The 118,623-nt window shown below is 32.6% G+C and overlaps 1 protein-coding gene across 8 annotated transcripts; it reads left to right on the top strand.

Moving 5' to 3' along the window:
• Positions 1-11,063: 11,063 nt before the first annotated feature.
• On the top strand, positions 11,064-116,735 carry Mms19 (MMS19 nucleotide excision repair protein). 8 transcript variants are annotated; one of them, XM_076461041.1, is made up of 25 exons: positions 11,073-11,307; positions 15,038-15,086; positions 38,164-38,267; positions 47,323-47,408; positions 60,703-60,736; positions 62,777-62,902; positions 64,156-64,217; positions 66,013-66,174; positions 73,157-73,234; positions 75,246-75,335; positions 79,456-79,495; positions 79,874-80,028; positions 89,956-90,034; positions 90,492-90,699; positions 95,777-95,874; positions 96,207-96,332; positions 98,471-98,699; positions 99,368-99,476; positions 104,074-104,433; positions 104,897-104,977; positions 105,412-105,517; positions 109,195-109,277; positions 112,126-112,293; positions 115,302-115,462; positions 116,164-116,735. In XM_076461041.1, the coding sequence occupies exons 1-25, from the start codon at positions 11,160-11,162 to the stop codon at positions 116,189-116,191; spliced, it is 2,970 nt and encodes a 989-aa protein (XP_076317156.1). In that variant the 5' UTR covers positions 11,073-11,159; the 3' UTR covers positions 116,192-116,735. The 8 variants fall into 8 exon arrangements, 7 of the variants coding, with proteins under 7 accessions (XP_076317157.1, XP_076317161.1, XP_076317156.1 ...); XM_076461040.1 differs by having other exon boundaries at positions 60,592-60,736; XM_076461045.1 differs by lacking the exon at positions 47,323-47,408 and having other exon boundaries at positions 11,169-11,307.
• The last annotated feature ends 1,888 nt before the right edge of the window (positions 116,736-118,623 follow it).

Below are 118,623 nucleotides of genomic sequence, written 5' to 3'. Positions count from 1 at the left end.
TTTTGTAAAATTTGTCACACTTGTCAACCTATCCCATCTTTTGAAGAACTCTTCAAACGTATGACTATTGACTGTGTGTGGCCTTTAGCAAAAATTCGATCAGGGAACCAGCATATGTTAACTATCACGTGCACATGTACTCAATTTTCTGAAGCTATCCCCTTAAAAAATCGTTTTAGCCAAAGAAAAATATTATGAAGCTTCGATTATTTTCTTTACTTTTGTTGGCTTGTCTTACGAAATTCAGTCTGATCAAGGATCGAATATTATACATGAGTTGTGTCAACAGATTGTTTTATCAGCTTGGTACTAAACAGAATAAATTTAGTACATACCATCCTGAATAGCAAGGTGCTGTTGAAAAATGCAATTCTACGTTGAAAAATATAACCAGACTTACTGTCTCGATAATGAAAAGAATTGGGATGAAAAAGTTAATTTATTATTATTTGCTGTTCGTGAGTCATTTAGGAGTCGTTAGGGTTTAGCCTGTTTGAGTTGCTGTTTGGTCATTCAGTGCATTTTTCTTTGAAGTTGCTGAAGGAGCAATGGTTAGAAGATGACACGAAAGAAATGCGCCTTCAAGATTACGTTTCCAAATTTCAGTCCAGACTATTAGGTACTTGTGAATTAGCTCAAGAAAATTTGAAGTCATCCTAAGCTAGAATGAAAAAAGTTAATGATCGCAAGGCTGAAGCGCATAAGTTCTATGCAAGGGACGTGATCTTAATATTGTTACCTAATGTGGGACATCCAATCACGCTAAGTACTACGGTCCCTACGAGATTCTTCCTAAAGCCAAATTATGATACGTAACATACGTTAATTCGCTAGCCTCGACTGTTAGATATATAAAAAAGAAGCAGGTATGAATGTTTAAAACCTACAACGTCTTACAGGTATGCACCTTTCACAATCAGCAGGTAGTTGTGGAAATGTGGCTGCATAGAAATAGTGAAAACAAGAGAAATTAAACCAGCAGGTTATTAACACCGACCACTGATTGAGATGTATTATCAGAAAGTTGGTCAACTTGTAACCATCTAATAAAGTAATGATTATGACTTTTTAAAAAATCTCTTATCCAAGTTGTCATTACGACAAATATGACATATCTCTTGGTTCCGTTAAGATAATAAAATTTAAAATAATACTATTAAAAAGTATATTACAGTATTACCCCATCCCCAGATATTAACGGCTTACCCGTTATATAAGCATAAATTCTGATCACTTGAAGTAAAAAGTATTACAAAATAAAAAATAGGCTGAGAATCAAAACAAAACTAAATATTTTAAAACCATGTATGAACCTACTTCTCAGCTGGTTGTTTAGCAATAATATTACACAAAAACCGTTTAAAATAGATTTTACTCACTGTAGGAAGTGGTAGTTAGTAATCATTTTTCGATAAATAACGTAATTCATTAGTTTGTATACAAAGATGTAAATATCGTAGCAACATTATCTATTTTTTTCCAACACTTTAATGAAAGTGTTTCATTAATGTTTGCTCAAACATCAGGTACTTAATCAGAATATGATGTATAATTTCTGGTGACGAGCTAATCTTTATCTCTAATAATATTCTGAATTTTCTAGCACAGGTGTGTGGCCAGCCTTTCAAGTTCAAGAGGCAGATAAATAACCTGCAGAAACAACGATTAGCAGTAGGACACTCGTTGGTTATTTTAACTTCAGCTACACCAGACAGCTGTTCAACAGTCCAATGGTTGATAAAGTTTGTTCTCTGGCATATAACATTTGTTTGCATCAATAAACATAAGCAAAAACAAAATTGTATATACAAATACATAAAACATTCATAATTTACAGAAGAGCAGCACGTGATTTTCGAGATAGTTGATTGGCCGCTCCTATTCAAGTACATCACTGCAATATTACAAATGTTTGAGCAATTATTAAATGTCTGATAAAGCAGCTTCAAACACTTGAAAATGATTCAACCTCCATTTGCCCCAAATGTACTTAAAGAAACTATCAGTTATGTAACTAAATACATTTTGTTTGTTACACGCTCTATCAGCAAAATCAAAACTCCTCAAGTTAGTCTTTAAACCTTACGTTAATTTAAATAAAATATATTAGAAACAATGAGTTTGTTTTACATTACTTGGAATCAGATGAATCAAATGGCTGTCGGGATACGGTAAAAGCCACAAGACAATCCAAGTTTATTTTTAAACTCTATTCTTAACTTCTTTCAAAAGGGTACAGATATAGAACGTGGCAGTTAAAGAAGATTTTTCGATCAACATCAGACACCTTCAGAAAGATCGAGTCTCAATAGCCTAGTTTTTAATTATATAATGGTGCAACTAAGTATTCATGCACGAGGCAATAAGCCAAAGAAGTTTGGCCCAGCATTGGCAAGTGGTTAAGGTTGGTTCGAATCCCCGTCACACCAAACATGCTCGGTCTTTCAGCAGTGGGGGCGTTATAATGTGACAGTGAATCCCACTATTCGTTGGTAAAAGAGCAGCCTAAGAATTAGCTATGGATGGTGATTACTAGCTGCCTTTCCTCTAGTCTTACACTGCAAAATTAGGAACGGTTAGCGCAGATAGCCATCGTGTAGCTTTGCACAAAATTCAAACCAAACCAAACCAATTCAAATAAGTTTTTTACAATAGACCGGGCGATGTCAAACAGTAATTAATAATCATAGCCATCAAAATGAGCACAAATGAAGACTGAAATTGAAGCTTCATTGACAGCATGGCATTGGAACATCGTTATTATAAAATACTGTTAGCCTCAAAACTTTTAATAAGCCGTTATTAGTGAAGAAAAAGAGAAATAATAAACAAAAGCTAACTAAGAGCGATAATATTTCCAAACTTAGTGAAAATATGCGCTTGATCTGTTTTAGTTCAAAGCCACACAAAAGAATTGAAACCAGGAGTTTAGCGTTGGAAGTCTGTAAACTTACTGCTTACTTAACACATTTATTAGTAAGTACAAAAATAAAGAAAAATTAGTTTTAGTAATGATTAACGGCGTACGTTTAGTAGTTGTTACACAGTTTTAGGTAACTTATGAATTGCCAAAAAATTAATTCTAGGATAATTGTAATTTTTCGACAAATACATCTGCTATTCTAGAAGAAAAATTAACAAGTTCCATCAACTAAAGTCCGAAGAACCCTACTAAATATTAAACAAGACACGACAGAAATGCATAGTTCAATTATTTATAGAAAAACAAGAAAAAGCACTGTGAAGTGGCCCAGCGTGTTAAGGCGTGCGACTCGTAATCTGAGGGTCGCGGGTTCGCATCCCCGTCGTGCCAAACATGCTCGCCCTTTTAGCCGTGGGTGTGTTATAATGTGATGGTCAATCCCACTATTCGTTGGTAAAAGAGTGGCGGTGGGTGATGATAACTAGCTGCCTTCCCTCTAGTCTTAAACTACTAAATTAGGGACGGCTAGCACAGATAGCCCTCGAGTAGCTTCGTGCGAAATTCTAAAACAAACAAACAAAAAGCACTGTGAAATAAGAAACTGACTCTTAACAAAAGATGAATTCAATAATATATTGTAAAATCAATCAATTGTTATAATTCAGTAAATTGTATTTAGAATGTATAATTACAAAACTATCGATGATTTATATAACCTATAAAATAAAACTGGCATTTTGTTCTTGGCTTTGAAAATCAGATAATCAGTAAAGTTTTGAGTATAGCGTGACAAATTTACAAATCTATCTTAAATCGCATTGTTAAAAAAAGTTAAAAACTGTGTTAGATATATCGAAAAATGAAAAAGTTACCTTAAATGGATTCAATCAAACAAAAAATGACGTATCTATACTAAAATAACAATCTCAAATTAATTAAGGATTTTACAATATTAATAAACTACGCGTACCTTGCCCAGAAACAATTCATTCCTGTTGCTGGTCAGTATCGTATTTATTTCTTATTCAATAACTAAAAGGAAGACAAATGTTCGATGTTTTATTTCACACGTAAAGACAACTGAATAAATTTAATACTTTCTGCATGTTTAATACTTTATTCTTCATTTGGTTTGGTTTGAATTTCGCGCAAAGCTACTCGAGGGCTATTTGCGCTGGTCGTCCCTAACGTAGCAGTGTAAGACTAGAGGGAAGGCAGCAAACCATCACCACCCACCGCCAACTCTTGGGCTACTCTTTAACCAACGAATAGTGGGATTGACCGTCACATTAGGCTACACAATAGGCTAACAGCACTCTATCCAGCACGTACACTGGATCTCAATTTTTATAGTGTTATAGGTCTGTAGACTTGAAGCTGAGCCTCTCGAGAGCTAACGATGAGGAGAAATTATTATAAATAAAATTTAATAAGAATTAGAATTTTAAGTGAGGTAATAAAATATGGGATTGAAATACAACAAGAAAGCAATGTTCCAAAGTACCAGCATTTTAATATATCATTAAAATTGTATATGTTTATATTATGATAAAAAGAGTAATCGACGAAACATTCAAACTCATGGAGGAAATACGCATATTATAACTTTTGTAACGTATTTACTACTATGAATTTATTGTACTATCCGATATAAATTATAATACATAACACTTTGACATTATAGTACATAGGAGATGTATCAATATCATATCACTAATTATTTGTGAATATTTTCACATTGTTATTATCTTCATTTTGAAGATAATAGCAGTAATCTATCTATCTTCTCGTTATATCGTTTAAAAATGTATGTTCCTCTTTGATAGATTGTTTAGGCAGAGTATTCAACCAAGTCTTGAAGATGAAAGGCGGAAGACTTTCGAAACGTCATCTTCTACACTTGTGTCTCCACAACAGGTAGTTGCCATCCATTCTACAAAGTTTCATCATGTATGTTCACATTTTGAAAAAAAAAAAAAGACAATTTTTTAAACAATATAAAAAGAGAGTTTAGGCAATCCCTTCTAAATCCACCACTGAATTGGTGTTGTGATCACCTTGACTGGCATTTAGAAAAGGCAATTAGAAACAAAATACATCTTTAACAAGATGGTTATAGATTTAGTTGGTATGAACCAGGTTAAAGGCTTATGTGATAAACTGAAATGATAAAACGAAATACGAAACAGATTTACTTATTATCTGTGCAAAATGTAGCTAAAAAGTGCATGTTACAGTAAATTAATTAATGAAAATTAAATTTTCACTATGACAACACTACTTAAACTTGGGAACTCTCATATTGACCACATTGTAACAAACGCACGAAACGTTGCTGCGTACAACGACTATACTGATTTAAAATGATTATTAAATTATTGATAGTTAAGACAAGTAATAAAATGACCAGCAAAATTTTGTAAATTTATTTCGACACTAATCACTATCATTGGTACAGCGGCCCGGCATGGCTAAGCGTGTTAAGGCGTGCGACTCGTAATTCGAGGGTCGCGGGTTCGCATCCCGGTCGCGCTAAACATGCTCGCCCTTTCAGCCGTGGGGGCGTTATAATGTGACTGTCAATCCCACTATTCGTTGGTAAAAGAGTAGCCCAAGAGTTGGCGGTGGGTGGTGATGACTAGCTGCCTTCCCTCTAGTCTTACACTGCTAAAGTAGGGACGGCTAGCACAGATAGCCCTCGAGTAGCTTTGTGCGAAATTCCAAAACCAAACCAATCATTGGTACAAGACCTTGTTATGAACTTGATAACCAATAAAAATAAAACATTAAACAAGAAAAGAACAATCACACATCCTACCAAATATTGCTCATGTAATTTAACTTAGTACAATTTTTATTCCTCCTGCAATGAAGCTTTATAACTGTTTGTAGTCTTACGATACTAAAAAAATGGGTTTCGATACCAGTCATGGGCAGAGCACAGATAGCCCCTGGTATAGCCTTGTCCTTAACTATAAATAAACAAAAAATAGAGTTGTGAATAAGATCTTAACACTCGTTCTCTAACCTATAATATAATGATGATAGCTACAGTGGCATTTCTAAATTTTTTTATGGGGAGGAAGTCAGAAAAAATCTGTTGGAAGGGGGAAAAAGTATTATTAAATACAAAATAAAAAAGTATTGTTTTATACTTGAGGTATGTCTATATATTGTTTTTAAGTATCAAAAAACTGAAATTGTTTCAGACTTTCCTTGCACAGCTTTAATACGGCCTGATCTTTCAAACTACAACCACCCCTTCTCCCTCAGGTCACACCTGATTACATTTATTTTTTTAAGTGCAAGTTACGTTGCATCGTTACCCCAACAGTTCAAATGAAATTAATACTTCAATGTCAGAAGAAGCCTTAATGTAAGGAGGATATTAAAATATTAAACATGTTTGATCGGAAGACTGGTGGAGGCATAGCTCTTCTATGACGCTCTCCCCCTTGTTACCTCACGGTTAATAATGTAACCTATCAAATCAATCATGTTATTGTCAAGATACAAAAAACGAGATTTATACACAGTACATGCTTTATAAAACATCGTTGCAAGCTATATTTATTTCAATTTAGATATTTGTTAAAAGAAATTAATGTTGATGATGATATAGAAATATATCAAGCTAACCAGACATTCAAAAATAGGAATTACCTGATATTGTGGTGAAAATCTCATTTGAGAATACTTCACCTGCCCAAATGAGATAACAAGTACATTACTTAAATTTGTTTGTTTTTGAATTTCGCACAAAGCTACTCGAGGGCTATCTGTGCTAGCCGTCCCTAATTTAGCAGTGTAAGACTAGAGAGAAAGCAGCTAGTCATCATCACCCACCGCCAACTCTTGGCCTACTCTTTTACCAACGAATAGTGGGATTGACCGTCACGTTTGAACGCCCCCACGGCTGAGAGGGCGAGCATGTTTAGCGCGACGGGGATGTGAACCCGCGATCCTCAGATTACGAGTCGCACGCCTTAACACGCTTGGCCATGCCGGGCCCATTACTTAAATAAACATTTACAGATGTTTTGCAACGTATCAAATAAACGATGTTAGCAATTTGACATGTAAAATCAAAAACGTTATTACCAAGCTACGAAAAATAAATACAACACAATACGAGCTTTATAATTGATTAATAATGAAAAAGTGCCTAACCAGGACCGTGTGAATAAAAATTGAATCTCCAAATCAAGCTCAAATTTACGAAATACAAAAGAATAATGTTGTTAATGATAATAAACTCAATTTTTTTTAAAAATAGTGATAGCAATATTAATAATAACATTGAATCAGGAAAAAATAATTAGAAAATGAAAAATCCAGCATGTAATATTATTCACAATAATAGCTTCAGATACTTCTGAAAGAACATCCTTAAATCACAAGCAGTGTAAGACAACATATTTTACCAAATCGAATATCTTAGGTATCACAGTTTCACAAATTTCTATAACTTAACACCTCTCTCTCTCTGTCATCAGTAAAACAAGGTTTTACTTACGGTTTTGCAAGATATTCAGTCAGACAATGTCAGGGAAGGTAGATCTCATGTCTTAGTTTGGCTGGCGTGTTATCTGTGACTCGTGAACAGAAGATTTAATGATAAAAGAAAATCCAAGTAGACTGTTATCTTAGATTCAATTATTTTTATGGATGGATATATCATTCACCTGTGGTCATATTTATTCTTTTTGTTATATTATTCTGACGATAATATGGAGTTGTAAAAGCATCATTAATTTTAATGACTTTACGCGTATTGCCCATAAAATGAGCCATAAATTGAGGTCCAGTATCAGATATAAAGTCTTTGGAATACCGTATCTACGTAAATATTCATTAGTTAGTTTATTTACAGTCGCTTGGATGTTAATTTATTTATGTCTAAGAGGATAGAACTCAACTAATTGACTAAAATAATTTGTAACAACCAAAGAACACTAGATTCAGGATAAGGCCCCATAAAGTCTGCTCTTATTATCTCCCTAGGGTTCTCTATGTTAATACTTTCTATAAATTATTATGTCTGTTCTTAATCTAGCTTTGTAGTTTGATAAACATATACGATAAAACATATTTTTAGTATATTGTCTCCTACAATGCAACTGTATAAATATTTTCTTCCAAAGATTGTTTGTTTGTTTATTTTGAATTTCGCGCAAAGCTACTCGAGGGCTATCTGCGCTAGCCGACCCTAATTTAGCAGTGTAAGACTAGAGGGAAGGCAAGTAGTCATCACCACCTACCGCCAACTCTTGGGCTACTCTTTTACCAACGAATAGTGGGATTGACCGTAACATTATAACACCCCCACGGCTGAAAGGACGAGCATGTTTGGTGCGACTGGGATTTTAACACGCCTTAACACGCTTGGCCATGCCGGGCCCTCTTCCAAAGAGCCTGGTGTGATTGTTTGAGCGCTTGACTCACAATCTGCAAGTCGAGAATTGAAACTTGTAACTGAATAAGTTCGCCTTTTCAGCTGTGAATGTTTAGGGTGCTAGACACGTAGTCTGAGTATCGCGAGTTTGAATCCCCATCACACCAAACATGCTCGTTCTTTCAGACGTTGGGGCGTTATAATGTTAGGGTCAATTCCAATATTCGTTAGAAAAATAGTAGCCAAAGAGTTGTTGGTGTGCGGTGATGACTAGTTGCCTTCCCTATAGTCTTATACTGTTAAATTAGGAATGACTAGCGAAGATAGCCCTTGTGTAACTTTACGCGAAATTCAAAACAAACCAATCAATCTTGTTGGCAAATAGCATACATTTGATAGAATTTGACAGTTACTTGACTTCTACATTAAAATTTCCTGTTATTTGAAACTGTAATACGTAAAGTGCGTAACATAATAAATCGGAGACATATCCGAGTTAAAATATAATACGCAACACCATGTAGACATAGATAAACTAAAAAAAAATGTATGTATGTGCTTGATTATATAATATAAATATATGGTTACGACATAAAATATTTGAACCCCTGCATCGTGAGTAGTTTTTTCCTCATAACTTAAAAAGTGTCACGATTAGGATAATGAAAGTAGAGTATATTATAAATATTATACTAACACACATCTATATAATTTTTATGCAAATTGAACGACAAATAAACTGTTTATAAACAAATAACCAAACAGAGGAGGGGCAGAAAGGGTTCGTGCGTCTACTTTAATGGTCAGTTGTGTACCCTTTTAGGTAAATTACTTGGTGCAATCTCTCCTCATAGCCCTCCATGATCGTTTGACAGTACTCGACTGGTATTTTCTTCCATTCTTCTTTACAGAAGGCCTCCAACTCTTGCAAGTTTTTCGGATGACGTTGATGAACCCTGGTCTTTAACTCATGCCAAACCTTTTCAATTGGGTTGAGATAGGGTGACTGCGATGGCCACTCCAGAATGCTTATATGGTTCCTCTGCAACCAGGATTGCACATATTTCAATGTGTGCTTAAGGTCATTGTCGTACTGGAACATCCAACTATACCTAAGCCGCAAGTTCCGAGCATCATTCTTGATATAAATACCTAATATATTAACGTACTCTTCATTTTTCATGATTCCGTTGACGATGTGAAGGTTGCCTACACCAGAAGAGCTGAAAGAACCCCATAGCATGATCGAGTCGCCTCCGTGTTTAACTGTAGGGACGGTATTCTTTGAAAGATTTCGTTCCCCCTTCTTACGGAAAATATTGCGAACATCATTGAGGCCGCAAAGCTCGATTTTAGTCTCGTCTGACCAAAGAATACTCTTCCAATAGATAAAGGGTTTATCTACATGCTTTCTTGCATACCTCAATCGTGCTTCTAAATGAATAGGCTTTAAATATGGAGTTATACGAGGACGGCATGCTTTGAACCCAGAAGAGTGCAACATGTTCGTAACTGTAGAGGTGGGTACTTCAACCCCAGTTTCCCTTACAAGTTTCTGTATGTCATTACGTGTTAAACGAGGGTTGCAACTAACTTCTCTGAGAACCTTCTTCTTGGTTCTCTCTGAAATTTTGGTGGGGCGTCAGGAACGAGGAAGGTTAGCAGTTGATCCTGAACGCTTAAACTTGCCATTTATGCTTTGAACAGTAGATCAAGTTGTGTAGCAATACCGGAAATAGTCACACGAGACTTGTATTTTACAATAATTTGTTTTTTTTAAATCACTGAACAGTTGTTTTCTGTTCGCCATGATGACCAAGCAGATAATAACGGAGACGACGCTAAATGTTTTATGCTGGCTAAATTCTAATAATTATGAACCCACTGTTTAGTTCGGAAATGGTATAATGTAGTTTATTCGCCAAACTAAATAAGAATTTTACGGGAATATCAGTTTTTTTACACATTCTGAAATGTACGAACACTTTCTGCTCCGCCTATTTTTGGTTATTTGTTTATAAAAAGTTTATTTGTCGTTTAATTTACATAAAAAATTATGTAAATGTGTGTTAGTATAATATTTATAATATGTCATACCCTCTATCAGCCTAATATATCATACGTTTTAAGTTATGAGCAAAAAAGTACTCGGGACGCAGGGGTACGAACACTTTCTGTCGTAACTGTATGAGTGTATATTAATCATGAGAAGGTAACGGTAATGATGTAGTAAATGTATATAGTAATATAGTAAACAAATAAAGTGATTACTTATACAGAACCCTTTGTATAATACAGTGAGAGCCAGACATCAGTTATCCTCGTTCTCAGATAGACTTGAAAGGAAAACAAGCTTCTCTTATATAATATAAAATTCATAAATGACAAAATTACATTATGTATACATTAAAATACGCTGTATATGTATATATGCTCGTTCACTCAGGAATCAAATGTTGTTTTAAGCAACTGCTATGGATGGGTTAATTTTTGTTGTTGAACATAATGCTACACAATAAGTTATCTTCCCACCTCCCATTGAGGGTTGAGTAGGCTAATTTAGTGTATTTTATTTAAGTTATATTCATTCAAAGAATTTAAGCTTAGCAATTTAATAAAAGAGTTTGGGTGTCACCTAGAAAGCAAATGGACTATCACATTAAACAACATAAAGATACGTAAGATACGAATGTATCGCTGTCTAAAAGCAGAGTTTTGTAGCAGTTATTCAACGAAATGTTATTGAGGCATACCTTGTTGCATGTATGAGGATAAAGAGTTTTTTTTTTTTTTTCATAGTAACTACAAGCCACGTTCAAATTAACATTATGTTTGACATTCATGCTGCAAGGGAGCACTGTTGTTAATATGGCTGAAAAAGTACAGATGGAATCGTCGAATTCTATAATTTCTGGCGACTGGAAAAAGTACCTGGACGCGTGTTTAAGCTCTTCCAGTAGTAGTTTTGAGATTGCTAATTTACATAAAGGTAAAGTTGATTCATGTTGCATATGCTTTTTTGTTTATGGAAGTAACGTGTTGCAATTTACAATTAAGAGATGGTAAGAATTAAATTTTAAGTCCCAGTACTGATAGAGTAGTAGCACTAGCTACACTGTGAGTATAGGAAGTATAAGTTGGGTGTTTTAGCATGTTAAGGGAAATAGATATATCAGAATATTTCTACCATATAATATATTTACAAAGTAATAATAATAAAGTAGTCTAATGGAAATATGTCTGTGCTACGGTGTTCTGTAGCAAAAAGGAAAAAAAGGGTAAACTGACGAGGTGCATTTATCGTTTGTTTCAAAGTATATAGTTTATAGAATTGTACTTGTCATGTGATACATTGTACCTGATTTGCAGTGGTATCTGTTTTAATGGCAACGTATATAATTTACAAGTACTAGTTCTAACTTATCACAATCAATACTGTGCAAAGTTTTAATTATAAATTATAATCAAATCAGTGGTGGAGGAACTTTTAGAAAGGCTGTTATGAATTAAAAGATGCTCAGCAAAGCCATGTAACAAAGTTTAGAACTTTATTTGGTACTCAGTATGGTTTCACCATGGTGTAGGAAAATCATACCTTGCTAATCTCTTAGTTTCAGCATTATGGAAAATGTTACTGTTTATGGAAATGAAAGTGAAGGAATGCATTTGGTATAATTTGATTTTTAGTAGATTGTGAACAGATACTACATAAAAGGCTTTTTAAAGAAACATACTTGAGTATGTGATGGAACTTCAGATTAAAAAAATAAATGATTAAGTAAAAGAAAGTAGAACTAGAAGATTACATTTTTGTAAATGATCTATCAAACTGGATTAATTTCATGCATGATGCACCTTGGAACCCACAGTTTGGAATTTTCTCTTTTTTAATTTACATAAATCACATAAATGAGAGAATGGTCAATAAACTGCTTAAACTTTGTGAATTGTACTAAGATATTTGGTATTGCTCTACGAGAATGATGTAGCAACTTTCAAAAATGATTTGAATTATTTAAAGAGTTTGGCAAATAGATTAATTGCAGTAAATGGAGGTGATGAATATAGGTTGTCATAATTTTATTATATGTATTAGTTTGATGAAGATAACTTTAACAGGGTTATGGAAGAAAATGGCCTTTGTGTTTTAATTAACCAGTCTCTTTAGACATCTAAGCTGTGCTCTGTTGTTAGTGGTAGGGCAAATAGGACTTTAGGTTTACAGAAAAGTGAATAAAAGTGAAGAGGTAATTGTTATGTCACTAAATAGGTTTAATACGTATTCCTTCAGTTCTTCATTTTAAAAAGAATGTTGAATTGTTGGAAAGAATTATAAGGATGACACCTGGGATGAAAGGATTGTCATAAGCAAGATAAAGATCTATAAATTGTTTTCTCTGAAAACAATTAAGAGATGTGATTTGATTGAGGTATCACTCTACCATTAAACATGGAAAATAATTTGATGTATCAATTCTATATATTCTCCTTATAATTTTGTATATTTCAATCAGACCCTATTTAACTTTTCTCTTTTTCAAGATTCTCTCTCCCTCTCTTTTTTTATACAACTGGAAGGCTTACAAAGATGACCAAAACATCAAGATTTTTTTCATCCATAACATTGTTAGGTTAATTTCAGTCAAGTTGGTAATGATAGTTTAAATTGGACATCTTGCATTTCCCTATACATTACATAATTAAATGTCATCTTCCATATATTTGGGCCTGGCATAGCCAGGTAGTTAAAGCACTCGACTTGTAATCTAAGGGCCGTGGGTTCGAATCCCCATTGCACCAAACATGCTTGCCTTTTCAGCGGTGGGGGAGTTATAATGTGATGGTCAATCCCACTATTTTTTGGTAAACAAGTAGCCCAGAGTTGGCAGTGGGTGGTGATGACTAGGTCACCTTCCCTATAGTCTTACACTGCTAAATTAGGGATTGCTAGTACAGATAGCCCTCGAGTAGCTTTGCAAGAAATTCAAAACAAACCAAAACCTATTTATTTCTCAATTTATCTAATTATCCAATTCCTTTTGTAAAACAAGAGCATACTATCCACAACCAACTAAACGCTAAACTTGAATGTCATTAGCCAACTTGACTAATTTATTTGCCGTTCTTCTATCAATATGATTAAGCACAAGGGTCCTAGGACAGAACTTTGGTATCTTATTTTCTTTTGAGAACATTACATTGATAGGTGACCTTGTTGAAGTTTGCAAGACTTTAGAAAAGAAAAAAAACATCAGCTATGCTTTGACCAGTAAGTTCATTTTAGGTGTGGAGTGTACACTTGTCTCTGAAATTTCAAAAGTTAAGTGCAAATAAACTAACTTTATATGAACCATTTTTAACTTGATAATGTTTTAAAATTTATGTTCAAATTTTATAACATTTGTGTAATGTAGTTTGCACAGTAAAAAAAAAAGGAAAAATCTTATTTCATTTCTTTATAATTTTATACCTTTCCCAAAGCATAAGTTTATATTTCCTAAAAAAACTATCATGTGTTAAGAATAAAATTGTTTAATCATTAAATTCCTTCATCCTCACCCCTTTCATGATGCTATAGCATGTGTTCACAACAATTACTAATAAATAACAGGTTTAAAAATAACTGTATGCAAAATTTATATAGTATGTTATAGAACAGATTATAAACAATTTATGTCCAATTATGGTGAATGAAGTGGGGTAAGCATTAATTTATAGTTTTGTAAGGAAGTGAAAGACCTAGCAAGTGTAAGTGTAATGATGAAAAACGGAATGTGATTAAAAGATTTAGGAACAAAACACAAGTATGGTAATTTTTTTCCTTAGATACTTTATTGCTAAATATCTGAAATTGCATGTATTTGAAAAGCATGAAGTTTTTTCTCTGTGAGAAGGTATTAAATTTATTGAGTTTGGTAGGTAGTGGCAAAATAATTCATCAATTTGTATTCATATTTGTGTAATGGTATTGTTATCGTATTCAACCAATGCATATAAATAATATATTTAGTATATATGAATGATTTCAATCAAAAATATTGTGAGCCAAAATATTAATACCTAGCCCAATAAAGGTAATGGCTAGTATCATTTGAAAGGTCAAGCCCTAAACTACAATAAATCTTTGTCAGTTTTTGCTAGATATTTAAGATTTATAACCAGAAGTGATGACTACTGTGATTGGCAAAATGAAGTTTGAAAAGAAATGTATTATTTAAAGTCAATCAAGTTGAAACTGATTGTGTATATAAAATAGAACTTTGTGATCATAATTTAAAAATTAAGGTTAGAGGAATTACTTTTCAAAATAGTTTCTCACAATAAAAGTCTGTAAATTTCACAATATCAAAAATGATACAAAAACTAAGTAAAATTATTAAATTTCTTAAGCCAAAACTAAATGCTACTTAGTAAGTTTCATGCAACTTAGTTAAGTATTTCTACTGTGAATAGAAAAAAACAAAAAAAATATCAGTGACATCACTCTCAAACTGATTAAATTACATTTTTCTAATTAAGTTGTTTGTTTATAGAATAAGTTATCATTGACATTTGTGGAGACTAGCACCTTGCAGTAAATTTTAGGATAGGGAATTCTTCTTGTTATTTTAAAACATAGACTGGATTTACTTTTCTTGAGGGATGGGCATGTTGTTATCTATATGCTGTTTTTGAATATCAAAATCTCATTTGAGTGGACTTCGTTGTTGTTTTTACAGAATTGCAAGAAAACAATGTGAAGCTTTATACACTTGTAGAAGAGTTGCAGTAAGTAACCTTTTTTTGCATCATACACTTTAATATGATTTTAGTGAACCTGTATAATAACATAAAAGTATTTTATGTAGAGATCTTATGATTAAGTTCCTTACATTTATTTTCTATAAACTGTCTTCTATGCAGACCAATTTTGAAATCTTATAACATCAAAATGTATGCACAAGAAACCAATTATTATGTGCAAATTATATGAAGTGGGTCTCATCTAAATTCATGTAGCAGGAGGGAGGTATGCATCTTAACTTGTAGGCTTACATTTTTCAGCAGATTTTTGGTTTTGAAACATAAAAGTAAACTACTGTTGTAAGTCAAACCATTACATGTTTGTTAATTGTTTTCTCTTTTGATTTTAGTAATTAATCTTATTGAACTTGGTATTGTTTCTTATAAGCTATTATTCTAAAATAATTTTTGTACGTAAATGTGTTTCTATTTTAATTTATATTGTGTAAAGAAAGATCTTTCCTTAGTCATAGGTTAAAAAAAATAACTGAAAGTGATGAAGATAAAATTAAAAAGAGTAAGAAGACTAAAATGAAGTAGATAAGGAGAAAAAACTTTCTGTCTGTAATTCACATTAATTTTGTAAATAAATCATTGTTTATTATACTAGTGATTTTGTATAGCTGGGATTACACAATTAAGCAGGCAGTTGTCAGCAGCCTTTGACTACTTGCAGCTGTTGCTTATTCACACTGTAAACTCTGCTGGTAGCATGGGTAAGAAAACAAGAGATGTGTGATTCTTTTAAAATGCTCATCCAAATTCAGTAAAATAATGTGTGTAAAAAAGAGTGACTACTATGGAAAATGACCAAAGTTTTGAGTAAATAAACAAAGAAATATTTCTAAGTATGATATATATCATTGTGATCACAAATAATTATTTATTAATCTGTTATTGTATTAATGTAATGTTTTTCTGTACACAAATTATTACCAAATGTATTACAAGAAAATGGCAAATTAAGAATGAAAGCTTTGTCCAACTTTTATAGAAACTCGTTCAACTTTGACAGCTACAAGTGCTGCTTCAGCAGCAAATTCATAACAACAAACAACAGTTAGATAAAAACTCCTTTAAAATAATTGCCAGATGCCTGAGAAGAAGGGGTACACATATCAGATTCTGTCACGAAATATTTTATCAAACTTTTTGATACAATATTTAATAAAGTTACAAATATTTGATAAAAGCCACAAAATATTTAATTAAATACCCTCCTCTCATAAAAGTATTACAATAAAAAAAATATCAAAATGACATGAAGTAGTGAATGAAAGCACTAACTTTGGAAATACCTAGAAAAAGACTGGAAGTGGTGGTGAAAATGTTTCTTTGATTTCCAAGCTATTTAATGAGATTTTATTTCTGGGAATTGTTTTGACATTAATTGTTTTTTAAGTAAACAGTTGATGTAATCACAAGCAGCCATTATTGAAGTTAATCTGAATAATGATGAAATTGATTCCACAAAAGTCAGTTCTTGTGACATTGTTCATGGCACTCCTTCACCAGATGATTAAAGAAAGTGATAAACTCCAATGAAAAGCAAGCAGGAAGTTGTGGTCTGGTAACCCAAACACCTGGAGGATGCATGCCTAGCAAGCAATATTATGAAGCAAATGCTTATGGAGGCACAGAATTGAAAAATGACATGTAGACCTTTAAGTTGATGTTGTTGATTTTTGACAGTATTATGTATCCCTCATTTCCCAAGGGCTAGGGACAAAACACAGATGTAGAATTAAGTACTAACTGCATGAAAATGTTGGACAGTCTTCACAACGAATTCCGTATTTCCCGGCATCGAAGACACTAATTTGTCCCAAAATAAGTCTAAAAAATTTACCCTCTGTCTTCTAAGCTGAAGGTTAAATTGCTCATAGGTCTAAACCTAAGCCTACAGGAAGTCTTTCAATACTAGACAATAATCCAAGACCCTCTATACGACCCAGAATTAAATGTGTAAGTTACTTAATATTGAATAACAAGTAAATAAAAAAGAACAGGTCACTGTACATATGGTGCTGTAATACCATCACTCTTTTTAATTCCTCAGGCTTAGAATAATGTTATTACTGGTAATAATACAGATATTCCACTGGTAATATAAGGTATACACTTTCAAAGGTAGATATTATAAGCATTTAATTCGCAAAAAAAAGAAAAGAGGATTTATGTACTGTAAGTCACTAAACAATCCATGAAACATTGTGGTAAGATTAGTGGAAGTGCTGCAACTTTATTCTTATGTTTTGTTTTGTTTTTTCAAAATTTAGCTAATCAAAATGGGGGTGCATCTTCAATTCTAGGAAATATGGCATAAAAAATTAGGTTATGTGCTCAACTGCTCAGCACCTCATGTTCATTTGATTCCATGGAGAATTAAGGTAACAAAAGAAAAGTGTCACATTACATTATGTGTAGGAACAACAAATAACCTGTAGTTTCATCTCGGCTGTCCCATTCTTGAAGCCAAAGTAAAACTATTAAAGAAAAAATAAATTTTAAGCCAGCCCTTAACATTCATACATCTATCAAGCTTTCTTTGAAACTTACTGAAATTTACTGCCTCTACACTATCCAAAGGCAACCCATTCCATAGGCCAACCATCCTATTTTAAAAATAAAATTTCCTAAGTTGAAGAAGATGGCTTTTATCTTGCCTAACTCTATATTTGTGTTCCCTAGTTCTGTAATTCTTACTGTTAAGTATGAAAACTGTTGATGCATTAAAATTATCAATTCCTTTAATAATCATAAACACTAAACAAATCCTCTCTATCTCTTCTATTTTGAAGAGGATGTAATTAAAAATCTTAACCCCTCCTTATATAATATCCCCTCCATTCCAGGTACCAATTTGGTGACCTTCCTTTGAACCCTTTTTAACAATTAAAGTGTTTTTCTCAAGGTAAGGAGCCTAAGATTGACACAGTGCTCCAATTGTTGCCTAACCAGTAACCTATACAATGAAAGTATAACCTTTTTAGACTTCTATTCAGTATGTATGTAAATACAACATAAAATTATATTTGCCATACCACTAGAAACAGCACACTGCTTGGATGCTTCAAGAGACTAATTAACAATTACATGAAACTCTTAAGGTTATTCCCATTGAAATTATACTTAAAATTATGATAACCCACCTGCATTATCTTGCATTTGTTATAATTAACACACATTTGTCATTTATTTGTCCAACTCGCTAAATGATCTAAATTCTTTTGTGAATCAGCAGCATTCTTTTCACAGCTATCAACACCCAAGACCTTAATATCATCTGTAAAGTATTGACTATTCCTTCATCTTTGTCAATGATGTAAATCAAAAAGAGCAAAGGTCTCAAGACTGAGCCCTGAACTTCATTTGTAACAACCCTCTGCTTTCTTCCATCCAGCTACTCTTCTATCCAGTTTGCTAACTTATCCTCCACACCTATAGAAAGAGTTTTTAACGAGCCTTTTATGCTTTCTGAAAATCCAGATACACTAAATCTACACCATTATCCTCGTATACATGCGCAGTAACATTTTAAAAAGATGTCAAAAGATATCTAAGGGAAGATTTTCCCTTAGTGAAACCATGTTGACTATCAAATAAAATTTTGAGCTTTGTTAAATGACTTTGCAAAGTATCTTTTATCAGATTTTCCAAAGCTTTTCACACAACTGATGTAAGGCTAATAGGCCTATCGTTACTGGGACAACATCTGTTACTTCCCTTAAAGGTAGAAGTGACATTAACTCATTTCCAGTCTGTTGGTACTTCTACACTGTTCAAGAACTTGCAAAAAAAAAAAATAGTGGCAAATCACTCGGATATCTAATCCTTGACCTTCTTTACAACTCTCAAAGAAATATTATCTGGCCCAGGGGTCTTATCATTCTATAATCTTCTCAATTTTATTTCATCAAACTCAGAATTTATGCAGTTTTCTTGTTCAATTTTGTTTTCATCTATCAGTTGTTTAAGGTTAGGAATACTGCTCAAGTCTTTAATAGTAAAACTGAAGAAAAGGCAGAATTTAATAACTTAGCCATTTCATAATCATCAGATACAAGCCTTCCTTTGCCATCTCTTAAGGATCCTATCTTCATCATAATATTTTGTTTACACCTAATATATTTTAACAAATACTTGCTGTTAATTCTTATATTTTCTGTCAAATTTTTTTCATACATCCATATGTCCTAATTTCTCATTTGATTAACATTCTTCTGCAATCTTCAATAATATCAGTTAACTTAAATTTCTTAAATTTTTGAAGGTTTTTTTTTTTATTTTACTTCCCTTATTCCCTTTGTGAGCCACCCTGTTTTTTTTATTTGCTGCTATCCTTTTCTTTCTGTAAAGAATATATTTCTTTTAAATGTTGAAAATTTTTCACATTTGCTCAGTTTCTCCAAATAACTCAGCTGCCCAATTTAGAACAGGTAATTATTGTTGCATTGCTTCAAAATTTGCTTTTTAGAAGTTTGGAATCAAAATATCATTATTTCTGATTTTCATATACAGCAAAACATCAAACCTAATATAGCAATGATCATTTTGTCACTAGATGTTCTGCAGTTTCCACAATCTTCTACTCATTTCTGTAGTAGAAGTTAATAATAAATCTAAAATAACTTTATTTCACACAAATTCCTTGACCAGTTATTGAAGAAATCCATCATGAGCAGTTTCCAGAAACTTTCCTCACTAATGGTTTGACTCTAGCTAAATGTATTTCCCAATCAATATGTCTGAATTTAAAATCACCCAAATATATGGCTTATTTAACAGTTGAAATCTTTATTTCATTTTAATGTTTCTCAGTAATTTCATCAGTTTCTTTTGGTAGTCTGTAACAGAGCTTTTCCCCTTGCTATCCACTAACAGAAACCTGAATGAATTCAACCTTCTTTCTATTGTCCTTAATATTCTCAACTTCAAGAGGATGTAATTCACACTTTACACATAGAGCCACTCCTCCCCAACTCTTTGCTATTGTTCCTATTAAGTAACTTATAACCATATATTTCTGTCCTAAAAATTATCTACATTTAACCATGTTTTAGTTATTCCCATTATATCAAAATCTTATGTTCCTATCATTGTTCTAAAGTTATCTATTTTGTCTCTTATATTCCAAGCATTACAATAGTAACAATTAAGCCTGTTCTTATAGCTAATTTTATGATAATTTCATTTTCTAAACTTTACTCTACATCCTAAGTTTATTTCATTTAGTTTATCTTTGTCATCACTATTATCTAGTCATAGTCTAAAACTTCCCTTATAGCTGAGTTAATAACTCTTACAAGTATGCCAGACCTTTTCATAATTAAGTGTAAACCACCCATTCCAAAAAGTTTCCTCCTCCTACTGAACTGATTCCATCTATGGCAGCACCAAGGGGGACTGGGGGGGCTTTAGCCCCCCCTCAGCCTCTTCATATTGTTACCTGCATATATTCATAAAATATGGAAAACACAATCGTCGTTGTTGCTTAACAATTAACATCAAAGAGACGTAGATCTGTAGAACTCAACGTCTTCATTACGACGGTAGTATGTGTCATGCGTCCCATAGCAACGTACTGAATGCACTGAAACTCATGCTCTGTATTGCCGCTCCCTGTATAATGCCATTCTATCTTGACCTTTGACAAAGATTAGACAACCACGTTGATTTCAAGTTACAACAGAACAGGCGCATTGTTTTGAAGTAATATTGACTATAAACACAACATGATGGAGGATAGTTAGCCTGATAGTGACCTCACATTTTCTCAGAGTGTATTAACTTCACATGGGATAATTCGTTTCTGCTATGTAAACTGTCCCATAAGTCCAACCTGCTGATCTTTTGTATATTAAATTCAGCGTAGCATTTAGCCCTAGTGACCTAGCCATTTCCACAATTAATTCTTGGCTGTATCCTTGATGCAATTAATTCATGGGCTTTATCTTGAAATGCTTTTATCCACCCCTTGTACTTATTAATTAGTTCCTTTAACTTACTTGTCCTTATATCATTAATTGCTACATGCACAACAAATACTGCATTATTGTCATTTCTCTTCATTATATTTCTTGCTGTGTCAGTGATGTATTTTATCTGTGTCCCAGAGTAGCATAATCGTTTTTGTCTCTACTTACCTCACAGACTATTCTAACCACATACTGTGTCAAGGTATCACCTATAACTATAACATTTTTAAGTTCATAATCCATATGCTTGTCTTTTCCTTTTGCTTTCCCTCTCTCCACTAGTTCCTTGTCTACATAAGTCAAGTGTTGAAATCTGTTGCTCAACAGAATAGGGTCTTTACTATTATGTTCACTGCTTTTTAACCCTAATACTACCCTTTCTTACTTCTTGAATGCCCTCGTTAATGTTAGCTAATGCCTCCTTTGCATGTAAAAGCTTAAGGCCCTCTTGAAGTCCTGCTGTTATTACCTGTAGTTTATACTTTTCCTGTTTCCTCAACTTTAATTAGAATAGCTTCCAACTTTTCCTCCAACTTGCAAACTCTACCTATGAACTGAACATCCTCATTACTAGTTTTTGTAGAAGTGCATAGTAGTCCAGTTCTCTTATAAAACCTATTCATTGCACCTAGCACATCTAACAAATGAGGAATGTTTAATCCCTGATCTATTTTTATCCATTGTATTACTTGTAGAATTAAACACTCTACTACAACTGGATACCAGTAACCTGTTGTTAACAATAAGTCTAATTTTGAGAGTTAATTAATTTTTAGACAGTATTTATTAAATAAACCATTGTATTTAATTTGTCAAATAATTTCACAGTTCTGGTAAAAATGTAAACCTTACCTTTGACACCAAGACACACCTTCAACATGTTGCTACTGTTTTCAGATCTCATTTTCTTTCAGAGTTGGCCATTTAATAACAAGACCAGAGCTCTCCTTGACCTTACAGCAGCAACTAAATAAGCTTTTATATTGAGGCATGTGGAAATGAGGTGCATCATCTTGATTATGACTTTGTAACTGCACATAACTACAAGATGAGATCATCTGCATATGCTACTTGTCATCTGAGCACCTTTTCTCAAGTCAGAAGCAGATATTACACATTTCATTACACGTCTCACCACTGGAAGCTCATGAAAGGAACTTTCAAATTCCTTCTTGAACTAGAGAGCTTCCACAATTTAATAAAAAAGGATGAAAGTGAAACTTATCATTTTTGCATTCATAAGTAGAAAACTAAATGGAAGTTTCCTATTTGTGAAAATGTCAGTGATGATGATTGACCACATTTATAAAGTACAATTTTGATGTGTGCATCACTACTGCCCTTAATCCTGACCTATTTCCATATAATTATGTTAGACACAGAACGTTTTCTCATAATAAAGGCTGAAATCATTCTGTTATGTGGATTTTGTATAACAGACTAAAATTAATGCAGGAAAAATATCAATGAAATTCTACAAAAAGGAACATTTAGATGGGTTGGAAAATCCTACCATGTTTTGGTGCTGATTAATTTTCAATGCCTATCTTGCAGTGGCAAAATACGTATAGAAAGAGTAGATCACTACAAAGAGATGTAAAAGGTATGGACTACCATGCATTGTAGAGTGCCTTAATACAATGCATATTTTCAAATGCTTCACAAAGCTGTTGTGGAGGAAATGCATACAAACTGGAGGAGTGTTTTCAGGAAAGTACTTTTGCATGTGCTAATTCCATTCAGAAGGACAGCCTCTGGAACAATGATTCTTCAACCATAAGATTTAAAACTCTCAGGCAGGTTTTTGATTCTGTGAAAGAGAATTACTTTTGATCATTTATGCCTGTATCCCATCATTCTGAAATGCCATCTGACAGGTATTACCCCACTTTGGTGAAGGAGTTTGAACATCATGTCTGTCATAAATATATTGAATACTTTATATCAATAGCTACAACCACAGGAACCAACATTGGTGGGGTGGCTGTTTACGTGGAAGGTGACTTCCACATGCAGGGTTAAAATAGTGATACAGATAGCACTGCCTTTGAGATTAAGACCATCTTTCAATTTTAAGTCTCCCAGTTACCAATTATCAATAACATTTTGGATGCTCATACAGTAGTTCCTGATAGATATGACCCATCCCAATAATGACTTCATTTTAAATGGGACTTTTTTTTTTACAATGCATGGAATGATTTTACATTAATTTGACTTCCAACAGAAGACTTCCTGACAGATGTGACATGTGAGAGTGATTTTTAGGTAGAAGGTTGAATAATGAGTTTTTCTTCATATCAGTAATGTAGTTTACATGTATGACTATCTGTTAAACTTTTTAACATGGATGATGCTTACAATGTAAACAGTATGGAACAAAGGGGTCACAACTGAAGATTGCTTTATAGCATACAGTTACGACAGAAAGTGTTCGTACTCCTGCGTCCTGAGTACTTTTTTGTGCATAACTTAAAAAATATCATCATTAGGCTAATATTCATATAGTACATTATAAATATTATACTAACACACATCTACATAAATTTTTATGTAAATTAAACAACAAATAAACTGTTTATAAACAAATAACCAAAAATAGGAGGAGCAAAGAGTGTTCGTACATTTCAGAACATGTAAAAAAACTGATATTCCCGTAAAAATTTTTAGTTTGGCAAACAAACTACATTATACCATTCCAGAACTAGACAGTGGGTTCATAATTATTGGAATTTAGCCAGCAAAAAAATTTACTTCTGGCAATTTAGCGCCATCTCCATCATTATCTGCTTGGTCATCATGGCGAACAGGAAACAACTGTTCAGTGATTTAAAACACCAAATTATTGTAAAATACAAGTCTCGTGTGACTATTTTTTGTATTGCTACGCAACTTGATGTGCCGAAATCTACTGTTCAAAGCATAATTGCCAAGTTCAAGCTTAGAGGATCAACTGCTAACCTCCCTTGTTCTGGATGTCCGACCAAAATTCCAGAGAGAACCAAGAGGAAGGTTCTCAGTGATGTTAGTTGGAACCCTCGTTTAACACGTAATGACAAACAGAAACTTGTAAGGGAAACTGGGGTTGAAGTACACACCTCTACAGTTACAAACATGTTACACTCTTCTGGGTTCAAAGCATGCTGTCCTTCTAGGACTCCATATTTAAAGACTATTCATTTAGAAGCACGATTGAGGTATGCAAGAAAGCATGTAGATAAACCCTTTATCTATTGGAAGAGTATTCTTTGGTCAGACGAGACTAAAATTGAGCTTTTCGGCCACAATGATGTTCGCAATATTTACCGTAAGAAGGGGAAACGAAATCTACCAAAGAACATCGTCCCTACAGTTAAACAAGGAGGTGGCTTGATCATGCTATGGGGTTTTTTCAGCTCTTCTGATGTAGGCAGCCTTCACCTCATCAATGGAATCATGAAAAAAGAAGATTACGTTGATATATTAGGCACTTGTATCAAGAAAGATGCTCAGAACTTGCGGCTTAGGCGTTGTTGGATGTTCCAGTACGACAGTGACCCTAAGCACACATTGAAATATGTGCAATCCTGGTTGCAGAGGAACCATATAAGCATTTTGGAGTGGCCATCGCAGTCACCAGATCTCAACCCAATTGAAAACGTTTGGCATGAGTTAAAGACCAGGGTTCATCAATGTCATCTGAAAAACTCGCAAGAGTTGGAGGCCTTCTGTAAAGAAGAATGGAAGAAAATACCAGTTGAGTACTGTCAAACAATCATGGAGGGCTATGAGAAGAGATTGTGCCAAGTAATTTACCTTTAAAGGCTACACAACTGAACATTAAAGTAGACGCATGGACACTTTCTGCCCCTCCTATGTTTGGTTATTTGTTTATAAACAGTTTATTTGTTGTTCAATTTATATAAAAATTTGTTTAGATATGTATTGGTATCATATTTATAATATACTATACTTTCAATATCCTAATCTTGATACTTTTTATGTTATGAGGAAAAACTACTCATGATGCAGGGGTACAAACACTTTCTGTCATAACTGTAGTATATGTATCTTTGGGTGTTCAAATCAAACTTTCTTGGTACATACACATAGTTATTGTGGTTTAAAGTGTTTTAGATCCTGAAGGGTAACCAGGAAGGTCAGCAACTGTTGTTTGTCATCACCCCACTTGCAAAATTAAGGTTTATGGTTTCAGTGAATGTAGTAGATTTTGAGCTAGTGACATAGATGTTAAGCAACGTGATTAGGACCTACTAGTGGGATGTGAAAATTATTAACTTGTGGTTTAGTGTTTGACAGATTTCACTATTCTGTCCAGTAAGCATGGCTAATGAAATGTATGAAGGTATATGGAAAAGCTGCAGATGTCTCAGGCTACAGAAAGTAATTTGCTATGAAGATAACTATATGTGTTGATATGGACCAAAGTTGTGGCTAAAGCAACAAAATAAATGAAACTTGGAAGTAGGAGAATTTTTAGTCAACTTGAAATTATTTTAATGCAACATATTACATTTTCTGTTTTAAATGAGTATTATCTTATTATATACTGGCGAGTTTAGCAATAATTTATTTCAGATATTTATTTTTATTTATTTACTGCTTCTTTTAAATTCATAGAATAGTCTTTTTTTCAGAGCTGGGCTCATAGGATCCAAATTTCAAGGTGAAATTTTAGTTTAGGGTGAGGGTGTTCAGTTGAATTAAGATACATATCTTCCAATGTTTGGTTCTTTGTTTAAAATTAGTGTTTTTATAGATATACTGTAGATTTTTTGATTTGCAATGGGGTATATAGGTTTTTTTTTATTATTTTAGTGAATCTGGTTTCCAATTTTCTTCCTGTTTTGGGATATAGCAATCTGGACATTTATTGCATTATATTAAAATCTTACACTGAAAACTAACAATGAAATGTTGTTTAGTATATGCCTTCCAGTGGCACAGCAATATGTCTGTGGAATTACATGTTAAAAAACTAGATTTCAGTATTTGTGGTGGAAAGCACATATTATGTAGCTTTCTGCTTAACTTAAAAAGACAAATTTCATAATAACTGCCAGGCTCAAAGTGACTCCATTAAACATGCAAAACAAAGCTAGATGATTTTTAGGAAATAAATTTTGTGTCAGTTTGTAATATTTTATATGTATGCAACAAAAATGTAATATGTGGATGTTTATGTAGTAAATGTGATTTATGGATAAATAATTTTACATATAGCACAAACAAAACAATTTTAAATTACCTTTATTGAAATGTTATCCATTATAACTATTATACATCTTACCAGTTCACTATACCATGAGTACTTATACAGTATGGAAACAATTATACTTAACCTCCAGGAATAGCAACTAGCACAGCTTGAACTCGCTTGTTTGTTATCTTGTTGTCGATCCCTTGAGTGACAACTTCCTATCATATGTGGTTTTTTTACAATGGCAAATAGGACAGATTTTACACCTTAGATCCATGTATTAGTGTTATTTTTTTAGCAAGGTATTATAGCTCAAAGCAACTATTAAAGGCAAAACAAAATTGTTTGAACTATTTTGAATTTGGAAATATTCTATGTTCTTGGGCGAAGAGAATAAGTTATTAATGCTTACATGTCATTGGGTATACATGATACCTAAGCTTACATACAAAGTTACAATTAAATCATATAGTTAACTTTCCTATCTCCTACCTCCAAATGTTATGTGAAATTCCACACTCAGATGCACATGGTCCCTCAGTGTGGATTCCTGTACATGGTGAGGGAACCTCCCAAAGAAGGTTCTGTACTTTCAGTTTACCTTCTCTGGAATCTAACCATCTACCCATGTGTTTGCCATGTGTGATGACCCATGAAGGGGAGGAGAGGATCCTGGTGGTTGAGGGATCCAACCCTAACACACCACTTTGGACTTAAATTCCTGTAAACGGGCAGCCATGGGGTGGCACCTCTTGGGTAAATTGACTGGTCCACTTGGGCTAGGGTCAACCAAGTACCAGTGTTGGATGTTCTCATTAGGTGTTGTGCACATTGTATCTGATGCTGGTGTTTGAGTATAGTGCTCACAAAACCCACACATTGCTGCAGTGTCCTTATTTGGCATTGTAGTGTGTCCCCTTGTAGAGCTTCATGGTGGGTAGGGTCAGTGGGCACCGAAATATTCCTTTTTTTTTTATCATGGATCCTCCAAATAAAACCTTAAAATAGTGAAAAAACTGTCCATACGTAAACGAACACATCTTGAAGATTCTGAGCAGCAATCTGTAATATCTGTAACACCTTTTGTACCTCATTTTCTTATCCTACATTGTCTTTCAGATAAACCTTTAGGGCAAATGTCTCCTCTTTTCATTCAGTAGGGACTAAAGGCACTTGCTGGTTCTCCAAACTCAGTAAAGAAGCTTCTATCTGGTGACATAACATCCACATCTCAACACAGTGAACTCCTCTTGCATTCAAATGCAATTTGGGGATATGCCTATTGAGGTCACACCTCATGCTACTTTGAATTCATCATGAAGAGTTATTGTTGAGAGTGATTTGAAGAACATCCCCGAGACAGAGATTCTCACTGGTTGCTCCACCCAAGGAGTTTCTGTAGTGAGGCATATCTTCACTAGCAAAGATGGAAATATGATGCCGACCAATGTCCTCATTCTGACATTTGCATCACCACGTCCACCTGCTACCATCAAGACAGGTTATATTAATTGCAGGGTATGGCCATACATTCTAAACCCTTTCAGATGTTTCCAGTGTTAGAGATTCAGTCACTCGAAGATGTCATGTCGTGGTTCCTTGATGTGTGCTCATTATGGTGGCAAGTACCATGATGCCTATGAGTATGAAACAGAACCTTATTGCATCAATTGCAATGGCTCTTCCCCATCCTACTTTTATTTTTGCCCTAAATGGTTGTAAGAAAAAGAGGTACAGCATTTGAAAATGATTCATAACATAACCTATCCTGAGATTTCAAAGTTGCTGTCCACCACTTCATCTTGAACGTATGCTGCTGCACTTCATTCTACTACTGAAATGGGAGTGCAGACAGATCTCTCTGTGCTTCCAAAAAATCGTTCTTAAACCAGATGAAAAGTTTTTTGACCTCCATGGTTAAAAAGTTAATAAGTCAACCTCAATACCCATCTCTGTCCCTTACATACATTCCAGCAAATCCCAAGAACTGCTTCCTTTGATTCTGGATACAGGCGTTTCCTCAGGTACATCTTCTTCTCCCATCCCAATATGCAAAACGATCATTCATTCATGTCCTCAGTCATTGGAATTCTTTTCCAACAGCAAAGAACTGCCCAACTGACCCAGTGCAAGAAACAATCAATAATGTTAATGAAGCTAAAATTAAAGAAAGAATATAACTTACCAAGTAGCTAATGTTATTGAGGAGACTGTGTTAATTATGATTCATTTTAAACATTTTAAGTAAAGAAGTTGTTTAGATAAGACAAACTTGCTACCACCAATAAAAAACATGGGAAATCTAAAGATGATATATTGCACTACAACTCAAAAGTTAATAACAAGAATTCCTGTAATCTAACAGAAGAGGACTGATATACTTCAAAAACTTCAAACTGATAGTAAATGACTGTAAGATCTAACTTGTGTAAAAGAAAAAAGGTTTGTGGTAATGAACACTGAATATTTTGAGAGAAAGACTCAGGCTGCTCATAATGATTTAAAATGCATACACAATCTGCAGATCACACAAGGTAGATTGAGATGCAAACATATGAAATATGGATATAATATACAAAGAAAAAGTTGATGAAGCATTAAAAAACAGCACTCATTTCTCATCACTAGATGTACAAAGTAGTTTGATTTATCAAAAATTTTCAGTGAAGTTTTGCATTATTACTTGTATCACTTTAGGATGTTCCTCATAAAGACATTTCTTTGTTTGAAATAATTGCAAGGTAGTAGCTATCTCTTGTGCCATGATGTGCAAAACACTTTCGCTCTTTTAAAATTTTGACATAAAATGTTATCAGAAAACTACTGCTATAAATAGTTTTATGTTTGTGTACTGTGTATTTATATCATTATTCCATGCTACCACTTTAACAGAAGACTATAACAGTTGAGAATGTATGATTAATGTTGTTCTGAGTTTAAGGGGACCCAATGGGAATTTTGAAGAACACTCTCAAGATGTTTTTAAATATTGAAAAGTATTACTAAGGATGAAGAAGTATATTTATTTGATGGAATAGGATTTTATTGGCATTGTTGTGCTTGTTATTTCCATATTAAAAGAAATGTAAAAATAGTCCTGTGCCTGGCCACAATCAGTATTGCTATTGTCTCAGCTGCTTACTGTGAAGGTAAGATTTGCTGATGTGATATACAAAGTTTAATTTCATTTTTTATCTAGTGAAATTCTGTGCTAATGACCTGATTGGACAAAAGTGAAATAAATGTACTCATATTATCACTTAAAATATAATCATCAAAAAGATTCACTGAGTAAAATACAGGCCTACCCTTGGAAACTTTCTTTTAACAAATCTGAGTGGTCAGAATGACAGACTTGCCATGGAGTCCACAGTGGACTGTTTTCAAGAAGATATACGATAAAAAAATTCATAATTTCCATAATCTCTGCAAAACACGATATGGTGATTACATTATTACTGTTAATTTATGCTTAGAAATTGTACAATATTTACAATGTTTATTTTGTCAAACAGTTTTTGCATTGTGGAGATTATTCATATCACCAACAGTTAGTAATTATCTGAGAAATCATTTTATTCCTCCATCTACAATCATTTTTCATACATTTTCTGTAAAGAAAAATACTTTGCAAGAAACATTTCTGCAAATCTGTTCTTTTGTAAAATGATTTTCAGGGAATCTTGTTTCATTTATTTGTACATATAATCTGATCTCATTCTGAAGCATTTCTCAATGTTTTTTGTGTTATACTTTTTATAAATGGGTCCCTCTCAAAAATTAAATCACCATGGATACTTCCACAGAAACATCTTGTGTCCTTTGTGACCATCATCAGGCTCATTTTCAGCTGGTAACATGGCCATTTGCTCATTTTGATTAAAAATTTTTTAATGGACAAGATATTCCAAGATTGCGTGGATTCAACACTTTCATGTTCTTTTCTACAGGAACTTGGAGACCATCAGGGCTGTGTTTTGAGTGTCATACTTTTTAATATAAAGATTAATGGCATCACTGAACAACTCCCTCTTACCTTTGCAAACGGGCTCTGTGTTGACGACTTTCACATCTTGTGTCAATCATTGAACATGAGATATATTGAACAGCAGCTACAGACTATCCTCAGTTGTTTTCTGAAGTGGACCAAAGCAAATGGCTTTAATTTCTCTCTCTCTAAAACCCTAATCCCGAAATTCGTATTGGTGAAGTTGTGCTGCCTGTTGTCCCTGAGACAAAGTTCTTGGGGCTTATCTTTGACCATAAGCTGACCTCTGTGCCACACATCAAGCAGCTATGGGTCAAATATACAAGAGCACTAAACATCCTCTGTGTCATCTATTCCACCACTTGGGGAGTGGATCAGTGTTGTTATGCTAAAGATATATCGTGCTCTTATTTGATCAAAACTCGCCTATTAGTTCTCACTGGTCCATGGCTCTTCCAGGACTTCAGCCTTAAAGATGCTGGACTCCAATCAACTTCAAAGACTTTGGTTTTTGCACTGTGATTTTCTGCTCTTCTCCAGTTCAGAGCTTATACATAGAGTCTCATGAACCTTCTTTGCACCTTCGCTGTTTGCATCTGTCTTTACAATACACTTCAAAACTACATTCCTTACCAGAGCATCCCACCTGGGGTTGTGTTTTTCTTCCTTGGTGGGCCATACTTTTTCAGAACAGACAATCTGTCATTAATCCTTTTGGTCTTCAAATCCATGCACAGTTGGATGATTTGGGTCTGTCCTTGGATAACATTGCTCTATCCACTGGTCAGCCCATCCCACCATGGCTTTTTATAGTCCTCATATGTGACCTGTCTTTAAGTCATCTGAGAAAAGCAGACACTCCTGATTGGAAATACTGTCTGTTATTAGCTGAACATCTTTCAAACCATCCTTCCATTCCTATTTATACAGAAGGTTTGGAATCAAGTGTCTACATGGGCTCTGCCATGGTTTGTTGTGTGCAGAAATCACTTCTACAGCTTCTGTGTTCACTGCTGAACTGTATGCCATTTCTGTTGCCCTGGATCACATAGAAGCTAAGCTGTACTCAAACTGCACTATTTATACTGACTCGCTTAGTTCTCTACTGGCCCTGGAATTACTTCATGTTAGTTCACACCCTGTTCTCACTGATATTCAAAACTGGCTAGCACATTTCTCTTTAACTTCTACTTCTATCCACTGACACTGCAGCTAAATCTGTCTGTTCCATACATGGGCTATGGTCCTGTATTCAAGGCTCGGCTCTGTGCCAGTTAGCAGTCGACTTGGAGTGAGCAATGTGAAAGCAAGCTTTTCCAAATAAAACCCTCTTGGATTTTGGCAGTCTTGCTTCCATTAGGATCAAAAAGAGGAAGTTGTTTATCTGGGATTGATGCACCAATGTGTTGTCTATGTAACCTTCAGGTCACAATAGGCCACATTTTAATGTCTTGTTGTTGTTATGACTTTCAACGATGGCACCATTTTAAACATGTTCTGTCCCAAGGTTTGTCCATAACATTAGACTATTATTGGTGATGGTGACACTGTCCACCTTAGAAATGTTTTTAGTCTTTTAAAGACCATTAATCTTTTAATGCCATTTAAGTGTTTCAATTTATACATTAGACCTTTTTTAATGTGATTCTTTTTTAAGAATCACAGTCCATCTAGTTCAATTTGAAATTAGAAAATGGCCATAACATCAAAATACTTGAAACCAGGACGGGAAACGCTAACTTCAGGTGACTAACGCTGCTGTTTGAACTATCCGTTAGTCATCCTGGTGAGTTACTATTAAAATTTTGCTACAAGTCTTTTAAAACTTTCATTACTTTTTGAAAATGGCCATAACGTGAAATAACTCGGAACCAGGACTGGAAAGGCCAACTTCAGGTGACTGATGGTGGCTTTTGTAGTTACCTGTTAGTCTTCCTAGGGGGGTATGATAATTACAATTATGCTACAGAAAGACCTTTACAACTTGTATTACTGTAGTTTTCTCTTACTGCTGTAGACTAGATGTAAACATTGGTTTTATGCTATTTATATATTTTTATTAAGTTTGTTTTGTTTTACTTTAATTTCCTTTTTTGAATTTTACTAAATTTAATTTTAACTTTTTATAGGATGTTTGGCATAGATAGTCTAGCTGCTTTGTGCCATAAAATACCAAATCAACCAATCAATCAGTTGCACATGGAAGTTATCCACCCAAGAATTGAATACTGTATAGTAGTAAGATTTGTGTGATGTGTTTAAATTGTATATTTTTTTGTAATACAAATATTCTGTAAAGTTACTATGAAGTAAGAAGCATTTCCATTCTTCAGTAGTTTTTTTTTTTTCCATACTAATCTAACTATTGTGAGAGTAGCATTTTAATTAGGAATTTCCTTTTGTAGCTTATTGGTAAATAAGTTAAGATTTACTTTTTGTGTTACTGTTTCTGTGATAACACAGGCCTGCAATGGTTTTATTTTCTTGACATTTTTTACATTTTCTAAAGTAATTCCTGTAAGATGGATCTGAAAATAAAATCCCTTTTTCTACTTCAGAAAATGTCATATGTACTTTTATATAAGTGAATCACTTTCACTAAAATTGGGTCACATTTTTTATTAAAATGTTGACAACTGCTGGCTGTAGATTTCTATGGAATGAGTGTCTTGATTGTTCTAGAATCCATGAGAAACTCATTGCTAGTATATAAATGATAAACAGGCTGCAAGAAGTGTTGTTTTTGAATAGTATTGGTTTGTGCATGCACTTTGACATAATTTTTTTTCATTTCAGTGTTATTTATTTGTTGTTTAGCAACCAGATGTGTATATTACCCAAACATATTCTGTTACTGATTGTGGTAAATTTTTGCTGGGCCTCAGATTAGGAAATTGACTTCTGATGAACAATTCAAAAGAACAATGAGGACAGTTGAAAAAAATAAGTGTGGATTGCTTTTAAATATGACATTGACAAATGTTTGGGAAAAACAAGGACCCAAATTATGTAAATATTATCAATAATATGCTTGATAAATTCAAAGAACTCGCTTGTAATACAAGCTTAAAAGCTCATTTCCTACATTCACCTATTGAATTTTTCCTGAAAATCTTGGTACCGTCAGAGAAGAAACAAGAGATGGAACGGAAATCAGGAAAGATGGAACATCAACATTATGGTTAATTACTGCTGGGCATTCAAGTGAGATGTTCTAGAAACAATATATAAAAGAAAAAACTTTACGTAATTTTGTCTCTGCAAAATATAATTTTCACAAAAACAAAATTAGGATGTATGAGGGTGTCACATTTGTTTCACATCAATATTTTTTCCATTTTCTTCAGATTGTTTGTGTTTTCATTAACAAACATAATTAAAAATGTCACTGTGGAAAATAAAATAATTTGATTTAAGTAAGAGTGTTTTTCATACTGACTTGTAAAAAAAAAAAAAAAATCTGTGTGATTTAGAAAAAAAACAAAACATTATTTTTGAAACCTGCATAGCTGAATTACGGAAAATGCATTATTAAAACCAAAACAAATTTTGTGAAGATTAAATTTACAGGCTTATGAATTGAAATGTGTTTTTCAAACAGGCTGACAGTTATGATGATCATATATGTTTTACAACTGTTTGCAGTTTTTTCTTTCTTTGCTCAAGTGATATTGCTGGGCAAGGGATGCAGTGCATAACATAGAGGAATCTGAATAAAAGTTGTTTTTTAAATAATGGTTTTGAAGCACATTTCATATGACATCAGGTGGAGTTTGAGTAAAATATTATAATAAATAGAAGTAACAATAAATTTAAGTAATGTTAATTTCAACACTAATTGCTTATTTTTAACTTCTGATGAATACAAGTTACCTACATAGATCAGAACTAAAACTTAATTGAGTAATTTGTGTAGGTTAGAATGTATTCTTTTATTAATTAAGTACTTTTGCTGTTACATTTTCAGCCATAATTCCAATAGTATCTCGCACAATTCTACAGCTAATAATGTCTACTAAAGTAAAGAAACAATCAATAATGTTAATGAAGCTAAAATTAAAGAAAGAATATAACTTACCAAGTAGCTAATGTTATTGAGGAGACTGTGTTAATTATGATTCATTTTAAACATTTTAAGTAAAGAAGTTGTTTAGATAAGACAAACTTGCTACCACCAATAAAAAACATGGGAAATCTAAAGATGATATATTGCACTACAACTCAAAAGTTAATAACAAGAATTCCTGTAATCTAACAGAAGAGGACTGATATACTTCAAAAACTTCAAACTGATAGTAAATGACTGTAAGATCTAACTTGTGTAAAAGAAAAAAGGTTTGTGGTAATGAACACTGAATATTTTGAGAGAAAGACTCAGGCTGCTCATAATGATTTAAAATGCATACACAATCTGCAGATCACACAAGGTAGATTGAGATGCAAACATATGAAATATGGATATAATATACAAAGAAAAAGTTGATGAAGCATTAAAAACAGCACTCATTTCTCATCACTAGATGTACAAAGTAGTTTGATTTATCAAAAATTTTCAGTGAAGTTTTGCATTATTACTTGTATCACTTTAGGATGTTCCTCATAAAGACATTTCTTTGTTTGAAATAATTGCAAGGTAGTAGCTATCTCTTGTGCCATGATGTGCAAAAACACTTTCGCTCTTTTAAAATTTTGACATAAAATGTTATCAGAAAACTACTGCTATAAATAGTTTTATGTTTGTGTACTGTGTATTTATATCATTATTCCATGCTACCACTTTAACAGAAGACTATAACAGTTGAGAATGTATGATTAATGTTGTTCTGAGTTTAAGGGGACCCAATGGGAATTTTGAAGAACACTCTCAAGATGTTTTTAAATATTGAAAAGTATTACTAAGGATGAAGAAGTATATTTATTTGATGGAATAGGATTTTATTGGCATTGTTGTGCTTGTTATTTCCATATTAAAAGAAATGTAAAAATAGTCCTGTGCCTGGCCACAATCAGTATTGCTATTGTCTCAGCTGCTTACTGTGAAGGTAAGATTTGCTGATGTGATATACAAAGTTTAATTTCATTTTTTATCTAGTGAAATTCTGTGCTAATGACCTGATTGGACAAAAGTGAAATAAATGTACTCATATTATCACTTAAAATATAATCATCAAAAGATTCACTAAGTAAAATACAGGCCTACCCTTGGAAACTTTCTTTTAACAAATCTGAGTGGTCAGAATGACAGACTTGCCATGGAGTCCACAGTGGACTGTTTTCAAGAAGATATACGATAAAAAAATTCATAATTTCCATAATCTCTGCAAAACACCATATGGTGATTACATTATTACTGTTAATTTATGCTTAGAAATTGTACAATATTTACAATGTTTATTTTGTCAAACAGTTTTTGCATTGTGGAGATTATTCATATCACCAACAGTTAGTAATTATCTGAGAAATCATTTTATTCCTCCATCTACAATCATTTTTCATACATTTTCTGTAAAGAAAAATACTTTGCAAGAAACATTTCTGCAAATCTGTTCTTTTGTAAAATGATTTTCAGGGAATCTTGTTTCATTTATTTGTACATATAATCTGATCTCATTCTGAAGCATTTCTCAATGTTTTTTGTGTTATACTTTTTATAAATGGGTCCCTCTCAAAAATTAAATCACCATGGATACTTCCACAGAAACATCTTGTGTCCTTTGTGACCATCATCAGGCTCATTTTCAGCTGTGATGTACATTTAGCTCTAACACACAAATTAAGCACCAAATCCCCAATTAGCAGTATTCTTACACACTTTGATTCTGTGCATCAGTTTTTCCAAAAATAATTAATATCTTTAACAATACCACTTGCCTATTTTACTGTCTTCTGCAATATAAATTTATTAAACATGAAGTATTGAGTGACTTTCAGAACAGCTGAGAAGAATGGATACTTAGCTAGTACATTTAACAAAATAAGATGCAAATCTAGTAGAAAACCATCTTCAACAGAAGGTCTTATTTCATTCTATTACAGTTTTTTGTTAATAAGAAACTTAACTATTAAGCTCAATAATTTCTGTAGCATTGTGGTTTTAATTAAAGTAGAGGAGAGAAGTTGGGCCCAAGTTTAAGTATTTTTTTCCAAAATATAAATAAGTGATTTACACAAAATTTTATCCATATTAAATAACATTTAGAGGATGTGCAAGGTAGCTAAAATTGCACCTTGTAGCTCACATTATATTTACATATTTTGTATATTTTAAAATGTTCCAGAATGTCCAGAGTGATTCTAAAAAGTTCTAGAATTATGGAATATTCCAGCATATTCTGGAATATTGCATGGAATTGTCAACATTATTCAGAATGTTCAAGAACAGTCAACATATAAACAGTCTATGCTTTTACATTTTACTTCTGCAATAATCTTTATAACATGACAGTAGTTGCTTGAATTTTTACAAGATAACTTCAGGTTAGTCAACCAAAAGATGATTATTGAGTTTTTTTTTAAATATCCGTACTCTTATTGCCATTTTTTCCTCGTAGAGTATGATTTACAGTACCTAGAGCCTTGTGTCATGTTTCATGGATGGTCAGGGAATTATATGTCTTCAAGATCTGGATATTTATGGGATAGTTTAAGCTCAGTGATTAAAGAAAGTGGTCTCCTTGATATCTGGATCATTGTTGTTTGAGTTTATCTTAGGGCATGGTTTACTGCTGCTGATACCATTAATTTCCGCTCACAATGATCTTAATATCATACAATGTCTTGTTAAGTATAAGAAAGTGAATTCTGTTCTTTCAAAACCTGCATATCAAATATTTGCTGGATGTCTGTGTTATGTCAATGAGGAACTCGTTAGTTTGGCATTATTTGATTCAGTTGGATCCACAGAGACAAAACAAGTAATGATAAAGACAATAAATAAAACGGAAGGTATAGATGAACCTTTGAGATGCATCCAGCTAATTATCAGAAAGTCAAAATTAAAAATGTTGTCGCAAAGAACAAGACATATTCTTAGGTCCTGTTAATTTCTCTCTGGATTTCTGGATTTACTCCAAATCATGGGAGCTTGAACAGAACTGGAAGGAAGCACTTCAAACAGTTCAGCACTTAAATGTGGTACATGATAATGCTGAAGTGGTTGTGGTCCTTGGTGAGAAGCATAATTCCATCATAAAAAAAAAAAAAAAAAGAACAGAAACAGTTTCTTTCAAGTTGTGTATGATTATGGAATGTGCTTTCCTAACAGCAGAAAGGAAACAATGGCAATGCAAAAGTGACTAATCATACTCAAATCATATAAAAATCTGTAATTACATAATTAATTATATATCCTCTGCTGGGATGGCGGTAAGTCTTCATATTTACAACACAAAAATCGGGTTCGATTCCCCTCGATGGACTCATCAGATAGCCTGATGTGGCTTTGCTATAAGAAAAACACACACACATAATTATATTATTGTGCAAACAGTAAAGTAATGTAACATACTTAAAATAAATCATTTTTCAGTGTGTAACAAATGGATTTTTATATCACATAATACACATGGTACAAGGCCACTGCAGTCAAGGACTTCAGCTACTTTGGATAACCACTAAATATGGTCAAAAATGGATGAAATTTGATTTTTACTAGTTTTTAGTACATTGAAACTATAATAGGAGATAAGAGTCTTAGAATCTTTAACCTGAAACTTTATCTGCAAATAAGTACTACCTAAATTTGTGTATGTGTGTTATGGTAATAATCTTTAAAACTCATCACTTTTAATTGTTTTTAAATTAATGCTTTTTATATTAAACTGTGTAGCTGTTTTTCAGTTAGTGTTATTTAAGTGAAAGTACTGTATGGGTTTAATTACATTTATTTTTAAACAGGCCTTATCTTACTAGTACTGACAACATAGTCAGACAGAAAGGAACAAAACTGCTAGCTGATGTTCTTCATTATACAGAAAAGGATTCTGTGTCAAGAAAGGAAGGTATTGTGTATCACATACTTTACTAGTATTCTTACCAATTTTGAATAAATTGTCTGAATTACTGTACAAAATTATTAGTTTTTACTTTTATTGCAATCAGATTAGTAGGTCTTAGAATTCTATATTTGAGGTAGTTTTTTAGAAAATGTTCAACTCTTTGGTTTATACATCATGGGAACTATTTCATTGTTTCATGTAAACACTGTAGAAAAAAAATATTGACAGTATTAAAGATCTTAACATTTAAATGAAGTGAAAATCATTAAAGTGTGTGTATGAAATTTCAATGTTGAAATAGTATTCATTTTACTATGAACTTTTGTTATCAACAAATTCACATGATGATAGTTTCTTTCAATTTTATCAGTATTTAATTACATACCATTCTCTCTTCCTCCTGTGTCATATGATTCTTTAAATTCCCTACTTCTTAATCTAATCCCAACTAATTTTCTTATTACGTCTTTCTGATACTGGCATTCAAGATGATTCCTTCCTTTACTGACTGTGTTTCTACAACCTTATGCTTTGTCTTCCTAGTTTATCTGACTCTTATATTCTGGGTTTCATTCATTCAGATTTCTCTTTCAGATTCCAAAATTTGGAATCTCTTGCATGTTTAGGGGAAGGGGCTATCTTACATTGGTTTTGGTCTTCATTGCCCAAAACTCCTGCCTTTGCCTGATCCTTTTTACCATAATTCTTTACCTCCCCTCTCTACATTTCAAATTTAAGACACTGTAATATACCTCAGAAAAGTTTATGGGTGATTTTAATTTCTCTTTCTTCTCCAACATAGCCCATTCCACTTCTTTCACATTCTGCTCACTTTTTGTTGCTGAGAATTGTTAGGGAGAGATATACTTCTTTTTCAGGTTCACTTGTTTCTTACTTGCTGTGAAATCTTTGCCTGGTCCATTTTTTTATCCTGATATTTTGGGGAGTATTCTTGATGTGATTGAATAATGGGCAGAGGCTGCCTGGTTTCAATCCTTGCTTTCATCTTTAGTTACCACAAAGTTCCAAACCCAACCATCCACCACTGTATTTTGACTTATTTCAAAGGAGGTTGTTTGATTCAAGAAACCAAATGAGGCAAGCATTGATTATCCTCTCTAAGATCTTACTGAGACAACTTGTCAAAGCAATGGGATGGTAATTCGAAGGAATCATAGGATCCTTCCCGGTTTCAGAATAGGGAGTATGATAGCTTGTTGCCAAGCATCAGGATAGACATTTTCCTGCCATATCTGATTAAAGACAGCTAGGAGAATACTAAGAGAGTTCTGGGAAAGGTGGCATAACATCTCATAATGTATATTATCAGGTTCAACTGATGTATTGCCAGACTAATGAATTGCAAGTTTGAGTTCCATCAGTTTGTAGTCACAGTCAGTTGAAAAAGAAAGAGGCAGATGCTCCACCTGCATTTCAATGGCTAAAAAGGAAGGGGATAAGTTTGAAGAGCTAGATACACGAGAGAAGAAGTCCCCAAGAGTACTGGCAATGCTCTATGGATCTGCAACTTCTTGGCCATCAAATATGAAGATAGAGAGGGAGGGCAGAATTATATCTTCCACTCACCCTCCAGATCTTATCCCATATAACTTTTGTGCTGGCAGTTGAAGAAATGCTGGAGGTGTATTTAATCCAAGATTCCTTCTGGCTTTGACGTCTAACTTGCCAAGTGTGTGCACAGGCTTGCTGAAATGCAATGCGGTTTGAGAGCTTGGGGTATCTTCAAAATTTACCCCAAGCACGTTTTTCATGTTATAGAACAAGCAGAATTCCACCAAGGGCGGGGATGACATAAGGAACACATCGAGGTTATAGGGATGCATCAAGTAGCAGCTTGTATAATACTGTTGGTTACTGCTGCTATACAATCTACTATGGATGATTTACATAAGATGGCAGGATCAAGTTCCAAGAGAGTAGTGAAAGAAGGCCAATTGGCCTGGACCAACTTCTACTGAGGTACATGGGTTAGGTGGTACTGATCACGGCCAATCTCTCATAAGATGATGGGAAAATGATCATCACCTTGTTGATTGATGTCCACCTCCCAGGAAAAGTGAGTGAGTAGCAAAGGGGAACAGAAAGAAAGATCTATAGCTATAAATGACTGACTGGGTGCATGAAAATATGTGGAAGAGCCATTATTGAATCGAGCCAGGTTGTGGTTCAGGAGCATATGCTCTATGGCACGTCCTCTCACATCAATATGGCAGCCACCCCAGAGGGGATTATGCCCATCAAAATCTCCCAAGAGTAAAAAGGGGTTGGCAGTTGCTCAATGAGGGTATCGAGGTCTAATTGATTATAATGCATTTCAGGTGTAAGGTATAGAGAGCAAATAGTGATGGTACAAACCAAGGAGACATGGATAGCTACAGCCTTTGAGAGTGTGGTCAATGACAGGGATTGGGTGGGCACATGCTGATCAACCAGCAATGTAACTCCCCCATGTCCCTGTCCTACACATAGCCTGTCGTTCCGGTATAATGAATAGTGTCAGATAGTAACTGTATTTGTAAGCTTTAGAAATGTTTCCTGCAAAGAAAGACATATGTGATGATAAAAGTCAATCAGATCTTTGATGTCAGTCACATTTGACTGGAAACCTCGACAGTTCCATTGGATTAGTATGGCCATGTGTAATTGTTTCAGGGGAGAAGACAGTAAAGAGTCATTCTGCTTACAATTATGTTTTTTTTTCTTTTTGGATGTAGGTCTATTGCCCTCTATGGATCCTGCTCTAGCTCGAATGGTCGAGGCTGAATTTATCGGTATATGTACTAATGATTGAAGGCATGGACAAGTGATTTAATTTTTGGGGTATCAACAGAGGGAGACCCCATGGAAACATCTTGACTTGAAGAAAGTGAAGTTTGGCAATGACTGGAAGGTGTGGTCAAGACAAAGATGGAAGGAGACATTGATTCATGAACTGTGTTGATTTTGGGTAGTGTTTCATTAAGATTTGCTGGTGAAGATTGTGTAGGGGATAGGGTAAGATCTGTTTGAACTCCTACTGTAGTAGTAGAACGGGCTACAGCAGCATCATTTTCAAGCCTCTGTGTAAGTGAGATTGTTAACTGTCTTGAGACGTTGTACTTCTTTTTCTTCTACCCATTTAGGGCAAGAGGTAAAATAAGAAGGATGCGTACCATTACAGTTTATACAATGTGGTTTGAGTTAGCAATCAGTGGCATTATGGTCTTTACCACCACAACGGGCACAGGTTGAGGAACCACGGCAAGATTGTTTTGAATGACCAAATCATTAAGAATGGAAACATCGTACAGGATTTGGAATATAAGGATGCACCTTACAATTCAGATATCCTGCTTTTATTGTAGTGGGAGGATGTGGTACTGTAAATGTTACTATTAGAACATTTGTTGGTTCCAGAATATCATCTTTTCGAGTGAAGATTAAGCATACTGCTGTGACATCTTAGCTGGTGAGACCTGCAAGGATCTCTAATTCAGGGACAGTCTTTAAATGTCTTTCAACTGTGACTCCTCTGGAAGTATTCAAAGTGGAATGCAAAGTAACCTCAATGGGTATGTCCCCCAAGGCATTTGATATCAGGAGTTTGGAATGCTGTGATAAAGATGTTTCCACTAAGATATCTCCCGAACGTAGCTTTTTTTACCGATTTAGGGGAGCCAGCAAGCCCTTCTGAATAAAAAATGGGGACATCTGCCCTAGAGGTTTTTCACTTAAGGAATGCAAAATTCAGAATGATGGGACAGATTAAAGTGGTGAGTCAGGCTGTTCAGATTCATCAATGCGTGGTTGTTTTCCAGTAGTCAGGTTTTTATTGATGGTTTCAAGTTGTGTTATTTTTTTTGTTTTAGGAGTATCCATAATAAATAGAAAATTTTTCGGTGCCCACTGACCCCACCCACCATGGAGAACTACAAGGGGATGCACTACAGTGCTTTAAGGGCATTGCAGTGATGCCAGTTTCATGAGAACTATACCCGAACACCAGTGTCAGACATAATGTCCACAACACCTGTTGTGGTCGTCCTATGCTGGTACTCAGTTGACCCTGGCCCAAATGGACTAGCTGAATGATCCTGGAAGGCCACCCCAAGACCACTGGTTTACAGGAATTCAAGGCCAAAGTGGTGTGTTGGAGTTGGACCCTTCAACCACCAGGATTCTCTCCTCCCCTTCATGGGTTACCACGCACGGCAAACACACAGGTGGATGTTTAGATACCAGAGGAGGTAAACTGTAAGAAGTAAACCTTCTCTGGGAGGTCCCCTCACCATGTACAGGAATTCACATCAAGGGGGTGAAACCTGGGAGAGAAGAACCCATTCCATTAGCAGAATACAGTTCATATGAGAGTGGCATTCTACAAAGAGATTTACAATGCCAAGGCAGGCAATAAAACAAACATGTGGAGAAATGGCTCAATAAAGGTCTAGGGTTTAAAAGCAAAAAAATACTGGATCGGCAACCCCCTTCATGATTGATATATGAAACAGTCATAGATTTGTTTGAATTGATCATAATGAAAATATCCATGAGAAAAAGTAGAGTGGAAGCCTAACTGATGAACTACATTAATATGGAGAGAAGATTCATCATAGGTTCATGTAAAGTAGTCATTCAAAGATGTTCCCCAACCAGAAAGGGAATCATCAGTGAAGAGGAGCAGATCCAGTTTGGATGGAAATAATGGAATATCATTAGTGATACTGAATTGGTCGACCCACTAATATAAATCCTCAAGCACTGGAGGGACAGAAGATACTCTCAAGGTTGTGCATAAACCATTGAAAGAGGTTCATAGATACACAATTCAAAGAGATAAACAGTTCCAGTGAAGGCATGATCCCCTAAAGAAAACACGCTTCTCATGCAGGATGTGGAGGATACATGAAAATTCTTATGACTGGTTGTTTCACAGCAAGCAAGTGGATGGAAGAAGGTTGAATATTACTGACAAAGGAGATAAAAAACACTCCAAAAAGAACATGAAATCGAGTGGAAGTGACTAAATTTTGAATGCACTGACAACACCACCTCCTTGAGAATTGTAAATGGATGAGAATAGATGGAGGAGGAAAACTAGGATTATGAATAAGAGGAAGGGAAGAGAATTGGAGATAAATTCCATGGTTAGAAAGTACAATAACCTCTCTAAGTATGGAAAAGTGTGACCATAGGTACATAAACAATGACAGATGAGCTTCCGCAGAACCAATTATAACTTAGTAGTCATCAAAGAGCTTGAGGTAGAAAAGGTGAGTCGGGAAGTGGGAATTGTGTGGGTTCGGAAGGCAACGCTCTACGATAGACCACTTAATTTGCCTTGAAACATCAATCAGAGAAGCCTTTTTAAGGCGACAACATCTTGTTACTGGTTTTTTTTATTTAGAAAAAGCTTACAATAAAACATGGAGATATTGTATCTTACGAGACCTTCACTCATATGGATTGCGTGGCAACTTGCTGCTTTTCATCAAGCAATTCTTAATGAAGTGCCAATTCCAAGTCCATGTGAGCTCTACACTTTCTCATTTTTTCCCACAGGAACTTGGAGTCCTTCAGGGCTGTATTCTGAGTGTCACACTTTTCATTATAAAAATTAATGCCTTCAATGAAAAGCTACCCCTACAGTTGCAAATGGTCTTTTTGTTGATGATTTTCACATCTCATGTCAGTCATCAAACATGAGGTTTATTGAACGGCAGCTAGAAACTGCAATCAATCAGATACTAAAGTGGACCATGACAAATGGTTTTAAACTTTCACTCTCTAAAACCGTTTGTACACATTTCTGCTGCAAACAGGGAATCCACCCAGATCCAGAACTCCATCTTGATGATGTTGTACTTCCTGTCGTCCCTGAGGCAAAGTTCTTAGGTCTCATATTTGATTGTAAATTAAAATTTATATCACATATCAAGCAACTTCATATCAAATGTCTAAAAGCATTGAACATTCTCAGTGTCCTCTCTTCTACCTCTTGGGGAGCAGATCGATACTCCATGCTCAAAATTTATCATGTACTCATCTGATCCAAACTTAACTGTGGGTCTGTGGTTTATAGTTCTTCCAAATCCTCAGCACTGAAAATGTTGGATCCTATCCATTGCATTGGAGCTTTTCGTACTTCTCTCTGCAAAGTCTGTATGTGGAATCTCCTGAACCCCCTCTATATATTTGCCGTTTGCAACTGTTTCTAATGTATGCTTTTAAACTTCGATCCTTACCACAGTATCCTACCTTGAGTTGTGTTTTCCAACCACAAGGGACCACACTTTTTAATAACAGAAAATCTGCCATTGTTCCTTTTAGTCTCCATATCCAGGCACAATTAGAAGAATTGGATTTATTCTTAAATAACATTGCAGTTTCTTCAACCTATTCTGCCATGGGAAATTACTGTCCCCAATTGTAACCTATCTTTGAGTCATCTGAGGAAAGCAGATACACTTGATTGGAAATATTGCTCTTTCTTTGCTGAACATCTTTCATATGATTCATCCATTCCTATATATATACATAGATGTTTCCAAATCAGATGACTTAGTGGGCTCTGCCATGGTTTGTGACAGTTCAATTGTGGCACGCAGACTTCCCCCTATAGTTTCTGTTTTCACTGCCGAATTGTATGCCATCTCTCTTGCCCTAAATCATTTTGAAATAATGCAATATACAAATTGTCCAATATATACAGACTCACTCAGCTGTCTATTGGCCCTGGAATAATACCATGATAGTCATTCTATCTCATCTGTCTCTGTCCAATTCTTTTGGATACCAGGTCATATTGGTATTTGTGGGAATGAACTGGCTGACAGAGAAGTAAAGTCTGTCTGTTCTGGATCTATCATCCCAGTATCCATTCCATACATGGATTGTGGTCCAATTATCAAATCCAGAATGTACACCAGATAGCAGACAACCTGGAATGAGCAACACAATAACAAGCTTCTTCAAATCAAACCTTCTCTAGGTCTTTGGTCCTCTTGCTTCTGTAAGGATTGAAGAGAAGAGGTTGTTTTGGCAAGGCTACACATTGGTCACAGTTTTTTAACCTACCACTTCTTTTTATCTGGTACTGTTGCACCAGTGTATGGTCTATGTGGCACTCAGATCACAATTATCCACATTTTATTATCATGCCGTCGTTACAACCTAGAACGACGACACCATTTTAAAGATACTTGTAAGGCAGGTTTGCCTTTGATTTTGACCCATGTTATAGGTGAAACTGCCCATCTCACTCATGTTTTTACATTTTTAAGAGCCATTGGTCTTTTACACTTAATTTAAGGATTTTTATCAGACTATATAGTGTTTTAGCATGATTTCTTTTACACATTTTAATGTTTTAACACACTTTCTTCTACACATTTCCATTTTTATTTTGACTTGAACCTGGGACTGGAAAGGCCAACTTCAGGTGACTGACTGCAAATTTGATCTTGATGCTTCAGTCTTTCTGGCATGTCTTAATTTTACACATTTTAGTTTTTATTTTTCTTTTGAACTGAACCCAGGACTGGAAAGGCCAACTTCAAATGACTGATAGCAAGGGTGTACTTCTTGCTTCAGTCGTTCCTGGCAGTTCCTAATTTTACGTATTTTACTTTTTACCTTAATTGCCCTATACCTCTACTGTACCACATCTTGTCTGGCACAGATAGCCCTGTAGCCTTGTGCCAATAAACATCGAATACCTACCCACCTACCCAGGTTTCATTTGGGTGGCATCTCTCTTGAAGATTGTATTTAATTATTTCTTGCTACCACTCATTTCTAAGCTTTCTCTCCTTTGGTGTCCTGTTGCCCATTCTTCCACCTCAGCCATTAATACTTTCTGTCAGCACTGGTCTCAGCTTTTTGTATATGCATATCTACATCTACCTCTTTGTCTTTTAACTTCAGGTCCTGGTTTTGATTTGTGACACTTCTTGTTGTGTTCTCTTGGTAGTGCCTCTCTTCTTTGCTGCCTTTCTACATGTTCATTTCTTCTCCTTCCACCCATACTTGTCTCTCTTACTTCAATTTGGCCATACAACACACTAATGCTTTTCCAACCAGTTGAGAGAGAATGGCCTGTTAAGCAATTTTATATTCTGTCTATTTTTATAACACTATGCATATAGTACTACGCATAAGATTTTTACTATACATTTTCTTCTACCATCTTCTATTAGGTGAAAAAAATTCCTTACATGAAATGATTGAGGGCTTCCATTCCACTAAGTGATGCAAAACTAGGTTTCCCAACATAGGTGGCATGTTTCATGGATTTCTATTTTTGACACTATTATTTCAGAAAGGAACTCATCTTTTTAATAATCTTTATTTACAGAGATCTTTCCACTGTCTTATCAATTTGCAGTTCTAGTTCTCATAGCTTTGTGGAGAGCAGCAGTTCTGAAATTAATATTTATCTTTACCTAACTTTGTATTTCATATAGAAACCTCCCATTCTTCCTTTTCACTTTTCTTGTAATTCTGTTGTCTAATCAAAAATGAACCCTTGTTATAATGCTAGTGCATGGATGATTTATCACCTTCCTATTGGTGGAGAACTATACTGTAACAGCTCTAGTTTAGTGGAGTGGTGAGTATCTATCTTAAATACACTTTCAGATAAAGATGGTAACACTGCTCACACTGGTTTGTCACATATGCACAGTCTCTTTGAACTTTTTATCAAGAGTTTGTGCAGATAGTTGGTATTGTATTAACTAAATATTATTAGAACATAAATGAACTGTCGCTTTAACAGAAAAATGCATGAAAGGGTTTTCTGTAATGTATTTAAATCACACTTTATACTGTAAAACTATTATTTGAATTAGAATTGTTTGTTAATGTTGTGAAGTTTCAAGTATTTCTGCACTATAGTAGTTTTTCTTTATTATGATAATAAAAGTTTAATTAGAAATTTGACTTCATATATTTGTAATTTATTTTCTACTCTTTTTATTCCAAGATATATTAGTACTTTGTTAACAATATTAACAATAACATACATCTTATTTACTATTTTTCTTTACTTGTACAGTGGAAGTGTTGGTAATATTTTTTATTGATCGGCTGAAGGATCATCATTCAGTTGTTCCTCATGTATTGTATGGCTTACTTGCTTTGGTAAGTGGTACGCATGTGGTTGATTTAAAAAAATATTTCATGATAATACTTGATATAGTATTTGTAAAATTAAAAAAAATTTGATTATAATTGGCATCTTTCTTGATGATATGGCATGCTGATGGAAGATATTTGTTAACGTTTTTCTAGTGAATGTTTTTATACACTTGTATGAGTTATCAAACTAGGGTAATATTATAGTATTCCAAATGAATAACAGATTATCTTATTTGTATATTTAACTATTATGATTTTTGAAGTCGTCATTTGTTTTTTGTATCAGTGTTACAATCTTTATGAAATTTTACACTCAGATGATTAAAAACAGTTTCTTGATGTCATATTTCAACTTTTTAATTTTAAAAGGAAGACATCTAAAACTGTTATATGTGAACCGTTTTGCAAAAAATGTTGTAATATTGAATTAATGTTCTTCACTTTTATGATGTACAAAATTTTGTTTAATGTATACATTTCAGGATTGAACATAATGTTTGAGGTTTGATGGTAATCAATGTCTGTGAATTTTAAACTTTACAGTTGTTATACGAGTCATTACTATAGTAACTTATATGCACAATATACCTAAGATTCTGGTGTTAGTAGTAAAAGATTAGTATTAGTATAACTAAAGAAAGGTTCCCATGTAATGAATCGGTTTGTAAAGCTTGTTTTCACAAAGTTAATGATATGATACAGAAGATCACAATACAGAATGGAAAGAAACAAGTGGTTATAGGTAATCAGTTAAAGAATGGTTTGTCTTTGCAGACACAGTGGTTAAATGTATTATGGAATATACAGGGTGTGCGGAAAGTCACTGTGCACCTATATATTTATTAACAGACAAAACTGCTCAGTGACTTTCCAAACACCATGTAGTTTTGTTTAGAAGAAATAAATGTTTAACCTTTTGAGGGCTCAGTTTTTAATGTATCTGTTTTAAAACAATTTTGATGAGCTAAAGTTGAACACTCAGTCATTTTTAATAGTAAGTGAAGAAATAATTGGATAGACATTTAAATTTCACAACAAATATCTGTGGTACTGCAAGATACTGATGTTTTTTTCCTTCACAAAACTAACAAACAAAATCTATCCTCATTAAGCAGTAAAATAATATAGGTTTAACCTGTTCAGTGCCATAGACGAGATAACTCGTCCAAGCTGATCGGTAACACAGTGCCACAGATGAGTTATTGTTTCATGTTTTGTACATATTTCTTCATTTTGTGTACTACTATAAGTGTGGCTTAGAGAAAAAATAGTATTTGTTACTTATTTCCTTAGTTTTAAAAATTACTCAATTTTGCTGAAAAAAACCTGGCATAGGAGCTGCCGTAGCACCTGAAATACTTGGCAGTCAACAGGTTAAGATGAATATTTTACATGTATATTTTTTATCTTTTATTTTAAATTTTGAGCCAAGCACAGACATGTTTAGTATGCCAGACTGTGTATCAAAGTTTCTGTTGTTTGACAGGAAGAAAAATGGCTTTTTTTACTTCAAGGACTGTGTGTTCCTTTATAAGAGTGACAGCCAAAGCATGCTGCACATTAGAGTAACTCACAAAGTGGTGGTGTTGACTGCCTATCACATAAATTGGGAAATGGCTAGTGCAAATATTCTTTGAGTGGATTTGTACAAAAATCACTGAACATTTTAAATTTAACTTTAATCCAATCTAGGCTGCAAAGTACCTATCACATATTGAGTTCACACCTGCATATTATTTTAAAAATTGAAGTAAAATAATTCCAAAACATACCTCTGCTGACAATATAGCTATTTCTCAGTTTCCAGGGCTTACACACCATGCCCACTTAAGCATTGAAAATGCTTGCTTCAGTCCTTTATACTCCACTCAAGTACCCTAGACAAATTCTAATTTGCAAAATTCTCCATCAACTTCAATGTGCCCTCTAAGCTGTTGTATCTAAGTACCTCATTCAGATAATATAATTTCTGAATTTCTTGACAAAGAATTTGGCGTGGTGTTGAGATTATTCACTATATACATTTTGACTTAGAACATTTACTTTGGTCAGATTTTCTTCTTCAGTTTTTTTTTTGATTTCCTGACTGGTTTGGTGTTGGGATTTATTGGATAGAGACTCTTTGTTAAAAAGGTTTCCTTTACTGTCTTCTCTTAGGGAATTATTTGACAGAGTCCCATAGATGTTAGAATCACAAATTGATACAGCCCATTTACATTCTTTATCATCTATGGCTTCTAGTATTTCTGATGTTAATTTGGAAGTATTTACCCATTGTGTTTTCCAACTCCCTCTTTCAGTTCTTATAATAGGGTTCTTCAATATTCTCAAGGATCTTTGGCTCAGGCAGACCAATAACAATTGTGTTTGTGGCTATCCAATGAGTGGGAGAGCAATCACAGCATGATTACATCATTTCCTGGATATCTGAAATTCTTTCACCAGAGATCCATGAGTAATCCATGTTCTGGTTGCAGGGTTGGTCATTCACTTTACATTACCTCTACCATTTTCTGCTCAACCTGTTGCCTTTTCACTTCCAACAGTGAATGGACTTTCATTCCCAGGCTGTAAGAGAGTTGTTAACCAAAAGGGCAGTAGCGAGGATCGATCCCATTTTTCTGGGATTTTATTCCTGTTTAGTTGTTGTTCCTAAGAAGACAGGATATTATCATCCAATCATCAATCTGTCTCAACCCAATCAATTTTTAGATCTTCCCCACTTTATGATGGAATCTTTTCTCAACCTATGATGGCACTTTGCAACAGCACTCTAGATGACTTAGTTTGATGTTACCAACGCTTCATATTCATATAATAGAATCTTCCTGGAGGTTTTTCAAGTTTGTACACAAGGGTCAAATGCTGCAGTTCAGGACTGTACCTTTTGGACTTGCATCAACACCTTGTGTCTTCTGTAGAGTTGTTCAAGCCTTTTATTGTTACCTGCATTCCTTGGCACTGTGCATGTGTAATTATCTGGACAGCTGGTGCCTTCTGGCTCCATACCATCAAGTAGCAGAACAACTTTTTCAGATTCTCCTTTCAGAAGCCACAAAAGTGAGCTTCCATATTACACTGGAGAAAGCTATTTTGTAACCAACTATCTTTTCCATCATGCTCAACCAATGCCAATCTATTTTTGAGCCATGCAAAAAGCCATCAGGCTTTTAGTTATGTCTTCAACTGTGTGGATATTTTTCTCTTTTCTTTGGGGGGGGGGGAATCAGATATCCATTGAGCCTCTTATTCCTTTGAAATGAGCACATATGAAGTCCCTTCAGTGGTTAATGTGTGACCAATGAATCACACATTGAGCCTCTTATTCCTTTGAAATGAGCACATATGACGTCCCTTCAGTGGTTAATGTGTGAACAATGAATCATGTATTCCATTCCAATCCTTTGGATCATCCTTTCTCATTACTCAAGAACAACATTGTTAATTATGAATGCTGAGTGGATCAGAACAATACTACTTTTGGGATGTCCAGGCCTCCTCTTCGTCCTAAGAACTATCTATTCAGATATACATTTCTTCAAGGATAGGGAGCTTGTTATCAAGATCAAAAGTTAGTGTTTTAAACCTCCTTGCAGCACACCTGGCAATGGTTCAAAGTCTGTCTCTCTTGAAGAGAAAAAAAGAAAAATTGTCATGATACATTCTGACAATTCCATGTTGGTATCTCCAATTCCTTGTCTAGGAGGAAGACATTCTTGATACCTCTGTTTTTTACTTTGAATCTTCTCTGCTGAGCATATTTCCATCGTATTAGTCTTTTAACATTTTATGTTCCAGGAGTGATGAATTTAATGGTAGGTGGCTTGTCTCAATTGTGGATTCTTCCAACAGAATGGATGCTATTTTACAAGGTTTTTCAGTGGACTTGTTCTCAGTTCATGTTTCCAATGATCGATGCCTTTGGAAATCATTAGAATTTTGAACTGCAATTGTTTTTATCTCTGATAGTTTATATCCCAAGCATTGGGTGTAGATACATTCAGTCAGAACTGGACAGATTCATATCTGTATGCTTTTCCCCCAATTTGGCTGTTGACCCAGGTTTTGACTATATTGGCCAGCTAAACATGGTTTTTGCTTCTTCTGTGTCTATGAAAATGTCCAACTCTACCTTTTCCACATTGGCATTCTCTTTTGGGACAAGCTTTATTAGACATTCTCCACCCAGTTGTTTGGAAACTCATACTTCATGCTCAAAAGTTATGCGATCTTTTGCCTGACATAAGGGTTTAACTTCTAAAGTTTTTCTTTATTTAACTAATTATCTCCATAGGCCAGCCATTGACCATTTATAAACAGAAATGGAATATTTATCATCTGTGGTATATTAAAAGGAATTTAAACCCTCTTCATCCAAAAGTATCTACTGTATCCCATTCTTTGACACTTGGATATTTGAGAATGATCTTTTTTTGTCTACAGTAGCTTTATATAAGGATTATTTATCCACTATTTTTAGGTATTCTAAATATCAGAAGGTTACTGAATCCACATTTCTATCGGGCCTACTAAAATTCTTTTATATTCTTCAGCCCGAATGACCATTTAAGTTAGTGAATTGGGATTTTACAGTTGTTTTACATGTGTTGTATCATCCTCCTTTTGAGCCCCTAGCTTCATGTTGTTTATTTCACTTTTCTATTAAATTGTATATTTTGTTGTTGGTGTTTTGTGGATGTCATAAGTCAAGGTTGTTTGCAGTCCATGTGCATAAGACTCTGTTTCATTCCACATTCATCCTGTTTTATCCCAATAGGTTCTTCCTTCCCAAGACTGGCAGGCAGTGAAGGGAAACGACCCTTCTACCCATCCATTTATCAACTTTATAACTGGTCCAATCCTGATTGTTTGTTGTATCCTGTGAGAGCCCTAAAGTGTTATCTTTCTTAAGATAGAAAAGCAAGCTATCTTACTTTGTTGCACCTGTTTCTTAGTATACTGGACATTATATTGTTCTACTGCAGCTAATGTTTTTCTTATGTAGTATTATTTTTTCTTCATTTACATTTAACATTTTTATAGGCACAGTGTTTCTTGTGGACACTTTGCTAATACAAGCATTTATGTAAACTTCTGCTTTTACTATCTCAATGAGCACAACTAACATTTTATTACACTTAGCCATTTACTTTAGCTTCAACAATGAATCGACTTCTCATAGGTATTCTTTCTTTCAAAAACTCCTTTTGGGATACTCTGTTGTTTATGTTAGTCTTATTTGCTACCTTATTCTTCACCATTGCTTACTTTATTTATTGTTTTCTTACTACTACTTTTGCTAAGCTTAGAGCTTTTCTGTTTATTCTTATTCACTGCATTTCCTTTGAAACATTTGTTGCTTTCACCTCTTCAACCTTGTCAAGCGTCACTACACTTTAGGAGATCAGTGCCTTTGTATTTAGAGAGTTGATCCTTAGCCCTACTAATACTAGTGTTGGGTAACGATGATTAGCTTTATTCAGTGGGAAGGTATCATTTGTCTTGATTGTTGCACGAGTCTGAACACACAAGTCATACAAAGCTTAAGATCTCCATTTATGTGCATAGCTTAACAGAAGTAAGAGATATTTCAGTTTCATAAGCTCTTACAAAATCTTGCTCTGTGATACCATCTGTTTGAAAACATAAAATGAGTGTTCTATCAGTACCTCTCCTATTTTCATCTTCATGCTATATTTACCTAGTGTTTTGACAGAATGTTGTGTTACAGACATTATAGAATACTTTTAGAAACTTCTTTCCAAACATTTTTTCAACAATGTTGGATTTCTGTTCTGCACTTAATTGTGAATAATGAGTACCCATGTCAACTAACAACCAGTGTTTTATACCTTCTATTTCCATGTGAATAATGAGTACCCATGTCAACTAACAACCAGTGTTTTATACCTTCTATTTCCATGTGAATAATGAGTACCCATGTCAAATAACAACCAGTGTTTTATACCTTCTATTTCCATGTGAATAATGAGTACCCATGTCAACTAACAACCAGTGTTTTATACCTTCTATTTCCATGTGAATAATGAGTACCCATGTCAACTAACAACCAGTGTATTATACCTTCTATTTCCATGTGAATAATGAGTACCCATGTGAACTAACAACCAGTGTATTATACCTTCTATTTCCATGTGAATAATGAGTACCCATGTGAACTAACAACCAGTGTATTATACCTTCTATTTCCATGTGAATAATGAGTACCCATGTCAACTAACAACCAGTGTATTATACCTTCTATTTCCATGTGAATAATGAGTACCCATGTCAACTAACAACCAGTGTATTATACCTTCTATTTCCATGTGAATAATGAGTACCCATGTCAACTAACAACCAGTGTATTATACCTTCTATTTCCATGTGAATAATGAGTACCCATGTCAACTAACAACCAGTGTATTATACCTTCTATTTCCATGTGAATAATGAGTACCCATGTCAACTAACAACCAGTGTATTATACCTTCTATTTCCATGTGAATAATGAGTACCCATGTCAACTAACAACCAGTGTATTATACCTTCTATTTCCATGTGAATAATGAGTACCCATGTCAACTAACAACCAGTGTATTATACCTTCTATTTCCATGTGAATAATGAGTACCCATGTCAACTAACAACCAGTGTATTATACCTTCTATTTCCATGTGAATAATGAGTACCCATGTCAACTAACAACCAGTGTATTATACCTTCTATTTCCATGTGAATAATGAGTACCCATGTCAACTAACAACCAGTGTATTATACCTTCTATTTCCATGTGAATAATGAGTACCCATGTCAACTAACAACCAGTGTATTATACCTTCTATTTCCATGTGAATAATGAGTACCCATGTCAACTAACAACCAGTGTATTATACCTTCTATTTCCATGTGAATAATGAGTACCCATGTCAACTAACAACCAGTGTATTATACCTTCTATTTCCATGTGAATAATGAGTACCCATGTCAACCAACAACCAGTGTATTATACCTTCTATTTCCATGTGAATAATGAGTACCCATGTCAACTAACAACCAGTGTATTATACCTTCTATTTCCATGTGAATAATGAGTACCCATGTCAACTAACAACCAGTGTATTATACCTTCTATTTCCATGTGAATAATGAGTACCCATGTCAACTAACAACCAGTGTATTATACCTTCTATTTCCACTACAACTACTGACGATATTTCAGTTACACTATGGACACTCAATCTCTTATTCCAAATTGCCAGAACTGCCTCTGCTTTCCCTTTTTAATCCTGATAGGTATTGTGTTTTTTGATTTTAAAGCAAATTTAGAACTACTGTTATTTCTAGGAAACTTTCCTCTGTAAGCTCCAGCCTTTCAGCTTTCCTGTTTCCTGCCTTCTGCGAGTGATGTTATCTCAAACTATGTGACCTTTAATACCATAAAACATGCTATTTGCTCATTCTTTTTTAGATTTTGGAAACATTTCTTTGCTATGGTTAAAACACTGGAAGCCATCAGGCTAATTTTGGCATTCTGTTTTTTTTAGGTCTATTACATTTACGGCAGAGTGCCTATGTCTGTATATCTGTTTATCTCATACCTCAATCAAATCAAGCAATGTTACTTGGGGTGTATTTGCCTCATTTACATGGCTTTGGGCTGCATTACTCAACAATCCTTGTTTATAATCAGATTTTGAAGTGTCCTGTATGCATGTAAGCTCTGTGCAATCTATTCCCTAACTCTTGTAACCTGTGTCCAAATATTCAGACATAGTCCTCTCCTTGCTGCATTAAGTTACATATTTCTGTCAAAATCACCATTATTTTTCATTCTTCTGCTAATTTGTATAATAAATACTGAAAATATGTTGTTTCATACAGGTCACTGTGAGTCTAATATACCATTTTGCTTCTCCTTCCATTCTTACTCTTAAAGTGTCTGCCTTTTAAGCATTGGCCCAACCTAATATTCTAACAGCTTCATTTAAAGCCTTAATAAAGCTCTTGACATCTTCATTGAATCTACTATGATAGAAAGGTATAGAGCTCATTAAGTGTATAGCACTGTATGGACTTGCTTGTGCAGGTTGCTCTGCCATAACATCATAATTAGTATTAACTCTTCTGTTGACTCTAGGGCATGTACCACCCTCTTCTGTAGTTGTGCCTACACTAGCAGTAGCCATATTTATTTATAACTTATTTGCTTGCACTATTGTTTAAACTGACATACTTACTTCTACTCTTTTTTTTACTCTAACCAGTATGTTGTTAGTTACTCCAAATCACTTTCAGATTGCACCAGTTGTAATTGGTAGACCCTTGGGCTAGCCGTTGGAGCTTTGACTTTATTGTCAATTGCCCCAAATTTATTTCATTGTGTAATGTAGTGGCAAATGGAGCTCACCAGTCACAAATTTGAAGTAATTTATGGTTAGACTAAAGAAAACGATTCTGAGACTGAGATTCCATAAGTGCATCAATTTTATTTAAGTTCTCATGTATAGCATACATTTTTCTTCAACAATCAGTCAGTTCTTTAACCATATCACAATAAGTCGCAGGGCAAAGGCCATGTCATCTTATTTTGTTGACTTGCATTCAAAATTTTATTAAACTACTATTTTATTAATTTATGTCAGTAAGTTTCATATCAAATTGTGAATTGTAATTGAAAATTTAGTATTATACATTAATTAATTTCCAAATTTAATAGTAAATATTAGAAGAACACCACTAAGTATCATTTTTTGCAAGTCATGGTATGTTGAATGCAGCACTAGTTCAAATTAGATGTTTGTGATGTCAAAATAATAAGTCTATAGTCTTGTATGAATTAGGAACACAGTTACCAATATTGACAATATAGAATATAAAATAAGAACCTCATAGATTTTTACTTTGCTAAGATGTGGCTTATGTACTGAATCAACCACAATGGGACTCATTTGCCTCTTTCTGTTTTTGGTAATGGTCCCTTATATACACTTACTTTAGTATATGACATGTAAATAACCAATATGCAGTTTAGAATGTCCACCTAGTGGTTTTCTCAGCCACCGTAATCTGTTAGAACGCTTCCTTATTGTTTCAAACCAAGATTTAAAAGAGCTTGGTTGGTCTTTAGTCTGCTTGAAATTTCATATTTGATTTAAACCTAAATACAGCTTAGTTACCATGATTAATAAATTACATTGGAATTCTGTGATATTAATATAGTAATTTATCATATTTTCAGTGATTCAATTGTGTATATTGAAGCTAAACAAATTTCATATCTTCCATGTGTGAAATTTTAAAAGGCTTAGCAACCCACATCAAGCAGCAACCAAGTTCAAAGGCTATGGTACAAGAGATGATTGTTTGCCTTACTTCTTTATTTACTATTCTATATTAAAAAACAACATAAGTTTAGTAACTTATTTCTAAATAGTAATAATCTGTACATATGTATAATGTACAATAATCAAAATGGAACTGTATATTACAAAATATTACTAGCCCACTAAAACACAGCCCAAAATAGGGTCAGATTTATATTACTGGCTACAGTAACATGAATGTATATGTGCTTCAACAACATGAGATCTTTAATGTTAGCTAGGCAGGACTAGAAGGTCAGTGCTACAAAAATGATAAATATGTGTAAATGGATAATGCTATAAGATTTAAGATTTTAGTAAAAACATTTATGTACTTGAGTAGTCATTTGTAGTCATTCTTGAACAAAAAATACATAATTTATATTTATTTCCTAATTTTTATGGTGGTTATGAGTTCAGCCAAATTTATAGACTCCACAAAATTAGGTTAGAGAAAATAACAGACAAAATATATAGTGTTACTTAAATTAAATTTAGGACATTTTAGAAATTGAACAACTAATATTTGGGACAAAGAATATGTTTTTAATCATAACATCAAAATCGCTTTGCACTTGTAATGAAGCAGACTAGATATTTTCACAAACAAATCTTCAGTAAAAAAAACACTTCATTGTAAAACCTGACTCTTTGTTTATAAATCACTTCTAATCTTTACTAAAAAGCTGCTAAATTTTGTGAAGATATACACACACTGCATCAAATGTTATAACATAAATACTTAATGTGTGCAAATGTGTGTACAAACTTTTATATACTCTACCAAGCTCATTGCTAAAGGGTTAATAATTAAATTTTCAAATTAATTGTTGCTGACAATGTTTTCCTAATTTACACAGAATATACTGCAATATCTTACAAATATTATCTTGTGTTATTAATTCACTTTACTACTTTATCTTTAATTACATTGGTTGAACAAGAGGAATAGCAATCTTACTTGCATCAAAGTTGAGAAAGTGTTCTGTTGTAAATTATATTCCTTCACCATTGTTGAACTATTGGATTGCCCTGGAGGAGGATTGCTGCAACTACTTGTTGTATATATCAATTTGTTATTACTATCTAGCACCAGACAGGAGTTTTTATATCATAGTTTCCTCGTATTATTAAGAGTTTCCAAGTAGCGTACTTGACTACCCATAAATAGTCCTGTCAGTTCATTGGTTAATTTCTGCAACTCATCAGACTTCCCAGAACAAAAACCAAAACTCTCAAGTAATTGCTTACTTTGAGGGTGAGTGAATCACTTACTTTCTTACTTATAGTACTACTTCAGTTTGTAGTAATGAATCTCACATCAAAGTACCAATTTTAGATGCTGTTATATACTTTTAAGTAGCCTTTTCTTTACTACTACTAGATCAGCATCATTAACTTGTTATCAAACTTGTGACTAGAATTTTCTCTCAATATCTTTACAGAGGTTCTAGGTGTGTTTTTTTAATAACTCTTTAACTTATAATTCTCAATACTAACTAACTAGCTGACTATGCTTCCCCTATGGCTTGACATAATTTTTCAATACAGACGTTTTTTTTATGCCATTTCTGTATGTGTACATACCACACCAAGAAACTTAGTTTTATAAAACTTTAAAAATACCAGTTGCTTCACTACCATCTTCTGGATACCAATTCTTGGTAGATCTTGTGTGGAGTTGGAAGTGTGTGCAAATGGAGATGGATTTTGGTGTGGAAACTCATATTCCCTACCAATTCATACTTTGAGGTTAGTAAACTGCAGCTCTGATGTACCATTCCAGATACTGCCTGGCCACTTGACACCCAGGAGCACCATTTGTTGATAATACACGATCTGAGATTTTTAGGTTTTTCCACCTTTTATGTTTATAACACTGTCATAAAATAGCGAAAGGTATATCTGGAATAGATGTGGTGTAGTCTCTCACTGAGGTTTGATTTTTCCTTTTTGATTCTACACCTCCTGGTCTCTCTTTGGGTGTTTCCTAAAGGGGGACCATTTTTTATTATCAGCCCTCCATCAATTCATTGTGGGATTCTAGCTATTTTGTGTGTGGAGGTGAGGTATTGTTTTGGAAATTACCAATTTCCTACATTGAAAATGTATTTCCAATAGATGTTACTCACTTTCACATTTTCCACCTAGCCCCTCTACTTCCAGTGATACATGGAGTAGGTCATCTGACCAATTTTGAAGCAATTAACAAGTGTAGAGGTGTGGTTGGCATTGGTTGTGAGTGGTGTCATGCTCTTATTTGTGGAGAACTTCTGCATGATCATTTGCATTGGATATATAGAAATGAGAGTTAGAACAATAGTTGCATACAATAAAAATTTTCCACAGTGGTGCAAGTTGAGAAAAGCTATTCTGTAAGAGGAAGTAAGTATTTATAAGAGATTTTCAGGGTACAGTTACAACAGGAAGTGTTCGTACCCCTGCATCCAGAGTAGTTTTTTGCTCATAACTTAAAAAGTATCAAGATTAGGCTAATAGACTTATAGTATATTATAAACAATATACTAACACACATCTACATAAATGTTTATGTAAATTAAACAACAAATAAACTGTTTATAAACAAATAACCAAAAATAGGCGGAGCAGAAAGTGTTTGTAAATTTCAAAACGTGTGAAAAAACTGATATTCTCATAAAAAATTTTGTTTAGTTTGGTGAATAAACTACATTATACCATTTCAGAACTAGACACTGGGTTCATAATTATTGGAATTTAGTGCTGTCTCCATCATTATCTACTTGGTCATCATGGTGAACAGGAAACAACTGTCCAGTGATTTAAAAAACCAAATTATTGTAAAATATAAGTCTTGTGTGTCTCTTTCCGGGATTGTCACATAACTTAATGTGCTGAAATGTACTGTTCAAAGCATAATTGCCAAGTTTAAGGTTGGATTGGTGTACCCATACCACCCCTCTGTCCTGAGTTTCATCTTTTCACAGATGTTTCAACTTCAAATATGGTGTACATATATTTAAGGTCAGGAATTCCAGAGTATTTGTACAGAAGATGAATTATCCTTCTTTATCTGTTCTATGCAAATGCTTTCTGTATGGATAATGCTCTCTCTCACCAGTCTTTCCACCTTTTCAATGTGGGATTCTATGAGTGAGCAGATGGTATGCTTTGGAAGTTAACATTTTTCTAATTCAAAAATATTTTTCCAATAATGCTTCTTCTGACACTCTTGTGTCCTTCCTCTCTGCTAAGAGCTGGTGTTAGTAACTGGGATGGTGTAAGTCCCAAAAAAAGTGGTTACATTATCTGAGTGATGTACTTGTATACACTACCAGGATAAAGGATGCATTGGTCTAGTTGAAAATTGTCACAAGGCTAAAAATCATCAAGAGCATTTAAGTGGGGAATAAAAGACTGGAACAAGTGAAGATCAAGGAATGGCCAGGTGCCAGAGTAGGTAAGTAATATTGGAAATGCATTTTTAATTTAGGAAAATTAACTTTCATTTGTAAATATTTCTCTTTTTAATGGAAAGCATAAAAATAGTTTGTTTTAGTATTTGTTAATTTAGAGAATTTATCTGAGTCTTTCATTTTCAGTGTTGTTGTTTTTTGTGTTATATTTGTAATTTTTGTACATTAATTTCACTAGAAAATTCTAAAAGTGCACCCTATACATTAATTTACATATTGTGAGCTGAAACTGTTTTTTAATCATGAAATCCAGATTTTGGTGTATTCTAGGTTTAGTACAAATACTTGATTTGAATATAATATCTGTTGCTAAAACTAATTCAGGAAAAGCTAAAAGTCTAAAGTTCATGTGTGACTTCTCTACAGGCCAAAATGGAAAACCTACAAGCAGAACAAGTTGAAAAAATTTTAAGAGGAATATTCAGTGAAGTATATATTCCATCTCTGTTACAAACTGAACGCTTTTGTACTTTTCAGCTTGTATCACATCTAATTCAGAATCGAATTACTGGTATGTATAATGTTTTGGAAGTTCTTCAAAGTATTTTGACATAAAAAAAAGTCTTGTTTTGAATTTGATATAATACCATTTTCTTTTTTTGAATTGACTTACTGATATGTATAATTTTTTGGAAGTTCTTCAAAGTATTTTGACCTTAAATAGTCTTGTTTTGAATTTGATATAATACCATTTTCTTTTTTTGTGACCCTAATGCTTGTCTGTTTTGCTAATCATAATAATTGAATGTCTATTCAAAAGACTAAATGTCATTTTATTATGCACTATGATAAATCTCTGTTCAGAATCTAAACTAGATTATTTCTTATTCTAAATTATGTGTACATTTTATCAACATAGCACACCTGTCATTTAATTATTTTCAGGAACAAATATACTTCTTTTAACACCTTGAATACATCTTTGGGTTATTTAGTGAACTTTTCCTGTTGAAAGGCAATGTGCTATATTTTCTTATTTTAAACACTTTTTATTTGGTACTGTTGTAAGATCTTCAACATATTTTTTGATACTTAAACCAGATTTTAATCTTTAAGTTAAACTTATTAGCTACTGGTGATTAGAACTGGGTGTTACACTCATTTATATACGAACATCGACTAAGTTGGTGTGACATGAAGTAATGAATAAACTGTAATTATGGTTCCACCAATTAATGTAACAAGATAATAAACTAATCAAAATTGGTGTTTCCAGTTATTTCAACTGTTCAGTAGTTGAAATGACTATTTAATCAATTAATGTAATGAAAATAATCAACTAATCGAATTTAGTGTTTTCAGTTGTCAATGTTTTTTACTGTTCAACTGCCTAGTAATTGAAATATTACCATTATAATTTTTTTCATTAATAATGCAAAGAAATCTGCTAAACAAAATTAGGTTTTTCCAGTTATTATTATTATTTTTATTATTGTAGCTATCCAGGCAATTCAAATATTGCCATTATTTTTGTTTGTTATTAAGCACAAAGCTACACTATGGGCTATATGTGTTTTGCCCATTGTGTGTATCAAATCCAATTTATAGCATTATAAATTTTTTAATTAAAATATATAATGTGGATAGTAAATGTGTAAAAATACTTTCTTACTAGTAGTAACAATACAGATGCTATAAAAAATAAGTTTCATCCTCACATGATATTAATTGCAAATTAATGACTTGTTTTTATGATAACTACCAGTGAAATCCAGGCATTGCATTAGATTGAGTAATTTTGTTTTTTAACAGATTTTGTTTTTTGTTTTTTTTTGTACCTTAACAGATACTCATTGCAAATAACAAAAGCTTGTAAAATCAGTCATTTTGTACATAAAATATTGAGGACATAGTAAGCAGGGAGATTAATTGTAGTTTTATTCATTTTTTACATTGTTTTTAGTAACTTACATGTTATTAAAAGTAAAGGCATGTTCCACAAGGAATTTGGTACATAAATAATGTAGAAAAATGAGTTAAAACAATCGATAACATCCATACGTATTTTGTGTGTAGTATACAGTACAATTTTATTTGAAATTCTAAAAATTTACAGTATTTCACGTGTTAAAGTATAAGGTAATTTGTGTCTGTCTTTGATACTAAACATTTACTTACATTATTGTAATGATACAATTTCATCATGTTGAAGATGCATCTTTAAAAAATGTTGGCTGAAGCTCAGCTTTATATGTATATTATTATGTTTTCACATTTAGCCAGTTTATTTTACTTTGCTGCAGACATCTTACAGAAATTGTTTCATTCAGTGTTATCATAAATATAAATATATATATTACATTTTATTTTTAGTATGCATTTTCTGATATTCATTTCAAAATTAGCACTAAAAATAAAACATAGATGTATATATTTTTTTTTTTTATGTTTACTTCAGAAAATCTAGAAGAGTTGTATCTTGGTAATTTAGTAGCTTCTAGACTATAAACACATTGTATTACAAATCATTTGTGTCTGAAAGATTATTCATTTATCATACACTCTGATCTTTTCTCTTTTAATAACATAGAGGTTTTTTTAATCTTTACAGAGCTGCAGCAGATGGGACCAGATTTTGTTCTTGGTTTTGTTCAGATGTTGGATGGAGAGCGAGATCCACGATGCTTGCTTCTAGCTCTTCACATTGTGCCATTGATTGTACAGAATATTAACATAGGTGGGCAATTTTTAGAATATTGCATATATTTTTGTAAAACAAGTTGTAATTGTTACTTTTATTAAATTAGACTTGCACCTAACACTTAAATTTTTGGGGTAATACGATCTGTATTACTAAACTTTCTTTCAAAATTTCTTCTTCTTTATACAACATTTTGATTTACATAAAAGATTGAGTAAGAATAACTCAAATCTCCAAGATGAAAGTATACAGTAAACACAAGTTTTCTAAAGTAAGTAATCTAAAGAACTGTTGAACATTGGAAAAAGTAACCTGTAATTAAGACTCTCAGTTCATTTTCTTATTTGAAATTATTTAAGAACTTAAAGCAAGTTAATACATGTTTTAGGGTGGATTATATTAGTTTTATAGATTATTATTCAAATGGTAAAAGCATTTTCCTGTTGTAAAGGTTGTGTTATAGGAATGTATTGTGTTCTTATGTATATGTATATGTACGTGTGTATGTATAGTGACAATAATCTTTAATCTTTTTTTATACGTGCAGAGCATATGTCTTGAGCATAACAATCATACAGGTTTGAATATGTATGTATTATTTATAATTGGCTATCTTATTATCTGAAAAAATATTTCAAAAATATTGCATGGTGTATGTATAAGGACTTCTAAAACTATTTCTGTTATAAGCATAGTTTTACAATGTATAAACATAATCATTAAAGAGGGCAAAAGCACAGTGATTACAACAGTCCTTGTGAATGTAGACTTCAATATCTTGAAGAAACATAAAGATCAAAGAAAACATAATTTCAGAGCCTAACAGACGTACAAGAGCCTGTAATACTGATCTGTCTGCAGTTGCTAATCAATTAGAATAATACCAAAATAATGGGATGTGGACAGCATAAAAGGAAAAGGAAGCCTTATTTACCTTACTCATAATGCACTATGTCAACCTGGCGTAGAACTTGGTGAAACCAGATAACCTTCATGAGACATTAAAAGTAAATTATATGATTAAAATCATAATTGGAGAGATCCCAGCCAATTGGATGGTAGACCAAACCTCTTTTTCAAGATTCAAAATTAAACCTTATCCAGTATTACAACTAAAAGAGCCCTTTTTTGGACTTGAGTGAATGTGATAACAGATTAGTAGCCAAAAATATGGGGATAAAACCAGCTAGTGATTAGACTTTGGCTACTGACTATAAACGCAATTGATATTGGATCACTAAACTCTAACAGAAAGTACTAATGCTCATTATTTGTTAAAAATATTCTAGGTCCATTTGTAGAGGAAATGTTCGAAGTTGTAGCTTGTTACTTTCCAGTGGACTTCACACCAGTGAGTAGCTTCCTGAGCATTTAACAAATATTTCAATACCACTTCTATTTTATTACATTGAAATACCCAGTTAGTGTGGATAAAAAGCATTTGAAACAGAGATTAGCAAAATGTTGCAAATAATCAAATAAAATGTACATTTGAGTGAAATTAATATCACAACCAAACACAGAGCACACAATAAACAATGTAGATATTTTAACTGGCTCTGACACATGCTTGTGTTCGTATCAGTATGGATTGTGTAAGCATTATTTTGTTTTGAGGATAATACATACATTTTACAGCTTAACACTATATTAAGACACAGTTATTTTTCAAAGTTGAAAAAATATTGGAAATTTTGTTACTTGTAGACATTCTTCAGTTAGATTATTTTTATTTTATTTTCTCACTACCATTGGTACATGAAGATCCAAACATTTCTAATTATACAGAACTATGTTTTCACACAAACAATGAGTTAGTTAAACTTTGCATGTTAGTATGCTCATGGTTATATTGTGTGTAACTTGCAAATAAATATTTCAGTAGGTTTGATACATAAACATATAGAAATTTAGTTGCAAAATAATTTTTAAATAGCTAATGGTTTTAATAAACAACTTAATTGGTCTTATTATGTATTGTGACTGCTGTGGGTATGTTTTATAATATTTGGCATTTTTATAAAGAGAATCATGAAAAACAAGTTAACATTCTCAAAGCTAAGCTGTATTAGAATAAAATTATAAATCTGACAAAATCTTTTATATTACAAAATTAAATTCTATTATATGTAATAGTACTGAAATCTTAAATACTATGGTTGTGCTACTTTAATTAGCTGTTGAGTTTTTATAATAACAAGCAGAAGGTAGTTACAGTGAACTATTTAGGTTGGATAATTATAGGTGGCTACACTGTGAAATAATAAAAGTGAAAAGTTGAAAGACCAAATTTTATTTAAATAAAGAAAATTAAAACAAACTTTTGCTGATCTACATAAATAAGTAGATTGATCTAATTAAACACACAGTCAGCAACAAAATCTGGAAAAATGAAGTAAAACAATGACAAAAAAAATAATCTGCTTGAGACTGCCAAAACTGCATTAGCAAAGCACACTCTGTATCCCAGCAATCAGAAAACAGGAGCTAGAATATGGAAGTATCTCTGTTCCATGCAGTATCTGCAAGAATGTTATCTGTACACAAGGTAAAGTTGGATATACTATTCCATTAAACAGTTATAATTTCTTTGACTGGACGTATTATAAAAAGTAACACCTCACACTGAATTTAACATGTTAACTCAATGACATTGAATACCTTTCTGAAAATACAATTTCATAAAATTATGGTTGTTTATTAATATTTTGTGATATATAACCTAAAAACATAAGAAAAAAAAATTCAAGAGAAAGGCAGCACTAATGATTTTTTTCACCCTAATGTATTCATGAATCTTTCTTTTTTTTTTCAGTTTTATTATAGTTCACTTACTGGTTAAGACATTTTACTTAAAGCAATATGAAAGGAACCAAATATTACCTCAAATAATGTACAGCACTATATTATTTGATGGGATATTTCTGGATTCTTTCCATATTGCTTCAAGTAAAATATTTTAAATAGTAAATGATTATAAAAAACTTTCTAATATAAACATAATAATACTAATTATAATATTAACATTGTAATAAAACTATTTTTTACTATCTCAGTATAATAAAACAAAAAAGGTTGCACAGTAGAAGAAACCTATTGTGTTATGTAGTTTGTGTATTTGTATCTGTTTTATATAATCTTTGCAGCCTTCTGATGATGAACAAGGAATAACTAGAGAAGAGCTGTCTTTAGCTTTAAGAAAATGCTTGGCTTCAACATCTAAGTTTTCACAGTATGCTCTCCCACTGTTTCTTGAGAAATTAGACTCTGATATTCAAAATTCAAAAGTAGAGGCTCTCAACACCCTGGTAAGTACTGAAGTATAAAGCTTATTCATGTAGACTTTTAATATAAGCATAAAAGTATGATCATAGCCAATTGTGAGCTTCAACGTTTATAATGATAGAAAACTAGTTATTGTTTGATATAAAAAAATTAATTAAAAAAAACAGTCAAATATCTTTTCAAAAGCTTATTTCTTTTGGATGTTCAACATTTTGCAGAAGGTATAAGAGTACGAACGAATTAAAAACATAGCCTATTTAATAATTCAGTTACATAAATTATTATAGCTAAAGATACACAATAAATGTCATTTCTTTTTAGCTTATCAGTGTTGCATCCTAGTGTGCAATAATTAGAGTGACATTATTGTCAAATGCAGTTATTTTTGTGAATAACCACATGTATAACATATAAATGTTAGTGATAAACATATCAAATATTGTGTTACATATAAGTAATATATTTATAATCTTCATATTGTGTTGTTTTCGATGTGGATTCCCTTGAAGCTTATTTGGTAAAAGATTTTCTTCAAATTTTCTGTGTGTCCTGAAATCCTACTATTCCATTCTCATTGAGGACATATAATGTCAAACAAATGATGGCCCATATCCAAGAGCCATCTTTACTGTACAGATGACATATTAAACTATCTTTGAACATGCTGAAGGGTCTTCAGTGATGTTGTTTCTCTGTTGCTTTAAGAAATTCAAGTACTTTAATATATTTAACAAGTCTGACTAAAGGCCAATAGAAATATGTTGAAGGCCCTGATCAGTTGTCATAGCAAGTTTTTTTAATAGTCTGATCTATTTAATGCAGGTTGTACTTGTACACGCAAGACATACACCAATAGAGGCAATAAGTGTAAATATTTCCACTCATAATTAAAGATCAATAAAACACTTAAAAAGATTTATTAAACATATAAGAGTTAAACTCAGTTCAGTTATTTAAATTTGTAATGGATTGAATATATTTGTTTCAGTTTAATATATATTTAGAAATGTATGTAACTTAGATTGTTAAATGTGCATTGTGTAAATACTGCTTGTTCTCTAAATTTATAGAAGATTCTTGAGAGTAAGAATCAATAATACATGTTTTACAAAACCACTAGTGTATCTTTGAATGTTGTTGGGCCAACTGAAATTTGCCCAAAGATTATAATAGACATGCCAAGAGACTGTAGAATATTGTTTGGTAACTACAAACAGTATACTATAAGCCTAGGAAACTGTAACTGTGATAAACACTTGTTGATTGGGAAACTACAGATGTTTGATTGGGAATATAGATTTTGAATATTACAACCTATTTAACTTTAGTGAATTAATTTCAGATGTATTTTTATGAGGATATTAGATATCTTAATCAGAGAAAACTCAGCTTGTGAACAATGTGAGGCTAGCGACTACATGAAGTATAACAGGATAAACAGAGAATTTGCTCTCCCTGAACTGGCAATAAAAGATTCAGTGCTTGACCACATAAAAGACTCAGTATTGTTTGGACGTTTGTAAAACTGTTGTATTATAAGTCATTATTTGTAATAACTGCTTTTATAAATGGTATTGTAGCTTGTATATGGAAATATATTTGTGTTAAGAAAGAAGATTGTATGTATCAATCTTGTTGGCAGATATAAATTTGATACATGTTGACATTCAATTAACTTCTAAATTAAAATATACAGCTCTTTGAAATCGTAAGCCATGACATATGTAACATAATAAATTGGGGTTTCATGTCTGAACCAGAGACAAAATTAATTTAAATTAAAATTCAAATCTTCATTCAATTTATATTTATCAGCATGAATAAAATTTTATTGTCTGATTGTTAAGGTTTTGTTTAATCATCCTCCCTCAAACAACTAGAAAAATATAACAAAAGTGAATTGCTCAAAATTTTAGAATTAGAAGTTAAGAAATCAAGGAGAAAAAATGAACTAAAAAAGTGTATTATTGAGATATTAATCTGAGTAAGCATTAGAAGAGTACTCTAGTGTTTCCATTATCCAATCAGCATTGAGTGATAAATGTGTGTTAAAAATCCAGTTAAAACTCAAACAAATTGAGCTTGAGCAAGCTTGTATCACAGCCCATAAAGAGGAAGCCCATATTGAAGTGGAGAGAGAAATGAAACTTAGACCAAGGCAAAATGACAACATTGAACTCAATCAATGTATTAAAGTACCATTGTTTAATGAAAATGACATTGATAAATACTTCGAACATTTTGAGAAAGTTTTTCAAACCGTGAAATGGCCCACCAAAAATGGTCACTATTATTACAGTGTTTTAACTGGTAAAGCATAAGAAGCTTATGCCACTCACTCTTTAAAACATTATACAGATTATGAGAGCTATTTGTAAAGCATACAAAATAATACTGGAGGCTTATCTTCAAAAGTTTCAAGATTATTGCAAGCAAGATAGTCAAACATGTATGGAATTCGCCCATGAGAAAGAGGTTTATTTTGATCGATTGTGTAATATTATGCATATTGGCAATCTTCTTCTTCTTATGCCTCTTGATTCCTTGCGGAACATAGGGCCGCAACAACACCTCCCCAGCTAACGTGGTTCTAGGCGATCCTCTTCAGCTCGGCCCATGTCTTACCGGCTGCCTTCGCCTCTGCATCGTTACTTCTGCACCAAGTTTGTTTTGGTCGACCAACTTTCCACTTTCCTTGTGGATTCCAGTCAAGGGCCTGCCTGGTGACACTAGAAGCAGGCTTGTGCAACGTGTGGCCGATCCATCCCCATTTCCGTTTCTTGATGTCATTCTCGATTGGGGCTTGTCTGGTCCTGTCCCACAGTTGGTCGTTGGAGACAACTTCTGGCCACCTGATATTCAGGATGTTCCTGAGACATCTAATGATAAATGTCTGGAGTTTGTGAGTATTGGTCTGGGTTACCCACCAGGTTTCTGAGCCATAAAGTAGTACCGACTTGACATTGGTATTGAAGATCCGGATCTTGTTGTGGAGTGAGAGGGATGTTGATCTCCAGATGGGCCGCAGAATATTGAAGGTGTGTCGGGCTTTATTTATTTGGCACTTGATGTCCTCATCTGTCCACCCATCTTTGCCGACGACGCTTACTACATAGACAAACTTGTCAACTTCCTTGATGCCTTCTTGGTGTAGTCGCACTGGGTCTTGCTGGCTGTTGTTTACCCTCATGACCTCCATCTTCCCGATGTTGATTTGGAGGCCAGTCTTCTCCGCTTCTTCTGCAACCCGGCTCAGTTTCTCCTGCACATCTTGTTGTTTGTGGGAGAGAAGGCTGATATCATCTGCGAAGTCCGGATCTTCCAGCTGCTTCGTGAAGGTCCACTGTAAACCAGTTCTCCTGCCTGCCACGGCTTGTCGCATTATCCAGTCAACCACCAGCAGGAAGATTGTCGGCGACAGTAGACATCCTTGATGAACGCCAGCTTGCACTGAGAAGGGTTCCGTCAGCTTTCCATCATGGATGACTTGGCAGGTGGCATCTTCATACAATTGTTGGATGATGGTGATGAACTTTGGTGGAAAGCCATAGTGCTGCATCAGTCTCCAGGTAATGTTTCTTTCGACACTATCAAACGCCTTCTGAAAGTCGACGAAGACTAAGTACAGAGGGCTCTGCCATTCCAGGGACTGTTTGATGATGATGCGCAATGTGGCAATGTGGTCTGTGCATGATCTATCTTGCCGGAAAACTGCCTGTTCATCTCGAAGTGTCTTGTACAGTGCCGTCTTCAGTCTCTCTAGGATGATTCTTGCCAGTACTTTCCCTGGTACGGACAGCAGCATGATACCTCTCCAGTTGTTGCAGGATGACAAGTCCCCATTCTTTGTCAGCTTCACAAGATGGCCTTTCTTCCAGTCTTTTGGGACTCTTGCTTGCTCCCAGATCTTGTGTAGGAGTGGGTGCAGCATGTCAGTTGAAGTCTGGATGTCAGCCTTCAGCGCTTCAGGTGGTATACCATCGGGGCCTGCTGCTTTGCCTGACTTGAGAGACTTGATGGCCTTGGTGATCTCATTCTTGGTAGGGGGGCCGGTGTTGATATCGAGGAGTTCAGTAGGTAGTGGGATATCCGGTGGAATAGACGGTGCTGGTCTGTTGAGTGTTTCCTTAAAGCGTTCCGCCCATCTTGCTCTTCCCCTGTGATGGTACAGCCATTCTGGTCTTTAATGGGGCAGCTGGGTTTGCTGTTTTTCCCAGAGAGGGTCCTTGTAATCTCATACAACCTCTTCATGTTTCTTTGGCCCGCTGCAGTCTCTGCTTCTTGGGTCAGATTCTCAATAAAGTTTCTCTTGTCTTTTCTTGCACTTCTCTTCACTTCCCAATTCTTTTCCCAGTAGCGTGTTTGCAATTCCTGCTTTTCTTCTTGGTCTTGAGTCTGGTTGATCTGGTCTTTTAGTTCTCTTCTCTCGGTGATCAGTGTCCATGTTTCTGTTGTCAACCACTCTTTGTATTTCCTTGTTTTCTTCCCCAGGACTGTTTGGCATGTTGTCTTCCAGGTGTCGTGCAGGCTGTGCCACTGTTCTTCTATTGTTTCTTCTGGCAGCTGGGAAAGCAGGCTGAACCTGTTCCTTAATTCCAGCTTGAATTCTTCTGTTTTCCCCCTCTCTTTCAGGCTGTGCATGTTGAACTTGTGTGATGGTCTTCCTGCCCAGTCTTTGTGGACTCTCAGCTTGGTCTTGAGGACAGCAACAAGGAGGTGGTGGTCTGATGCTGCATCTGCTCCCCGCTTTACCCTGACGTCTTGCTGGTTCCTTCTCCACTTTCGGCCGATGGTAATGTGGTTGATCTGATTCTCAGTCTTACCATCAGGGGAAGTCCAGGTGGTCTTGTGGTTGGTCTTATGGGGAAAGATGGTGCTTTCAATGACCAGGTCATTGAAGGTGCAGAACTCCATGAAAAGTTCGCCATTCTTATTCTGCTGTCCAGTGCCATGCCTGCCCGTGATCATTTCTCTGTTGGTGTTGTCTGCTCCCACTTTTGCATTCATGTCTCCCATGAGGATCTTCAGATCTCTTTTTGGTGCTTTGTCCATGATGGCTTGGACTTGCTCGTAGAAAGTCTCTTTGTCTTCCATCTCTGCAGCGTTTGTTGGAGCATAACACTGTATGATGGTTACTTTTCGCACATTAGCAATAGTTTTAACAAACTAAGACAATTATGTTTAATTGAGAAATTTAAAGCTGTACAAATGATAACTCCAAAACTGATGACCTGAAAAGAAAGTTGAAACACAACAGGAAGCAGCTGCTCTTTCTGATGGTTATAATTTCACACTTAAAACTACTTTTTATAAAAAGAAATTCATACCATCTCAGCAAAAACCTGTATCTGTTTAATGCACTGAAATTGAGAATTCATTTCAAATACCAGCTTCTCTAGCTGGTAAAAAAATTCTGATCATGTTATGTCCAATTGTTGGTATTTGGAAAAAGAAAGGAGGCAACATCCAGTGCATTTGTGTCCACATATAGACATAGTTTCACCAGATCACCTGATGTTGTTTATTTGGACACTGGTAGAAAGGTTGAATAGTTAGGAAGGAATTTAGACCTTTTGTGTTTACTGCTGATTTTAGGTCTTTGATAAATGACACTGCCAACCCCATACTGATACGTATTTGATCTTTTACTGGGGTGACTCAATTGTTGTTAGAAGGTATATTGCCCTTAGATTCAAGTTCTGCCACTGGTGTGTTTATTATTGAGAGTGGCTTTGTTAGTGTTCATCTTTATAATATTTATTTAGCATCAGACCTAGTTTTGGGACCAGTTGTGGTTGAAGTGAGACCTGCTGTGCCAGTTAAGGGTGTATTATTATTGTTGTAAAACAATTTAGCTGGGGGAATAGTTAATAGCAAGCTCAAGATGGTTAGCTAGCCAGTCACTGTTTCATCTAAGGATGATGGTGATATGGAGGAGAATCCTGATGTGTTTCCCTTGTGAGTTGTGACTTGACCTCAGGCTAAAGAATTAAGCCTAAAACAAATGATAGACATATATTTAGAGGACAACATGGTAGATTTATCTTAGTTATTTATTGGACCTGACAAGGATCTTGTGAATAATTGTCCTGCTGACAATTCATTGGTGAGTGATATTGATCAGTATAAGGGATCTGATTCAGCTGGTGAAGTTCAATTTACTAGAAGTAAATTGACTGCCAAGCAATAAAAGGATTTGTAGATCTCTTCGCTATTTAAGTATATACTTCGAAAGAATGAACTGGAGAATGTTCCAAATGGTTACTTTTTCAAAAATGGTCTGCTCGTGAAATACATCTGGTGGTTGTAATGCCACTTACATTGCAAAAACTATACATCAATTACACTTGCAAGCCTACAAACGTTTATGTGGGAGTATCAAGCACAATTGATAAAAAAAAAAAAACTGTCAAAGGTGCTCGAATCTACAATTCACAAACTTAGTGAAACAATGACCACTACATCATTTCATCTGGATCATCCAATACTTAACTTTAAGTTATTAAAAAAAAAAGTTTATCTATTATAAATGAACTCTTAACTTTAAATAATAACACAGCTTCACTACAATTAACAATTGTGTTCTGAATAACGTGTATAATATTGTTACTTTATCCTAATCTTTCTTCTTATTTGTCGTGTAATTTATTGCAGTTTTTAAACTGTATTTTAATTACTCTATAAAATGTTTGAACTTTAAAAATGTGTGTACCTAATATTTTTCTCTGTTCACCATAGCTTGTTGAAGATGGAATATTTATATTCCAAAATGTTTAAAGATTGTTTGTTACTGTACACACGTGTCAAATGCTCATTATTGCTACCATTGTTCATCTATTCAGCATTAAACTAAAATAAATGAGTTAATTTTTTACATGTTAAATGTGTCTTTCTTGTTACTAAATTTGTGTATGTATTTGCATTTTTTATTGTGTACAGGATATAGTAGTTAGATGTGTTAACTTAAATGATCTGAAGAACTATGGTTTATAATATCACATGTAGGCAGCATGCTGTGAGCATTATACAGTTGAAGACTTGAAACCCTACCTTTCTGCTATTTGGTCTGGAATACGTAAAGAGGTAAGAAAAGGCATAAAACCTAACCTTTAATATATTGAAGAGAAACAAAGTTATTCTTGAAACTGTATTTAATTGTGCATACATCACAGCCAACCAGTCTGTTACTTAAACAGTATATTTTTTCTTTTCAATAATTGTTTTCCATATTGCAGTATGTTTCCTTTGTTTCCCATTTTAAATTCTTAATAAATGTGACCAAGTAATCATTAGATGAAAAAGGTTTCATTTTAAATATCTTTTGTATTAACAGTAATTTTACAGCAACAATAATACACAGTGTGCCTAAAACTAAAAAAACACCTTTTATCATTTTATGCATACTTCAAAACTAAATTTGAGGATACATTTTTCATTTATCATCTTCTGGTGTAAAAATATAAGAATTGTAATGAAATTTCACCAACCTTGTAGTGTATATAGATATGATTTCTTTTCCTTTATGTAATTTTTGTCAAATCTAGTATTTAAAATAAAATAATGAACTAAATCTGCATTCAGCCTTTTAAACTTTTAGTGTGTTTTTTATAACATTTTAAGCATAATAAGTTTTCCTACTTATGGTTTATTTTAAAATATATACATATATATTCAGAAGACACAAATGCATCAGTCATTAGACTTATCTAACATATTGAATATATAATTCCACTAATATTTGTGTTATGTTTTATACTAAGCCATATTTTTTTTCACCTTATAGACTTAAGTATAGAATATTTTTTACTGATAAACCAGTTTTTAAGTATTTGTGCCTAAAAGGGCAAGAAAAGGAAACGTAACTCAGTTTCAATTATATGCAGGAAAATATAGATTCAAGCATTTGAAGGAAATCCTTTAAAGACAAATTAAGATTAACATATTAATTTAAAAGTAAAACTGTTTTGAAACTCCCTTTACAGCTTGTCAATGATATATTAGTTCCAGTATATCTGAAAGTAAGATTATATATTTTCTGTTCACTGAAGTTAAAATTATTTAATTATGTATTTTCTTTGAAAATTGAAAATAGTTACACAATAAATGTTTACTTAATAGTTATGAAACTAATTGTATGGTGTTATCAAAATGCTTTTTCTCTTAAAAATTCTTCAAATAATATTTTGATTTTGTGTGAACAGAAATTTAGACCTAGCATTTTTCATTTCTTATTAAATATTCATTTTTCTTTCAGCAGCAAATAAGTATAAGTTGAAATATTATGCTTGTTGTACTATGTGAGTAAAGACTGAATTATGTTTTTGCAACAATTTTACCACATAAAGTAATGAAAATTTAACTAGCTATTGCTTAGCCTTGTGTCTTATTAACCATGCTTTTAAAAATTTTTAAGGCTTGTTTATTGTATGGTAATAATCTGTCAAATCAACTTAGATTGTATAAGAAAATCCATAACCAAAGGAAAAGCTTGTGTAGAGATCTTGACAAATTATACATAGTGATGTCATTTTAAAATCACTCTTTTCATGTAAAAAGAAGCAGCTATTTTGTTATGTTTTTCATTTATTTTATCCTTGCAGAGGTAAATATTCTTGTTCAGGAATAATTGTTATCTGTACTTATAAACCTACAAGTTTTTGCCTTCTTTTTTACACCAAAATAGTATCTGAATGAAATATATCAATTAATAAAAATTCCATATTTTTACAGATTCACTCTAAAGCATTTTGGGTTAAAAATAAAAGTTTGCATTAGAGATAAAACAGTTTTGTATGATAATTCATTTTTCAGTCGTCACTCCCTAGTCTTGTGAATATTTATCAAATCTAAATAAATCAAGGTCTTGTCTGAAAAAATCTCCATTAATATTTGCTTCATTATTTACTGACAATTAAAAGAAGCTAGTAATCAAACTTAGCATTGAATGTTACTCACTTAGATAGGAATACAAATTACTGAATATTCTAGTTAGCAGTTTATTTTTAAATTCTTATAGTTATTACAAATATATATATATATATAAATATTGTACAATTTCTTATTGTAGAAAATAGTAAATATTTTTTACTTGTAGGTGATAGATAGGAGGGATGAAGATGTGGAGAGTGCAGCTTTAATTGCCTTAAGCATTGTTATAAGAACAATAACTTCATCAGAAACTGAGGTACAAGAACATACTGATAATATTAGTGCAAGAACAGATATAAGTCATTTTTGAAACATATGATGTGAAAAACTATTATGATTTGTATTTTCTTTGTTAATATTACAGCATACATACTTTATCATACATAATGTGAAACAATTTTCATGACCTTTTAATAAACAATCATCATCCTTGGTTGAGGTAGAACATAAAAGTAATTTATTGTGTTCAAATCATATAATACATTTGTATTATTTATTGATCGTGTATATGTATTTCTGTGTGTGTGTGTGTGTGTGTGTGTGTGTATATTTCTTTATAACTTTTGGCTATATTAAGCATCAGTTCTAAATGTAAAACGGTGTAGTTGTTAAGAACAGAATTAAACCATCATTTAAGATATGTGATCACACACTTGACTGCACATTGTCAAAAACTTTTATTAGCTCTTTCTCTGATACTGCAATGTTAAACACATTTTATTTACAAATAATCCATATTACACACAAACTGTGCTATTTAACACTTGTTTAGCTTACTGGATATGTTTGTGTTAATGCTCATTTTCAGTACTACTACAAAATTGATGTGGTGGCTATAACATCTATGATTTCATTTATTTGATTGCATAATTAATTTAAGTAAAAACAATGTAACATGTTATTAATATCTGGTAAAAATTTGATTTAATTAAATTTTTTATATGAATTAGTGTTTAATGTCATTTAGTTAGCAGTACATACCTAACCCAGAAATTTAAAATAATTATTCAGGTTTTCTTTTTTTCAATTTTAATGCACTTTGTCTGTACATATACATTAGAAGTAAACAAGACTTGTACATCGCCCAATAATATTTCATCTCATTATTAGGTTACCACATATGAACAAATACTAATTTTGATTATACATATTGTCAGTATACTGGATAATTCATTCATTCATTCTTTTCTTGTACTGTGTGGTAGACTATACATATGCAGAAATAAGAAAAATAAATAAAAATAAAGTTTTTTTGTGTTTTTTTTTAAGTAAATGAGATCAGTATTCTGATATGCATGGTGAGGCCATTTGGGAAGTCTTACAAAACTTGAAACATAGTAATAACACTTTACTTGGCATTTGCTTTATTATTCAGTTGAGCCGAGAAGTGCCTCTGTTTAGTGAGGCTGTTTTGTACCCATTGTTGTAATAACAACCACAAAAAAACTAAGTAAAATAGAATCATTAGTCATCCTGTGTCTTTTTATAAGTAAAGTGTTTCCTTTGTTTTTGTAGTGAAACATCTGTATCTGTTCTTGCTCTCCTTTTTTTTTGGCATTTGGCTACTCAAAGATTAGTTTGGAACTTGAATTAAATATACAAGACTTTATTTGTTTTATTGTACAAGTATTCAAAGCAGAATGACCTTAAGTGAAGTTATCTAATGGGGTTAACCAAACATCTCTTTCTCCTCCTGTAGCTCTTTAATATTAAATGTACTGTAATGGCAAGCAATCCATGTTCCACAGTGGGTGATTTTCAGTTTTATCCCTGAATGTCACAATTCCTCATTAACATTATTATGATCTAGAAATAATCCATTTTTAGATTAAAAACTGAGATAATTAATATGTACAGTTTTATGTTGTATGATTTGTCCATATTAGTTACTTCATAAATTATGCTAGAAGCACTCTTTTTATTTTTCATTTGCTTTTCTACTTTAGTTATATGATATTGCCATTTGTAATATATTTTGTGTCTGTTATGTGTACTTTATTTGATGCTGATTTATTTAGAAGTAATTCTACCTGGAGCCTTTTTCCCTATGTAATAATTTATCAATCTATATTATTATACAGTTATATTTTGGAATGTTTTTCTTTTTATTCACAGAAATAAGTGAATCTTATTATTTGTTTTTTTCCATAATAAAATTTTACATTGGTCTGTAAATGCTAGTTATTTTGTCCATTCCTTAGTAGTATTAATGTGTACAGCCTTTAAAGAATAGGTGAAATAACATTAAACAAATACTAAATTAACTAGTAAAACTTACATGAAATCCTTAAGGTTTACTTCAGTTAGTCCTGTGACCAGAGATGATAATATTAAATTTGTTAGTGATGTTTTAAATTCAGAGGAAATTCAACACAAAAGAAATATCATCCAGGCTATTAACTTCTATGCATCAAAAGGTTCACATTTAAAATTAAATTTTACATAAAAAGCCAATAAGTGAAAAGAGACTTTTAGACTTGAACTCGAGATTTCTAGCTTATAGTAAGAATACTTATAAGTGAGCATTATTCTTTTCTATCTTAGTGGTAGAGTTAGCACATACGAATCGAGTAAATAGTGTTTTCTTTGTTTCTTAGTGAATACATCATTTGGCCTATTTTGAGATAACCCTCATCAGCACACCTTTGAAAACTTGTGTAGTGAAACACCTGAGTTTTTACTGGACTGCAGCACAAAATTACAATGATAGTAAGCTCTGGATTGAAATTCCAAAAACCAGATTCATCAACTTTTATCAGGATTAGAATGTAATGTGAACAACATAAAAATATTTGTATTCTAGAGGGCATATGTTGACAAATCAAGAAATTACAATATTTTTCAGAATACAAGTAAGTAGTATCAAACCAATCTTTATACTAATGCATATCAAAAAATGCCAAAGTTGTATTATACTCTTATTCAAGTCACTATCAACCAATATATCATGAGATTATCACAATACTGCAATATGCAACTCAAAACTATAAGTGTACATTGTGGGTCACCTTGAGTCTCAACAGACACCAACATAAATGTATTCTTATAATAGGCTATAGATTGAAATTTTGATCAGCGGGCCATTTACACATTCATCAAACTGGGTTTCTATAAAATAGTGCACTGTAAGCAGTCATCACAAGAACACTTGATAAGGTTTGGTATGTGTATATGATGTTATAAGTAGACAAAATGATACTGTGGTACTTTGATAAATTATCCTCTGCAATAGCCTACATAGAAATAAATATTTAGAAAAATATGTTTTTATGTTATACATGTAACGTATGTACTATTATGTATTGAATTTAATATCGATTTTGGTTTTAGTTAAATATATATATATGTTCATAAATGCATGTAACTTAAAGTGTTAAATGTTTATTGTAAGAGTCCAGCCTGTTCTCTAAAATTGTAGAAGATTCTCAAGTGTAAGTATCAACAGTAAATGTTTTACATTGTTGCCAACTGAACTTTTCAAGACCCTCACTTAAAGTTTATAAATCGACACACCAAGAGACTGGTTTGCTGCAGTTAGTATATTATTAACCTCAGAAGCTATAACTATGATAAATACATATTAATGTTCTTCTTGTCATTTTAATTGTACCTGTGTATCAACATAGAATTAATTTACTCATTATGAACTGTCAATAAAATATTCAGTTTTTAACCATGTAGAAGACTCAGTATTATTTGGAAGTTTATAAAACTTTTGTACAGAAATTATTTGTAATAACCATTATAATAAATTGTATTGTTGTTTGTATATTAAAACATATTTATGTTAAGAAATAAAATTGTATGTATCAGTCTTATTGGCAAACATCATAAATTTGATACATATTAACATTTAATTAACTACTAGATTAAAATTTCTCTTTATTTGAGTTGTAATACTTTAGTATATGTAACTTTATATCAGAGACTAGTTTGAGATAAATTATAATATGTATCATAGAGCAAACTACAAGTATAGTGATGGTCAGTGACAGTATTGGTTCCATCTGAACTCTGTATCAATATTAGATTATGGCAACGTACTCTGTCTGCCTATTTCAAAAGCAGTGCTTTCTTAATTTTAACACAGCACTGTTGTTGGTGATGTGCATCACCATAGATGCTTTGTTTCAACATTAACCTGTTGATGATCTTCATCATCATTCATCTAGCTTGTTCAATGAAAGCCCTTGAATCTGCAGTTTTCATGGCTACAAACTGTGAGTTAATGGAATCTTAGAGAACCTTAAACTTAAAATGCAAAACTTGAATCATTCATCTCAGTTTCTGGTTTCAAATAAAGTGTATTTTATGTTTAGCTTCAGTATTGCCTTACTCATCATTTAAGAAAATTGTTGGTTTTTTTTTTCCTGAAGTTAATCCTGGTTGCTGAATTCCTAGAAGATATTTGGAAAGGTAGGTAAATGTTATGAACTTATAAAAACCGATATATAACTATAAAAGTTGTTTATGTATTTGAAATTAATAATTGTTTCTAAATTTGTCTGAAAATACTGCTCTGTTTTGAAAATGGGCGTATGCATTCCATTTAAATATTGATTTTCTGTTTACTGCTAATCAGAAAATGGTGAAATTTCTGCTTTTCATTTTATTTTAGTTTTTTTTTGCTTCTGTTTCACTCATGATTTGATCAACTCATTAATGATTTAATGGTTATACATCTTTGTCATTCTATCTTCAAAAGATTGTTTAAATACTTCCAAAAATTTTTAAACCTTTTATTCTGTGAAGTTGAATGATAATTTTGTCAGTGATGAATCTTTCTTTAACCAGAATGTGAACGCTTGCTGATAGATAGGGAGGCCAATCTCATCTGTTCCAGTTCTAAGCTGTTGAAGGCTGTGGCTCAGTCTTCTTATATTGCTTTCAGTAAAATTGTGCCTCGTGTCATACCACTCCTTCTACAACAGTATACTCTTTCTCCCCAGGTGTGTAGCTTGTAAAGTATCCTGTAATGTTGTGTGGATCCCATTAATTTTTGGGTTTTAATCATTATTCTCTGTGTTTTGAGGTATATGAAGAACTGATGTAAATATGAATCAAACAGATATGAATCTTGTATTATTGAACAACTTTATTAGTTGAAAAATGTCAGAAATACATGTGATAAATAATTGTGATTTGTGTTCTAATAAAGGCTAACACCTCACGTTTGTCTGTAGCCAATGACACCATTTGTACACTTGGTTCAGAAGATATCCAAACAATCATCCATCCACCTCCCTACACCACTTGAATTTAAATTCAGTGTTTTAAGGATATAAGCTATAATTTAAAAACAGTTAGACTTCATAATAGTTTTTATAGTGTGGAATGCTATTTTACTTACATAAATAAACAAATTATAAGCACTAGTAAAAACTGTACTTTCGTATTAAAAATAGCGTATGGAATGTTGAAGATACTGATGATCACTAATGGAAGCCATGTTGAACACTTATCATGAATAGATATTTATGTGCTCTTAAATTAATTGCTAATTAATAAAAATTTACAAAAGAAATTAGTACTGTTATAAATCCTTCAGTAAAATTGATATGTATACACTTGTTTACTTTTAGTAATAGTGGTTTTATTCCAGTTCAATATTGGAACACATACAATACATAACACATATATATCAGGTCATCCCTTAAGTAATGTCTGATTTTAGGTTCACAGAAAGAGAAAGGATTTTAAACCCTTGTAATGTTATTTAATTAATAATGTATGTTCCATTATTATTAATTACTTCCTGCAAATAATTCACAAGCTTCTGAATGCCACTTCAAAACATTCTTAGGGTTTGAAGGAAAAGAATTTAGAGAGGGTAATTTTTTTTGACATATTTGTGTGTTACTAGCTCTTTTTCCATCAAGATACTTCTGCAAATTGCAGAATAGATGATTATCAGATGTGGCAAGGTCTGGAAAATAAGGTAGATGTGGATGTTTTTCACAGTCTAGCTCTTCAATCTTCTATCCTGGTGTAACACATCATCTTTTTGATTGGTCAAAGCAGGCCTCTTTTCTTTCAGTGCAACATTCAAGTGCTGTAACTGTTGAAAATAGAAGTCTGATGTAATTGTTACATTGAGTGGCAGCAACTCAAAGTGGATCACACCAACAATGTTCCACCAAACGCTTAACAAGAATTTCCTAAGATGGAGGTCCATTTTGGACTTGGTTTAGTCAGTTTACTTGCACTGTCATTGTCTGCAACATTTAACATTTTTATAGTATATCTATTTTTTATCTCCAGTCACTAACCTGTCCAAAAAAGGTGAGTTACGTTCACGAGAGTGCAGAGAAGTGCAAATGCTCACTCTTGCTTTAAGGTTCGCTTCTGTCAAATCATGGGGGACTCATTTTCCACGTTTGACATCTTTCCAAGCTGTTGCAGATGATAGTGAACTGTTGAATGGGTTGAATTTAGCTTCTGTGCTAGTTCTTCAACTGTTACAGTACAATTTCATCAAGTGTAACCAGCAACACGTCATCACTGAACTCAGAAGAGCGACTTGAACCTTAAGCTGTAGTCACCTGATCTGAACTTTTGAAAACACCATCATCATGTGAGTTACGTTCAGGAGAGTGCAGAGAAGTGCAAATGTTCACTCTTGCTTTAAGGTTTGCTTCTGTCAAATCATGGGGGACTCATTTTCCACGTTTGACATCTTTCCAAGCTGTTGCAGATGACAGTGAACTGTTGAATGGTGGGTTGAATTTAGCTTCTGTGCTAGTTCTTCAACTGTTACAGTACAATTTCATCAAGTGCAACCAGCAACACGTCATCACTGAACTCAGAAGAGCGACCTGAACCTTAAGCTGTAGTCACCTGATCTGAACTTTTGAAAACACCATCATCATGTGAGTTACGTTCATGAGAGTGCAGAGAAGTGCAAATGTTCACTCTTGCTTTAAGGTTTGCTTCTGTCAAATCATGGGGGACTCATTTTCCACGTTTGACATCTTTCCAGGCTGTTGCAGATGACAGTGAACTGTTGAATGGTGGGTTGAATTTAGCTTCTGTGCTAGTTCTTCAACTGTTACAGTACAATTTCATCAAGTGCAACCAGCAACACGTCATCACTGAACTCAGAAGAGCGACCTGAACCTTAAGCTGTAGTCACCTGATCTGAACTTTTGAAAACACCTTCGACATTTTATTTCCTTGAGAGACTCTGCACAATAAACACTTTAAATGTTTCATGTAGTTTCTGCTGCATTATTGTTTTTTTAAACCCATAAAACATTATATGCCTAACGTGCTTCTCAGACACTTTCATCTTCATAAGGGTTTATTTGATCAATGATTTTAAAAAGTGTAGTTGGATTAGTTTCTTTTCTTTGTCTTAACATTTTTATACACTTCCTACTACATATTTTAGTCATTAAATCCTTCTACAAAGACAGAAATGATGAAGCACTTTCTGTATTAAGTTTTCAGACATTACTTTTTTTTATTTCTTAAAATTGCATCTGTTACAGCAAGATTTAATACCTCATGCACACTGCTGATAATGTGATCATCACTAGACTCTCCTAACAGAAGAGTAACACATCCTCCATGTTCAATAATGCCTATTTTAACTTAGGTTCATACTTTCTTTGACAATGTTTGTTTTCAGATGTGTTTTTCATAATATTTATCAGAATATTTTGCATTTACTGTTTTGATCTTTCCATAATATTTCTGAATTTCTTACGATAATTTTCTGTTTTAAATGAAAGAATTATACTAAATTTTAAACTTTCACTTGAATTTTCTTCTGTTTGAATTTTCTCTGTTCCTATTGTTTAATCTAACATCACACTGGTTTTGTACAATTTTCTTCAAGGTCATCTAATGGCCTATGTAGCATCACAATACCTGGTTCATTTTATTTCTAGTTAATACCAAAAATAAAATCCCAACTTCTACATATCTTATGAAAATGCACCATCACAACATTACTTTCATGAAATAGCTGACATCTCCAAACATTTTTAGCACTCCTTCTCTTGAGTCATCTATTATTGTAATGGGGACTGGAGACACTGGTAATTAATGAATTATGCACCTCATAATGCCTTTTTTCTCTCCAGTTGCCAATCTCCACTGTTTATAGTGGCTCTGAAGGTGAGTTGTCTCTTTTTATTTTATTATTTAGGTTCCACAACCACCTTTTTTTTAATTTGTTTTATAATATGGAGACAGTTGAAACCATCGAGTAACAGGTGTTGTTCCATAGTAATGAGAGATAACAAACTGTATTAGGTTCATCCAGCCTAAGTGTCCACTTCTGAGTTGGAGTTTTCTGTATGACTATTTTAGTGGTGTCTGTATAATCTATCTTCCAGGCCATTGTACACTTATGAAAACAAATAACCAATTATAACATGATCCAAGCATCTCTCTCCCATCTTCTTGCCCATACAAGTTTCTTCCTGATTCCAAGCCTCTCAGGAAGTAAATATGGAGAGTTCCTTATAAAGTGATGCAGTTGAACTTTAATTAAACTGACTGGACTTGCCACTGTGTGAAGTAGGGTTGTAGTGTTACTTAGTATTATAATATAGGACACCCCACTAAGTTAATAACCAGGCCATTCTGAATGGTTTAATTCAACCAGATGGATGTTAGGTTCTCTTCAGGACAGTGGTTTGGGATACTTTTTCCTATATCTGATTTTTATGGTAAGTATATTATGTAAGTATTTCACTTACTAGAATGGCATGACTACACTACACACTTATGCTCAGCCCGTGAGATACTGGTCAGTTGAGTATTCTTACATTCTGCAACACTTTAAGCATTATGCAAAAAGTCCTTGCGACACTTTATTTTGCTCTCTCTCATTTCCTAAAAGGAAAAATGCAATAAATAGAGTATTCCATGATGATGAGAAACTCACTTGAAGTAAAAATGTATTCTCAAGATAGCTGGTATGGGTATTAAAGTTTAACTAAAATAAAGTACAGAATCTACAAAGGTCTGAACATTGTCCTGTACTTTATTTCAGTTAAAGTTTAATACTCATATCAACCATCTCAAGAACACATTATATTCAATGTTTGAGATGGGTGTAGATTCTCATCAAGTGCTGCTCTGCTAGGATACCATCACTTGTGGATATCATATTCCATAGGCCTTCCCTTTCTGATAATGTTTTCAGAAAGGAGCTCATCTCTTTATTCTCTTATACTTCATTGGCCACTCCCCCATCTTTAATGTGGGATTCCAGCTCTTTGTATACATAGAAAGATGAGAAGCATTTGTGATGTTAACATTTTCTTTACCTGAAAATGAATTTCAGAAAGTTACCTATCTATAGCTAATTCCAATCTTCCTTCCCAGTTCTGACACATTTAGTTTGCCTCATAAAAATGAGCCTCTGTGCAAATGCTCATGGGGATTACTGTGTATGGAAGATGTGTTGCTCTTATATTGTATGATTATATCACAAAGTAGGAAAATACAGTTTAAAATTTGTGGGAATGAGAGACTTGTTCAAAACTTGTGATATGCACAGAAAATTATGTGGTAGTGTTTGGTATGAGGTAAAGATCTTTGTGGTGCAAAGTGTTTAGCATCTTTTCAATACAGTACATTATCTTCTTTCACCTATATAGCTATTCTCACTAAATGCTGCTCACTATGTGCAATATAAGCCTTGCACTCCCATGTATTGTAAAATTGTCATGTTTCACCTGCATCTTGCATACAAATCATCATGCTACAACCCTTCACCAATAGGAGCATACCATACACTTCTGATGCACAACTTCCTCTATTAAATTTTACAAAGTATTGCTTCTTGTTAGGCAGTGACATAGTGCAGTCATTTTTTTTGTATTCAAGCACTCTGTCTCTTTAATATTTCTTATGAAGTAGAAATATTTTATACTACAATTTCTAAGTGTTATGTGAAAACTTACCTTTGTTGTTTTGTTTCTCAAGTTCATTATTATTATAAAATGTATTCTGAAGTTCATGTCACCTCTTCTAGTACAATTACACAGGCTTCAGGTGAGAAGAATATGAGTGAAAAAGTTTCAACTTTCATTCAGAATATGTATCATTATATAAGTTAACCTTCTTTTCCTGATATTTCTAGGTTTTCTCCTGAATATGCTGCACCTGTTTGTGACAGTGAGGATTTTGACAGCTTTTTTCCTCTATGTGACTTTGCCATGTTTCCCAAACTTTACTTATATAATCTACTAGGCCTAATTCATCATATCCCAATATTCCTGCCTTTGTCTTACCCTTACAACTCTTCTACAGTTCTCTATACTCCTCCTATATGAGGCACTCCACCAATTTTCTCATGGATTTTTGGAGGATACATTCTCCCTCACTACTGCCACATTGGTGCTGTTATCCTTTTTGACTCTCTTCCTTCAGATGTTGTTTCTCTGTTGTTGGAATCTTGTCCCATATTCATTTACCATCCACTTATCTTTTGGATTTGTATCGCAATAAGTTTTATCTCGAGGAATGTTGATAACCAAGGTAACTGTCTCGATTGTTTATCTCTATTTGTTATTTCTCATTAGTCAAGATGCTGTCTTTGGTTTATCGAACATGGGGTTGTGTTTCAGTTTCATGCCTTGTCCTTTGGGCTTGCTTCAGCTCTTTATGTTCAATGTCAGGTGGTCAAAGCATTTGCCCAACTTATACATGCTTTAAGGATATGTTTACATCACTACATGTACAACTAATTACTGTTAGCTTATTCTAAGCTAAAGTCATTCACAACATGCTCATCTGCTTCTGACAGAAGCAGCTTTAAGTAGGTTAAATACCCTTGTGATATATTTGTTTCATTAATATGCCCATTCCAGACCATACTAATCTATGGACTTACATTTGTAAAGTAGAACAGGTAGCTGCCCATCCAACTCTCCTTCAACTGAATAAATCAGTGGCTGTTTTCATTTTATAATAAGGTTTTTATTGTCACCCACTACACTGTCTCTGGTGTTGATGTTCTTCCAAATTTTCCAATTTTATCCACCCTTGTTCCTCCAGTGAAATATGGGAGTTCTTGGCATCTTGCATTTCCTTGTACTGGTGTTGTAGACTGTAAAGGTAATCTTCTGAATGTGATCACATAACACAACAATCACTAAATAGAACACATTTAGTAGAGAGTTGGATGTTGGTGTTCTGCTGTTGTGTGGTTCATCTCTGCATGGTGGGCTCCAAGAGATGATGCTGTGTCCAGCTTCTCTGTTGTGCTGTCCAGAGGAAAGGATGTGGTTGAATATAATTGGCTGAGATGATCCCCTTCAGTCTGATGGGACCCGGAAGTTTGCAGTATGCTCCAGTTCTGTATGGTCATATCTGAGGGGATGATTTTGCACATATCAACTAATAATTATGATCCACCTCTGTGTGGTTGCTCGTCGGTATAGATTCCTGTACGTGGTGAGGGGACCTCCCAGGCAGGGTTCTGTTCTTTCAGTTTACCTCCTCTGGGACCTAAACATCCACCCACATGTATGCAGTGCATGGTCACCCATGAAGGGGAGGGGAGGATTCTGGTGGTTGAGGGGTCCAACCATAACACACAACTTTGGCCTTGAATTCCTGTAAATGGGCAGCTTTGGGGTGGCCCCATTGGGTCATTTGGCTGGTCCACTTGGTCTAGGGTTAACCAAGTACCAGTGTTGGACATTCTCAACAGATGTTGTGAACATTGTATCTGATGCTGGTGTTTGGATATAGTGCTCATGAAACCCAGGCATTGCTGCAGTGTCCTTGTTTGGCATTGAAGTGTGTCCCCTTGTAGGGCTCCATGGTAGGTGGGGTCAATTGGCACCAAAATATTCCTTTTTTTATTATAGATCCTCCAAATAAAAACTTAAAATTGTGAAAAAACAGTCCATAGGTAAACGACCACATCTTGAAGATTCTGAGCAGCAATCTTTAATTTCTGTAACACCTGTTGTACCTCATTTTCTTATACTACATTCTCTTTTAGACAAACCTTTAGGGCAGATGTCTCCCTTTTTCATTCAGAAGGGACTTGCTGGCTCTCCAGAGTCAGTAAAGAAGCTTCGGTTGGTGACATTTGGTGGAAACATCCACATCTCAACACAGTGAACTCGTGCATTCAAAGGTGATTTGGGGATATACCTATTAAGGTTACACCACATGCTACTTTGAATTCATTATGATGAGTTATTGTTAAGAAGGATTTGAAGAACATCCCAGAGTTGGAGATTTTCTTTGGCTTCTCCATCCAAGGAGTTTCTGCAGTGAGGCGTATCTCCACTCGCAAAGATGGAATTACAATGCCAACCAATGTCTCTTTCTGACATTTACATCATCATGTCCACCTGCCACCATCAAGGTAGGTTATCTTAATTGCAGGGTATAGTCATACATTCCAAACCCTCTGATATTTTTAGTGTTAGCGGTTCGGTCACTTGAAGAAGTCATGTCGTGGTTCCTTGACATGTGCTCATTATGGTGGGAAGGACCATGATGCCTATGAGTATGAAACAGAATCTCATTGCATCAATTGCAATGGCTCTCCCCCATCCTACTTTCATTCTTGCCCTAAATGGTTGGAAGAAAAAGAGGTGCAGTGTTTGAAAATGATTCATAACATTACTTACCCTGAGGCTCAAAACTTGCTGCCCATCACTTCATCTCGAACGTATACTGCTGCACTTCATTCCACTACTACAGTGGGAGTGCAGAAGAAACTCTGTGTGCCTGCAAAAGAATCATTCTCAAACCAAATGAAAAGTTTTTTGACCTCCATGGTTAAAAAAGTTGGTGAATTAACTTCAACACCCATCTCTGACCCTAACATACATTCCAGTAAATTCCAAGATCTGGGTATAGGCATTTCCTCAGGTACATATTCTTTTCCCACCCTAAGATGCAAAATGATCATTCATTCACATCCTCAGTTGCTGGAATCCTCTTCCAACAGCAAAGCCTTGCCCAATCAACCCACGGCACAATCCATGGAGGTCAACAGACCTTCGTCAAATAAAGACAGTAAAGAAAAAACATAGTTGTAAACAGAAGGGTTCTCCACCCAATTTGCTTACACATATATAAAAATGGCCACCTAAATACAATGGAACTGTTGAAGTTTACGTTCTAATCTGGATGACATCAAAACACTGATTGGTTCCTACCATACTATGTCTTTCCTTACAGGAAACATTTCTGAAACCTTCCAAAACTTTTAACAGTTTTCTTTGTACAGAAATGATAGGCTGTGTGATGGATGAGTGCACGGAGGGGTGGCACTGTTGGTTGATCTGCATGTGCTCACCCTGTTTTTGCCACTCGACACACCCTTGGAGGCCTTAGCCATCTGTGTTTTCTTGGGTTGTACCATCACTATTTGTTCTCTCTATCTTTTGCCTGGAGAGACCTATGATCAAACAGACCTTGATGCTCTCATTGAACAGTTACCATCTCTCTTTTTAATGGGATGGCTCCTTGAGGCTTATATTGCAGCCAGCTTCTGTGCAGTTTTATCCAGTGGGTGAGGTGGTTATATTTTTCTTCGAAGGCCATCCACTTTGGTGCTATGGAACCTCGAGGGAAGTGTTGCACTCCAACTTGTATGCAGTCCTATCCAGAGAATAATATTGAATAAGTCAGTGTTTCTCTGTTGCTTGCACTCCATTTAAAGGAGTTTTATAGCTCAAGTATGATGTTGCACAGTATAATAACAGTCTAAATGTATTTGACGTGAACTGCCACATGGTCACATCTTTTACTGCTGTCTTTTGGATGTAGGGTTCCTGGATGTATGGTCCATTGTGAATTTGTGCACATGCCCATTTTGCACAATATATTTTTCTGTTCTACAGAACTCCAGGTGAAGACAGTGTGGATGCTCCTCCTACAATGGGTTGGAGGTCCTGTTTTCAGTAATGCTTGGTTTTGGACTGAAGTTGATTGGCCTTGTATAGTTCATTTCCATTGTGCCTTAGCTTCTCTACACCTTGGAGCACATCCATTTTAGTTTTTCCTCATATTACTGTCTGTAGACACTTCTTTTACAATCTTTCTTCAACAGAATTGAGATTGTGATATACTGTGATTTGGATTTCTATTCAACCATTTTTCTCTTTTCTTTTGGTTGTGCTTCTCCCTTTTTCTACCTGTGTATACAACATGTCTTTCCACACTGAATGAAGATTATACCTGATACAGAAGCAATGCAGTCTCAAGTGCTTGATCCTGTACTACTAGGATCACAATTCTGGGTGTTTTTAAGATGCTTTCTAAGGATGCTTCTTTCTATCCCTCACAATCATTCCTCCTCTTATTAAATGTGAAATTTTAGCTACATATCTGGGAAGAGATAATGTACTGTATTGTAAGTTATAATTTTCCTATTTTGAATATGTACTTCTAATAGATACTTATCTTTTTTCCACTTAAAACAGTGCTTCTTTTTCTGCCCAAACTCAGAGATGTGGTTTAGTAGAATTGAAATAAGAGGAGTCAAGTGTCAGGAGAGTGTTTCACATTCCTATTAATGGAGGGTTGTTACATGACAATGCTGATACAAGATGCAGTTAAGCAATGATGTTTATGAGATGTATGGAAGTGCAAGGCTTGCAGGATGTGAAAAAATATTTTGAATAAAGAGGGCGGCACTGAACAAAAATAGCTATATATGCAAGTGGAAGTAAATACATTTTGAGCAGGAAAAGTCTTAACTTTTTGTTTCTCAACATGCCTTCAATATAATTTTATCTCTCTCATATACTTCTTATACTAAAGGTTATATACATACATTTATATATAAAAAAGTATATTTTTGAAAATTGTTCAGAACTTCAAAAATATGAGATCACACTCCTAATTTTTAATTAGATGTTTCCACTGCTTATTATTTTCTTTAGGAATGTGAAAAACCAAATATTCTTGACATTCTGAACCAGTTTATTGATATTTTGAAAGATTTTTCATCACATGAAAATGGTGAGATTTTTCTTCATAAATGTATAAATTAATGTATATTTTAAGACTAACATATTACCATTTACACTTTGAAAATTTACACTTTAAAACATGAAATTATTGAACAATAGTTTGAGAGCTTATTATAAGAATAAAAGCATATTTTCAAAATCTTACTTCTGTTTATTTATTATATGTATATAAATATTCAACTATTTAATAACTGTAAGCACATTTAAAATCATTGAATTATAATGTGTCTCAGTAAATCACTAAAATGTTTTGTTTTTCATGACTTTTATGATTTCAAATTTTAATTGTATGGTTTAAACATTTTATTTTTGTATTTTTTTTAGAAAAGAAATATGTTGCAATAGTTTCTGATTACTTTGAAAGATATTGACTACATATGTAAAAATATAGTTGTGTGAGTATTTAATAGCTGCTGAAAACACTGAGCTTACTTTCTCTCCAACAGATCAAAATACAGTACTTGAGCTGAAGGATTCAGTTTTAGCACTGTACTTCTCTGTACTGACTAGTGAGGTTGAAAAGCTACAAGTTGTTGGATTACAAGGACTGTCTAATGCTATTTTAGCACCACAGTTAATGGAGCACAAACACTGTGAGCTTCTTGCAGACCATCTTCTCCATCTCTGTCTCTCAGAAAAATGTAAAACAGTTCGGTATTTATAATATTTTTTTCAGTTGCACTTTCTAAACTTTTAATTTAAGTTGCTAAATTGTTTAAATTCTGCTATGTCTTGCTGTCACAGATAAGGTAATAATGTTGCATTTAAAACATAGAATTGTACTTGACGATGAGGAAAAAAACAACAAATATGCAATATTTGGGGTTACTATGTTAAACTAATAATAAGATCCATTCAATTTTTTATCCATTCAATTCCTCTCCATGGGATAGAAATAAGCGTACCTTATCTGGTATTTTCTTTTTAAAGAAAACGTCTACATCTTTCAAATGAATATAATTTAATGCACAAATACTTTCACTATTAATTTACAGAAAATATAAAAGAAATTTTTATATTACTGTACTTTTTACATGGTAGTTTAATTACTCCTCTATGAAATCGTATGTGAACTTTCCTTATAGTTATTTAAATTGCTTGATGAAGTACTACCGTAAGAAAATGTCAACCAAATCCAGTACAAAACAGTAAGAGAAAATGTTTGAAAATCAAGAAATGGAAAATATATTCTCAAGAGATAATAGGTTATTAGCAAGAATAAAATTATTCTTTGAGATAGGTAAATAAGTTAAAGAATCAACATGTTGGTTATTTTGTTTACACGTAAAACTCTTTGCATCTGTGCAGAAATGAAATATGATGGTTTCTGTTTTCATGAATTACACTAAGTAAATGTCAAAAATAACAAAATATCAGTTACTGAATATTTCTGAGTTAAAAGTAGTATAAAAATAAAAACAGTTACCAACATGTGTTCCAAATTTTTTTGAATAAACATTAAATAGTTATAATTATTCATAATCTTCAGTAAACCATACACCTGTTTTTAAATTCTTTTAAAAGTCAATGCTTATACAGTCGTATCACTTACATTTTTACTTAATTTAATCATCTTTTTTTTATGAGAATTTTAACTTATAAATAAAAAAGAAGTTGATTCTGTAATAAGTTTTTATAAAATCTGCAGGTGTCCTGAAACTAACTTTGTGTTTAAACTTGGGAGATTTGTTTTCATTATTGTTAGAATATTTGTAAAAAGGAAAGATGTGAAAGTGTACCATGGCAATATGTAATTGACATTCATTTTATTGTATTAGCTTAGAAATAATCAGTTATTGGCTGAGACGTTAACTGAACTGCATTATGCTCAGCTGTACTGTGTTCAGGAAACCTCAAAAACATTTTTATAATAATCAAAATATTTTGAAAATTTATGATATCTATATCTGCTTGTACAACTTTAAAGAATGCAGTCACTAGTTTCTAAAAAAAAAAATTCATGTGGGGTCCAGATCCCCTTCCCTTTGCATTTGCACCATTAAAGAATACAGTTACACATCTTTAAGTTCAAAACTAGTGACAGTGACAGGCAGCCTTTATATCTTTGCAGAAATAAAGAAACCATGAACATATTTAATGTCAATGGGAATTGAGTGCAAGACTTTCAAAATTACAGTTACTTGGATAGTTGAAATAACTGAAAACAGTGGTAATTAGAAACATTAATTCAAATAAATCTGTTATTTGTATGAGAAACAGTTTAATTTTAATATATCAGTCTAGTTGCTGCTAACAGGTAATTAATCATTTCAGTTATATGATTAAATTTCCCAGCTCTATTTGGTAATAGGAGGAAGAAAAGATCAAAAGAGTAGCCAGTTAAATTTTTCTGTGTGTTTATGTACTACAATGAAATTGAATACAATGAAAGAAAACATCAATGTCAATAGTGTGTAAAATAAAAGTCACTGAAGTTTGATTTTTAAAGAAATAAAACAACATTAGCTTAACAAGTTGTAGCAATGTTTTATATCTTGTAAATCAGTTTTTCTTTATATATTGAGATAGAGTATATGAGAGTGATAATGTATGCATATATGATTAATTTGTGTAAAAGTTATTTTGAATAGACAGTAAGAGTTTACTTTAGACATCCTGCCTTTTCATCTAGCAAAATATAGTTTCATTGTGTAAGGTATCTATTCTTTCATACATTTCAAATATATTATTATAATAATATGTTTTAAAAACTTAATAGTCCTCAGTTCAAACCTGTAAACTCTTTCAGTGTTTCATCCCTCTTTCTAAATTATTATATTTAACATACAAAATCCAGTATCAATAATTCATTCCACATATTTCACATTGGTATTAAAAACTTTGTCCAAGATTTAAAAAACAAACATAATATTTGTCTGTATATTTTATATATTTAAATCCAGAATGGGACAAATTAAACAATGTCTATAACACTGTGTAACAAAATTTTTACTTTTTCTTGTTCCTGGGCAAAAAGTGTTATTTTCCAATTGTTTATGCCTAAATTAAATGGAAAAGACCTGTTTTTCTCTTCAAACTTTGCTTTTGTGACTTGGGAGCATATAACGAAAACGTGATGAGAGACTATATTTGGGAGCTGATACTGATACATGAAAGTGATTTACAGTTGCAAATCTTGAAAAACTACTCACTTCTAAATATTTTTGTTTGTTTTTATGTAACTAATATAAATACATGTAAAACTATATTCATATGTTGGTTTATTCAGGCCTTATGTAAATGAAAATGTGCAAATTTGCCCATTTTACATAGAAAATAGGCTAATTTATAAATTTCATAATCCAGGTCACAAAAGCAAAGTTTTTAGGGAATAATGGCCATTTTCTGTACTTTTACAACATATGCAATTAAGAAATAATGCATACTATTCAGGAACAAAATTTGTGTTACATAGTGTAATCATTTCATTAACATTGTAGATGCTCATATTAAACATGAACGTTCAAAGTCATCATCATGAGCTTACAAAAATACAGTGTTTTGCAAACATTTGGCATCCTTGTGATTGTTTGAAAATCAAGGTTTGTAAACATCTGTTGTTTACTATCTATCTAAACATACCAATTTGACAAATGAAAACAAGTAATCTGCAAGGATTACTAATCATAAGTTCAAAACACTCTAGGAGTAAAGAATAAAATTTTGTTTGTTAAATGTTTCATACTGGACATGAATGTGAGAGAAACAAAACATTTTCACTGACTGTTTGAATATAATTGCAATGATCATGTGTCAGATTTATATCATAATTCATTTTTGTGTTTCATATTTCTCACACACTAAAATCTAATAACTTGAATATAAATATGAATTTCATTCTTAAGTGCACTGTATTATATAAAGTGCACTTCCACATTTTAATGTAATGTAACAAACATTGATGCAAAGGATATGGATACTTTGTAACTCTCCTAGAAGAGCTTTGCTCCTCACTGAAGTTCTGCTGCATTTATTGATTGAGATTTTTCCATTTAGAAAGTTGCCAGATATACTCAGTTTTCATAGGTTGGGCAATAGGAAGATTTTCTCTTATTTTGTGTATTAATAAGTTAAGAAATTATCCCATTTAAAATGTCTTACATTTAAAGTATTTGGAATCTGAGGAATAAATAGGTGTAGGTATTGTAAGTAATATATATTATAACTGTAATTTTTTAAGTCAAAACAAGACACATTAAAATTAAACAAAATATGTTGCATTTTTTTAGAAAAAGATCCTCAGGTACAAGCTACAATGTGGGATTATAAAATGTATTCTAGGTTTTGAAGGTGAGTGTGGAAGTAGGACTCACATTGCATTTTGTTTAATTTTAATGTATTTTGTTTTGGCTTACAAAAATTACGGTTATATAATTAATCAGAGGTTGGGATTTGCTGTTTCTACTGAAGTCCTTCCTCATGTTTTTGTTCACTCATTTAACTTCATTTAAATAGCTGATTGATTTTTTCTTTAAATATAAAAATGTTTGTTATTTTTTCTTCAAATTTTGCTGTTGCATTATTTTGTGTGAAAAATATGCAAATGATATAAACATCACATTTTACCTGGAACTCTTCAAAGAGAATGAACTCAGGATAGCATGTGTTTTTTATAGTATTTGTGATACACATGCAACTGTAATTTATGAAATATTTGTAATTATATTACAGAATGTTTTTTTCCTTTTGCTAAAAAATCCAGATGTAGTACAAAAATGTTTATTCAGGAAATCAATTTATTTAGCTAGCTACAAACAGTTATGCTGTTTCAATGATTGTATTCAGCTATCAAATCATTCATGTTTATTATGATAGGTGAAAATGATAACATTATTCAAAATGTTTTTAATTTAATGCAAAAATTTGGACAAAAGTTTTGAATCATGTTTATGATTATTGTGTCTATAAGTTACAATTTCATGTTCACTGATGTGGTTTTATGTTAATCAGTTTGTGCTAAAACTTCAAGATGTGTGTTTTTTGTTGTTTTTTATGTATATTGTCAATTGAAATCTGAGAAGAAAAAACTTAAATTTCTAAGCCAAAGTTCATGCTCTTCAATTTAAGTGTTAATCTATTACCTTTAACCAAATGTCATAGTTGTGTCAGTGGATCACACCCATCACATGTATGCGATTTAAACTGAAATTCAGGATAAATCTTTATATTAAGATTAAAAACTTGTTTCATAAGGTAGAAGTATAAAATTTATAATATTTACAAGTAAGTAAAGTTTTGTTACATTACATTGATAGCAACGGAAAAAAGATGAATGTTGTGAGGAAGGTAGACAATGTTGAATACTTAGTCATAAGGTTATGTGTTTTATATATTTTAGTGTGCATTCATTACTTTTTATTCTTTAAGTTCATTGGTAAAGTAAATGCAACAAATATCATATCTCTATTAACATTTACACTTTATTAGAAAAATTTAGGATAACATTATCTGTATTGAGTTAATTAGTTTCTCCAAACAATTGCCAATCATGATTTTACAGCAGATTGACATCTCCAATCTTCATTATTGCATATATATAGTCAGTTATCATAGTTATGAAAAAATTATTCCAATTTTAAGTCGCATGTTTTGAAATCCTAAGAAAGAAAGCACTGATATTTTGCTAATAACAGTAGTATACCTTTTATTCTTGGCAAAATATATTTATTGATATTTGTATTATTTTTTATTTATTTACTAATAGGCTTCATCTAAGCAATTTCATTTTCAGGGAGCATAGTGTCAACTTAATATTCAAGTTAACTTTTCACTACCCCCATATTACCAAAGAAAAAATTATACCACATCTTGTGAACTGTTTATCATCTGGTAAGATCATAACACACTTTTATAGCTTGTTTTTCTGTGTCTGAAATATTATATAATGTATTCTAGAAAATAAACTTTTCTGGTTATTTAAATAGATGATCTAAAGAATATTTTCAGTATTTTATTTTATTTTATCCCAGTAGCTGAAAGTGTTATGTTCTTTCTGAAACACATAAGCTGATACAGAAACACCTGTACTGATGTTTTTGTAAAATATTCTTAAGAAACTATTCAGCTGTAATTTTTTAATTTTCACTAAGTTGTAGCTTTCTAAAGTGATACATGAATTCTTTCTTTTCATTCATTTATTTATTCAAACGTTTTCCTTGTAGGGTCTTCTGGTGACGTAGGGAAAACAAATTTTGTGTTTGATAGCCTAGCTGCAGCTGCTAATCATTCCAGTACATTTCACATAATAGTTCCACTATTAGTAAAATACATAAAGGAGAATAAAGTGGGTAAGATGTGAATTTAAAAGTATTTCATTTGGTCATCTCATCTCTTTTTTACTAAATCTACATTACTTGGTAATTTATGTGTGAAAGGTATGTAGTAAAGAAAAATAGAAAGACTACAAGAAAATGTAATAATTAGTTAATAGTTACACAAAAACTTTGATTTACAAATATTACAACACCACAGAAATGTTAAATCTTGTACACTTATTTTTATACAAAAAAAATATTTGTTTTCATAGTAACAGCATCATTAACCATGATAGGGTTTTACAGTAACAGTACAAACAATTTAAATTTGTACTGAATATACTAGTTTTTGTTCTTTTTTGATTGGTAAATGTGGAGCATACCAAGATCATAAATTTTTGCCTAAATAATCAATCACTCTGATACTTGGTACTAATGGTTCATTCCCTAAAAAAATTGTAATTTATTAAATGTATGACTAAAATCTTTATTGATTGTGATGTAGCATTTGTGTGTACCTGAAAGCATTCTTGCAGACTTACTCAGATCAGAGTTTTCATTATAACAACATGTAATTACCTCTAATTCAGCTTCAGGAAGTCACACACTAATGACTTCTCACTAAACCCACATTTCAGTTTTTTAAATTAAAATATCTAGGAAACTAAAATAAAGTAGAAAGACATAAGAAATCAGGAATTAAAGTCTACTACAAATATTATTAAATCCCATTACAATAAAATCAAATTTGTAAAACACAATTATTCATATTAGGTGCTACATAGTCTGTAGAAATATCTGAAGTTTCAAACTATTTCATCCAGTAGTTCTTTTTTGCAATGCATTAGAAAGGTGCACATTGACACGTTGGACTACTTTTACTATCCTTTTATACAGATATTATGAATGTTTTATGTGAATGCTGCATTTTATGTTTTATTTGTTAGGTGCTTATAATTCTTTTTGAGCAGCAATAATAGGGGCCATTGATATCAAGTTGTGCATTAGGAAAAGTGTGTAGAGAAAGTATTGTACATTACATTAAAGTACATTAAGTTGTAATAATAGATAGTACACAGGTATGAGTGAATGACTGGTACCATCTTGAATGTCAAAATATTACCTGTTCTATTCTGTTTTGTACACAAGTTGAAGGTCATTCTATTAGAATAGACTTATGTGATTAGTGACTTTTGAAAATTGAATGTGGATTTATTGTGGTTGGGATAAATGTGTTACTCTTTTAACACAGGACTACCTACAAGGTAAAGCACATTTACTTTTGTTTTTAATAATTAGTATTTTATTTGATACCAACTGAAGTAAGACAAAGTGAAAACAAATATTTCTATTGAAGATAGCTTTAAAGTATTATCATTCTTTTATGTGTGTAGAATTAATCCTATGTTAATAAAACCAAGTATAGAGGTTGTTTTAATAGTTTTTAGATTTGTGCATGCTACTCTTACAATCTGTGTACATCATTAGTGATTTGGAGTTGATTTTACTTCTGCTTCAAAAGTTTAATATCCCAATTACTTCTACAAATATTTAACTTTCAGAAAAAAAGAGTTCAAAATTGCATAAAACAATGTCAGGGTCTTTAGGAGTAACTGAAGTCTTTGATCTTGAACTCTGTCATGTTGACGTATGATATCTTTCAAAGATATCATATATTTCTAAACTGTTACCTTCCAACTATCAAATCAGTATGGAAAATGGTGAGGAAATGGGAAATGTTTTTGTGGAACACATAAAATGAGTGACTGAAACTTGCATAATACATTGTAGTTCAGAGGATCCAGTGTATCTTATTTCATTGAAAAACATATACATCTGTGAAATTTTTCTGAATGCAGTAAAGATAAAAAAGCATGAATCTTTTAGCAGTAGCAGCAACATTAGAGGTGAAGGGATCCCTCAAATTGTTTACTACAAATCATGCCAAAGTATATTCACAATGAAAAGGGCATTAGATCCTACCTGACAGTTGATTATGCTTAAATGTTTAGCAATAATTAAACCAGACTGTATACATGTGAAACCCATTCAGCATCATTTTATTGTATCTTTGTTAGAAGTTTGTTAATAGACCTCTTTCCCATAAATACCTGTTTGTAATGTAGCATTTCATTACTATTTTGTGTTAATATCTCAGTAAATTTCCATAGCAATCCAGATTCAGAATCGAGTTGAAGCCACTCAGTGCCTTTTGAAGATAGTAAAATGTGTTGTTGTGGATACAGATTGTGCATTGTTCTTGTACGAGTCTTGTTTTTCTCACTTGTTGTGCTTCTGTCTTGACATGTGTCAGGATACAAATCTTTCCAAGAACTCAGTAACTCTAGTGGAGGAGATCAGTCATGTGTTACAGGTTATATCTCAGCAACTAGATACAAGGTAGGGCAAAATAAATTATACCTTTACAGAAGATCTGTCTCATTTTATTTGCTATCTGCTGTAACCTCTGATAAGACACTTGTATAGAATGTCAATTTAAATACAGAATTGCATTTTCTTTTTCCAGCAACTGATATTAGCTGTGATTTTAGAATAATCAACATTATTGTCTTCTTTTTTTTTATCTTTATTGAAGATATGTTATTGTAACCATTTTTTATTCTGAATTGATATCGTAACACTGTAATCACATTAAAAGACTTGTTATTCTTCGTTTTAGTCACATCCATTGATTGTTGATTGAAAACATTCGTTCAAAGACTTTTGTACTATCATATGTAATAGTTCTTGTTCTTTGTTTTATATTTAATAGAGACAACTTTAAATACTGAAAATTTTGTGAAACTATTGACTGAGTTAATTTTTATAACTTTAAAAATATTGTGGTTTAATTAATTTTTAATGAATTTAACTGTTACCAAATTAAGTGGATATGATTCTTCTATGATGTTATCACATTAAGTAATATAGCCATAGCCAAAGAAGGTAAAAAAGGCAGTTTATCTTAACTAATCTATATAGTTTTAATATGTATTAATGTGCTTAATGATGTATTTTTAGAATGCCAATCTTGCATAATTTAACAATACTTAAACCTGTGTTTGTAGTTTAGGGTCAACAGCCATACCAGCTTTGGTACAAGTGGTGTTGCAGGGAACAACACCTAAAAGTCATGAAAATAATGGAAATGATTTAAATATTGGAAGTTTGTACCAGGTAGAGGAACTGTTTTTACAAAACTGTTTTTGTTGATGGCATTATATTTTATACACTTAATTAGTAAATGTGATTTATTAAAAATTAAATTTATAGTTAGAGAAAGCAATAAGTGCCACATCATACTGTGCTATGCAAGAATTTCTATATTTATGTCAATATAACCACCAAAATAGGGAAACATGTATCATTCTACATTACAGTGAAAGCTATAAGTTATCTATCTATTTTGGTAAAAATAGTTCATTTTTCAGGATGTTTGCTGATTAAAATGGAAGTGATGTTTTTCTTTCTTTCTTTTTTGCAAACCATTGGTAATTAGCTGTTTATGTACAACAGGGTTGAAATGAGCATATTATGATGTTTTATGGTATCACATTCAAAATTTAACAACTTTATTATCAATGTATGTATATAAATTTAGCATGAAAACTTAGTTTATAATTCAAGTTTTTATATTATCTGAGATATAACTTCTTAATTTATAAAATAAAGATTTAAAAAAATTTTAAACATCATTTTTCAATGTCATATGAAGTGTTTGAACTTTGATTTCACTAATTCAAAATTTTTTAACTTCTAAAATAGGCTACTGCAGTTTTCAACCAATTATAAACACAGACTGTACATAATTACTAGCAGGAATCTAAAATTAAAACCTACTCTTTTTGTTTGCTAATATATCAATAAATTTGTGAATTACTAGAGAATCCCCTCCTCCTCTCTAACTTTTGAAATTGTTTTGCTTATCAGCTTTGCATGACCGATGAAGATGTTTATAATGAATAGAAAAATCAGACTTTCTTCTACATAAATCTTATGATTCTGCAATAGTTTTTCCCACCATGAACCATTAGTCAACAAGAATTAAGGGATTCATGGTGATCACATTTAGCACTTAAAACAGTAACAGAAGTTTTAACTTATTTATAGGTTACTTAAAAAGCTAATGAAAGTAGGGTAATTTTGGGACATTCTTTTCTGATGTCTGATATTTTTTGTATTCTAAAATGCATATTTGAAAGCTACATGAATATCAGATTTTTTTACTCATGTTCAAACAACCTTGTTGCTACATGTATTTTTATTGTTAAATACTTGTTTAACAAAAATAACTAAAAAGTAAAAATTATAAACTTCTTGACATAGTCTAACAACACTCAAATAAAATAATAAAATCTCTAAAATTACACTAGCTTGAGTGTTGGTGGGAAACATAATACAAGATTATGTCTGTTCATATTAGCTCTGCCAGAAACAGCTAATAGGCTCTTACTATGATTTGTTGCTGTACGTGCCATGAATTACTGCCTCAGTGGTGACAAGGTACTGCAATAAAACCAAAAAAATTAAAAAGAAACAGATCTGAAGAAAGTTCACATTTGAAACTGTTGTGACTGATACTGTAGCTATCCAATAGGAAAAAATGGTATTATTAATTTTATGTCATATTTTTCAACTTCTTTCACTAAACATTGATTTTTTTACATTTTATGTTAGGGTGGAAACAGTAAGAGATAAAATACAATATTTTACTGAAGATATATTTATTTGATATTCATTAAAGAAGTTCTAGAAATTCTGCTTAAAATATGAAAACTGTAAGATGAAGAAGTAAGGTCCACCTTTCAAAAGTGCTTAGGTTGTAGAATTTTTATCACTATTAATTCCTGACCAAGATTTGTTTGGCAGAGCACTTGCATTATAAAACTTTACATTAGAAAGAGGTAACATCCTATTAAGATAACTATGTGCAAGAAGTTCCATAAAGATAGATGTTATTTTTAAATTTTTTTTTAAGATCTTGGTACCTTGATGTGGCTGACCAGAAATAACTTGAACACTCTAGTTCTCTTTTTATAGTGACAAAATCACATTAAAAGGTTTGAGGTTTTTTTTTACCTGATGTGTGAAAATATGGATTTCAGGTAAAACATGGTTTAGAACAATTTGAAGCCTGTTTATTTGGGTGTCTTCACCCTTTTTACTCAGTATGTCATATATGTAATTTTAATATACCATCTTACCTTGTATATCACATATAGAATTTTTCTTCATTCACTTTACTAGGTATAGTGTTGAACTTTAGCTTGACCAGTTTTTTTTATGACAAGTCACATGTGAGTTGCTGGTTTTACAAATCCTCCAGCCACATTGTGTAAAGAATTTTGGTATGGCCTGCCTTAACTTTATCTATCTTAACAGTAGATATCACCCAAATTGGCTTGATGGGGACAAAAAATTTAAATTTTTGCAAAATTCATAATTGTTTAAGGGTTGTATAACCATGTCCCTCATATTTTATCTTTCTATATATATATATATGTTTATATTTGAATAACGTCTCTGGTGCTGATTCTGAAATTGACCATAGCATATTTTAGCCCAAACTAATCAAGATAGTAATTAGTTTCACATCTATCATATCAGAGTAAATATTATTTTAACACACTTTTAAATATGCAGTAACATTTATTGAAGCTTCTGCTGGCAGCAGTGATCATTGCATTCTGCAGAAATGGCTATAGAAGTTGTACTTCACAGTGCATCTACCAAAAACAATTGCTGTTACTGTTAAAATTTAATGGTTTTAATACTTTTTTTTGTAAGAAAAGAAGTTGAATACTAATGAATATTATAGATATTGTTTAAATCCCAGAAAAGAGCTAATGATGGAATGGCATGTTGTTTTGTTTTGGTTCAAGGCTATCATATTTAAGACTTATTTTTGCAATAAGAAGTGTGGTTTAATGTAAACTTAATTATGAGCCCTTTAATCTGAGATCACATACTTTTGTTTAGTGAAAATATCAAGGCTATTAAATAACCTTAATATTAATACTGGTCATAATTTTTTTCCCATTGATGAAAACATGCAGGTCATGAATGTGTGTGTGTGTGGGTGGGTATTATTACTACAGAGCAGAATTTTTAGGCATTTATGTATTATGATTGATATTGAGATATTGAAAAATAAACTTTTAAAAACTAATGCATCAAAAGAATTTTTGACTTGTATAAAATCATATGAATGACTCAGGTATGGATGGTACAGCCTTTAAGAAAAACATAACTTTAGCTAAACATTTTAATGTCCCTAAGTCTATGAATGCTCACTGTGTGAAGTATTTGTCATTATTACTACTAATGGTTATGACAAGATGATTCACTGTAATTCATTTATAATAATACCAATTTTAAAGAATGCAGCAAATTTTGACATTGTTGGAGTTTTTGCAAAGATGTGCATTTTTCTATGAAGGTTTAGTTATTAACTGCTATAAAATACTTTAAAAAGCTTGTTTCTTGTTAATTTTCCTGTATAAATATCAAATTTTACCTATTAGCTTAGCACCTAGATGATTGCTATGTCTCCTGTGCCTATGCCAACCTGATGTGCCTTGGTGTTAGGCAATAGGCTCATTGGCATTGTACATAGAGGTGTAGTATGGTTGGCATTATAACATATTTTTCATTGCTTTTACTAATGTATTCTTAGAATTCATAATTTGTTTCTCTTTGTACCTCCTACATATTTAAATTTGACCATTTTAATCTATTCTGGGACATTTCAAAAATAGTACAAAACTCATTGTTAAAGGTACTTTTTTCAAAATATGATGATTTAATCATCCATATAAAATTTAGGCACCTTCTGTGTTATTATGGAAGATTCTTGCTGGTGAATTAGCTAGATATAAATACAATAATGTAAATATTTAATCTTGGGTATTGGAAAATGTCCAACACAAATCATTTGTGAAAAAACAAAAGAATGTTGTGTAATGAAATGTGGATTTTATTCTGCCCATACATCCTTCAGATAGACATATCTCATGTTTTGTATAAAATGAAAGACTTGAGGTTTTCATAATTGTATACAATTTTTGTGGAAGAAACAAATATTAAATTATGGAATATGGTTGCTTTGACATAGAAGTTCATCCAGTGTCTATTCTGAGCATTTTAATATAAAATGAATAGTGCAAAAACAGTCTCATAAAAATACAACTGTTGTTCAGAATGTCCTCCCCTAAAAAGGCTATTTCATCTTTCTTAACCTTATAACATTAAGTAAAAATGTATAAACTGAAAAGTTATATGATATTTATTTGTCATATAACATATAAAGGCCTGACTTGATCCATCCATGTACCAAGCATGGAACATGTATAACTTTGGCTTGACCAATCTTACCAGGTATAGAACATGTAGAACTTTGATTTTACTCATGTTACCATGAATATATATAACAATGACATATTTCGCAATTATTTATACACAAGAAATGACTGTTTGTAATTTAATGCATTAAACTGAATGTGTGGAACAAAATAGTCTTGCATAAAATCCCTGATTCAGAGGATGGGTTAACTTGTGTGTAATTCTTTTCATGTAGATAAGAATGAGGCTATTACATATCATTCAGTGTACTAGTGTATTTATATAAAAAAAAAAAACAAGAAGCTAAGTTAAATTTCTTAGAGATATCTAATATATGAAAATGAAATTATTTAACAAATACATAACTAGAAGTAAGAAGCCTATTTTCCAATATTCTACTTATAATTTTCACCTGCATTTTAATATTTTGTAGGTTGAGTCTATAAAACAGTACCTGGTGTTGACTCTATTTCGAGCAGTTGTGTGTAATGTAAGAAAAGATACTATCATTCCACAACAGAAGGAGCTACTGCAGGTTCTTTCAGACCTCATGATATTAGAAGACTCAAATGTATCTGTCACAGCTTCACAGTGTGCTGCTGCTCTCATTAATAAGATGGAAGCAGGTGCCAATTTTTCTCTTTGTCTGAGTACAATCACACAAAAATTAAAAATGACAGCTGAAAATACTACAAAGAAGGAAGCAAGAGAATCTGCTGTGAAAGGATGGTCGTGGCTGACAAAGGCATTAATTTTAAGAGGTGATTCCCAACTGGAATATCTTGTAGAAAAGGTGAGCACTAGGCACAACATATTAGATAAAATTCTACATGTGGTATCTGTTATACATTCCAGTTACAGCACATGCACATAGATGTTGGATTGTGATACAATAATTAATCTTTTGTATGACTACTGATCAAAAGTCCCAAACTTTCACTGTGAAAATCTCTTCAAAAGCATTTAAAATAGCTTAAAAGTTAAATCACAGTAGTTTTTCTTTTTTTTTTTTAAATAGCATTGTAAATAAAGCATTTATTTATTTCTTTTAAGTGAGAAATGCAAACATTTTTATAATCTTCCCAAAATAAATAAAAAAAGATTTTAAAGACATCACAGCTGTAGTAAATAGTGTATTTGTAGTGAATGAGCTGTAAGGAAACCTAGTGAGCATATTTTAGCTAAAAACAATTTTGGTAAAAAGTAATATAGCAATTTTTCTTTATTTCAATAATATAATCTCCAAATTATTTCAGCTAATTTCATGGTTAGAAGACGAATTTCTGGGAAAAACAGCAGCTGATGGATTTATCATAGTCTTACAAGAGGTTCCTGAGGTAATGTGAAAATGAATGGTTTAAAGTTTTACCTTTGTATTTGAAAATATATAGCTTTTAAAGTTCACAGAAGCAAACAATCTTTTTTTGTTCTCTGAAAGTTTTGAGAATACTAACAATAGCCAATGTACATTTTGATTTTGAAAATTTGTAGTGTTGGTTATTCTATAGTTATTTCTGAAGTTAGACTAACTTACTGTTACATATACTTTGGTGTAAATTTCTAGTGATACACTGACTTGTCAAGGACAATTCAATATGTTCATGTAATGAAATTTAAGTTATGATAAATATTAGAATGAACAATATAAATGTTTATAAGCCAGAACAATGAGTAATGAAATAAATACATATACATTATGCCATATGAGATAATATAAAATCAATTTTGTGTGAAAAAGAGTATCGTTTAATTCTAGTTACTATTTTACTAGGTGCTTAATCAGTCTAGTCATGCCAATGTGAAGATTTTGTATTCTCAAAGGTTCTTCCTCAGCACACTTCCTGAGCTTTTGAAGAATTTCAATGAAGCACAACCAGGTATTTTTCTCCATCCTTTGTTGCCCCCTACTAGTACAGCAGTAAGTCTACAGATTTACAATGCTAAAATCAGGGGTTCAGTTCTACTCGGTGGGCTCAATGAATAGCCTGATGTGGGTTTGCTATAAGAAAACACACACACACATCTTTTATTTTATTTAAAACTATATTTTTTTTACATAAAAGCTAAGAATGGAGTATCGTGTTAAAATAAAATATCAATACTTTGATAATAGTAAGGCATGTCAAACTGAGAAGTTGCACTTACTACTTTTTTATGTTCTAAATTCATTTGTGAGAGATTGTATCTTAACACAGTTCATACTTACATGGAAAAATCCTTGAAAAGTGACTTCCCATTGTAATGTTTTGAAGTAGTTCTGGAGAACAAACTCTTATACAATTGCCTTTTCTCAAATATTTTAATCAGTTATGTTCTTATGTACCATTGAAAGCTACAAATATAAAAAAATAAAGAGTATGAAAGGTCAAAGGAAAATAGTTTTGTCCCTTCCTGAATAATACCATATAACAACAATCTCTAACTGTAATGTTTTTCAAGATTTCAAATTATTTTCTTCTCGTGGAAATACCATAGGGGAATAAATTGTTTATAGTTAACAATTAGAGATGTGCTTATACAACTATTATCTGTTACAAGCCCATATATGACCAAATTGGTATTATAAGCTATTAAAAAATTCAAGAAGTCCAAATAGGTAAAAGTGATATTGCAAAAAAATGAGAGAGTTTAGTTGGTGCATCATTCCTTACAAACACATGCACTAATGTTCAACATCGTAAACATGCAAGTCTTGCAAATAACACTAACTGTATTAGAATTAAAATTAAATATTTTAAAGTATCATTTCTTATAAGTAACAAAACATGATATTAGTTTCTAATATTTTACACAAGCTAAACTAAAAATGATTGAGCGACCATTTAATTAAACAGCTCATTATCAAAACAAAATTCTAATGCATAATCTTTTCTTCTATACTTTGTATTTACTACCCATAATCAATAGTATATTGAAAGTATAAGAAGTGTGCATAGGCACATGACCAGTAGTATTATAAGTAAGGAAGAATTTTGGTATTTTAAGGTACAGTCAAATTAAAAAAAGAATGAATAAATAAATTAGTGAAAAAATGGATGTTATTTTAGCCAGGAATGTTTTATTAGGTCTAAAATTATTCTGTGATTCATAATTACACTGATCATTTTAAATGGAACCCCATAGTAGTGGATTACTGTGTTGGTTTAACAACTTTTGGGATTGTAAATCTTCAATTAAGCCTATAAATGTTTCCAAAAGTTGTAGAGGATTTTTTTTTTTTACCAGTGTGTGAGAAGTCTATTAAACTTGTCTTACTACTGTATTTTTTATAAATACTACAAATATATAATGCTTTTATTTTAGATATACAGGAAGCTAAATTAACCAAAAAGAAAAGAGGCAGTTTGCTAAGAGTCTTCGATGGTTATGCATTTTATCTTTCTCAGATAATTTTCTTTGTTTAAAAATTTAAAAGTGTTGTATATTTCATAAAAGGTTTTTTTAATGAGTAAAATCTCAGTTTAAAAAAATTGTGAAGAATGGAAGCCTGCTGTAGTCTTATTCTGGGCCTAGGTACATATCTATATACATTTTATTGTTTAAAGTATACAGTAAGTGTCATTTTTGTTATTATGATTACATTATGTAATACAAATTTCATTCCTGGAGAGTATGCATTATTTCTTAATTGCTTATGTTATAAAAGTACAGAAAATGGCCATTATTCCCTTCAAACTTTGCTTTTGTGACCTGGATAATGAAATTTAGAAATTAATTTGCACATTTTCATTTACATAAGGTTTTTAATTTTTAAAAATACTACTAATATATAATGCTTTTATTTTAGATATACAATAAACCAAATTAACCAAAAAGAAAATAGACAGTTTGCTAAGAGTCTTTGATGGGTATGCATTTTATCTTTCTCATATACAGCAGAAACCTGTAGAAGCGGAAATATGAAAATTTTGCAGTATTATCTGAAAATTTCACTTACAAAAGGCCCTCTATATGGAGGAACCTGTGTAATGCAGAAGGAAAACTGTTTATACTAAAGTTATACAAAAATGTTTAGAAGTGAGTAGTTTTTCGAGATTTGTGACTGTAATGTAAATCACTTTCATGTATCAGCCCACAAATATAGTCTCCTCTCATGTTTTCGTTATACTCTCCTTAGCAGTGGCATTCAAAGCCCAGTATATCTTGGTGGAAGCACTTGCTTTACTCCTCTTAGCATGCTCCCACGTTCTCCTTGAATTTATCAAGATGAGCGTCAAAGATATGGACTTTCAGGGAAATCCTGCAGCCCATTTTGCCATAGTTCTCCACCAGAGCCTCAACCAGTTCCACATGATTTTCGGTCTTGTGATTGCCCAAGAAGCCCAGAACTACTGCAACAAAGCTGCCCCAAGCTTTTTTATCCTTCCTACTGAGCTTCTTGGGGAACTCTATGCACTCCAGGATCTTCTTTATTTGTGATCCAACGAAGACATCAGCTTTGACCTTTGCCTCAGACAGCTTAGAGAAGAAGTCTTTAAGGTACTTGAAAGCTGCAGACTCCTTATCAAGAGGTGTGACAAATTGTTTTGTAAGACCCAATTTTACATGCAATGGTGGGAACAACACCTTCTGGAAGTCCACTAGTGGCTCACACTTGACATTGTGACTCTCCACAGAGAACTCGGTCCTTTGTGACCAGTGCTTCCTGTTGTAGTGTTCTGTAGTGCTCCTGCTGTCCCAAAGGCAAAGATAACAGGAAAACTTGGTAAAGCCTCCTTGGAGACCCATCATGAATGCCACCATTTTGAAGTCTCTGATAACCTCCCAGCCTTACTCATCATACTTCAAGGTTTCTAACAAGGTTTTGACACTGTTGTATTCCTCTTTGAGGTGCACTGAATTCTAAAGGTCTAAAATTTGTATAATATAAAATCTTACTATTCAAGCAAACAAAAATCATCTGTCTTACCTTCTAAATTTTTCTGCAGTGGTCGTAGGTAAAATGAGGTGCCCAGGGTTTGTCTTGATCTCTGACGGGCATGCCGAAATATGCCTTGTGGGCTTTACACATTTTAGCAGATGCTGTCACAGAGTACTTTTTCGCTTTTGTCTTGATAAATTGGCCACATACATAACAGAATGCTTGCAGCTTTTTGATGCCATCTCTGATAAAATCAGATAGGTCTATGTGTTCACTTAGGCAGCTAGAACTAAACTGAAGTGGGAAGTGGTGAGCCCCTGTATATATATTATTATAGAAAGTTCTAGAAAATTCTAAAATGTTATTGAAAATTCTAGAAAGTTCTTGACAATTCTTGTAACTTGAAAAAAAATTCTCTATCAGCTACTCAGTACTGAATCTACCTGGAATGTTTTGGAAAATGGGTAAATTAGAAAATTTCATTACCCAGGTCACAAAAGCAAAGTTTGAAGAGAAAAATAAGTCTTTCCCATTTACTTTAGGCGTAAGCAATTGGGAAATAATAATTTGTCCAGGAACAAGAAAAAGTAAAAATTTTGTTACATGGTGTCATGTATATATATAAATTTTACTTCCAATTTTTTTTCACTTGAAAACTGAAAAAATGCATCTCTTTTTGTTTTTAACATGTAGAGAAGAAAACAAACTATTTATTAGCAATTAGTGGACAGTTGAAGTTTCTGCCTCGACCAGTTTTAAAGTCGGAGCTTGTTAAGGTAATGACTAAACATATCCATATTGAAAATGTACATATGGAAAGTAGCCATTATAGAATAGGTATAATTAGTTAATTATATATAAATTTGAAAAGAAAAGTAGTAAATAACTTATAAAACAATATGTAAGCAGAATATATATATTCTGCTTACATTTTGTATACATATAATACAGTAAAACCTGTTTAAGCCAGAAACTGCATATGGCAGAAACCTGTAGAAGCTGGAAATATGAAAATTTTGCAGCTTTATCTGAAAATTTCTCTTATAAAATGCCCTCTATATAGAGGAACCTGCATAATGCAGAAGGAAAACTATCTTTTATCTACCTCATCTATCAACATGTAGGATTAGGACCTGAGTAAGGTGGAAAAAATGTTTTTGAATAAATATTAATTTCTTATTTAATTAATTTGTTTAAATGTTAATAAATTCTCAGACATTTTGTTACAGTGAGTAATGGTTAAATATATTCTGTTCTTTTTTCTGCCAGCATTATTTTTGCAGTTAAATTAGATTCATGATTTGTAGAAATATATGTTTTTTCAGTTCAAAATTCTACTCTTTAAATAATTCTCACAAAAAATATAAATTCCTATCTTTCCTAATTTTAAAATTTGGGGAAAATTTACCATGCATAATAGGTACAAGTTAATATCTGCACTGTTTAAAAAATTTAAGGAAGAACCAACTTCCTGTGAAATGGAAAGCAAATAATAAAGTGTGGATGACAAGAAGTGCTATAACAAGGAATTTTCAAACAAAAGAATGGAACAAGAAAATAGGAATATTCTACTTTTCCTAGATAATACAACTTATCACCCAAAAGTTTAACTTTCAAATGTTCATTTGGTCTTTCTACTTCCATGTACAACATCAGTTCTACAGCCACTAGATAATGAAATTATATAATGTATAAAATTGAAATATAGGAAATTGATGCTTGAGTATATTATTGGAAACATGAAGAGACCACCTGAAATGACCATGAAAATTGATGTGATAGATGCAATTACATTTTTAAGTTATTCAATCAAATGCACAAAAGATGAATGTGTAATAAAGTGCTTTCGAAACTGTGGATTTATTCTTCATAATTGTGGAGATTGTGAAGAAATTGTTTGTTGTGGCAATTCTAGTGAAATCCAAACTGATTGAGAAGATTGCAGATGATTCTGTGAATGTTGAAAAGAATATTTTAACAGAAACTGATTAAATTGATTTAAAATCTTTAATAGAATTGCAAGATGGTAACATTGTGAAAGATTCAGAAGATTAACAAAATGGAAAAGATAGTCAGGAAATAGAAGTTTCTACTTCATCACAAGTGTTAAGTTATATTAATGCTATCAAATTTTATGCAAAAATGAAGGAGAAAAATGAACTTCACATAAAGGCTGTAGAATTGGCATTCTCTTTTAACTGCATGAGAAAGCCCATTAAATAAATGAAACTGTTGAAATTGGACACTTTCATCAAATAAATTGATTAATATTTTGTGTACTTGTGTATGGTTTGAATGTCTATTTTTTGTTCTTATCCAAATAAATATAGCATAAACAATAGTATAATAACTTTATTCAAAAATGTCTTACTTCCTTTGATTCAAGCAAGTATAACGTTCTGCTAAAAAATTATATATAATTAAGGAAATGCATGTTCACTGTGTCTAAGCCAGAAAACCTGCTTAAGCCACAAATTTTACTCAGTCCAATGCTATTACACCTTAGACAGGTTTTACTGTATTTCTTTTGGATTTAGTACTATAATAACTGATGCTTTGAAAATAATTAAGGGAAAAAATTTTATCCTTTAACACTGGTTTCCATAGTTTCAACGGTATGAAAATTTTACTTTTAATTTTATTATAACAATGACATAAACACATATTTGGAAAAATTGCAGACTTTACAACCTGTTATAATAAACAATCATTAAAAGTACAACTTTGGCTCCTCTTGGTTTGATCATGAGTGTTGACTGGCACTAGCATGTCAGATCCTTAGAGGTTTCAATAAGAATTATTCATAAAACATTAGAGAATACCTTTTAGAAACACAGGCGAAGGTTGTGGTATCTAGAAATAGTTATGAAAAAAATAGCAAGCTACCAATCTAGACAGTTAAGTAATCACAGTTAATTGTGTAAGTTCATTCACTTCAGGGCTTATAGGATCTTCCTTTAAACATTTAACCTGTTCTAAAATTGTATCTAATCATTGCCAACTATTAAAAAGCTTGAGCATAAACCTATCATAGAATTTGGTCTTATCTAATCATTTCCAACTGTTAAAAGGTTTAGTGATAGTATACTTTTGTACATTTATAAATTACAAATTATTTTAAAACTTTTAGGATTTACATAGGAATCATTAACAAAACTTCAAACTTATCTCAAACACCCAGTTAACTGATAGTCATACAAAAGTTGTGTTAAACTTGAATGTAATCTATGCTTTTAAGTTATTTTATTTATTAATAAAAATGTGTTTATTGCATTATAAAGTATAAGTGTTATGTTTTTAGTGTTGTAATTTATTTTGTAACTTTTGTGGTTAAATGAAAATAATCGTGTCTAATCAAGTTAGACAGGTGATGTAATACAAAACTTCCTCTTGTGTTAGAATAATAACTTATGTGGATAAGTCTAGAGAAGAAAATTAAATGAATATCTTAAATGGAAAAATAAACGCTGTTTATATTTCTCAAACGTTGTGATCATAATAAACAGTGATATTCTGTAACTGTATAAGTAAATAAACTGTGGCATTATTGTAGAATATCAGCCACAGTTATAGAGAGGCTCTACATATTGTTGTATAAAACTGTTTCATACTATTCTTCAACAGTTGCTTCCTGTTCTGCTTCAGTCACTAAGCTGTCAAGACATTGATCTTCTGGGAACAACACTGAGCAATCTGGCTGACCTTTTGACTGAATCTGTTTTGCTATTTGAACAATATATCCAAACATTGATTCCCCAACTTTTGAAGCTGGCATCATGTCAACAGTCTATGGTTTGTAGCTTTAATGTATTATGTAATATGAATGCTACCATACTATAAATTGGTCAAAAGGGATTCTATTAATCAAACATGGGAAAGAATTATTTTTACTAAAAAAGTATAATGTTAGTTCTATGTAGAACACAGAAGTAGTTGAATGCATTTCTTTGAGAGGTTTAATTTTCTAAAATAATGCTATCAACTAAAAAATGTTTATTGTATCCAATAAAAACAAAATTATGTATCTAGATGTACCTCTATCTGGTCAAACAAATTTATCAAGAAAGTCGCTTTGCTCTATTCATGGCTCAAGGAATTAGAAGCTGATCAAAGATAAACAAGTGCTTGTTATGGCATTAATAGAGAGCAGAGCAAAATTTGATTAAAGAATTAAAATTATTTAATTCCACGTGAGAAACCATCTCGAAAATAAATTGTGTACGCAGAACTTCCAGTACGAGTATTACAAGTATCAGAACATCTTGAAGGTATTGCAGAAACTAAATTGTTTTCTTTAAAAAACATTATCTGTATAGTTGTAAAATTTCTGTAGAAAGTGATGGCACTAAACACATATAAAACTTTAGGAATATATTGGTGTAGGACATGATTTCTTGTTAGGCATTTAAAGCAAATAGTTTAATGCAGGACACATTAACACATATTTATGAGTTTTACAAATAGACTGATAACCATACAAATGTATATGTTCAATCCCTGTAAACAATTTGATGCAGAAAAAATATTTTCAGTAAGGTACTATATCTTTTAGGTCAAACACATGATCTTAGACTTTAGAAATAGTTTGGTGAAGAACAAGTGCATCTTTACAGGCCTTATAAATAATTCATTGCAGTACAAATATAGCTGTACAGACTTTGCAAATAGTTTGGTGCAAATTAAATATATTATAAACCTTACAAGTAACCTTGTAAAGAGCAAATGCATGCTCTCAGATATAACATCTAATTGAGTGTGGGACATTAAACCAAACAGTTGATATGACATTGAAGTACTAAATGAAAAAATGGGAAAAAACATTCTCATTCGTGTTGTCAATGTGAAGCATTTCATATCTAAATATTGTTTAGAATAGGTAAAAAATTTATGATTACTCTTCAGCATGAAAATATAATGGAAGACTAACCTCACAAAGTGTATGTCAGCTTAAGTTTAACAAGGATCTTATATCTTGTGAAAATCCTGGAAAGTCATAGAATTTTTTAAACAAAATTTTTGCATATAAAATTTTCAATGGTAGAAATATTGTAAAATTAATGGATTTTATTATACGGTCCTAGAAAATGAATGCCTAACTTCAATGCTCCCATATTTCTCGTTTTTTATGTTAACAATAAACTGTAATGTTGTGTTTATCTCAGTTTCTAAATAATCTCTAGAAAATTTGACTCTTGGAGTGAAAAGTGGTTTGACTTGACGACACTGATCGTCAACAAGCTTTGAACTGTGTGTCTCCATCTACAAGCAAATAGGTGTCACCTGACTGTTGTTGGAATGATCTTCTTACTGTAAAGTAAACTCAAAGTATTATTTAGAGGAAGTCTTAAAATCAGAAAGTTGTCAATAGAATAAAGAACGTGAACTGGGCTAGTAGATAGGGTACTCAACTCATAATTTGAGTGTTGGAAATATGGATCCCCTTTGCCAAACATGTTCATTCAGTATGGTTTCCATTGGGGTTAGCCACCCAAGTGTAAACATATTTGGCTTACAGAATTATTGGTCACCCCCAAACTAGTTGTAGAAGAAGATAAAGAACACTGATGTTTTATTTCCATCATAAACACTTTAAAAATATTTAACAAAGTTCCTCATCAGATACTGCCTAAAATTTGTTTTAAAAAAAAGTGTCATAAACCTTACTATGAGCCCGGTACATTATATTAAGACAATTTCAAGTCCTTACCATAAACCATCCCATATAAAAACATACCATTGAAATCATTAGTGTTAATAGTTATCTCGTTTTCCAGCTGCATAAGGTACATGTGACATTTGAAGGAATATGTCATTGAAGCAACTAGTATCACTTTTCCAAATGGATATCCTTGTTGACTGTGTTAAAGTACTATTGCTTATGGCATGTTGACAGTCTTTGCTACTGACCTTTGTGTTCATGGACTCTTAAATGTCACAAGATTCCATAATATTCATACTGCAGTTAATGTATGATTTGATGCAGATCTCTTTCTGGATGGCCATGGCCCGAGTTGATCCTTATGCTTTTGTTTTCCACTGCGATTTAATTACAAAAGAAAACCCCATCAGTGAAATTTTAATCCCTCATGATTTTAGTGTATAAATATTTTGCATCAGAAAGGACTGTAATGTTCCTTAAAAAAACTATTAGTTCTTGGTGGCATCACACAGCTGATAAAATGCCAAGTGATGTCAAAATGTAGTTTTTATACATTAAACTCCACCTGATTTTATATTATTTTTGGTTGTCATGTTGCTGATTTGCATATACAGATTTGTTTTAATGTAATGGATTAATCTCTTTGTATTTGCTATTAAAAATAGCCTGTCAGCTTGCATCTGATTAGGTTATCTGGTGTTTATAAAGTGATCAGAGTTTTGTAAGGCATATGCAGCTTATGTGCAAACCTTACTGACATGTTTTTGATTTAACTTTTTCATTTACAGTTTTGTGTCTAACCTAATAGTTTTTTTGCATTCTAGTTACATTTATAACAAGAAATAAAAATCATACATAAAAACAAGAAATATGGAACTTGCATCTAACCTCTAGTTTTTATTCTCATGAAATTTTAACCCTGCTTTTTTTAAAGATAGCAGTAGTATATGAAATAATTTTTTACTTCAAATATTTAGTCAAGAACACAGTCATAACACACACACACACACACAAACATAAATTATCATATAAGCTCATAAAAAGATGCATACTTTGACCTACTTGTATTCAGATATTTATAGGGATTTAGCTAAAACATTTTAAATATGTAAATTATATGATTTTTTTATTCGTAATATAGAGAGCAAGAGTGAAAGCACTGAAATGTTTAGAACTTCTTAGTGCCCTTCCTGATTTCCATTTGCTTCCATATCGCCAACAAGTGATTTCTGAGTTAGTGTCTGCTTTAGATGATCATAAAAGAATCGTAAGAAAACATGCAGTCCAAGCAAGATGTTCATGGTAAATCCTTTAAATAAAACATTCCTAGCCATGTTAAGGTACTTTTACGTTATTGCTATGACCAAAGAATTTATTTATTGCAGGTATGACTGATGTGTTGTCCTGATAGACTTTTATTCCTAATCTCACAAATATTTCAAAGGTTTTTAATGTATAAAATGTGTATTAAACGTGGGTACTTCTCTTTCTTTTTTTTTTTAACCAGTGGAATTGATATTAAAAGAAATAAACATCTATACGTGATCAGTACGTATACAAAGAATGTGGCCTATTAACAAAGTAGGATTAAGTTTTATAAACTGAATCAAAGTGGTTGCCATGTGATGAATTACAAATTGAAGTATTGGACTTTTTTCTGTTTATTGTTTTGTGTTTTATTCAGAAATAACTGTCAGTAAGATGTAGCAATAATAATAATTAAAATGCCATGTTGAATAGCTATTTTTTTAGAATATTGAAATTAGCTGTAATCATTTGGAAACAATAGTTTGTGCTTAGAGCTTGCAATATGACATTTTTATTTGTTCAGGTAACTGGAGTTCATTAAACCTTCCTTTTTTCTTGTCTTTGAACAAGAAGTGCATAAAATATTGTGTTTAAAATATTCTTATTCATGGTTCAAGTAGTGTTGATTCTTTGAAACTCTTGAATTCAGAACATTTACTAGAATCATGTGGTATAACAGAAAATTTCTTTTTCAGGATTTTGATTGGACAGCCAGGGAAGTAAGAATGGTGTGTACAAGTTTCAGTCCAGTGTATATAGTGAAAGAACTTTAGCAATGTCCTATGTTTTGTACCTATAAAATTAAAATCTTTTTAATTAAAGTCTTTTAAGTTGTTTAAATTTCATGTTTAATGGATAATTATATGAAAGAAGAAATATAATACATATCTTAAAAGCTCTCAGTTAATTATATTAAATAATTACCAAAGAAACCACTGGCACTGTTTAAAATGATAAAGCCACTGTTGAGTAATAAAAAATAAAATAAAAAAACACAGTCAGATGGCAAAACTATACTAGACTAATTCAGTATACTTTGAGTCCAGAAGTGCTCTTATATATATACAAACAGTAGACAATTTGCTTACCTGAGGTATAGAATCAAACACAACAACAGAGAGCCTAAGTGTAAGAATCCTGTCTTTGTATCTTATAAATTGTTCAAAGTTGAAGTTTTAGTACTTGAGGATAAGCAGGCTTTAACAATGTTTTTATTTTCCACGCTAAAAGCAAAAGGTTCAATAAAATATAATATCACAGAGAGAAATGATTCCAATGTATTTAAAGTTTGTGCTGTAAGTGTGTAAACTTTCCTGAGAAAAGTTCTAATTCACTAGAGCAATAGTGAAAACATTTTGTAGAAAAAAAGGCCTTGTGTATTTAATTCAGGCTGGAATGCTTGATAATCCGTTGGAAATATTGAAGTCTATATATACTAAAATCATACAAAGTTTCATTTAAAGATAAATGGAATAAAGCAATTAAAATATAAACTAAAAATTCAGATTTAATGATTCACCCAAATTAATGGTTACAACAAAAACATGAAACAGTTATTATTATTTTAACTATGAACTTAATATATTTTAATTTCCAAAATTTGAATGAATAACAAACATATAATTAACATACTTTTGGTACAGAAATAGTTTATAATGTTTAGGACTTTTTTCTAACCACATTTTCTTGTAGAAAGACATCAACAACTTGATCATGAATCTTACTATCAAAATATTTTTTAGTAGTTAGTTAACTTCAGTAACTTGATAAACACTTGTATAGTTAAACTGTTAAGTATTTTACATTCTTTAAAAAGAGAATTTCCACTGATTAATAATTTCATACACAGATATGTTGACATACAATGGTTTTGATAGCAAAATTCTCCCAGAAAGTAGTTTGATTTTGTATCAGTTCTCTAACATTTAGAAAATAAAATATTTTTATTAAATATTCAGTAAAAATTTTTATGTTAAAAATAAACTATGATGAAGTTAAACACCTTTACCCTTATTAATATTTCAGATACTTACAAATAGTTCTAGACCACTGGTAACAAACATTTTGTAGCTGTTGTAAATTTTAAAGATCATTACTGTTATAGTATAAACTGTAAAGAATTAACAACTGTTTAAGCAAAGGAGATGAAGCCCTATTAGATATATCTGATCAAACATCAAGAGAACAGGAATTATCTAGATTTATAGAATGAAACCCAGTTGGGAATACTTCATCTGACTAAAATGAAGAAGCTTATTATTTTAGAAAAACCACCCATTGATTTACTGGTGAAAAACTTTACAATGTATTAATCAGTATTGCTTTTACAGTTACAATTGTTCAACCCAATTTGATAATTAAATGTGGAAAATTTTCTTCAGCTACGAAGAAAGAAGAGGGCCTGATGTGACAGCAGGGTAGTAAAGTTTCACAAAGAGTAAAATTTAAAGCTACCTTTGCTATAGGAAAATTCTTTCAACCACAAGAAGTTTCAGTAATTGACAGTTAAAAGTTAAGCAGGTGTTGAAAATAGCAGGTGGTTTATAGAATTCAGAAAGACAGGTAATCTATGCCATAGGCAGTTCACCATGACCGTCTTTAGGAGTAATCCTAAATACTAAATCAAATACTAAATTGGTAATTTCAGAGAAAAAAAAATTCCTGTGAAAATTCAACCTACTGAAGATTCTACAATCCCTGTCAAAGTTCCTTACAAAAGTTCATTAAGGATTAAGCCATCAGCGAGTTTCCTCAACCACTTAACAAGGGGAAATTCCTCTAGGATGAGAACGACAAGGAACAAGAGGCTATCTCATTTTTATACTGTGGCCCTTCAAAAAGATTATGACCAAAGAATACTTCAGGAAAGGACAATTTAGTGAGCTTTTTTTATTTGTGTTGTACGATCATTCAAGAGGATTCATAATTCAGGAAAGGAGGGTTTGTTGTAAGCTTAATATTCTATATTTTAATGTAGGTGTTGCTGGAAAATTCGTGTATTAAGGAGAAGATGAGTGAGATATAAATATGAGAAACATAATACAGTGAATTAACGAGTAATGTGTAACAAATAAGTTAGTGAAGTACTTAGCAATTCAAGTCACTGTTAGTAGTGAGAGTTATGTAATTTTTAGTCTAAATATATATAATTATTT

The sequence above is a fragment of the Tachypleus tridentatus genome, chromosome 10, assembly GCF_004210375.1.
Source record: "Tachypleus tridentatus isolate NWPU-2018 chromosome 10, ASM421037v1, whole genome shotgun sequence".
Lineage (NCBI taxonomy): Eukaryota > Metazoa > Arthropoda > Merostomata > Xiphosura > Limulidae > Tachypleus > Tachypleus tridentatus.
Note: the sequence above shows the minus strand (reverse complement) of the source record. Positions and strands in the feature narration are given on the sequence as shown.

Bases quoted from the DNA above. Each gene is read 5' to 3' on its own strand.
- Mms19 (XM_076461040.1), top strand. From the start codon at position 11,160: ATGCTGCAAGGGAGCACTGTTGTTAATATGGCTGAAAAAGTACAGATG. The intron at 75,336-79,455 runs GTACAAGAACAT...TTTTTCCTGAAG, and splicing joins TAACTTCATCAGAAACTGAG to TTAATCCTGGTTGCTGAATT. The intron at 96,333-98,470 runs GTAAGATGTGAA...AAATTTCCATAG, and splicing joins CATAAAGGAGAATAAAGTGG to CAATCCAGATTCAGAATCGA.